The sequence below is a fragment of the Emys orbicularis genome, chromosome 21, assembly GCF_028017835.1.
Source record: "Emys orbicularis isolate rEmyOrb1 chromosome 21, rEmyOrb1.hap1, whole genome shotgun sequence".
Lineage (NCBI taxonomy): Eukaryota > Metazoa > Chordata > Testudines > Emydidae > Emys > Emys orbicularis.
In genome coordinates, this window is record NC_088703.1 from 20,779,908 (window position 1) to 20,916,088 (window position 136,181).

The 136,181-nt window shown below is 60.5% G+C and overlaps 9 protein-coding genes across 12 annotated transcripts in view; 3 read left to right on the forward strand and 6 right to left on the reverse strand.

Moving 5' to 3' along the window:
* The first annotated feature begins 2,362 nt into the window (after window positions 1–2,362).
* On the forward strand, window positions 2,363–13,323 carry CYTH2 (cytohesin 2). Of its 3 annotated transcripts, XM_065420824.1 has the most exons (13): window positions 3,779–3,797; window positions 7,050–7,197; window positions 7,348–7,414; window positions 7,663–7,781; window positions 8,072–8,152; window positions 8,485–8,597; window positions 8,776–8,924; window positions 9,146–9,257; window positions 9,987–9,988; window positions 11,494–11,571; window positions 11,913–11,984; window positions 12,590–12,744; window positions 13,065–13,323. In XM_065420824.1, the coding sequence occupies exons 1-13, from the start codon at window positions 3,779–3,781 to the stop codon at window positions 13,150–13,152; spliced, it is 1,203 nt and encodes a 400-aa protein (XP_065276896.1). In that variant the 3' UTR covers window positions 13,153–13,323. The 3 variants fall into 3 exon arrangements, with proteins under 3 accessions (XP_065276894.1, XP_065276896.1, XP_065276895.1); XM_065420822.1 differs by lacking the exons at window positions 3,779–3,797; window positions 9,987–9,988 and adding an exon at window positions 2,363–2,387 and having other exon boundaries at window positions 9,146–9,258; window positions 11,496–11,571; XM_065420823.1 differs by lacking the exon at window positions 9,987–9,988 and having other exon boundaries at window positions 9,146–9,258; window positions 11,496–11,571.
* Window positions 13,324–16,620: 3,297 nt separating this feature from the next.
* Window positions 16,621–17,585, reverse strand: LOC135893089 (neuronal pentraxin-1-like). Its single transcript, XM_065420875.1, has 3 exons — window positions 17,358–17,585; window positions 16,953–17,132; window positions 16,621–16,830 (listed from the first exon to the last, which is right to left on the reverse strand). Exons 1-3 carry the CDS (start codon window positions 17,541–17,543, stop codon window positions 16,621–16,623), a joined length of 576 nt encoding a protein of 191 aa, XP_065276947.1. The 5' UTR covers window positions 17,544–17,585.
* Window positions 17,586–25,882: 8,297 nt separating this feature from the next.
* On the reverse strand, window positions 25,883–29,587 carry LOC135893032 (toll-like receptor 13). The gene is made up of 2 exons (XM_065420819.1): window positions 26,898–29,587; window positions 25,883–26,045 (listed from the first exon to the last, which is right to left on the reverse strand). The coding sequence occupies exons 1-2, from the start codon at window positions 29,585–29,587 to the stop codon at window positions 25,883–25,885; spliced, it is 2,853 nt and encodes a 950-aa protein (XP_065276891.1).
* A 4,109-nt stretch (window positions 29,588–33,696) lies between these two features.
* LOC135893033 (brain-specific angiogenesis inhibitor 1-associated protein 2-like) lies at window positions 33,697–47,143 on the forward strand. The gene is made up of 14 exons (XM_065420820.1): window positions 33,697–33,744; window positions 36,974–37,049; window positions 38,096–38,182; window positions 39,290–39,351; window positions 39,750–39,821; window positions 40,372–40,509; window positions 42,071–42,223; window positions 42,963–43,175; window positions 43,517–43,754; window positions 44,866–45,049; window positions 45,657–45,728; window positions 46,052–46,226; window positions 46,807–46,850; window positions 47,071–47,143. The coding sequence occupies exons 1-14, from the start codon at window positions 33,697–33,699 to the stop codon at window positions 47,141–47,143; spliced, it is 1,635 nt and encodes a 544-aa protein (XP_065276892.1).
* Window positions 47,144–52,596: 5,453 nt separating this feature from the next.
* LMTK3 (lemur tyrosine kinase 3) lies at window positions 52,597–66,367 on the reverse strand. The gene is made up of 15 exons (XM_065420876.1): window positions 66,280–66,367; window positions 64,062–64,195; window positions 63,778–63,928; window positions 62,262–62,338; window positions 61,684–61,802; window positions 60,902–60,989; window positions 60,216–60,364; window positions 59,801–59,885; window positions 59,093–59,214; window positions 58,539–58,688; window positions 55,051–57,467; window positions 54,182–54,504; window positions 53,590–53,704; window positions 53,012–53,245; window positions 52,597–52,613 (listed from the first exon to the last, which is right to left on the reverse strand). Exons 1-15 carry the CDS (start codon window positions 66,365–66,367, stop codon window positions 52,597–52,599), a joined length of 4,269 nt encoding a protein of 1,422 aa, XP_065276948.1.
* Window positions 66,368–75,832: 9,465 nt separating this feature from the next.
* RPS9 (ribosomal protein S9) lies at window positions 75,833–79,137 on the forward strand. 2 transcript variants are annotated; one of them, XM_065420802.1, is made up of 5 exons: window positions 75,833–75,885; window positions 76,827–76,949; window positions 77,375–77,497; window positions 77,639–77,825; window positions 78,908–79,137. In XM_065420802.1, the coding sequence occupies exons 2-5, from the start codon at window positions 76,853–76,855 to the stop codon at window positions 79,083–79,085; spliced, it is 585 nt and encodes a 194-aa protein (XP_065276874.1). In that variant the 5' UTR covers window positions 75,833–75,885; window positions 76,827–76,852; the 3' UTR covers window positions 79,086–79,137. The 2 variants fall into 2 exon arrangements, with proteins under 2 accessions (XP_065276874.1, XP_065276873.1); XM_065420801.1 differs by having other exon boundaries at window positions 75,839–75,890.
* Window positions 79,138–81,678: 2,541 nt separating this feature from the next.
* LOC135893269 (suppressor of cytokine signaling 3-like) lies at window positions 81,679–82,305 on the reverse strand. Its single transcript, XM_065421070.1, has one exon. The coding sequence runs from the start codon at window positions 82,303–82,305 to the stop codon at window positions 81,679–81,681; it is 627 nt and encodes a 208-aa protein (XP_065277142.1).
* Window positions 82,306–90,565: 8,260 nt separating this feature from the next.
* Window positions 90,566–100,838, reverse strand: LOC135893091 (immunoglobulin superfamily member 1-like). The gene is made up of 9 exons (XM_065420877.1): window positions 100,808–100,838; window positions 99,994–100,284; window positions 98,959–99,243; window positions 97,632–97,922; window positions 92,421–92,549; window positions 91,938–91,965; window positions 91,674–91,699; window positions 91,319–91,356; window positions 90,566–90,712 (listed from the first exon to the last, which is right to left on the reverse strand). Exons 1-9 carry the CDS (start codon window positions 100,836–100,838, stop codon window positions 90,566–90,568), a joined length of 1,266 nt encoding a protein of 421 aa, XP_065276949.1.
* A 26,979-nt stretch (window positions 100,839–127,817) lies between these two features.
* The window catches only part of LOC135893092 (osteoclast-associated immunoglobulin-like receptor), a 14,854-nt gene continuing 6,490 nt past the window's right edge, over window positions 127,818–136,181 (reverse strand). Inside the window, exons 4-6 of the mRNA XM_065420878.1 lie at window positions 128,655–128,777; window positions 128,225–128,262; window positions 127,818–127,913 (exon numbers count right to left, since the gene is read on the reverse strand). Coding sequence (XP_065276950.1) covers window positions 127,818–127,913; window positions 128,225–128,262; window positions 128,655–128,777 — 257 coding nt within the window. The remainder of the gene's footprint in view (window positions 127,914–128,224; window positions 128,263–128,654; window positions 128,778–136,181) is intronic.

Genomic DNA, 136,181 nt, shown 5'->3' on the forward strand with positions numbered 1-136,181 from the left:
GGGGGTCAGTTCCCAGGGGCTGGTTGTTGGGGGGGTCCATTCCTGGGGGGATGGGGGGCAGTTGTTGGGGGCTGGTTGTTGGGGCTGGGATGGAAGGAGCAGTCCCAGCTTGACTGGGCAGATCCTGACTCCACCTGTCTGTCCGTGCGTCCATCTGTCCCCCTCAAATGGCCCCAAAGCGACGCCTGATGGCACAGAATTAAAGAGGATTTGGAGAGGGAAATCGGCTCCTTCTGATTATTGGGTGGTGAACGGGGTTTGGTGGGTGTCACTGCCCCCCCCGGACCCTCCCCACCCCGTCAGCTAACACTGCCCCCCCCCCAGAAGCTCCACCCCAGGGACCCCCCTCTCCCCAGCCCTGCAGCGGGCAGGCGGGGTCTGTTCAGGTGGTTCCTGGCCAGGGCTCAGATGCCCAAAATAACCAGCAGCAGAATCCATTTCCTAGAACTAGAGAAAGATTCCCAGGGGAGAGTGGGGGGGTGATGGAAGGTTTGAGGAGAGCTGGATGGAGGAGGGATTATAGAGGGATGGAGGGAGCGATTTAGGGATGATGGAGGGATGGACGGATGATGGAGGGATGCAGGGTGGGATGGAGGGATGCAGAGATGATGGAGGGAGGGAGGAAGGGAGGGAGGGATGACGGAGAGTTTGAGGAGAGCTGGATGGAGGAGGGATGACGGAGGGATGCACAGATGATGGAGGGATGCAGGGTGGGATGGAGGCAGGGCCAGCGCTTCCATTTAAGCCACCTAGGCGGTCGCTTAGGGCACCAGGATTTGGGGGGGCGGCATTTTGCCGCCCTTGGCGGCAATTCGGCGGCGGGGGGTCCTTCCGCACTCCAGGTCTTCGGCGGCAATTCTGCAGCGGGTCCTTCACTCGCTCTGGGACCCGCCGCCGAAGTGCCCCAAAGACCGGGAGCGTGGAAGGACCCCCCCACCGCAGAATTGCCGATGACGATCGGGAGCACGGAAGGACCCCCGCCTAGGGCGCCAAAAACCCTGGTGCCGCTCCTGGATGGAGGGATGATGGAGTGATGCAGGGATGATGGAAGGAGGGAGGGATGATAGAGGGATGACGGAGGGTTTGAGGAGAGCTGGATGGAGGAGGGATGATAGATGGATGGAGGGATGATGGAGGGATGCAGGGATGATGGAGGGAGGGAGGGATGGAGGATGGAGGGATGCAGGGTGGGATGGAGGGATGCAGGGATGATGGAGGGATGGAGGAAGGGAGGGAGGGATGATAGAGGGATGACGGAGGGTTTGGGGAGAGCTGGAGGAGGGCTGAGAGCTCGGATAAATCTGACAGAGTTTCTATCACTAATCCCGGCCCCTGAGCCACAGCCAGCACCGGGGAGAGTGCACCCTACTAACGCCGCCCAGCCTGGCTCCTCCCCCACACCCCCAGCCCCCCCTCCTGCAGCCCAGGCTGTCATGGGGCAGGGTGTGGGGACCTCGGTGCTCAGCACCCACTCCAGCCCCTGACGCGCTCACGGCCTGGTGCTGCCGCAGCGTCTCTCTCACACCTTGTCCGGACGATAAGGGGGAGGCCCAAAATAACCCCTCGAGTGCCCCTAATCTTGGGTCATGGGATGGGGGTTGGCCGGGATGGGGGGAGGGATGGCGTTGTCTGATCAGGCTCATCCCGCACCAAGGGGTGACCCTAGGGAGGGGGGGCCAAGTCCAAATCCAGCCCTTCCCCCCTCCCCCACCATCCTGAGCCCAAGGGCAGGAAATCAGAGATGGGGATTAGCGGGTTGGGGGGGAAGGGGGGGAGACATGGCCAGCTGTTCCCTCAGCAGGACCCCGCTGGCCCAGCTCCCTCCCACCCCACCCCAGCTGCTAATTCCATCCCTGGGCATCCAGCCTGGTCCTTCCCTCGTCATCAGGGACATGGGGGTTGGCAGGGCAATGGGGGCACAGGGTGCCAGCCAGACACTGCCAGCTGCCCCTGCCGGTGCCCCTCACTCCCGACCCGCAGCCCCCACAGCCCCTCCCTCCAGCTCTGCCGGTGCCCCTCACTCCCAATCCACAGCCCCCCGCTAGTCCCCCCCCCAGCCCTGACAGTGCCCCTCAATCCCGACCCACAGCCTCCCGCTAGCCCCACCCCCCAGCCCAGCCGGTGCCCCTCACTCCCAAACCCTGGTGGCTTCATGGGCACATGGCAGGGCTGTCTATGCGGGTGTATTGGGGAGGCCATGGGGGTGTCTATGGGGCAGAGAGGTTGGAGGAGGGAGTGTCTATGGGGTGGCTATGGGGCTGTCTATGGGGCAGAGGAGGGAGGGGTGTCTATAGGGTTTTCTCTGGGAGTGTCTATGGGAAAGATGGGGTGGAGGAGGAAGGTGGTGACCATAGGGGTGCCTATGGAGAGAGGGGGTGGAGGAGGTGGTGTCTATGGGGCTGTCTTTGGGGTGGAGGAGGGAGGGGGTGTCTACAGGGGTGTCTGTGGGGGTGGCTATGGGGTGGAGGAGGTGGAGGAGGGAGGGGGTGGCTATGGGGGTGGCTATGGGGTGGAGGAGGTGGAGGAGGGAGGGGGTGGCTATGGGGTTTTCTCTGGGAGTGTCTATGGGAAAGATGGGGTGGAGGAGGGAGGTGGTGACCATAGGGGTGCCTATGGAGAGAGGGGGTGGAGGAGGTAGGGTGTCTATGGGGCTGTCTATGGGGTGGAGGAGGGAGGGGTGTCTACAGGGGTGTCTGTGGGGGTGGCTATGGGGTGGAGGAGGTGGAGGAGGGAGGGGGTGGCTATGGGGGTGGCTATGGGACAGAGGGGGTGGAGGAGGGGGTGGCTATGGGGTGCAGGAGGGAGGGGGTGGCTAGGGGGGTATCTGTGGGGCAGATGGGGTGGAGGAGGGAGGGGGTGGCTAGGGGGTGGCTATGGAACAGAGGGGGTGGAGGAGGGGGTGTCTATGGGGTGGCTATGGGACTGTCTATGGGGCGGAGGAGGGAGGGGTGGCTAGGGGGGGTATCTGTGGGGCAGACAGGGTGGAGGAGGGGGGGTGGCTTTGGGTCTGTCTGTCTGTCTGTCTTTGACTGGTTTCCCTGGTGACGGGCCACCTGGATTGACGGGGGGGCAGGGCCCATGCCACCTGTGGGCTTAATATTAATAAGGGTCTCATTAATATTCACGATATTAATTATCCATAGCGATAGGCCCTTAGCAACGGATAAGCCCCCACTAGGCCCTTAGCAACAGCCTGTTCTCTTTCAAGTCCGCCCTCTGGGCACAGTTAGGGGCGGAGGGCATGAATGGAAGGTTCGGTCTCCTATTGGCTGGCTTGTCTATCATTTATAGTGATTGACGGCCAAAGTGTGATTTTTAAGACTATTCGGACTCCCATTCGCTGCTTGAACTGTCGATCTAATCAAGGAGGGGCGTGTGTTAGATTCTTAGGCACTGATTGGCCAGTCTGAATGTCAATAACTAGTATGGCAGGCTGTTGAACTCATTGCGGGGTCTCATTGGTCGACCTAGAGCTCAATCTCAGCTGTGGGGCGGAGTTTAAGCAACCCTCTGACGCCCATTGGTTTCTTTCTCTATCATTCTTACAAACTGACGGGTTCAGACGGGAGTCGCCTCCTCCCATTGGTTGTCACCAGCGGGAAGGGGTCGGGTTTTTGGGCATTCTGCTCTCCCATTGGTTGGTTCTGGGGAAGGAGGCGGGACGTTCCCTTCAGTGCCGGGCCGGGCGGCTGCGGGAGGAGGAAGCAGCTGCCGCCGCGGCAGGATAGAAGGGACGAGCCCAGGGCCCGGAGCAGCCCCGGCGGCCGGTGCGGGCGCCATGGAGGACGGAGTCTATGGTAGGGGCCTGGGACTGTACCACTCTTGGGGGCCGACCGTGCTATTGCGGGGCCCCGCCCATTCAGTGCTGGCTGCCGGGGGCGGGGCGGGGCTGGGTTGGGTTGGGCTGAACTGAACCATTCCCTCCTTTTAGGGGGTGTTTGGGCTGCACCATTCTCTTGCTGGGCGGTGGCAGGGCTGTACCATTCCTCCCGTTAATGGGGGAGGGTGGTCTGAACTATTCCCACCCCGAATGAGTAGATTGCCCCCTTATGGTGTGGGGTTGGGCTGTACCATTTTTTTATGGGGCGTGGGATGTACCATTGCTTCCTATAATGGAGAGTGAGCTCCCTTATGGGGGGAGGGAGGGATTGTGGAGGGCGTTGGGCTCAACCATTCCCTCCCAGAGGGGGAATCAGGAGAGGGTTCGGCTGTGCCATGGGGGGGGGGGGAGAATTGGGCTCAACCATTCCTTCCTTTATTGGGGTGTTTGGGCTATACCATTCTCTTGCTTATGGGGGAGTTGGGTTGTACTATTGCTTCCCATAATGGAGAGTGGGCTCCCTTATTGGGAGAGGGTGGAGGGAAAGGGTTGGGCTGAACCATTTATTCCCCTATAGGGAGGGTGCTGTTGGACTGAACCATTACCACTGTTTCCCCTGCCCCCCACCCGGCATTGTCCTTCGCCCGCCCCCCGCATTGTCAGCAGCGTTTATGAATTGGAAGCGCCTTGGGGCAGGGAGCTTTGTTCTGTGTTTGTACAGCCCCTGGCGCCGTGGGGCCTGACCCGGGACTGGGTCTCCCAGTGGCCGACAGAATCCAAGTAATACATACCCACGTACAGCCCCTAGCGCCGTGGGGCCTGAGCCGGGGCTGGGTCTCCTAGGGACCGACAGGATCCAAATAATACATACCCACGTACAGCCCCTAGCGCCATGGGGCCTGAGCCAGGGCTGGGTCTCCTAGGGACCGACAGGATCCAAATACATACCCACGTACAGCCCCTGGCGCCGTGGGGCCTGACCCGGGACTGGGTCTCCTAGGGACCGACAGAATCCAAGTAATACATACCCACGTACAGCCCCTAGTGCCATGGGGCCTGAGCCAGGGCTGGGTCTCCTAGGGACCGACAGGATGCAAATAATACATACCCGTGTACGGCCCCTGGAGCCGTGGGGCCTTACCTGGGGCTGGGTCTCCCAGGGGTCATAAGAACATAAGAACGGCCGTACCGGGTCAGACCAAAGGTCCATCTAGCCCAGTGTCCTGTCTACTGATAGTGGCCATTGCCAGGTGCCCCAGAGGGAGTGAACCTAACAGGCAATGATCAAGTGATCTCTCTCCTGCCATCCATCTCCATCCTCTGACAAACAGAGGCTAGGGACACCATTCCTTACCCATCCTGGCTAATAGCCATTAATGGACTTAACCACCATGAATTTATCCAGTTCTCTTTTAAACGCTGTTATAGTCCTAGCCTTCACCACCTCCTCAAGCAAGGAGTTCCACAAGTTAACTGTGCGCTGCGTAAAGAACGTCCTTGTATTTGTTTTAAACCTGCTGCCCATTAATTTCATTTGGTGACCCCTAGTTCTTGTATTATGGGAATAAGTAAATAACTTTTCCTTATCCACTTTCTCCACATCACTCATGATTTTATAGACCTCTATCATATCCCCCCTTAGTCTCCTCTTTTCCAAAATGAAGAGTCCTAGCCTCTTTAATCTCTCCTCATATGGGACCTGTTCCAAACCCCTAATCATTTTAGTTGCCCTTTTCTGAACCTTTTCTAGTGCCAGCATATCTTTTTTGAGATGAAGAGACCACATCTGTACGCAGTATTCGAGATGTGGGCGTATCATCGATTTATATAAGGGCAATAATATATTCTCAGTCTTATTCTCTATCCCCTTTTTAATGATTCCTAACATCCTGTTTGCTTTTTTGACCGCCTCTGCACACTGCGTGGACATCTTCAGAGAACTATCCACAAAGACTCCAAGATCTTTTTCCTGACTTCTTGTAGCTAAATTAGCCCCATCATATTGTATGTATAGTTGGGGTTATTTTTTCCAGTGTGCATTACTTTACATTTATCCACATTAAATTTCATTTGCCATTTTGTTGCCCAATCACTTAGTTTTGTGAGATCTTTCTGAAGTTCGTCACAGTCTGCTTTGGTCTTAACTATCTTGAGCAGTTTAGTATCGTCTGCAAACTTTGCCACCTCACTGTTTACCCCTTTCTCCAGATCATTTATGAATAAATTGAATAGGATCGGTCCGAGGACTGACCCTTGGGGAACACCACTAGTTACCCCTCTCCATTCTGAGAATTTACCATTAATTCCTACCCTTTGTTCCCTGTCTTTTAACCAGTTCTCAATCCATGAAAGGACCTTCCCTTTTATCCCATGACAGCTTAATTTACGTAAGAGCCTTTGGTGAGGGACCTTGTCAAAGGCTTTCTGGAAATCTAAGTACACGTTGTTGACAGGATCCAAATAATACATACCCACGTACAGCCCCTGGCGCCGTGGGGCCTGACCCGGGGCTGGGTCTCCCAGGGGCCGACAGGATCCAAATAATACATACCCACGTACAGCCCCTGGCGCCGTGGGGCCTGACCCGGGGCTGGATCTCCCAGGGGCCGACAGGATCCAAATAATACATACCCACGTACAGCCCCTGGCGCCGTGGGGCCTGACCCGGGGCTGGGTCTCCCAGGGGCCGACAGGATCCAAATAATACATACCCACGTACAGCCCCTGGCGCCGTGGGGCCTGACCCGGGGCTGGGTCTCCCAGGGGCTGACAGGATCCAAATAATACATACCCACGTACAGCCCCTGGTGCTGTGGGTCCCGAGGCTGGGGCTTGCAGTGGTCCTGCAAATAAACAATAGGACAGAGCCAGAAAGCCCTGGAACGTCGCATCGACAGGCAACCGAACCCGAGCTCCCAGTTTCATGCCACGGCTAAGGCCTGGAACGTGCACAGATTTTGCGCTGGTCTAACCATACCGCTCCCTATGGGCCCTGCAGGGGCAGGACATAGCTGCAGTGCAGGGCACCCTGGCCATGCCCCCCATCTGCCCCCTACGGCAGCTGCGTCTCTGCACTGGGCAGGGGATCCCTGTATAAACAGTCCCTGTGCCCACCTCCCCCTGCAGGTGTCACCCGAAAGTCAAGAAACACTCACATGCGCCCCACTTCCTCCCTCGCTCCTGGAGCAGGGGTTTCCTGCGTCAAGCTAACCTCTGGTCTCCATCCCAGTGCCCCCAGACCTGACCCCCGAGGAGCGGCTGGAGCTGGAGAACATCCGACGGCGGAAACAAGAGCTGCTGGTGGAAATCCAGCGGCTGCGGGATGAGCTGAGCGAGGCCATGAACGAGGTGGAGGGTCTGGAGGCAAATGAGGGCAGGTAACGAACGTGCTGAACCCCAGAGGGGCCGTTCCCCAGCGCTGGGTGAGGGGTCCCCGTATACCCAGCCCCTGCCCCACCATAGGCTTGTACGCTGTTGGGGCTGTTCCAAGTGCTGAATCTTGTGGTTTTTCTCCATCCGACCCGCAGCAAAACCCTTCAGAGGAACCGGAAGATAGGGATGGGCCGCAAGAAATTCAACATGGATCCTAAAAAGGTAAGAGGGGAGGGGGCTGGGAGCCAGGACGCCTGGGTTCTCTCCCCAGCTCTGGGAGGGGAGTGGGGGCAAGTGGTTAGAGTTGGGAGGGGGGCTGGGAGCCAGGACGCCTGGGTTCTATCTCCAGTCCCTGCGTGTGCGTCAGTTTCCCCGGTGGGAGGGGAGGTGACGCCTGGGGCAGGGGCCTGGGAGCCGAGTGGGGTGCGGTCGGGTCCCGGGCGCCTGACTCCGTTCTGTCTTCGGCACAGGGCATCCAGTTCCTGGTGGAGAACGAGTTGCTGCACAACACGCCCGAGGAGATCGCCCGGTTCCTCTACAAGGGGGAGGGGCTCAACAAGACGGCCATCGGGGACTACCTGGGGGAGAGGTGAGGGGACGGGGCCATCGGGGACTACCTAAGGGAGGGGACGGGGCCATCGGGGACTACCTGGGGTAGAGGGGAGGGGGTGGGGTCATCGGGGACTAGCTGGGGGAGAGGGGTGGGGCCATCGGGGGTGAGCTGGGGGAGAGGGGAGGGGGTCTGTGGGGAGGGGTGCGGCCGTTGGGGTCTGACAGGGAGGGGAGCTCTGGAAGTTCTGTCTGATTCGGGGGGGGGGGGAACAGACGGGGAGGGGGGGTATTTCAGCTCTGACACCACCAACCCCTCACCCCCCACAGGGAGGACTTCAACATCGCCGTGCTGCACGCCTTCGTCGACCTGCACGAGTTCACTGACCTCAACCTGGTGCAGGCGCTGCGGTGAGGGGGGGGATGTGGTGGGGGAGGACGGGAAGGTTTGGGGGCAGAGGGTAATTGGGGGGCTGAGAGATGTGGAGGGTGGGAAGGTTTGGGGGCGGGGGGGCTGGGGGAAGGGGAGGGTGGGAAGGTTTGGGGGCGGGGGGGTTGGGGGAGGGGGAGGGTGGGAAGGTTTGGGGGCAGAGGTGGATCGGTGGGCTGGGGGAGGGGCAGGGGGGAGGGTGGGAAGGTTTGTGGGCAGATGGGGCTGGGGGAGGGTGGGAAGGTTTGGGGGCAGAGGGTGCTCAGGGGGCCCCTACTTACTCTCCCCCCCCACCCCCCCCCGGTCTCCCCAGGCAGTTCCTATGGAGCTTCCGCCTGCCTGGGGAGGCCCAGAAGATCGACCGCATGATGGAGGCCTTTGCCCAGCGTTACTGTCTCTGCAACCCCGGCGTCTTCCAGTCCACAGGTACCAAGGGGCCCGGACGCCTGGATTCTATCCCCGGCTCGGGGAGGGGAGCGGGGCGTAGTGGTTAGAGCAGGGGAGGCTGGGAGCCAGGACACCTGGGTTCTCTCCCGGCTCTGGGATGGGGGTGGCATCTATTGGGGGCGTTCCTCCTACCGGCCTCCCTCCCTTTCTCCCCCAGACACCTGCTACGTGCTCTCCTTCGCTGTCATCATGCTGAACACCAGTCTCCACAACCCCAACGTGCGGGACAAACCTACTGTGGAGAGATTCATCACCATGAACCGGGGCATCAACGACGGGGGCGACCTGCCCGAGGAGCTGCTGCGGGTGAGGGCGGGGGTCTGATCTGGGGGGCAGGGCGGGATACTGGGGTCCATGGGCCCATGGGTCTGGCCTGCTGGTGAGGAGGGTGTGTGGCTTGTGTCTGACTCCACCCTTCAGGAAAAGGGCTGTGGTCTCTGACTCTTGTCATTGGGGGCGTGGCCTTATTGTGACCCCACCCCTTGAGTGGGGCGTGGCCTCTTTGTGACTCCGCCCCTCCTCCCCAGAACCTGTACGACAGCATCCGGAACGAGCCGTTCAAGATCCCGGAGGATGACGGGAATGACCTGACCCACACGTTCTTCAACCCGGACCGGGAGGGCTGGCTGCTCAAGCTGGGTGAGAGCGGGACCCCCCGAACCCCCATGCCCCCTGATCCCCACCCCCGCGATCTCTGCATGCCTCTGCGCTCTCCTCTCTCTGTGTCCCACCGACCCCCCACTGTGTCCTCAAAGCACCGACCTTCCTTCCGCACCTGCAGGAAAACTCCCCCCTGCCCGGCCCCGGCTAGGACGCCTGGGTCCGTACCCCCAACCCAGCCCCCGGCCTCGGCTAGGACGCCTGGGTCCGTCCATCCCCCTACCCCCCCCGGCCTCAGCTAGGACCCACCCCCACCCTGGTCTCTGCTAGTGCTCCTGGGTCCATGTCTGTGCCCCTCCCCCCTCGGCTAGGGCTCCTGGGACACCCCCCCCGGCCTCGGCCAGGACTCCTGGGTCCCCCATGGCCCCCCCACCCCAACACCCAGCCTCAGCTTGGCTCCTGGGTCCGTCCCCCCACCTCCAGCCTTCAGTTGGCCCCTGTCTGCGTCTCTCCCTGCCCCGCGCTCTGGGCCTCCCCCAAGCCGCCTGGGTCCGCTTCTGATTCCTTCCCCATGGGGGCTTTGAGGGCAGTGCCCCTCCCCCCCCCCCTAAGGTTGAGCGTCCTGGGGTGGGGGGTTCCATTGGGGGGGAGGAGCTATAGGGGGAGCTCCTCCCCCCCAATATGAGCCCCCACCCCAAAGGCATTGGGATCCCAGTTCGCAACACCCCCAGTTTGGAGGCAGGTGCCCCCGACTAGCGGGGCCATGAGGGGTCAGGATGGGGGTCGTGCGGACCCCACAGCAGCTGTCAGAGGCACACGCTGGGTTTGGGGTCACAGGTGGGTAGGGGGGAGGTGGAGAAAGCTGGGTGGGGGTGTTCAGGAGGCTGGGAGGGTCCTAAGTCGCTGGGGGGAGGTAGGCAGAGGGATCTGTGGGGGGGTGATGAGGAAGGGAGGTGGGTACCAACCTTGTTTGGGGCCTGACCGCATTGATGCCTCTAGGGAAGGCACAGATTGGGGGTCAGGGGGTGAGCAGGGATCAGCTCCCAAGAGCCGGGATGGGGGCTGGGAATCAGGACGCCTGGGTTCCATCATGGCTCTGGGGGGGGGTAGTGGGGGCTAGTGGTTAGAGCTGAGGGGTAGCGGTGGATGCCGGGTGCCAGGACTCCTGGGTTCTATTTAATCTTCTCCCCAGCCCCCGGGGCAGGGAATGGTCATGGAGGACGATGGGTGAGGTCGCTCACAGGGAAAAGCCGGACAGAGCCACCCCCCTCCCTTGCTCTGTGTATCAAACCCCTGTGACCCCCCCCCCCCCCCCCAGCAAAAAGGACATTCCCTCCCCAAGATTCCCCCCCCCCCCCCCCGCGCTGATCCCTGCGGCAGGGGTGTGATTTGACCATGTTTTTCCTCCTCACGTTGATATAACTGATTTTTCCTCTTTCTCTCTCTTCTCTCTTCTCTTCCCCCCCGCTCCCCTCTTTCTTTCTCTCCCTCCCCCGTTTTCCTCCCCTCCCTCCCCACTCCTGCCCCCCACGGCCCCCCCCACCCCCACGCCGCTGATGCCACTTGCGCTCGGGTCTCACCGTTCCTCCCCAGGAGGTAGGTAACGGAGGGGGAAGCCGCTGCTGGAATGGGGGGTGGGGACCCAAATAGCGCCTCGCCCCATTACATCCACATCAACGCAGTAGAGATTTGCCCCGAGCCCGACGCCAGACCCCCGGAGCATTGGAACTGGCCACGGGGCGGAGGGGGAGGGGGAGGGGAGGGGGGACCTGGCCCCTTGAGGGAAGGGGTGTTGCCGGAAGCACCCCGGAATCTCCACACAAGTTTTAAAGGTCCCGCATCAGGGATTGTCTCAGGGACAGTCGTGCCACACGGGGTCCCCCTGGTGGTTAGAGCAGGGGCAGCTGGGAACCAGGACTCCTGGGTTCACTCTCCTCCCAGAGCCAGGGATAGGGGTCTAGTGGTTAGGGCAGGGAGCCCGGACTCCTGGGTTCTCTCCCCAGCTCGGGGAGGAGAGTTCTGCCAGTAACACCAGTTTGTCAGGCCCCAACCCCCCGCCCTGCGGCAGTGCCATGGCGGGGCAGCTGTGTGGGGTCTTATGCCTGAAATTGACACCCCCCCCCCCCCCCATGTGCCCGGGCGAGGGTGCCGTGTCTATCCCAGCATGCCCTGGGGCAGGCCTGGTCCTCTTCTCACGCGGCCCCTGGGTGGACCGGCCCAACAGGGTCAATAACTGCCCCCATCACTGAGCCCCCAATCTCTGCTTCCCCTGCAGGCGGGGCGCGTGAAAACGTGGAAAAGACGCTGGTTCATTCTGACTGACAACTGCCTGTACTACTTCGAGTACACCACGGTGAGCCCCCCCCCCCCCAACCCCCCGGAGCAGCCCCGTATCTGCCCCCAGGCCCGTCTACCCCGGGCCTGCCCAGCGCCATCTGCTTCAGAGGCAGACCCAAGTGCTCCCCCTAGTGGTCAGTGATGGAATCGCCTGCCCCTTGGGTGAGCCCCCTGCCCCCAGTCACCCAGTCGGGCTGGGCTCCACAGACAGCCCCTGCAGGAACCCAGGGGGTCCTGCCGCTCGCCCTCCTGGGCCTGGGGCTCCCTGGCTCTCCCCACTTAGCTCCGTAGCCAGTGGCAGGGAGTCCTGCAGGCCGAGCCGCGTCTCCCCTGACTCCGGCTTTGTTCCCCACTCAGGACAAGGAACCACGGGGGATCATCCCACTGGAGAACCTGAGCATCCGGGAGGTGGAGGACCCCCGCAAGCCGGTGAGGGCAGCGCCCCCTGCCCCTCTGGGCCTTCTCGCCTCCGACGGTCACCGTGGGCCTAGTCTGTCCTTCGTCAGCCTGTCCTTGTCCTCTCCTTCATGGCCTTCCTCCTCCTCCTCCTCCTCTTGTCTATCCCTCTGCTCACCCCCCTCCCTCCCTCCATCAACACACACACACCCCTCCCTTCCTCCATCCACGCACCTTTCCTCCCTCCCTTCCTCCATCCACGCACCTTTCCTCCATCTATCCACACACACCCCTCCCTCCATCCATCCATCCACGCACCCCCCGCATCCATCCACATACCCCTCCTTTCCTCCATCCGTTCCTGCAGCATTTGACCCTTGTAGCTCAGGCTACACTCTTCTGCACAGCATTGTGCTCCCAGCTCTGAGCTTTCATTTCGAGCACAAATGACTTGACGTTGCCTGAGTTTGCCGAGAGCCTGAGGCTATCGCTCCAGGGTGGGGGGAATCAGCCCTGGGTGTGACCGACGCAGCCTGAGTCTGCTGAGAGCCCGAGCCTGTCATGGCGGGGGGGGGGGGGGGACGGGAATTGACGCAGCCTGAGCCCGTGGCTGATTCTGTCTCTCCCCCCTCCCCCAGAACTGCTTTGAGCTCTACATTCCCAACAACAAGGGCCAGCTGATCAAGGCCTGCAAGACGGAGGCCGACGGGCGGGTGGTGGAAGGGAACCACATGGTCTATCGCATCTCGGCCCCCACGCAGGAGGAGAAGGACGAGTGGATCAAATCCATCAAGTGAGGAGCACCCCCCCTGCCCCATCCCCCTCCCAGAGCTGGGGATAGAACCCAGGCGTCCTGGCTCCCAGCCCCCTCCCAGGGTATTGCGGGCGGATGGTTCCAGCTCATGATGGGGAAGGAGAGAACAGATTTAGGGAGCTGGGGGGGGGTGAGGTCTGATCCACCCCATTGGGGGGGCAGACAGGGCATGTGGGGGCAGGGGCGTTCCCAGCAATGGTGGACGGGCCGTGGGGCCCCCATGGGGGTGACTGCCCCAAGGCCAGGGCTCTTGGCTGCAGCGAGATCCCCTGGCCCCCCTAACCTCCCGCTCCCCCCAGGGCTGCTGTCAGCGTGGACCCCTTCTACGAGATGCTGGCCGCCCGCAAGAAGCGCATCTCAGTCAAGAAGAAACAGGAGCAGGCGTGAGACGGGCCGGCCAGCAGGCTGCCTTTCTGTGCCCCCCCCCCCCAACCCACCTCCCTGGGCGCCGCTGAAACTGACACCCCCCTGGGTCAGGGGGCCCAGCCACGGACAGACAGATGGACAGAGCATCACTGACTTCCCCTCCCCCAGCATCTGTGTGCACCCTGATCTGTCTTCCAACACCCTCCCAGGCACACTACTTGGGATACAGCCCCTCTCCAGGAGCCACTGGGTACCATGGGCCAGCAAGCCCCTCCCCGCCCGTGGGGGCTGCGGCCTGGGGCCTCTGCCATGCCATCGGCTCAGGACCTTGCAGCAGATTCTGATCAGGAGTGACTTCAGATTGACCCTGGGGGAGCAGAGATCAGAATCCAAACCTGCCCCCATTGCAAACAGGAGTGACTCTGGATTGACTTTGGGGGAACTGAGATTCGAATCCAAACCTGCCCCCATTGCAAACAGGAGTGACTCTGGATCGACCTTGGGGGAACTGAGATTTGAATCCGGCCCTGCCCCCATTGCAAACAGGAGTGACTCTGGATCGACCTTGGGGGAACTGAGATTTGAATCCGGCCCTGTCCCCATTGTAAACAGGAGTGACTCCATATTGACCCAGGCCCTGACTCCATATCCTCAGCACTTTCCTTCACGGGTCTCTGGATTTTCACTGGCTGACACCAGGCTCCCGTCTACACTAATCAGCCCCGAGGTGCAATAAGCTCTTGCCTGGCAACCCCTGAGACAACTGCCCCTTCCCTTCCCTTCCAGCGGGCTGGGAATTTACCCACAATGCTGTGCTCCCACCGTGGCGCTGGGCACCAGGAACTAGCAGACTCCCAGGGTGCACTGGTGCAGCTGTGCTGCTGCCGTTGGGGTCTCCCCTCCCCCCCACAATTCCAGCAGCACCAGGCATGGGGTGGGGGGGCATTGCCCCCCCGCCCCCGGCACTGCCAGCTGGCCCTCTGCAGTGCCCCCTGGCAGCCAGCAGGGAGAACGGGAGTTCTTCCCTCCTCGGGGCAGCCAGGGAGGGGGGATTTTAGCCAGCCCCCTGGCCTGCCCCTCACCAGCAAATTTTTCAATCTTCCCATAGGGGGTAGCCCCCCCCCAAGTACACACTATTGGTCCTAGAGCTTGGGGTCCAGCCGGAGCCCCCCCATTTTCATGCACCCCTTCTGGGCTCCAGGAACGTACACTACAGATGGGGGCGTATGGGGAGCACCCCCTCCAAAGTCGAAAGCCATTTGCTTTCGCCTGCTGTGGAATCTCGTCCTTCTGATTACTCTTCTGCCATCGGCAAGCCCAGCCTGGCGCCACCGGGAGCAGATGTGGGGCTGCCCCACCGGGACCAATCTCTGTGCCCCCTCCCCACCACCACCTTTCCGGATCAGCCATCGCAGGGTGGCCTGGGAGAGCCCCCCGGCTCGTCAGCAACTGCGTGGCAACAGGACCAAGCCAGCGGGACCCATCTCCTGCCATGCCTGGGACCCCTGGACTTGCTGCCTCCTCCCGGCGCAGGGGGATTTCACCCCACCCCGGGCGCTGGTGTGGACAGAGGGGAACCGGCGCCAGCCCCGTGCCCGCCCCAGGACTCCAGGGTGGGTTCAGGTTTTTGTAATTATTATTTAAGGATTTAATGGATGCAAGTTTCAATGGAATTAAAACACTACAGTCTTGAGTACAACCAGGGGGGTGCCGGGTGTCTGGGGGGGTCAGGGGGGGTACCCACTCAGGGCATTAAACACCCAGGACAGCTAGCGGAGGGGGCACCAAACTGGTCTGGAACCAGTGGCACCTTAAACCCTGTTTGGGGCTGGGAACCAGGACTCCTGGGTTCTCTCCCTGGCTCTGGGAGGGGAGTGGGTCCCAGTGGTTAGAGCAGAGGGCTGGGAACCAGGACTCCTGGGTTCTGTCCCCGGCTCTGGGAGGGGAGTGGGTCCCATATCCTGGCTCTAGGAGGGGAGTGGGTCCCTGTGGTTAGAGCTGGGAGCCGGGACTCTTCGGTTCTATCCTGGCTCCGGGAGGGGAGTGGGGTCTTGTGGCTACAGCAGGGGGGTGGCTGGGAGCCAGGACTCTTAGGTTCTATTACACTGAGCTGCGGGGGGCTGGTTGATGCAGCCCAGGATGTGAGCACCCCGTGGCCTGGGGCCTTGCTCAGCCCTTAGCTGACGTCCATCTGTCCCCACTACCTCCAGCCAGCGGCGGGAGCCTGGTGTTGGGGCTCCTTAGCCAGGGACCTAGGTTCCCTGTAGGCTGCGGGGTTGGGCAGCAGGCTCTCAAGGGCCTCGCAGGCCGGGGGAGGCACCTCTCCCCTGGCCCCAAGCTGTTGTGGTGAGACAGGGCTGAGGGGAGTCCTCTCCCTGGGGCAGCCTGCACCCTAAATTCCTCATCCCTAGCCCCCCCTAGAGCCTGCACCCCCAACCTGAGCCCTCACACTCTCCCTGCCCCAGCCTGGAGCTGCCTCCTGCACCCCAAACCCCCAGCAGAGCCCTCACACCCCAGCCCTGAGCCCCTCATCCCTGGCCCCACCCCAGAGCCTGCACCCCAAACCCCTCATCCCTGGTCCCACTCCAGAGCTGACACCCTCAGCCCCATATCCCCAGCCCCACCCCAGAGCCTGCATCCCCACACACACTCCGAACCCCTCGGCCCCACCCCTGCCACATGAATTTTGTAATTCATTCTGCACATTGACGTAAAAAAATTAGAGGGAACACGGGGACCCCTTGCCCACGGATGGGATGCAGCCACTTCTGGGGTGGGGCGTGTTGGGTATTTGGCGCGCTCAGATAAAGCACTGACTCACAGGTGGCGCTGGGGCTGCTGCTGCTTCCTTGGCAGGTTTATTCTGTCCTTTCCGAGGGAAAAAAATACCATCGAATCCTACGTAAAACAGCGCCGAGCTACGGGACAGCGGCCACAGCGTATGTACAGCCCGCCCCAGCCCTAGGCTAAGAGCCACAGCTATATACACAACAAGAGAGGAAGGGGGTCTCCCAGCCCCTCCGCTTTAACCACTAGACCCCACTCCCCTCCCAGAGCTGAGGAGAGAACCCAGGAGTCCTGACTCCCAACCTCCCACACACATACGCACTAGACCCCACTCCCCTCCCTCCCAGCAGTGGGGATAGAACCCAGGAGTCCTGATTTCCAGCCCCCCCGCACCCCCCCCCGCTCTAACCACTAGACCCCACTCCCCTCCCTGAGCCAGAGAGAACCCAGGAGTCCTGACTCCCAGCTCCCCCGCTCTAACCACTAGACCCCGCTCCCCTCCCTGAGCCAGAGAGAACCCAGGAGTCCTGACTCCCAGCCCCCCTGCTCTAACCACTAGACCCCGCTCCCCTCCCTGAGCTGGAGAGAACCCAGGAGTCCTGTCTCCCAGCTCCCCCGCCCTAACCACTAGACCCCACTCCCCTCCTTGAGCCAGAGAGAACCCAGGCATCCGGGCTCCAGCCCCTCCCCGTGGTGCAGGGCTCAGTGGCAGGCGTTGAAGGGCAGCTTGGCCACGCCCCCGTGCAGCTCCACGGCGCCCTCGGCCCAGGCCACGAGATCCCCGCGGGCGCGGCCGGCGCAGGTGGCCAGCCTGTAGACCTCGCCCGGCGCCAGGACGTGGCTCCACACGTTGAAGTCGGCCAGCTCCCCGATGAAGGCCTGCGTGGCGTCGAAGCGGCCGCCCAGCGTGTCCTGGGGGGGGGGGGAGCAGAGAGGCCAGGGGTAGACCAGGGAGGGCATTAGCCATTCGGAAAGGGGGGGGTACCCTGGAGCGGATGCTCTCAGCCTGAGGTGGGGGGGGGGGGGTCTCGTACCTGCTCCTGCCCCAGGATGAAGACACCCCCTGGCTTGATGGGGTGCCAGGGGGCCAGGTTCTCCCCGCTGCCCCGCCGCACCCCGTCCTGGTAGCTCTCCCAGATGCCGTCCCGCGTCGACCAGGTCACGCAGATGTGGTGCCACTTGGCGTCGTGGATAGCCAGGGGCAAGGTGGCAGCCTGGGGCGGGGGCGTGGCGGGGAAAGGGTTAAGGGCAGTGCTCGCCTCTCGCCCACGATCGGAGCCCCCCGCCCCACAGCCCAGCGCCCCCTGACGAGCCCCCCACCCTGCTCCCCACAGCCCAGCGCCCTCCTCTGAACGCCCCTACCCGCAGCCCAGCGCCCCCTGCTGAGTCCCCTGCAGCATCACATCCTCTGCTGACCATGGCAGTCCCCAGCCCCGCACCTTGTCGTTGATGAGCAGCTCCATGGGGTTGTTGCCCCACTCAATGAGCACCAGCTCGTTGGCCTGGCCAGGCACGGAGTAGGAGAAGGGGGTGCCAACGCCAGGCGCTGAGCTGGACTTGAGCCAGAGGCAGACAGTGAAAGCGAAGATCTCGTGATGCAGCGTCCGCTTCACCTTGACGTACATGTAGTTGGTGCGAAGGGGGAAGCCCACACGGAAAACCTCGTCCGGCTTCTCCACCTTGTGCCCTAGAGGGACAAGGTCAGTCCCGGGGCGGCCAGACACAACCAGCCCCAGGGGAAAAGGGATGTGATTCTGGCCAGTAGCCAGTCAGCCATCTCCACATGCACTGATATGGCCATCAAACCATCATTGCATCCAGCTGTTCATTCAACTAGCCATCCCTCATTTCAGCCAGCCAGCCAGCCAGCCATCCCTCAGGTATCATTTCATCCATCCATAGATCCATCCATCATCTCCTCCATCCATCCTTCTAGCCACGTACCATTTCATCCACCCATTCAATGCTCCATCCATGCATCCAGGTACCATTTTATCCATCCATAGATCCATCCATCCATGTACCATTTCATCCATAGATCCATCCCTTTCCTCCATGAATCCAGGTACCATTTCATCCATCCATTCAACGCTCCATCCATTCTTCTATCCAGGTACCATTTCATCCATCCATTCAACGCTCCATCCATAGCTTCGCCCATCAGTGATTCCATCCATTCATTCAATTATCAATTCAGCCATACATAAGTCCATCCATGCAACTGCCTAGCTTTGTAGCTACAATGCCACCCATCCATCTATTCTGTTATCCCCCCTGTCCATCCCTGCAGTGAGTCCTATTCATTCAGCCACAGCTCTAGTCTGGATCCTTCGATGCCCACCACCACCAGCTATCCATCCGCCGATGCTCCCGCACCCCTGCCCCTCACCCTTCTCATGAGGCCCGTGGACCCTGTTCTTGTGCCAGTGCGGCTCCTCGTGGCCATGGTGCGGCTCCTCGTGGCCATGGTGCGGCTCCTCGTGGCCGTGGTGCTCGGTGGTGTTGAATTTCTCTTGGATCTGATGCTCCAAGATGCTGATTTTCTTCTGCAGGGCGTCACGCAGGGAGATGGAGAACAGGGAACTGTTGTGGCTGTGCTGGGGGGTGGGGGTGGGAGTGGGAGGAGGGGACTGTGAGCGAGACCTCATCATCCTCTCAGTGCCCATCTACCCTGGTATCCCGCCCTGTCCCTGCTACCCTGGATCAGCCCGATGGGCCCATCTACCCTGGTATCCTGCCTCATCTGTACCACCCTGGATTAGACCCATAGGCCCCTCTAGCCCAGCATCCTGCCTCCTGTCCCTGGATCATAGAGTCATCAATCCCAAGGCCAGGAAGGGCCAGTGTGCTCACCTAGTCTGATCTCCTGTATTACACAGGCCAGAGACCTGGCCTGCAAGAATTCCTAGGGCAGAACTTTCAGAGAACTTGCCCAGCTCGGCTGAAAAAGCGTCAGCGACGGCGAAACCACCACGCTGCTGGGTAAACGGTGCCAGTGGTTAATGACGCTCACTGTCACAAACCTACATCTTATTTCCAGTCTGACTGTCAGCTCGGGTTCCACCTTCCTCGGTGAGAGGGAAGAGCCTGTGATTAAATATTCGTTCCCCCTACGTACTGGGATCAAGTCCCGCCTTCACCTTCTCATTGTTGAGCTAAATAGCTGGAGCTTCTGGCGTCTCTCGCTCTAATGCAGGTTTTCTAATCCTCACCCCTGTGGCTCTTCTCTGCCCCCTCGCCAATTGGGCAACATCCTCCTTGGATGGGGGAGCACCAGAACCGGATGCAGGAGCCCCACATTGTTGCCCCAGGGCCAAATCGCCTCTCTGCTCCTACTCGCGATTCCCCTGGTGACGCTTCCCAGGTTCCCATTAGCCCTTTTGACCTTCACATCACACAGAGTAGCTCAGGGTTCAACTGATTGGTCACTACGACACACCCCCCCCCAAATCTTTTTCAGAGTTGCTGCTTCCCAGGAGAGAGCCCCCCTGCCCCATCCTGGGAGTCCGGCCAGCATTTGTTCCTAGATGGATACAGGTACATTTAGCCGCATGAAAACCCACAATGCTTGTGTCCAGTTTACCAAGTAATCCAGCTAGCTCCGTAGCCATGCCCTGGCCTCTGCGTTATTTACCCCCACCCTCAATTGTCATGTCCTCTGTAAACGTCACCGGTGACGATTTCACGTTTTCTTCCTGGTCGAAAACGTTACATCGCCTTGGGACCAGGGCCAAGCCCTGCGGGACCCCAGTAGAAACACGCGTGCTCGGCGGCGACGCCCCGTTTGCAGTTACAGTTTGAGACCTGGCGTCAGCCAGTTAAAAACTTCCGCGTGGGCCGTGCTGGTTTATAGCGGTCGAAATGCCGTGTGCTACCACGTGAAACGCCGCCCAGAAGTGTCAGTTTATTACATCAACTCGCTTAGCGTTAGCAACCAAACTTGTCCTCTCAGCCAAAAGCGAGATCAAGTTAGTTTGACGGGATCTATTTCCCATAAACCCCTGCTGATTGGCATTAAGTACATTGCCCTCCTTCAAGTCTTTATTGAGTCCTGTATCAGTCACTCCATTAACTTGCTAGGGATTGATGTCAGACCGACAGGCCTGGAACTGCCCCGGGTCATATGCTTTATTCTTTGTAAATAGTGGCACATTAGCTTTCTTCCAGTGCTCCAAGACTTATTGGAAATCAACATTAATGGGCCAGTGAGCGCCTCAGCCAGCTCTTTTAAAACTCTTGGTTGCAAGTCATCTGGACCTGCTGATTTTAAAAGTCTAACTGTAGTTGCTGCTGTTTACCATCCTCCTGAGACACTAGGGGAATGGAAAGTGTGGTATCGTATGATAGGACATCATCTATTTTCCCCCCAAATACACAACAGAAATATTTGTTGAACAATTCTACCTTTTCTGCTTTATTGTTCATAATTCTATCATTTCCATCTAGCAATGGACCAATACCATTGTCGGGATTCTTTTTATTTTTAATATACTTAAAAAAAACCCTCCTTCTTATTGTACCTAGCTCTGCTGGACATAGACCCTCTGCTGACCCTTTGCTTCCCATATCAATTTTCTACAAATCATAGCTTCTGATTTATATTCATTACTATCAACTTCCCCTTTGCTTCTGATTTATATTCATTACTATCAACTTCCCCATTGCTGCTGATTTATATTCATTACTATGAGCTTCCCCTATCTTCTAGTTGTTATGCCTATATATCTCGCTATCTGCCTTCACTTCCTCTCTAAGGTTGTGTTGTTAACCAGCGCAGCCTTTTCCCTCAGCTGTGGTTTTCGGGTGTCTGGTATAGCGTTCTTAGGCAATTTCCAATGATCATTCACATTTTTCTGATTAAATTCTTCCTTCCAGCTGATTTGGTTTATAATTGTTTTCATCTTTGTGAAACTGGCCCTTTTAAAGCACCAAGGATATAATCTCATCACTCCGGACTTTACTCTGTTTGCACATTATGAATACCATCAAGCCGTGGTCCCTTGTACCAGAGCCACCATTAATTTCTAGCTCCATGATCAGTTCCTCATTCTGTTGGGGGAATTCTTGATAAAACCTCATCCTATGTCGGTGGCTACAGCGTTTGAGATAGGAACTCGTCAACTAGGAGGTTTAGAAATTCCCAGAATGATTTAGCGTCGGCAGCACATGGCCTCCAGCGTACATTATTCAAACTGAAGCCCCAGTGATCATGCAGCTTTTGTTCCTATACGTTATAGGGGGCATAAATTGTTGTTCACTCTGGTCCCTAGTGTGCTTTGAAGGGGCTGTAGCAGACTCCAACTAATAACCCTTCTTGTTCGTCATCTGTTAGGCCATTGATCCCAAAGCGTAGATCATTTTCTTCCGTGTTGTCCGTGACGCGGAAACAGGGCGTGCCATTTGTGGCGTGGATTTCCATTTCGCCCACCAGGTTTCAGTGATACCAGCTGGATCACCCTTAGGTTCACATGCGAGCAAGTCCAAAGCCTCTTGGTTGTTTCCCAGGCGCCGAGCTTTGCTGTACAGGCAACTCGAGGCTTTTCCTCCCCTCACATCCTTTGCTTCCTTGATTCATTTTTTCCCTCAGAATCCTGATTTTGGGAGAAGCGCTCAGCCTGCTCCTCCACTAGCCCCACTCCCCTCCCATCACCTTCTGGGGACAGGTCGGCCGGAGCAGTCAAGCCAAGATCTAACACAGCCGGACGCAACATTTCGTGAGACCCCCCGGCCCGTCTGGCCTGGTATTTAGGCCCAGCGCCCTACTGAGGCCCTGATCTCCTCCCCTCATACCCCTGCCCCATGGGGGGGGGAAGGAGGGGGCATCTGACCCCTCCCCCCCCCCCCCCCCCCCGAGCCAGGCTGTTCAGGTTTCCCAGACGCGCTGAGAAGGGACAAACAGGAAGGAAGAGGCCAAGGGGGGTTATATTTAGCTGAATGCTCCGGCCAGGACCCGAGCTGCTCCCGCTAATCCATCCCCCTCCTCCCACAGAGCTGCCAGCGCCAATTAGCGGCAGTGCCACAAACCCACTGATGCCAATGGAGCAGCCTTTGTATGGTGCTGGAGGGCAAGTGGGGGGGGCAGCCTGATCCTCCACTAGGCCCCACTCCCCTCCCAGAGCTGGGGAGAGAACCCAGGAGTCCTGGCTCCCAGCCCCCTTGCTCTAACCACTAGCCCCCACTCCCCTCCCAGAACAAGGGATAGAACCCATAAGAATGGCCATATTGGGTCAGACCAAAGGTCCATCCAGCCCAGTATCCTGTCTGCTGACAGTGGCCAATGCCAGGTGCCCCACAGGGAGTGAACCTAACAGGTAATGATCAAGTGATCTCTCTCCTGCACAGGAGTCCTGGCTCCCAGCTCTAACCACTAGCCCCCACTCCCTTCCCAGAGCCAGAGACAACCCAGGAGTCCTGACTCTCAGCTGCTCTTCCTCTACGCGGGGAACAAATATTCAGTAACGGACTCTCCACTGTAGCAGAGGACGGTCGAGCCCGATCCCAGGGCTGGAAGTTGAAGCGAGACACATTCCCGCGGGAAACAGCGTGGACATTTCTCATGGGAGAGCAATTAACCAGCGGAACAACGGGCCCGGCCCACGGTGGATTCTCCCTCACCGGCAACGTGGGGCTAGTTCTCTGAACGCTCGGCCCTGGGAACAGCTGGGGGCCGTCCCCGGGCCTGTGCTGTCCAGGAGCTCAGATCACTTGACCACCACAGTACCCGCTGGCCTTGGATCTGTGACTCTAACCACTAGATCCCACTCCCGTCAAGTGCGCTTTGAGGAATGGGGCACGGGGCCTTTGCCCTCTAGGGGGTGCCAGCTCTGATCTGCCCCAGGGCAAGGACTGGCTGGCTCAGGGGGGCAGGGAATGGGGCCTGGGGCCTGTCCCCTCTAGGAGGCGCCGACTCCCATCCGGCCCCAGGGCGGAGACTGGCTGGCTGCGTCCCAGGACCCCATGGGAAACGTTCATCTTCCAGAACCGTCCCAGTAATTCAAGGGCAAAGGGGTCTTAACTGGGGTCTTGGCAGATGGTCTTGAAATAGGATCAATCAGTAATTCCTCCGGGCTGGGATCTGGGGGCTGTTTCTACTTAATTAGTTAAAGCCGGAGGCAGGGGGCTGGGAATCTGGACTCCTGGGTTCTATCCCTGGCTCTGGGAGTGGGGTGTAATGGCTGGGGGGGGGAACAGGCCATGAGGTTCCTAACTGGGTGAGTGATGAGAGAGGTTGAGATGATGGAGGAAGGGGGAGGGGGTAAACTGAGGTAATGGGGGCAGGGCTGGTGGTGTTAGGGGGCAAACAATGGCAAAGGATGCAGGGGGATGGGGTAGGGGGGCCGTGGGGAGCTGACCTGACCCTAGCATAGGGGGATGGGGGGTGATCCTGCCCCAGGGTGAGAAGGGAGGTTATGGGAGTGACAGTTGGGGACTGATAGGATGGGGTGTGGGGGTGTTGAGGGGATGGGGCCTATAAGGGGCTGCTCCTTGAGCCATCTCAGCATTTAGGGAGGGGGCGGCTGGGGGGTGAATGAGGCCGCACAGCATCTGTTGATGCTCCAGCCCCTCCTAGAATGACTCCAGCGTGTGGAAGGGGGGCACTGGTGGGGGGGTCAATGGTCGGGGTGGGGGGGAAGCTGGGGAGGTCAGTGAGGAGGGGGGTCGATGGGAGGGATGTATGGCCAGGGGGGCTGTGGGTCAGTGAGGAGGGGGAGTCGATGGCTGGGGGGGTCAGTGAGGAGGGGGGTTGATGGCAAGGGGGGCTGTGGGTCAGTGAGGAAGGGGGTTGATGGGAGGGCTGTGGGTCAGTGAGGAGGGGGGAGTCGATGGCAAGGGGGGGCTGTGGGTCAGTGAGGAGGGGGAGTCGATGGCTGGGGGGGTCAGTGAGGAGGGGGGTTGATGGCAAGGGGGGCTGTGGGTCAGTGAGGAGGAGGTTTGATGGGAGGGCTGGGGGTCAGTGAGGAGGGGGGAGTCGATGGCAAGGGGGGGCTGTGGGTCAGTGAGGAGGGGGAGTCGATGGCAAGGGGGGGGCTGTGGGTCATTGAGGAGGGGGAGTCGATGGCTGGGGGGGTCAGTGAGGAGGGGGGTTGATGGCAAGGGGGGCTGTGGGTCAGTGAGGAGGGGGTTTGATGGGAGGGCTGGGGGTCAGTGAGGAGGGGGGAGTCGATGGCAAGGGGGGGCTGTGGGTCAGTGAGGAGGGGGGTTGATGGGAGGGCTGTGGGTCAGTGAGGAGGGGGGTTGATGGCAAGCGGGGGCTGTGGGTCAGTGAGGAGGGGGTTTGATGGGAGGGCTGGGGGTCAGTGAGGAGGGGGAGTCGATGGCTGGGGGGGGTCAGTGAGGAGGGGGGTTGATGGCAAGGGGGGCTGTGGGTCAGTGAGGAGGGGGGTTGAGGGGAGGGCTGGGGGGGTCAGTGAGGAGGGGGGATCGATAGCTGGGGGGAACAATCCCCCCCTTACCTGGAGGTGCTCCAGCCTCTCCTTGAGCGATTCCAGCATGCGCTCCAGCTGGGGGGCGCCGGCGGGTGCCTCCCGGGGCGGGTCCTCCATGGTGTTGGGGGCGGCGCTGGCCTTGCGGAAGGCGGCCTCGTGCCCGGCGCCGCCCGGGGGCTCGGGGTGCTCGCGGTGCCCGAAGTGGGGGTACTCGTTCTCCCGGCCGGCCCCCTCCCGGTGCCCGTGGCTCAGGTTGTCCTCGTGCCCGCCCGGCCCGTGCTCCCCGCCCGCCCGCCCCTCGCACCGGCTCAGCTTGGCTGTCAGCTCCCGCACCGTCTCCCGCTGGTCCAGGATGGTCTCCTTCTGGTGCACCACTGTCTCCCGCAGGTGCAGGATGGTCTCTTTGGCCTCCTCCAGCGTGCCCGCCCAGTGCCCCCCGGCCCGCGGCTGCGGGGCCTGCTGGCAGCCCGTCTCCAGCTCCAGGGGCATGGGGCTGCAGACGAACTTGGGCAGGGCATACTCCCCCCTGCTGCCGGGCACCCAGCAGAGGGCCCAGAGGAGAGCCCAGGCCAGCCACATCCCGGCACCCGCCGGACCCCTCGCCACCGCCCCAGCCTTCCTCCCACGGAGGCACCCGGCTGATCTGTGCCAGCGGCCGGTTGGCTCGGTGAGCAGCTGGGACTTTTCTGTTTCTCGCCACCCCCCGTCACTGTCCCGTCCGCCTTGATTTCCCAAATCCCCTGGTGATGGGTGGAGGGCGCCCGTCTCCCCGGAGACGGGGGAATTAGATGGGCGGGTTAATGGGCTTAAGGAGTCGTGGCAAAGCTCCCCCACCCACCCCTGGCAACGGGACCCAGGCGTCCTACAGCCAAGCTGGCAGGGATCAGGGGCGTTTGGCAGATGAAAGGATTCTAAGGAACTGGGAGGGATTTAGGGAGGGGAAGCGACACGCCGGGACACCGGGGGGCTTTCCACGGCCACCGGGAATGAGCCCCCCGCACGGCGCGGGGGGGGGTGTGTGCGTGCCCAGAGCCAGACATCTTCCCTGGGGTCAATCCAGAGACACCCCTGACTGCAGTGGGGACAGGGCCGGGTTCTGATCTCAGCTCCTGGGGTCAATCCGGAGTCACCCCTGCCTGCAGTGGGGACAGGGCCGGGTTCTGATCTCAGCTCCTGGGGTCAATCCGGAGTCACCCCTGCCTGCAGTGGGGACAGGGACAGGTTCTGATCTCTGCTATCCCAGGATCAATCTGGAGTCACCCCTGATGGCATGGGAGTGAATCCAGATTTGCACCAGGGGGCCATGGAGTTTACAGTTAAGCCCCCCCACCCCGAGCCATGGGCTGTTGGATATAACACAGTAAACAATCCAGCTTTATTCTGTAGAGCGCCTATATACACGGCGGCAGGTGTCACTGCCCCCTGCTGGCTAAACAAGCCCCGCTCGCCGCTGTGTCATAGTCCTCATACCGCACCAGGCGGAGGGGGAGTCTGAAGAGTCTGGGGTGTGGTTCTCTCCCTGCAGCCCCAGGCTGGGGTTACTCGACCACGTTGAACTGAACCATCCCCGCGGCTTCCCGGCCGTCCCCCAGGGCCTCCCGCAGCTGGGTCCAGAACACGTCCTGGGCCTCGGGCTGCTCCGGCCACTGCAGGTAGCTACGCTGCTTCACCAGCTTCCGCAGGCGGTGGTAGGGGGAGAGGCTGCGGGGGCGACAGGCCGAGATCTGAGCCCCAGTACCCACGGCACAGGGCAACCGCGCCCCACAGCGCCCCGGGAGCTCCCCCAGAGCCAGCCCCACCCCCTCCCTGCTCCCCACAGCACCCCCAGGAGCTCGCCCCACAACCAGAACCCCCCCACACACTCCCCACAGTGCCCCGGGAGCTCCCCCACAGCCAGTGCCCCCCTGCTCCCCACAGCGCCCCTGGGAGCGCCCCCCACAACCAGCACCACCCACAGCACCCCCGGGAGCGCCTCCCACAGCCAGCACCACTCCCGGGAGCACCCCCCACAACCAGCCCCACCCACAGCGCCCCCGGGAGCGCCCCCCACAGCCAGCACCATCCCCTGCTCCCCGCAGCGCCCCCGGGAGCACCCCCCACAGCCAGCACCACCCCCTGTGCCCCCGGGAGCTCCCCCCACAGCCAGCACCATCCCCTGCTCCCCGCAGCGCCCCCGGGAGCACCCCCCACAGCCAGCACCACCCACAGCGCCCCCGGGAGCACCCCCCACAACCAGCACCACGCACAGCGCCCCCGGGAGCGCCCCCCACAGCCAGCACCATCTCCTGCTCCCCGCAGCGCCCCCGGGATCACCCCCCACAGCCAGCACCACCCCCTGTGCCCCCGGGAGCTCCCCCCACAGCCAGCACCATCCCCTGCTCCCCGCAGCGCCCCCGGGAGCACCCCCCACAGCCAGCACCACCCCCTGCTCCCCACAGCGCCCCCGGGAGCGCCCCCCACAGCCAATGCCCCCCCCCCCCGCTGCTCAACACAGCACCCCCAGGATCTCCCCCCCTCAGGCAGTGCCCCCCGCCCCACTACCCACAGCCTCACCGGTAGCTGGGGATGTCCTGGAGGAAGACGACGACCAGCGGGTCGTGGCCCTGGTAGTAGGTGCGGGCGCAGGCCAGCTGGATCTCCAGCGAGCACCACTCGCTCTCCAGGGCGCGGGCGCTCAGCAGGCACAGGGCCTTGCGGCTGCTGCTCACCCCGCGCTGCACGTTGTCCAGGTAATAGGCCCCGGGGGCGAAGTCGCGGGGCCCGAAGCAGAGCCGGAACCGGGGCTGCCCTTCCTCCTCCAGCTTGGCCAGCAGCGTCTGCACCACCCAGGCCTCGTCCTCGGCGCAGCAGGAGACGTAGGCGTCGTACTGGTAGCCCCGCCGGTCCCGCCGCAGCCGGCCCCGGCCCCAGGCCCGCAGCAGGTAGTAGCCGTAGCGCAGGGTCCAGCCCAGCTTAGCCCCGGCCAGGGACCCTGCCAGCATCAGGAAGGTGGCGGCGAACGATCCCGCGAAGAAGACGACGCCCAGGTCCGCCCAGCAGAAGGAGAGATCGTGGGCTTGGAAGAGCCCCTCGCTCACGCCGGGCCCCAGGCAGAGGTAGGAGCCCAGCAGGGCCACCTGGACCCCCGGCTCCGCCGCCGACCAGTTCTGGAACCAGGCGTTCTCGCAGGAGCAGGCCAAGGGGTTCCCGGCCACGTCCAGGAAGCGCAACGTGGGCAGGCCGGCCAGCGGGGCCCAGCTCATGTTGCGCAGCCCGTTCTCCCGCAGCGAGAGCCACTCCAGGGAGACCAGGCTGGAGAAGACCTCGCCGGGCAGGTCCCGGAGGGAGCTGCCGTCCAGCCTGAGCCACCGGAGGCTGCCCAGGCCTCGGAAGAGCCCCGGGCAGAGGCTGAAGAGCCCTTCCCGGCTGGGGTAGATGTTGGAGAGATCCAGGGAGAGGAGGCCAGCCAAGGGAGCCAGCGAGAGGTTGAGGAAGATGCCGCCAGGGTTGTCCCTCAGGTTGAGCTCCTGGAGGTTCCCCAGCCCTTGGAAGAGTTGGGAGGGCAGCCCGACGGGGGGCCGGGCCTCCTGCGAGCTGAGATCCAGGCCCCGCAGGGCCGGCAGGCCGGCGAAGGGGGCAGGCGAGTCATACTTGCTGTAGGCCAGGAGGCGGTTGCGGCTGAGGTCCAGGGTCTCCAGGGCCTTCAGGCCCAAGAAGGAGCCCTGGGAGAGTTTGTAGAGACCGTTCTGGGCCAGCGAGAGGTGGCGGAGGGAGGTGAGCCCCTTGAAGGCCCATTTCTGGAGGGTGAGGATGCGGTTGCTGGAGAGCAGCAAGGTGTGGAGATGGTGGAGGCTCTGGAAGGCGGACGCCTTGATGTACCTGAGGTTGTTGTCGCTCAGGTCCAGGGTCTCCACCTTGCGGGCGTAGACCAAGGTGTCACGGGTGACAGATGCCAGCTGGCAGCCCTGCAGCAGCAGGGTCCTCAGGGAGGCCATGCCCAGAAAGGTCCCCTTGTAGAGGTAGGTCAGGCGGTTCCTGGACAGGTCCAGGTGGGTCAAGGCGCTGAGGGGCCGGAAGATGCCGTCTTCCAGCTTGGTGAGGTGGTTGCGCCGCAGGACGAGGACCCGGAGCCGGGGCAGCGACCCGCCCCAGGCACTCTGCTTCAGCTCCTGGACCTTGCACTTGTCCAGCGAGAGGGACTCCAGGTGGGGGAACAAGCGGAAGACGCCCCCCTGAAGCCGGCTCAGCGGGGTGGTGGACAGGTCCAGCCAGGTTAGGTTGGTGCAGGCGCCCAGTTGGGCCAGCCGGGATGGCGGGACCTTGGAGTGTTTGATGTCCAGGCTGGTCAGCGCCGGCAAGCTCTCCAGGACCTGGCAGGCCAGCCCCAGGTCCGAGTCCAGCGCCGGGCGCATGCTGGACCAGTGCAGGGCTGTAAGGTTGGGCAATGGCAGGCCCAGAAGATGGGAGATGTTGAGGGGGTTTTCGTCCAAACTCAGCTTCTCCAGGCCGGGCGCGGCGCGGAAGGAACCAGCCGCCAGCCGGCTCATGTTGTTGCGGGTCAGGTTGAGCGAGCGCAGGCCGGGCAGGGAGCAGCGAGCGAGGTCCAGCCAGGCGATGCTGTTGTTCCGCAGGTTGAGGTCCCGCAGGAAGGGCATGGAGAGCAGGCCAGGGCCGGGGCATGGGGCGGAGATCCGGTTGGAGTCCAGGTCGAGGATGGAGAGGTTGGCCAATTTCCCGGCGGCCGTGGCCACCTCCTGGAGCCGGGAGAGCTGGTTGTGGGGCAGGTGGAGCTCCTGCAGGCTGGGCTGGGCCGCCAGGGCGGTGGGGTGGAGGGCGGCCAGGGCGTTGCCCCCCAGAAGCAGCACCCGCAGGCCCGTCAGCTCCGCCAGCGCCGTGGGGCCCAGGGCCGCCAGCCGGTTCTGGCTGAGGTCCAGTAGCTCCAGCTCCCGCAGGCCCTGGAAGGCGCCGGTCTGCAGGGCACGGATGCGGTTGCGGTCGAGCCGCAGCTCCCGCAGGCGGGGCAGGTGGGCGAAGGTGGCGGGCGCCAGGCCCTGCAGGGCGTTCTGGGAGGCGTTGAGCCAGAGGGTGGAGTTGGGCAGCGGGGCGATGGCCGGGCCCAGCTGGGTGATGCCGCGCCCGGCGCAGCTGGCGTAGCCTGGCAGCTCGTAGGGCAGCAGGCACCAGGTGAAGCCGAAGGCGCCGGCACAGCGGGCACAGGCAGCGACTGCAAGGAGCCAGAGGGGCAGGGCCAGGGGCTGGGGCATGGCGGGGTGTGTGTGTGTGTGTGCTGCTCCCTGCTGGTTGTGTGTGTGCGTGTGGGTTTGGCACTGCCCCCTGCTGGCACAGCTCAGAACACGCCCTGCTTACATCCCCTACCCCACCCACTGACCCCCGCACGCAGTGACCTCCACCCACTCCCGGCAATGAGTGACCCGGGGCGGGGCTTCTAGCTACATCCCGCCCCCTCACCGTGATTGACAGCTCCCCCACTCCCCAATCCGATGGCAGGTGCCTTAAAAGAGCCTCAGTTTCCCGCTCCCGGCTGGGGCTGAGCTGAGCGGCCCGGCACAGAGACACCTGCAACGAGAATGTAAATTGCACTCCGGTCACTAGTGGTTAGAGCTGGGGGTGGGGGCGGGGAGCCCGGACTCCTGGGTTCTTTCCCCAGCTCTGGGAGAGCAGTGGGGGCTAGTGGTTAGAGGGGGGCTGGACAGCTAACAGCAACTGTCCGTGACCTCACGGGGCCAGACCTCATTTCTCTGCTTCACTTCCCCTTCTGCAAAGCCGGGCTAAGGAAGTTTCCTCTGCAGCCCGGAGGTCTGTGGAATCAGAGCTAATGATCGGAAAGGGCTTAAATCCAGGCTAAGCAGGGGCAGTGTTGGCACCGGCCCCAGGGCAGGGACTGGCTGGCTCCGGGGTGGGGAATGGGGCATGGGGCCTCTCCCCTCTAGGGGGTGCCAGCTCCCACCTGGCCCCAGGGCAGGGACTGGCTGGCTCAGGGGGGCAGGGAATGCAGCACGGGGCCTGTCCCCTCTAGGGGGCACTGGCTCCCATCCGGCCCCAGGGCAGGGACTGGCTGGCTCAGGGGGGTGGGGAATGGGGCACGGGGCCTGTCCCCTCCAGGGGGCGCTGGCTCCCACCTGGCAGCAGGTGCCCTACATCGTTTCTATTCTGGGGCACATGCATGCCGAGTTTGTTGGGTCTCAGCCCTGCTCCCAGGTGCCCCTGGGGCATGATCCCCCCCCCCCACACACACACACACACCCCACCGGGAGAGAGGCCAAGGTCCACATGGGCCTTTGATACAGAGCCCCTTGTGCCCCTGGGTAAGGACTGGGGGGAGCTATGTGGGGGGGGGTCTGTGGGGGGGGGCGGGGTAGATAATGGCTGCCTCTTGGAGGGGGGGCTGTCTTTGGATGCAGTTGTGGCCCCTAGTGGCAGGAAATCGCAGTTTCTGCCCCCCCTCCCTTGCTCCACCTTTCTTGTGGTAGAGCGAATGAAACCATCTCTGGGAAGTGGGACCCCCCGCCAGCACCCCAGGGGGCAGTGAGTCTAGGGGGGCTCTCAGCTGAGGGATGGGCTCCCCAGGGACCTTCATGGTCTGGTTTGGAGCTGTCCCATCCTTGCCCACGGGGGGGGGGGGAGGCGATTGGGGGCAGCTGGGGGCCTGCAGCAAGTGCATGGGGGGAGGGGTATGTCTATGTGACCAGACCCCCAACTTGGCTGGTGCCCCTCACTCCCGACCCGCAGCCCCTGCTAGCTCAGTCCTGGGCTCCCCCATCTCTGCAGGTGCCCCTCACTCCCGACCCGCAGCCCCTGCTAGCTCAGTCCTGGGCTCCCCCATCTCTGCAGGTGCCCCTCACTCCCGACCCGCAGCCCCCGCTAGCCTAGCGCTCGCTCGCTCTCTCTCACCTGCTACCTCAGAGCTCAGACTTTCGGCACCATCCGTCCCAACTCCTGGGATGAGTCAAAACTTGCCCCCTGGGCGTAACTGGCCGCTACTTCCTCATTGTGCAACACGGCGACACCGTCGGAAACCTGCTGCGGAAATTACAGCACCCGGGTGTCACAGAGTATGGGGGACTCAGGGCCCTGCACCCCCGGCGTCCTGCGATTCACCATGACTCTCAGCCAGCCAGTAAAGCAGAAGGTTTATTTAGACGACAGGAACATAGTCCAAGACAGGTCTTGCAGGCACAGACAACAGGACCCCCTCAGTTAGGTCCATCTTGGGGTCCCAGGGCACCCCAGCCCCCTTGGGAGGTCAGAGCCCTGTCTCCCTCCCAGCCACATCACCAGCCAGCCCTGAGACTCTGCCTTCAGCGACCCCTCCCACAGCCTTTGTTCAGTTTCCCGGGCAAAGGTGTCACCTGGCCTCTAACCCCTTCCTGGGTTCTCATGTTACATGCTCAGGTATTCTCCGTCGGTCAGTCTCCCATTCCCCAATGCAGACTATCCTAGCCACACTCCCCTGTCAGCATTCACAGACCACAGTAAGAACAGTCCCAGTTCGTCACATCACCTGCTGCAGAAATTACAGCACCCGGGTCAATGCGCAGGGTGTGCACCAGGGGGCGCCCTCCCCCACAGGGGTCATTGACCCCCACTGAGCCCCCGGCTCCCTGCAGCCCAGCGCCCCCCCCGCCGAGCCCCCTGCTCCGCCCCCTGCAGCCCAGCGCCCCCTGTCGAGCCCCCCGCCTCCTGCAGCCCAACGCCCCCGCCGAGCCCCCTGCCCCACCCCCCGCAGCGCCCCCGCCCCCTGCCGAGCCCCCCTCCCCACTCCCTGCAGCCCAGCGCCCCCCGCCGAGCCCCCCTCCCCACTCCCTGCAGCCCCCCGCCGAGCCCCCCTCCCCACCCCCTGCAGCCCAGCGCCCCCTGTCGAGCCCCCCTCCCTGCAGCCCAGCGCCCCCCGCCGAGCCCCCAGCCTGCGGCACAGCGCCCCCTAGCGGCGTGCTGGGGCATTGGGGCAGCCCTGCCTGCTGGGGAGCTGCAGTGGCAGGCGGCGGGCAGCAGGGGGCGGTCTGACCCCAGGCTGAGCCAGAGACAATCCAACCCCGGGCTGTGAGATTGCTGGGGCGGGGGAGATGCTGGCCACGGTCCCATGTGAACAGGGAGCCCAGAGCACCATGGACGTGCCTGGGAGCCCAGCCAGCCCTGGGGGGGAGCTGCGGCTAACGCCAGGTCTGGGGGTGGGGGAAGGGGTCACGCAGACCTGGGGGTGGGGCGGGCACCAGGAATCCAGGGAAGTGGAGGCTGCAGCAGACACGTCTTTGCGTCTGGAACCGGGTGGGGGAACCCAGGGAGTGGAGATGGGGGAAGAGAGGGTGAGGGCAGAGCCCTGCCCGTGCCCCTCACTCCCGACCCGCAGCCCCTGCAAGCCCAGCTCTGCCCCCCCAGCTCTGCCGGTGCCCCTCACTCCCGACCCCCAGCCCCTGCTAGCCCAGCTCTGCCCCCCCCAGCTCTGGCAGTGCCCCTCACTCCCGACCCGCAGTCCCCATTGCACATCTGAGACTGTTATATTACAATGACTGTTCATATTTGGCCACTGACCTTAGTACTTAGAAGGGAGAGCGCCCCCCGTCCCGCTCCCCGCAGCCCAGCGTCCCCCGCCGGGCCCCCCACCCCGCTCCCCGCAGCCCAGCGCCCCCCACCGCCCCCTGCCGAGCCCCCCGCCCGGCTCCCCGCAGCCCAGCGCCCTCTAGCGCCAAAGGGCCCGGCCCTGACAGCCGGGGAGGGCGCCCCTGTAAGACCAGTCCCCGGGTCCATCCATCGGGCTGGTTCCAGCGGAGCCAACACGTTCCGTAGCAGTGGGGGAGTTTATTGGGGGGGGTTAGTCTGTCTCTTTAAATATGGAAATGAGCCAAAGAGGCCACGCCCATTTCATGCTAAACTGGCCCAGATTGGGAGGGGCGGGGCGGTCGCGGGCGACTCCTGATTGGCTGGAAAGTTTCTTTTCAGGCTGGAGTTTTGGCAGGACCTTTTTGTCTGTCTCTCTCACTGGGTCCTTCCCCCCCGGCACCCCGCCCCCCCAGCGCACCCCTTCCCGATCCTCCCATAACTCCTCCCTCGCAGCACCCCGCCCCCAGAAGCCCCCCCTCCGCAACTCCTTCTCCCCCTCCTGGAATCCCCCCGCTTTCTGCGCCCCCCACATCCCTCCCCATAAGCTCTGACCCCAACCCCCACCCACCCCCTCTTTCCCCAGCCCCCCCAACCCCGCTCCCCTCCCCCTGCCCCCTCCCTTCCTGCCCCCCCAACTCCGCCCTCCTCCCCGGTGCTGCCGACCCCGCCCTCCCCCCCTTCCCTCCCCCCCAGCCCTCCGGTCACTGCCTCGGGGCTCGCTGCGTCCCAGCTCCGGCCGGTCCCCGGCGCCAGCATGTCCCGCTCCGACGAGGTCAACCGGCTCACGGAGAGTGTCTATAGGGTGAGCCCCGCCGGCTCCCCCCCCCCGCCGGTCTCTTCCCTGTTCCCCCCTCCGGCTCCCCCCCCCCGCCGGTCCCTTCCTTGCCCCCCCGGCCGGCTCCCACCCCCCCGCCGGTCCCTTCCCTGCTGACCCCGCCAGCCTCCCCCCCGCCGGTCCCTTCCCACTCCCCCCTCCGGCTCCCCCCCCACCGGTCCCTTCCTTGCCCCCCCCCCCGCCTCCTTCTCTGCCCCCACTCCGGCCCCCTTTGCCTGCGCAGTTGGCCCCGGCCGCGCTCCCCCCCCACCTCCATCTCTCTCGCCAGGAGCTTTTCTCGGTTTCTCCCCTCCCCCCCCCCCCCCGCTGGAGCCCGGAGCCCCTTTGTTAGCCTGGCAGGGAAGAGTTTGGGGAAGTGTTTTGGGGAGGGGGGGTGACGGTGGAGGGTGCATATGGGGGGCTGGGTTCTGATCTCAGCGCCCCCTGGTTTCAATCCGGAGTCACCCTTGTTTGCAGCGGGGCCAGGTTCTGATCCCAGCTCCCCCTGGGGTCAATCCGGAGTCACCCCTGATTGCAGCGGGGCCAAGTTCTGACCTCAGCCCCCCAGCTCCATCCAAAGGCTTTTCACTGTGGAGATCAGGATTCCCCCTGGCGCTTTGACCCGTTCCTATTCGGCAGGGAACGAAGGGGAAAAACGAACCCACAAACGCTGGGGCGAGGGAGAGGGTCGGGGGGATGGTTTCCTGCCCATGTCACTGGCGGGTTCATTTGGTGTCCACGGGGAGCATCAGGCGCTGGGATCTCGGCTCCCTTCTATCCATCCAGCCATCCTCCCACACACCCCTCCATCCCCATCTGCACCCCTCCATCCCCAATCTAATCGCTCCGTCCTCCCCCCAGTTACGCCAGCCACGGCTCTGGCCCTGGGACCCCTCCTTCCCTCCCCCTCCATGCAGCCCCCAGGACGGGATCTGATCCCCAAAGGGCTGGTGTGCCGAGCACTGTGGGAGGGGCTGCACCTTGTGTGGTTCCCCCCCACCCCGAGTCCTGCCAGCCCCTGTCCCAGCTGACCAGGAGCCCGGGGGATTAGATTCGGGGGGGGGGGGGCGCTGCAATTTCTGGCTGGATCAGATTCTTTCAAAAGGCTAATTCGTTCCCGGGGAAACGGCCTGTGGGAGCTGAGAGAAATCGGGCTGGGCTCCAGACGCCTCTCGGATCCGCTCCCCCCCCCCCCCCGAGCCTGGGGGCCAGGAAACAGCCCCTGCTCAGGGCCCCCCGCTACACCCCTCTGGCTCCAGTGTTTCCATGAGGCGGATCAGTCCATCTGTCCGTCCTCACCCCTGCGTCTACAAGTCTAGCGATAGCTACATGACCTAGTTTGTTATTGTAGGGCCTACGTAGGCTGCTTTGCCATTGTAGGGTTGCTTGGGAACCCAGGAGTCCTGGCTCCCAGCCCCCCCAATCACTAGACTCCCTTCCCCTCCCAGAGCCAGGGAGAGAACCCAGGAGTCCTGGCTCCCCCTCCCTCGCGGGGACAGTCTTTGCGCCCGACCCGCTGTCCCCAAAGCCATCGGGCTGAGCCGACTGATCCAGGCTGAGCCGGCGCTGGGCTACCGTGTGTCGGGTGGGGAAGGGCTGGCAGCCGGCCGCAGCCCAGCGCCCGGGACCTCCGCTCCAGCCAGGCGCCCTCCTGCTGGGGCAGCCGGGCCGGGCCTGGCACGAGATGCCCTCAGCGGCCCCGTCTGCCACCTGCTGGGGATTAGGGGCCCCAGAGCCCCGGGGCTCAGTATAGTGTCTGTCCCTCCCCTCTCCGTCCGTCCCTCCCCCCCACCCCCCATCATCTGTCCATTCATCTTCACCCCCCCACCCCTCTGTCCGTCCATCCCTCCCCCCACCCACCATCATCTGTCCATCCATCTTCACCCCCCCACCCCTCTGTCCGCCCATCCCCCCACCCCTCTGTCCATCCGTACGTCCACCCCCCTCCCCTCTATCCAGCTGTCCGTCCGTCCCTCCCCCCCCCCATCATCTGTCCATCCATCTTCACCCCCCCACCCCTCTGTCCGTCCATCCCCCCACCCCTCTGTCCATCCGTACGTCCACCCCCCTCCCCTCTATCCAGCTGTCCGTCCATCCCTCCCCCCCACCCCCCATCATCTGTCCATCCATCTTCACACACCCCCATCTGTCCATCCGTCCCCCCCACCCCTCTGTCCGTCCCCCCACCCCTCTATCCATCCGTACGTCCACCCCCCACCCCTCTAGCCATCCATCCCCACACACCTCCTCATTTGTCCCTCTCTCCGTCCATCCACCTGTCTGTCCATCCCCATACTCACCCCTCCACCCACTGCTCCGTCTGTCTGTCCCCATATGTGCTCCATCCGTCCGTCCGTCCATCCCCATTCCCATCCATCCCGCTCCACACACTCCCTGGATCCGTCCCTCGCTCCCCCTCCTAGCACCCCAGTCACCCCTCCAAGTGTCACGTTGCTTAGGAATAAAATATCTTGGTGTCCTACAATGTAAATCTTCAAAAACAAGGAGTCTGGTGGCACCTTAAAGACTAACCGATTTATTTGGGCATAAGCTTTCGTGTGTGAAAAACCCACTTCTTCAAATGCAAATACAATGTAAATCCTGCCACCCCCAACCCAGGCTACCCAGCTCCCGCGCCCCACCACAGAGGGGTCGCACCCTGGTGTCGGGTGAGGGGTCCCCGTAAACCCAGCCCACGCACCCCACCCTAGAGGGGCTGCATCCTGGCACCAGCCAATGGGTTCGTGTATATCCAACCCCCGTGCCCCACCCCAGAGGGGCCATGTCCCAGCACGGGGCAAGGGGTCCCCATATACCCAGCCCCTGCGCCCCACCCCAGAAGGGCCATGTCCCAGTGCCGGGCGAGGGGTCCCCGTATACCCAGCCCCCTCCCCCACCCCAGAGGGGCTGCATCCCGGCACTGGCCAATGGGTTCCTGTATACCCAGCCCCCACGCCCCACCCCAGAGGGGCCGGGTCCCAGCATGGGGCGAGGGATATACCCTGCGCCCCACCCCAGAGGGGCTGCGTCCCAGTGCTAGGCGAGGGGTCACCGGATAACCAGCCCCCTGCCCCAACCCTCCTGGTATCCGCCCTCCCCTTGTGCCCCCCCCCATGGTATCCTGTCCCCCCCGTCCCAGAGGGGTTGGGGCCCCATCCCAGCGCCAGGTGACAGCACGAGCACTGTGGAGCTGTGATCACCCCCCTGTTTGGTGCAGGTGATTCTGGACCAGTTCAACCCCGGCCTGAGGAGTTTTGTCACGATGGGGAAGAGTTACCAACGAGCGCTCTCAGGTAAACCGTGATTTCCCCACGGACCCCCCAGCCCATCCCTGCCCTGGGGCCGGATGGGAGCCAGTGCCCCCTAGAGGGGACAGGCCCCGCGCCCCATTCCCCACCCCCTGAGCCAGCCAGTCCCTGCCCTGGGGCCAGATGGGAGCCGGCGCCCCCTAGAGGGGAAAGGCCCCTGTCACGGAGTCCCCGGGCGATGCTCTGGAACTGCTCCCCACAAAGCCAGTCAGGACTTTGGGGAGCCTCCTCTCCCATGGAGCAGACTGTCTTCAGGGCAAGAAGCTCACACGGCTTCACCTTCCTGGGTCTGACCTTGGAGCATTCAGCATATGCCCCTCCGTGTGCTTCCCACAGTGAATCCACCCAGGTGGGGTCCTGGGGAAGCCAGAGGGTCCTGCACCCCCACTTCGCAGTCAGACGTGACTCTCAGCCAGCCAGTAAAACAGAGGTTTATTAGGTGACAAGAACACGGTCTAAAACAGAGCTTGTAGGTACAGCGGCGAATGGGACCCCTCGGCCGGGTCCATTCTGGGGCCCAGCGAGCCAGACACCCCCGTCTGCCCTCACTTCCTGTCCCCAGCCAGCCCCAAACTGAAACCCCCTCCAGCCTCTCCTCTCTGGCCTTTGTCTCTTTCCCGGGCCAGGAGGTCACCTGATCTCTTTGTTCACCTTTAGCTATTCCCTTGCAGGGGGGAAGGGCCCCGGCCATTTGTTGCCAGGATACAGAGTGTCGGCCATTTATGCACTCCGGAGACTTAAGAAATGCATAGGGGAAACTGAGGCACCCACACAGTATTCAGAGGAAACATTAAGAACAGTCCCACTTGCGTCACAGCCCCGTGCCCCATTTCCCGCCCCCCTGAGCCAGCCAGTCCCTGCCTTGGGGCCGGATGGGAGCTGGCGCCCCCTAGAGGGGAAAGGCCCCATGTCCCATTCCCTGCCCCCCTGAGCCAGCCAGTCCCTGCCCTGGGGCCGGATGGGAGCCGGCGCCCCCTAGAGGGGAAAGGCCCCGTGTCAATCACTCCCTCGTGTGCTCTCTCTCCCGGCAGGGGTGACCGTAGCGGCCAAGGGTTATTTCGACGCCCTGGTGAAGCTGGGGGAATTGGCCAGTGACAGCCAAGGGTCCAAGGAACTGGGTAGGTGATGCCTGGGACAGAGGGCTGGGAGGGGGGAGGGGGCTGGGCCGTCTGCTCCAGGTCAGATCCACGGGCCCATCTACCCCGGTATCCTGCCTCCTCCCTGCCCCCGGATCAGAGCTATGGGCCCAGGGCCCCTGGCATCCCGCCCCCCACCCCACCCCCCAGATCTCCGTGCTGGGGGGTTCCTGCTGCAGGAAGATGTTGTTTTCCTGCTGGAAGCCAGGATTTCCTCCCATCTCCACTCCCCCATCCGGGGCGGGGCCGGCCTTGCAGACTGTGTGGGGGCAGGGGAGTGTATCCGTGTCCTGAGAATTCCCCCCCCCCTCCCGCCACTACCATAGCTCAAGGCCCAGCCGTCCCCCTTCGCCTTGCCTAGCAACCCCCACCCCCAGGTTCCAGTTTTAACCCTTCACGGCCTGGGGGGCCAGCTCCCCCCCACACACTCTGCTGCCAGGGCCTAAATTTCCCCTCCCCCAGGGTGTGACCTGCCTGGGGGGTGGGAAGGGGGAGTTGAGAGGCTGGGGGGGCTCAAAGAGGAGGTGGGGGTGGAGTGAGGGGGGCTGAAGGGGGGATTGTGTCCCTCTGCCTCTGGGGGAGGGGGCCGTGGTGCACATTGGGGTTGTGTGCATGTGGGGCAGTGCATGCAGGGGTGAGCAGCGTGTGAACCGGGGTGGGGGAGTGTAGCAGGTGGTGAGTGTCTGGGAATTTGGAGAGGGGATTGTGGGTGTGCAAATTGTGGCAGGTGTGTGCAGGTTGTGGGAGGGGTGTGTGGAGGGGTGTGCGCAGATGGCGGGAACCGGAAAGCGGGTGTGTGCAGATGGGCAGAGTGCGAGTTGTAGGGCAGTGTGGGAGTGACCGCGGGGAGCCCCCACATTGTGTGACTGGCTGTGGGGGGGAGCCGGCCCTGCTCGCCAAGGCTAATGTGATAGTGCCGGGCGTGTGCGGGCGATGTGTGTTAACAGGTGGGGGGCCCTGCTCACACGCGTGTGGGAAAGGTAAGCCTGGCCCCGGGTGAGGGGGGGCAGATGGGACCAGGGGATTATGGGATGGATTAACACCCCCCCACACACACACACACACACCTGTCATTTCCCCGTCCCCCAGGGGACACCCTGTTCCAGATGGCCGAGGTGCATCGCCAGATCCAGGTGCAGCTGGAGGAAACTGTAAGTATCTCCCCTCCCCCCCGGCATCACGTTATCCCTCCCCCCCCCCCCCAGTTACCCTCCCCAGCCCCCAGCTAGCTCCCCACCTCCCCAAAACCCTGGGGCGCCTCCCACCCGCCCTCGCTGCCTTCTCAGCTCCCCCCACGAGACCCCCCCCCCCCCGCACCCAGAACTGCTCATTCACGGAGAACAGTTTGGGGGGGGGGATGGGACCCTGCGTTCTCAGCTGGGGAGGGGGGGATGGGATACCATGGGGGGCACAAGGGGAGAGGGGATACCGGGGGGTTGGGGTGACATGAGGGGGGGATATCATGGGGGAGATGTACTGGGGGGGAGGGGATCCCTTGTTCACTGTCCCCCTCTCACCCCCCCACTCTGTTCCTCCCCCGCCCCCCTAGCTGAAGCTTTTCCACTCGGAGCTGCTGGCCCAGCTGGAGCAGAAACTGGAGCTGGATGTCAAGTACCTGCTGGTGAGAGCCCCCCGTGCGGTTCCCTCTAGCCCTGCGGGGGGGGCCCCGGTCCGGTGCCTGCTGCCCCCCTGTGCCCACCAGCCCCCCTGCACCCAGCCCAGCGCCCGACTCCCCTCAGCTTGGTGCCTGTGCCCCCATCCACCCAGACCCCCCCATGTACTCCCCATTTTCCCCTTTCCAATTTCCCACCCCCACTAAAGTCTTTGGCCCATTGTGGCTGTGAAACGGGTTTGCCAGCTCCCTGCCTCAGTTTCTCCAATTGCACCATTCATAAGTTCAGACACAGATTGAGGTCCCTGTCACACTGGGTGTTGCGTGCGCGCACACCCCCCCACCCCCCGTGACTGAGATGTGGGGGGGGTCCCCGTCACGCTGCATAGAACCCCCTCTGACTGAGATCTGGGGGGGGGTCCCTGTCGTACTGGACGTTGCACAGACCGAGCTGGCCCTGCTTAGGGTCCTGGGGAGTCCCATTCTCTCTCCCCCCAGCCCCGTCCCCGGGGCGAGCTGACCCCCCCCCCCCCCCCACCGCTCTCTGGCACCCCCGCAGGCCACCCTGAAGAAGTACCAGAGTGAGCACCGGGCCAAGGCGGAGGCCATTGAGAAGTGCCAGGCCGAGCTGAAGAAACTGCGCAAGAAATGCCAGAGCAGCAAGAACCCCCAGAAATACGGGGACCGCGAGGTGCAGGTGAGGGGGAGAGTGGGGCTGGGGGGGGCTTGAGGCGCAGGGGACGGGGGGGCTGCAGGGGGAGGGTCTCCCGGGGGTGGGGACTAGGAGGTGCTGGGGAGGGTAAATCTGGTGGGGGGCACTTAATCTGGGAGCAAGGTCTGGAATAGGAGTCTGGAATAGAGCCGCCCCGAACATGTCCGCACATGAGCCCAACACGCTAAAACACGGGGAAACGCTAACACGCATGGCGCACATGGTGTTCCCAGGCTGGAATGGGGTAGACGTGTAATGTACACGCCAATGCGCAGTACATACGTGACAGACACCCACACCCAGGCACATGCATGGGTACACAGGCACTGGGAAAAGCCTCTATACCTCCAGGGCTGGCCGACCGGGGGGAGAGGGGGGCAGAAAGGACCCCAGGCTGCAACCCCCCGTCTCCTCAGCCCCCCAAGGGCCCCTGGCAGCGAGGGGCAGAGCTTGGGAAAACAATGGGATCGGCCAGGCTCCCGCAGGAGACACGGGGCCGTCATGTCCGGCCGGAAACCGCAGCAGGATATCAGCGCCGGAGGCGGGGGGAGGCCGGGGCAGCTTGGGAGCTCCCCCGCCCCGCTCCCTGTGGCGCCCCCGGCGGGTAGAGGCGGGCGTTGCTGTCTTGGGAACGGTGGCTCGGGGCGCGGGCGGGATCGGGGCCCCGAGGGGCTCGCGGCTCCGAAGGGTTTTAACATTCTTTGGCCAGCTGGTGCCTGGGACCCTAATCTCCATAAGGGGCTTTGGATGGATGGACTGGGGGGGGGAGGGGACATATGCTGGGGGGGCACCCACACGGGGTGTGGGGGGAGACACAATTGGGGGATGCGGAGTGGAATAGTTTCTGGCAGGTGTCTCCTGCCCCTCCCCACGTAGTTCTCTGCCCCCCCCGCCTCTGCTCAAGGGTCTCCTCCCCCCCCGCACTCCCTCCCCTCCCCTCCATTAGCATGTCAGGCGCCTGCTCCTTCCCCTCCCCCCCGCCCGCTCCCCGCCTTGGCTCTGGAAGGCCCCCCTTTGTCGGCACCCATTGCCTGGGGAACCATTACTTCGGGGTCACGGCCCCCATTCTACAGGCTGCCAGGGGGAGGGGGGGAAGTGGGGCAGGCAAGGGGGGGTGGTGGTAACCCTTCCCCCCCACCAGGGCCTGCTATGGGGAGGGGGGAAGGGGAGCGTGTGTGGGGGGGTGTTAACCCTTCCCCCGCCAAATCCAATGTGGAATGTCAGGGTCTGATGTGGGGGTGTTGGGGTCCAATGTGGGGTGTCAGGGTCTGATGTGGGGGTGTTATTTGGGGTCCAATGTGGCGTGTCAGGGTCTGATGTGGGGGTGTTGGGGTCCAATGTGGCATGTCAGGGTCTGATGTGGGGGGCTATTTGGGGTTTGATATGGGGTGTCAGGCCAATATGGGGGGATTATCTGTGGTCGGATCCAGGGTTGGTATCTAGGCCCAGCTCTGAAGTGGTGAGGTCTGATATTGGGGTGACTCCCCCCCCATGCTCTGATGCCCCCTTGGGACTCTTTTCTCCCCCCCGCCCCCCCCCCCCCCAGTACGTAGAGGTGATGAGTGCCAAGCAGAGCGAGCTGGACCGTTTTGTGGCGGAGGGATACAAGGCTGCTCTGACCGAGGAGCGCCGCCGGTACTCGTTCCTGGTGGATCGCCAGTGCGCTGTGTCCAAGCACTTCAGTGCCTACTATGCCAAGGTGAGCTGCCCGCCCCATATCCCTCCGCCCCTGTGGGATCCCTCCATCCCCTGGGGAGGGAGCACGCACACCCCATATCCCTCCGCCCTGTATCCTTCCACCTGCTGGGGAGGGGGCCGCACGCCCCGTATCCTTCCACTCCATATCCCTCCATCCCGTATCCTTCCATCCATTGGGGAGGGGGCTGCACACCCCGTATCCTTCCACCCCGTATCCTTCCACCCCATATCCCTCCGCCCTGTATCCTTCCATCCGCTGGGGAGGGGGCTGCACACCCCGTATCCTTCCACCCCATATCCCTCCGCCCTGTATCCTTCCACCTGCTGGGGAGGGGGCTGCACACCCCGTATCCGCACGCCCTGTATCCTTCCACCCTGTATCCCTCCGCCTGCTGGGTAGAGGTCACGCACTTCCCGTATCCTTCCATCCTGTATCCCTCCGCCCCCACAAAGAGCCCCCTAGTGGGACGTCACCTGCATCCTTCCATCTTGTGGGCCCCACCAGAGCGGGGGGGTACCTGGTGGGGGGCAGTGCGGACGAGTCCCCAGAGGGCAGCACAGGCCCCATGTTAGGGGGATGTGGGGGAGTGGTGTAGTTCCTATGGGGCCCTGGTTGGGGGTCGCGCTGTGGACTGGGTGCGGGGGAAGTGGGAGCCCTGTGGAGGGTGGGGGCTCCCCTGGCTGGGCATGTGGCGCAGTCTAGTGCCCCCCCTCACCCATCTCTGCCCCCCGCCCCGCAGGTGAAGGAGCTGCTGGGGGCCAAGCTGCCCGGCTGGCAGCAGTCCTGCGTCCAACCCACCCGCCTGCCCGACCGCGCTCTGGCCCTGGTGAAGCAGACGGCCAACAGCCCTGCCGCGCCCGCCATCTCCGACCCGCTGCCCGCCCCCCAGCCCCTGGAGGTGCCCTCCGAGCTGGCACCCCTGCTGGGGGGCGGGGGGCTGGCCCTCAACCACGTATGTCTCTGCCCACGGGGGATGGGGAGGGGCGCCATTGCCAGAGGGTGGGGCCCCTCGGGAGAGACCCGGACTCCTGGGTCCCCTTCCCGACAGGGATGGTGACTTGGGCACTACGGGAGAGGGGTAGGGTCCCCCTGGCACTGACCCGGACTCCTGGGTCCAATCCAGAAGGGCAGAGCCCCTGGAACGGCGACTCAGACACCTGGGTCCGTTTTCCAAGGGCAGAGCCCATGGGAGGGTGACCCGGAAACCTGGGTCCCCAAACCCAACTAGGAGGGTGACGCTGATCCCCAGTGAGCAGAGCCCCTCCCCCCTGCCCCCCGTCTCTCCCTCCGCAGCGCGTCTCACTGCAGGAAGCGACTCCGCTCCCCAACGGCGACTCTCACCGCACCCGGGGCTCCCGTGACCTGGGGCACCCGCCCGCCAGCGAGCCCCTCACCGTCCCGCTAGGCCTGCCGGCCCCGCAGCCCGCACCAGCCACGCAGACCCCCCCTCCGCCCAGGGCCAGCGACGGCTACTCCTGTACCCTGCCCATCCCCCGCAAAGCCTCCGCGGAGACCCGCCTCGCCACGCTCAGTAAGTGCCCGCCGGTGCCCCTCACTCCCAACCCGCAGCCCCTGCTAGCCCAGCCCTGGGCTCCCCTCAGCCCTGCCGGTGCCTCTCACTCCCGACCCGCAGCCCCTCCTAGCCCAGCCCTGGGCTCCCCTCAGCCCTGCCGGTGCCCCTCACTCCCAACCCGCAGCCCCTGCTAGCCCAGCCCTGGGCTCCCCTCAGCCCTGCCGGTGCCTCTCACTCCCGACCCGCAGCCCCTCCTAGCCCAGCCCTGGGCTCCCCTCAGCCCTGCCGGTGCCCCTCACTCCTGACCCGCAGCCCCCTGCTCGCCCAGCCCTGGGCTCCCCTCAGCCCTACCGGTGCCCCTCACTCCCGACCTGCAGCCCCTGCTCGCCCAGCCCTGGGCTCCCCTCAGCCCTGCCGATGCCCCTCACTCCCGACCCGCAGCCCCTGCTAGCCCAGCCCTGGGCTCCCCCCAGCCCTGCCGGTGCCCCTCACTCCCGACCCGCAGCCCCTGCAAGCCCAGCCCTGGTCTGTGCTGGCCTGCTCCGACATGTTTGCTGCTGGAGCTGAGCCTGACTGGCTCGTCCCCCGTGTGACCCCAGATGGGGGCATCCCAGCCCTCACTACTTTCCAGCCTCCCTGGCACATGATGCAGGCTCTGTGGGGGAGTTGTTGGGGGGGGGAGGGTGACCCCATTCTGGGGGGAAGCAGCCCCCCCCACCCCCCCAGGTCTGGGCGACTTGCCCAGCCTAAGCCAATTAAGAGTCCAGCGCTGAGCGGCTTGTTCCGATTTCGTATCCTGGACTGACCCGGCCGGGGCTGGGACAGGATTGGGGAGGGAAGGGGGGGTTCTGCGGGTTCCTGGCCAGTCACACAGAACCCCCCCCCCCCGAGATCTCCTCTCCCCCCCCAATCCAGCTTTTATCTCTACCCCTGGTTCCCCTCCTCTGAGCTCCCCCAGGCCCTCTCGTGTCTACCCCCGGGACACCCCAAGGCCCCCCGATGCCCTCCTCTAAGACCCCCCCACATATCCCCCGTGTGCCCCTTTCTCAGTCTCTTGGCCCCTTTCCAGGGGCAGGAAGGGGGGGCAATCCCCAGCCTGACTCTCCCTTCTCTCCCCCCCCCCCCCCAGCAGAGAACAGGACCCTGCCGCGGGTCGGGGTGCTGGCCGAGCGGCGCCGGGTCCAGGCCGTGTTCTCCCACGCGGCCGGCGAGAGCAGCACCCTGCTCAACTTCCAGGAGGGCGACGTCATCGCGCTGCTGGTGGCCGAGGCCCGGGACGGCTGGCACTACGGGGAGAATGAGGCCACGTGCATGTGAGCCCCTCCCGCCTGCGCTAACCACTAGCCCCCCCTCCTCTCCCACAGCTGGGAGAGAACCCAGGAGTCCTGGCTCCCAGCCCCCACTCCGCTCCTCTCCTCCCCTTCCACTTCCGCAGCCGGGGAGAGAACCCAGGAGTCCTGGCTCTCAGCCCCCCCTCCCCTCCTCTCCCACAGCTGGGAGAGAACCCAGGAGTCCTGGCTCCCACCCCCCCTCCTCTCCTCTCCTCCCCTTCCACTTCCGCAGCCGGGGAGAGAACCCTGGACTCCTGGCTCCCAGCCCCCACTCCGCTCCCTTCCCCTCCCACAGCCGGGGAGAGAACCCAGGAGTCCTGGCTCTCAGCCCCCCCTCCCCTCCTCTCCCACAGCCAGGGAGAGAACCCAGGAGTCCTGGCTCCCAGCCTCCCTCCCCCACTAGACCCCCCCTCCCCTCTCAGAGCCGGGCATGATGGATCCGGGCTCCTGGGTTCCAAGTCCCCGGTCCAGATCTGGGTCCCGGCAGGGCCCTCGCTGGGCTCTCTGGGGCTGTGAACTCAGCCGCCCCCTGGGGGGAGGGTCCGGGCGTGTCTCCATCCTGCCTGACCTCTGCTCCTTCCACCCCCAGGAAAGGCTGGTTCCCCTTCTCATACACCCGGCCCGTCCCCCCTGCCGAGACCCCCGAGAAACCCCACGGCAGGTGAGCTGGGGGCTGCGCGTGCCCCGTGGTGGGAGGGGGGAGGAGGAATAGGGGGTGACAGATGGAGGAGGCGGGGCTGGGACTGGGGGGGCAGGGGGCTGGGAGAGGATGTGGGGGCCAGGCAGTGGTACTGAGTTGGGGGGAAGGGGTGGGGGGATGGGGCAAGGTAGAGGGAGGGGAGCAGAGCGGGATGGAGGGGTGCTGAGCTGGTAGCAGGATGCGGGGCACAGAGAGGGGGAGATTGGGGCCAGGGTGGGGGGAGTATGGGGGGCACTGTGTAGCTCCAGGGCCTCGTTTTAACCCCATCTCTCCCCCGCCCCCAGTTTTCCCCTGAGCAAACTCAACAGCAGCAGCACGGGGACCCTGGACAAAGTGGGGTGCGTGGCCCCCAGCCCGGAGGCGGGTCACGGGGGGGCCACCTTGCGCTACGCCCCCTCCCCCCGCTCCAGCACCTTCCGCCAGCGCCCCTATAGCATGATGAACCCCGACCTGTCACAGGTGAGTTGGGGGAGGAGCTTCCAGGCGAGCGCCCCCCCACTGGCTGGATCCTGGGGTCCCTCGGCTCTTCTCGGGGCACAGCTTCTCCCCCCCCGTCTCTCCTCCTGAGGCCTGGAGCCTGCTGCCCAGCCCTGGGCGCGCCCCACCCTCGAGACTCCCCACCCACCCCCCCGGCACTCAGCCACGCCTCCAGGGTGCTAGCCCAGCCGGGGGGCCCGTAGCCTCGGGAGCCGTTCCATTGCAATGGCCGGGCACTTCACGTCAATGACCCTCCGTTGGTGGCGCTTTGCCTGCCCACCCCCGGGGTGCCAGGCTGGCCGGGGGCACAGGGGGCCGGCAGCATGGCACGGAGACAGGGAGCGAATTGGTCGGTTGTCCAGCGCCCCCAAATTACCACCAAGGGGGCCCCACTGAGGAACCCCCCACCCCGTCCTCCTGCAATCCCCACCACCAGCTGCCACCTGGGGGCAAGTGTGGGCATTGCAGGGCCAGCCTGGTGATCGCCACGTGCCCCACCCCCTGTGGGCCCCCCCTCCGTCTCACCCTCCGGCTAATGTGATTCTCTCCTTCCTCTTCCCAGTTAGCGAACGAATTTGGGAGCCACCCGAACTCCTCCCCATCCAGGTGAGAGCAGCGAGGTCCGCGCCCTGGGGCCCCCACCCCGGGTCTCTAAACCTAGGATTCTCCCCCCTCAATGGCCCTAGTGCCACATTCACCCCCCCCCCCCAGCCCCCCAGCCATCAGAATAACCTCCCCCTCCGGGCACTAGCACCCAGATTTATGTCCCCCCCCTTCAGCTCCCACTGAGGCCCCATGAACCGTGCCCTCTCTCTCCCCAACCCAGGTCTAACCCCTTCGCTCACGTCAGGCTGAAGCGGACGGTGACCAACGACCGCTCGGCCCCGCTGATCCAGTGAGGCCCCGGGCTCCCGCCGATCGTCCCCCGGGGGAGAGATGCCAGGAGCCCCCCGCTCGGGAAGGACTGGGGAACTGGCGGGGGGCCTCCCCCCCCATGCAGCCCGCGGCTCCCTCTAGTGGCTGCTTTGCAGAAGAGCATCCCAACAGCCGGGCTCGGGCCGTATCACGCAGCGGGAGGGTTCGGGGTTCGAATCCCGCCGGCGATGCCTGGAGTGGGGGGAGCAGGAATGGAGCTGGGCCCCGGGGAGCCACAGGGTGGGGGAAGGGAGGGGGAGAGGCTGCCCCCCGAGATAGAAATGCCTCCTGAGGGCTCTGCTATGGGTTACGTGTGTATCTGTCCGTCCCCCCTTGCACCCCTCTGTCGTCCCCCTACACACATCCATCCCCTCTGCACTCCTCTGTCTGCCCCCATGCCCCCCTCTATCCGTCTGTCCTGTGCACACATCCGTCCCCCTGCCAACCCCTCTACCCATCGGTCCCAGCTCCCCCAGGGGGGCTGCTACGCCCTAGCTTTTCACCAGGCCTTCGGAGGAGCCCGAGGCCCCGCCCTTCCCCCCTGGGCTCCAGCCCCCCTGCTTCCCCCTGGGAGCTCTGCCCAGCCGACCCGCCAGAGCCAGCCGCCTGGGGGATCCCCTCATCCCCTGCAGGGCCCCCCGGTAGCGCTGCCCGGATGTGGGGAGTCCAGAGGTTCGCCATCCACTACTGCCTCGGGCCATTGTCCCTGCTGGGTTCCTGGCCGGAGCGTCCCCTCCTCAGGGGGGTGAATTGCCCCGCGGCAGGTGGCATGTAACCGGGGCAGGTGGCTAACGGGAGGCCGGTTTTTAAGCCTGGCTTCCGTGCCAGGCCAACGGGGTGAAACTCGAGGGCAGAGCAGAAGGCGCCCAGAGGTGGGTGAAGGCGGGTCGGTGGGGAAGGGAAATCCCTGTCTCGCCCAGCGGCTGGAATCTGAGGGGGCAACCGACGTGTGGCCAAGGGGGTGGGTGGGTCTAGCGTCCTTGAACAAGGCTCTGAAGCAAAGCCAGCTAGGCCCAGGGGGAAGGGGGTGGTTAAAAGACAGGGGACAAAGGGGAAAGGGGCAGTTTTCAGACCGGAGAGCGGTAGATGGGGGGGCCCCCAGGGTCTGGGCTGGGCAGCGTACTCAGAAAGGCAAACGGGGCGGACGCTGAGCAAACACTTGCAGACGAGACAAACTGACTCCGGCTCGTTAAGTCCAAAGCGCCCGGCGAAGAGCCCCCAAAAGATCTCACCGAACAGGGGGACTGGGCCTTGAAACGTGGGGTTGAGAAACGTGACGCTGGAAACCGTCATCCCAGCCGGACCTACGCCAGGAAGGGATCTAGATGAGCAGGTACCACCCGAGACCGAGATGGCGGAGTCGGGATCATTCGCTGCAAACGGCAGGTAACAGGAGGTTAGGAACCGTGAGGAAACGGGGGGAGAATCGGACAGACAACACCCTAGTGCCGCTCTATCAACCCAGGGCGCGCCCACCCCTTGAGTACGGCGGGCGGTTCGGGTCGCCCCAGCTCCAAACAGATCTGTTGGCGTTGGGAAAGGTGTGGAGAAGGTCAGAGAAATGATGCGGGGGTGGAACAGCTTCTGGCTGAGGAGAGACGAAAAGGACGGGCACCGTTCAGAGACGGCGAAGGGGGATGTGAGAGAGGGCTGTGAAATCGGGACGGGGATGGAGACGGGGAACGGGGAAGTGCAAGTTACCCCTTCACGTGAGGTGAGAACCAGGGCTCAGCCGATGAAATGAAAACAAACCGACGGCAGCACCGTCAACCTGGGGAACTCCCTGCCGGGGAATGCTGGGAAGGGCGAAAGTCGAACGGGGTTCGAGAGTGGGTCCAGCACTGGTGGTCACGGGGGCAACCCAGGCTCTGGGTGTCCCTAAACCTCTGCCGGCCCGAAGCCAGGAGCGGCCGATGGGGGTGCTCACGCGACAGTCGCCCTGTTCTGTTCATTCTCCGTGATGCAGCAGGCCCCGGCCACTGGCAGCGACAAGCCACTGGGCCAGCGGGACCCTGGGTTGGCCCCAGCGTGACTGTTCTTCCCTGATCCTCGGGGGCCCGTTGGCTGTGTCGTTCCTCCGTCAATCAGGGTCGCTTCCAGCTGCCTCTTTAACACCCTGTTCACTCCACCCCCCGCGGTCCATGGCCCCACCCCCATGAGGCCAGCTCTGTCCCGAGAGCAGCTTTGTAACCCTTCAGCCCCCACGGGGGAGCCGTGCAAAGCACAGAGGGAAACTGAGGCAAATATGGGCCTCAAAAATATTACAGCAAATTTCCACTTCCTAATGCCATCCATCAATACGATTTTAGGTATGTGTCCATCCATCCCTCCACATCCCCTCTATCCATCCATCCATCCCCCAACCCCTGTATCTATCCATCCATCTTCCCCCCCTTACCCCTCCATCCATCCCCCAAGCCCTGTATCTATCCATCCATCTTCCCCCCGTACTCCCTCTATCCATCCATCCCCCAAGCCCTGTATCTGTCCATCCATCTTCCCTCCGTACCCCCTCTATCCATCCCCCAACCCCTCTGTCTATCCATCTGTTCATCCCCTGCCCCTCTATCTATCCATCTCCCCCACACACACCCCATCCATCCATCCCCCCACACCTCGTATCTATCCATTTGTCCATCCCCTGCCCCTCTATCCATCCATCCATCTTCCCCCACACCTCCTGTATATATCTAACCAGCCATCCCCCAACTCCTGTATCTATCTAACTATCCATCCATCCCTTCTTCCACACCCCCTCTATCCATCTTCCCCCCCATCCATCCCCCAACCCCTGTATCTATCTAACTATCTATCCATTCCTTCTTCCACACCCCCCTCTATCCATCCCTCCCAGCACACCCCGAACAGCTGTCTGTCTGTCCACCACCCATAGCTCTGTCCATTATGTGTCCACCTCCCCTCCCCCCCTTTGCTCTATGTCCAGCCCTCTCCTGCTGACACAAGTTGCCTGGGGTGGGAACAACCCCGGACACCCTGAAAAGTGCCTTGTCTGTTCCCAGCCCCACAGCTGGGCTACCTGCGGGGGGTGCGCTGAGCTCTATAACCCCTCTTCTGTCCCCCCGCCGCCAGACTATGGCTGGAGGATGCTGTATTCAGAACTATATCAAATAGAACCATGGATGCTCCGCCCCATGGGAGTGCAGCGCCCCCTGCTGGACACATGGGGGGCGCAGCACCAGGCTGTGAGCTGGGGGGGGGGGGAGGGCTCTGTTACAGCCTTGATGTGACGGTGGGAATTACACCTAGACTGATACTAAACTGTGTGTGTGTGCAGCTGTCTGTGGCGCCCCCTGCTGGAGGGGCCGGGCCCTGCGCTCTGGGTGTGTCCCTGGCGCCCCCTGCTGGAGGGGTCGGGCCCTGCGCTCTTTATGTGTGTGTCCCTGGCGCCCCCTGCTGGAGGGGCTGGGCCCTGCGCTCTTTATGTGTGTGTCTCTGGTGCCCCCTGCTGGAGGGTCTGGGCCCTGCGCTCTGGGTGGGTACAGGGGGCGCTGGGGCAAGCCCTTCTGTAGCTTGGACAATGCTGCCTCTGACCCCAATATTAATAAAGTTTAATTTAAATCCCTGCCTGAGGCCTCACTGAACACGGGGGGAGCCCGTCTCGTCCCTTCTACCCGCTCTGTTTGTCCCTGCATGCATCCTTCCAGCCATCCCCCCCATGTACCCCACACCTCCCCCCCACGTACCCGCTCCATCCCGCTAGCCCATACAACGCAGCACTCGACCCCTCCATCTGTTGCCCCACATCCTCCCCCACACACACCTCGCTCCCCCAAACCCCACCGCCATCCATGTGTCTAGCCTCCCCCATGACTCGCTGGCTCGAGGGTAGAAGACACTTGGGTTTTAATATTCACTCTTTTTTAATCTCTTTGTTCATTTTGGCAAATCGGGAGCAGGCCGAAGGCGGCGCCGGGCGAGACGCCAGGCGTCTCCCCGTGCCCACGTATTTACAGACCTGGCCTTGTTTGGCAGCTGCCTGGCGGGGGGGGGGGGGGGGCTTGGTTCTTGGGGGGGCAGGTGGATTCCCCCCCCCCCTTAATGACAAACTGATCCAGAAACATGTGCTGGAGGATGCCGGTGAAATCCAGGCCCACTTCTGACACAGGCTAGATAGGGCTGGGCGAGGGGGCGGGGCACCGGGGTAGAGGGACCCATAGATCTGATCCAGGGGGGCAGGGAGGGGGACCGGACACCAGGGTAGAGGGACCCGACACGGGGGTAGAGGAACCTATGGGTCTGATCCAGGGTGGCAGGGAGGGGGGCTGGACACTGGGGTAGAGGGACCCATGGGTCTGATCTGGGAGGGAGGGGGCAGGATACTGGGTAGATGTGCCCCCTATGTTCCATTCCTTGCCCCACTGAGCGAGCCAGTCCGTCACCCTGGGCCCAGATGGGAGCTGGTGGCCCCTAGAGGGGAAAGGCCCCTTGCTTAACCCCATGCAACCCCAATGGGCCAAAGGCAGGGGGTGGGCCCCCAGGACTAGAAAATACAGCCAGTGACCCTCCCCTGCAACAGGCTCTGTAACCTCCCCCCCCCCCGACTCCATCAGGTTCCCAGTATAAACCAGTGATGCCCCCCCCTCCAGTGCCGGTAATAACCCAGCAGCCACCTGCACCAGCCCAGGGTCTCCGCTCGGCCCCCAGTACCAACCAGTGAGCGTCAGACCTTTTAGACAAACCTTCTTCCTGCCCCCCCCCACCTTCATTCCCCCTCCCCGCTGAATCCCGGGGCCCCAGCTGATCGCCAGCTGCAGGGGGTGGGGGCTCCATCCTCAGTGCACATCCTGGGGGGGGGCACAAAGGTGTCTGGATAACGATGCCCCCCCCCCTTGTCCATCTGTCCATCCGTCAGGCGGCGTCTGGTGCCAAGAGGGGGAAGCTGGCGGCAGCTTTGGGGCCTACATTCCACAGCGGGGGGGCAAGGCTGGTTGGGGGGAGCCCCCCATTGCTGATGAGTTACGGGGCGTTTCCCCCCCTTTGCTTGAGACACAGAGTTAAACCGGTAGGGGGACCAATCCCAGCCCCCACATCCCGATACATAGCTCGCTGCCCCTTGAGGTTGGATTTGGCACAAGACAGTTTTGACAGCAAACTCCCGCGTGGGGGGAAGGGGGCAGAGAGGGGCACGGGGGGGCGGGTACATTCAGCAGCCTGGCTGCCCCCATCAGCTGAGTCACTGTAAAAAAATTGTCCAGAGAAGCGAGTCCTTGTGGGGACGCTCGGGGGGGAGGGATCCCCAAAATGCTGGTCGCGCCGCCCCCCTCCAGCCGGGCGCCAAAAAGGAGTCTCTGTGTCCCCCAGAACACGCCTGGCGCATGCGTTTCCCAGTCAGGCCAGGGGGTGAGGGTGCGGGGGGGGGGGCAATGGCCCAGCGCCATCCCGTGGAGTCCCTGATTGCTGGGGGCAGGTCCCCGCCTCAGTTCTCAATGGGGTCTGGAAGAGAAGGAGAGAGGAGCAGAAGGACAGAGCAAAAAGACCTGGATCAGCCCCATGGACCCATCACCCCAGTACCCTGCCCCCAGATCAGCCCCATGGGCCCATCTACCCCAGTGTCCTGCCTCCTCCCTGCCCCCAGATCAGCCCCATGGGCCCATCTACCCCGGTATCCTGCCTCCTCCCTACCCCTGGATCAGCCCCATGGGCCCATCTACCCTGGTATCCTGCCTCCTCCTTGCCCCCAGATCAGCCCCACGGGCCCATCTACCCTGGTATCCTGCCTCCTCCCTACCCCTGGATCAGCCCCATGGGCCCATCTACCCCAGTATCCTGCCTCCTCCCTGCCCCCAGATCAGCCCCATGGGCCCATCACCCTGGTCTCCCGTCTCACTCACTGGCTGTGGGCGCCAGCTCGGTCTCGCGGGGGGCCAGGTGGGGCTCGAGGGCGGGGGAGACGGTGAAGCGGGAGAAGCGCAGGGCGTCCATCAGGCTGGGCTCCGCCCCCTTGGCCGGGAGCAGCGCGGGGGGCGGCGCTGGGGGGGCCCCCGAGCTGGGGTCCGTCACCATTGAGACGAAGGACGGGTTCTGGGCCATCAGTGGGAAGTCGTCGTCCCATTCGAAGCTGCTGCCTGGGGGCAGGGGGAGGGTGAGAGGGGGCGTGGCCAGCCGCACCCCACTGCCAATGCCCCTTCTCCCACTGGTCGGCACAGCCAACGCCCCCTTCCCCTGGGGATATCTGGCTTGTATCTAGCCCCTCCCGTCTCCTCTTGAGCCCCCACCTCCCTCTGGCTCAGCTCCCTCCTCCCCCCACCTTGGGGCACCATGGCAAGGGGGCGTCGACCAGCAGCTGCTGTTTATGGTGTATGCAAACGAGCATTTTAAAATATGCAAACGAGCCCATGAAATAATTGGTGATGGCTTGGCCCTGCCCACCCCCCGGTAGCCACTCCCACCCCCGTGGCGTGGGGCTCACTGAATCCGTCGGCGGGTGGGAAGGCCTCGAGGGCAGGCTGCCCCGCGGGGCCCTGGCTGGTGCCGCCCTCGCCCTCTGGGCCGCTCTGCGAGCTCAGCTCATTGGTGGGCGTCTCCTAGGAGCAGATGGGGGAGAATTAGTGTGTTGGCCCCGCCCACCCCCGGCCTGGCCCCGCCCCCTTCCCATCACCCCCACACCCTGGGTTCCTCCCTATTCTTTGTCCCCGCCTTCCTACACCAGACCCCACCCCCTGCTCTCTTGGCCCCGCCCTCCATCCCTCAGGCCCCGCCCTCCATCCCTCAGGCCCCGCCCTCACCTGTTCAAAGAGGTAGACGGTGACGCCATCAAACAAGGACACGACCTTGCGGTTCTGGTCCACCCCCTGTCCCCTGGTGCCCGCCCCATCCCCCAGGCCCTGTCCCATCCCGCAGGCCCCGTCCCATCCCGCAGGCCCCGCCCTCACCTGGTCAAAGTGGTAGACGGTAACGTCGTCGAAGAAGGACACCACGTTTCCATTCCCCGTTCCTGGGCCCTGACCCATCCCTCAGGCCCCGCCCCATTCCGCAGGCCCCGCCCCAGGCCCCGCCCTCACCTGGTCGAAGAGGTAGACGGTAACGTCGTCGAAGAAGGACACCATCTTGCGTTTCCGGTCCAGCTCGGCAGCCTCCTCGGCCGAGCGCGGGGACTTGAGCAGCCCGCGCAGGTTGCGCCCATCATCCGAGTCGCTGACCACAATGGGGACGCCCCCCACACCCGGTGCCTCCTCATCCTCCTCCTCCTCGCCCGGCCCCGGTGCCCCCCGCCCGGCCCCCTCCTCCTCCAGTGCCAGCCCCCCACAGCCCTTCCGCCCCCCCGGGGCAGCGAAGGGCTGCAGGCTCAGCGGGGGCAGCGCCAGCGACAGGCGCGAGACCTTGGCTGCAGGCGGGGACGGGACAGGGGGAAAGAATGGGGGGGCAAAGGTCAGGGTAGAGAGGCAAAGGGAGAGAAGGGTGGAGGTGAAAGTTCAAGGGTGAGAGGGGGTGAGCACCCCTGTCCCATCCATCCCTCCATCCACCCCCCCCCACCTCCCGGTCTCCATCCATCCCCCCCACCTCCCGGCCTCCATCCGTCCCCACCCCCATCCTCCATCCATCCCTGCCACTGTCCCCACTGCCCCCCCAACCTTGGTCCATCCACCCCCAGTCCTCCATCCATCCCTCTGTCCATCCTCCCACACCTCCCTTCCTCTGTCCCGCAGAGGGTACCCCTCCCCCTGGACGATCCCTCTCCTGTCCTTCCGACAGCCCCTCTTCCCCCCAGATGGTCCCCAACCCTTCCCCAGATGGCTCCCCCTCCTCCCAGTTGGTCCCCAATCCTTCCCCTAGATGGCTCCCCCTCCCCCCAGATGGCCCCCATCCCTCCCCCGAGACGGTCCCTGCCCCCTCCCTCCGATGGCACCCCCGACCCCTGGCATCTCCCTACCTTTGATGTCCTCGCTGCCTGGGCTCCCTGCTGTGCTGAAGTCCAGGTGGGGCTGTGACTGCTCAGACACCGGGTTGGCCCCCTCGGGGCTGGGGACAGGGGCCTCCCCGCTCAGCTCCGGCGCCCCCTGGCCGTCCAGCTGCCCTTCCTCGCTCTCTGCCCCCTCCTCCTCTTCCTGGGGCGGCCCACCTGCCACCTCCCCGCCGCCCCCTTCCTGCTCGTCTCCAGCGCCCCGGGCCCCCTCGGGCTCCAGGGCCCAGAGCCGGATCACGGCCTCCTCCTTGGCAGCTGGGGCCCCGGACGCCGGGGTCCCCAGGTCCCGGTGGTTGCAGAGTAGGTTGCGGGTGATGTTCTCCCGCAGCGACACCAGCAGCTGCTCCTTGCACACCTGCACCACGAAGCCGGCCTCCAATTTGGCCGGCGCCGGCTGCCCCCCGCCCTGCCCCACCGCCGGCTCCTCCTCCTCCCCCCGGCCCCCCTCCGCCTCGCCGTCCGAAAAATAGGCCGAGTCCCGGTGGGTCGTGGCCAGCCCCCACCCCGTGCCCGCCTCCTCCTCGGCCCCCGGCGTCTCCTCCGACAGCGTCAGGTCGCTGGTGGACTCCGAGATGGGCGTGGGGGGCAGCTGGGCAGCATCCCCTTGCCCGGGCGGCTCCCCGTCCTCTTCCTCCTCGGGCTCCCGGACGAGGAGCTCCGGGGAGAAGGTGCTCTCTGTCTCGTAGCCGCTGTCGGGGAACTTCTGGCCCGGCGAGGAGAAGCGGGAGGCCGGGCTGCAGCCCTCGGAGGAGCTGGTGTTGGAGGGGAGGTCCAGCGAGTCCCCGGAGTCCAGTGGGCCCCTCCGCCGGCCCACTGGGGCTGGGCCAATCTCTGGCCTGGCCGCGAAGCCGTCTGCGGCCTCGGGCACGATGGCGATGGTCTCCTCGTCGGCGCTCTCCGCCAGCGTGGCCAGGGGCGGGATTTCCACCGGCACGATGACGCTGCAGCAGGCGGTGGTCAGGCCAGGGAAGGGCGAGCCCGGCGGCCGCCCAGCCACCCCCCGCTTGGGGTAGTCCTGGAGTTCGTAGCTCACCACGGCCGCGCCCATCAGTGGGTCGTAGAACGCCGAGGGAGGGGGCGGCACCCCAGCCAAAGGGGGTGGGACCAGCGGCCCGGCCCCGCCCTCTCCGGCCCCGGGGGGGCCCTCTCCCAGCAGGATGGGGCAGTCGGCCAGGGAGCCCCGCTCCACCTTGAGGGAGGAGTCGTCCTCGGTGCCGTAGCTGTCGCGGTGGGGCCGGGGGATGGGGGCGTGGTTGCTCCAGCCGCTCACAACCTCCCCCCGGCCCGGAGCGCAGCGGCAGCGCCCGCCCCGGCTGCAGAGCGGGCAGAGCAGGGGGTTGCGGCGCCCGTCCCCGCCGCTGCTGGCGTCCTCCCCGTCCGTGCTGCCGGCCGAGCTCTGCTCCTCCATCAGGGAGGGCTCCCGGTCCCAGGGGGGCGAGGGGCGGAACTCCGAGGGGTCCCCCGCCAGCGTCTCCCCGGCCCCCCGCTCCTCCAGCCCCTCGCAGTCCCAGCCACGCTGCTGCTCCTCCAGCTCCTGGTACACGTGGAGCAGGGACTCCCCCAGGAAGATGCCCCCCGGCGCCGGATCCGTCAGCGAGGTCTCCTGGATCTCGGCCCGGAAGGGGTTGGCGCTGCGCCGGGCTGGCTCCCGGGACACCGAGATGAAGGGGTTGGTGGCACCGGGGGCCCAGCTGGCCGGCCCCTCCGGCAGGAGGTGGGGGAGGTGGTGGCGAGCCGGGGGCGGGGGGCTGCCCCGGCCCTCTTCAATGGGGTCCCAGTCGGAAGGGAAGAGGGGCTCCGGCGGGGAGCCGGGCACCCCGTATTGGCGCTCGTAGATGGGGCTGGGGGTGCCGACGGTGCCCTCGGGCCCTTCCCCATCGCCGTGCTCCTCCAGCCGGATGTAGTACTCGCTGCTGACCGAGGGGCTGCGGGCGCTAATCACTGGGACCACGCTGGGCGTCTCCAGGCTCTGCCGCGCTGGCGCCTCGTAGAAGGGGTTGGCGCCGGGCACGGCCAGGCCGCCGTTGCTGGAGGGGGTGGCCCCGGGGGCCGGGCCGGCCTTCCAGCGCCCCAGCCGGGCCTTCTCCCACATGTACTCGAAGTTGAGCCCCCGGCTGCTCTCGGTGACAGTGAGGACGTCGTCCAGGTCGGCCCCCTGGAAGCCATCCAGCAGCGGGTAGGCCGAGATCTCCTCCGAGCGGCGCCGGCGTGGGGGGGAGGCGGCCGGCGAGCGCTTGGGCTTCAGGGCGTTCCACCGCCACTCGAAACTCTCCTCCGCCTGCGCGTGGCAGCGCTCCGTCAGCAGGTAGGTCAACTGCAGGTGCAGCTCCTCCAGTGTGGGGCGCTGTGGCGCCGGCAGCCAGCACGACTGCATCACCTCGTACCTGCAATGGGAGGGAGAGGGGGCGGTCAGGGCAGGGAGGGACAGAACAGTCAGGGAACAACAGTCGGAAAAAGAACAGCTGGAGAGGTGGAATAACCACCAGAGAGATAGAGACAAGAGTCGGGAATAAGCCAGCTGTAGAGACTGAAGAACAGCCAGAGAGACACAGAAGGAGCAGCAGAAAACAACAGCCGGAGAGACAGAGAAACAGCTGGAGAGAGGGGAAAGAACAGTCTGAAAACAACTGCCAGAAAGAGACAGAACAATCAGAAAACAGACAGAGCAGTCAGAAAGTAACAGCCAAAGAAACAGAAGAACTGTCAGAAAGATGCAGAAGAACATCCAGAAAAAAACTCAGAGAGAGACAGAAGAACAGTCAGGGGGGAAAAAACAGCCTGTCAGAGAGAGAGACAGAAGAACTGCTGGAGAGAGAGAAAACAGTCAGGAAATAACAGCCAGAGAGAACAGCTGGACAGAGAGGCAGAAGAACAGTAAGAAAATAACAGCTGTAGAGACAGAAGACCAGTTGGTAACAGAAGACAGAAAAAATCAAGAGAGACAGAAAAAACAGTCCGAAAATAACAGCCAAAGAGACAGAGAAGAACAGTCAGAAGCATCAGCTGGAGAAACAGAAGTCAGAAAGAGCAAGAGGGGAAAAAACAGCCAGAGACAGAACAGCCAGAAAACCCCCCAAGAAAAGTAGAAAATAACATCTGTAGAGACAGAAGAACAGTCGGAAACGGAAGAACAGTCAGAAAAAAACACTCAGAGAGAGGGAGGCAGAGGACCAGTTGGAGAGAAAGAAGAACAGTCAGAAGAGAACAGCCGGAGACACAGAGCAAAGCAGGACAAGACGAATGGGAGAAATGGAGCAGTGACGGGCCCCAGTGACAGCCCAGCCAGGAACCACCTGCAGCTGTCAGCGATGGAAGAGCCCGTCAGGCGCACACCGAGTCCGGTGGTCCTCAGCCCTACGGAGCGGCTGTACCAGGCTAGGGTCGTGGCCAGCCAGCTCCCCACTGGGACCTGCCAGGGAGGTGGGGCAGCTGTGGGGCAGGGACCCAGCACTCACCAGTAGTCAGAGTAGGGCAGCTTCAGGCGTGGCTTGGCCAGCTTCATCTGCTGCTCTTTGATGACGAAGGCGAGAACCTCCTCGTCCGACAGGTGCCGGTAGGGCTGGCTGCCGAATTCAAACAGCTCCCACATCGTCACCCCCAGGGACCTGGGCAGAGCAGGGTTATGGGGTGAGTGCAGGGACCCTTGCCCGGCGCTGAGATGCAGCAGCTCTGGGGTGGGGCGTGGGTATACGGGGACCCCTCGCCCGGCACTGAAATGCAGCCACCTCTGGGGTGGGGCTGGATATACGGGGACCCCTCGCCCGGCACTGAGATGCAGGCACTCTGGGGTGGGGCAGGCACGGGGACCCCTCACCCGATGCTGGGATGCGGCCCATCTGGCGTGGGTGCGGGGGCTGGTTAACAGCCATGTAGAACAGGTAGCTCTGGGACAGCGATCCCCCCAAAGCTTCCCCCTCACTGACCCTTTGCCCCAGAGGCTGGGGGCGGTCCCGGCTGCCCGGGGGCGTAGCAGGGTGCAGAAGGCGCCAGGACACACTGCGGGACTCACCAGACGTTGCTCTCCTTGCTCTGATCCACCACCACGAGCGTCCCGTGAACTTCGTCCAGCAGCTCCGGCGCCACCCAGCGCAGCGGGATCCACAGCCGGTCAGGGGTGATGTAATAATCCTCCTGCGCGGGGGGGAGGGGTCAGCACTGGGCAGGAAACCACCCCCCCCCCCGCCCCCGAGTCCCCTGAGCCAGCCAGTCCCCGCCCTGGGGACGGTTGGGAGCCAGCGCCCCCTAGAGGGGAAAGGCCCCATGCCCCAACTCCACCCCCCTGAGTCAGCCAGTCCCTGCCCTGGGGTCGGATGGGAGCCAGCGCCCCCTAGAGGGGAAAGGCCCCGTGCCCCATTCCCCGTCCCCAGAGCCAGCCAGTCCCTGCCCTGGGGCCGGGTGGGAGCCGACGCCCCCTAGAGGGGAAAGGCCCCGTGCCCCATTCCCCATCCCCCTGAGCCAGCCAGTCCCTGCCCTGGGGCCGGATGGGAGCCGGCGCCCCCTAGAGAGGAAAGGCCCCGCGCCCCATTCCCTGCCCCCCTGAGCCAGCCAGTCCCTGCCCTGGGGCCGGATGGGAGCCGGCGCCCCCTAGAGAGGAAAGGCCCCGCGCCCCATTCCCTGCCCCCCTGAGCCAGCCAGTCCCTGCCCTGGGGCCGGATGGGAGCCGGCGCCCCCTAGAGGGGAAAGGCCCCATGCCCCACCCCCACCCCAGGGCTCTCACCTTGTAGTTGTTGTGCGAGAGGCCATAGTCGCCGACACGGACGGTGAGGTCGGAGGTCAGCAGGCAGTTCCGCAGGGCCAGGTCGCTGTGGGGAAACGTGGGGAGACCCCAGTCAGCTGCAGGCAGCATCCCCATGGGACACCCCGTCTGTGTCCCACCTGCCCTGGGGAGAGCTCTGCCTCCCAGACACCCCCCGCTCTAACCCCGCCATCCCCCTCCCCTTCCAGAGGTGGGCAAGAACCCAGGAGTCCTGGCCCCCAGTCCTCCCTGCTCTAACCTCTAGATCCGCCTCCCCTCCCGGAGGTGGGATAGAACCCAGGAGTCCTGGCACCCAGCCCCCCCCCCCCGGGCTCTAACCCCCCGAATCCCCTCCCCTCCCACGGCCGGGAGAGAACCCCGGCGTCCGGGCGCTCACCTGTGGATGTAGTTGTTCTTGTGCAGGTGCAACAGCCCGAGGGTGAGCTCATAGGCCATGCGCTGCAGTGTGCCGAGGTCGCGGGTCAGCAGGTCGGGGGTCATCCCGTCTGCCTGGCACTGGGCTCGCAGGTAGCGCTTCAAGTCGCCCTGGGGTGACGGGGGAGGGATGGGGGGGGGAGGTCAGGCATGCCGGGGCACGGATGGGGGCACCGGGGACCCCATGGGGGCCACTGTACCCCTCCAGCAACCGGGAGCAACGTTGGAGCCCCCAGCTTCGTTAGCACCAGCCACGGCAGCTGGTGGAGTGGAGACTCCCCACCCAGCTTCCGGCATTATGGGGCTATGACACACAGGTCGGCAGTGTGCACTGCCCTCAGGAGAGGGCACACTCCCCTTCTCGGACACACACACAGCGGGGCGTTCTGATCCCAGCCATCAGGGGGCAGCAGGACACACACACACACACACACACACACACACACACACACACACACACACACACACAGAGCGGGGCGTTCTGATCCCAGCCACCAGGACACACACACACACACGGCAGTTCTAAACCCAGCCACCAGGGAGCAGCGGGACACACACACACACAGAGCAGTTATGAGCCCAGCCACTAGGGGGCAGCGCTCTCACTCCCCCCCCCCAATCCCCACGGCAGCCCCCGCCTGTGCTCACCAGCTGGCAGAACTCCATGATGAGCAGGAAGGGGATGGTCTCCGTGCACAGCCCCAGGCACTGCAGGATGTTGGGGTGCTGAAGGCTTCTTCAAAGCGGCGGGGGGGGGGGGGGAAGGAGAGAGAGAGAAAGCACTGTCATTCCTCATGGCAACAGCAGCACCCGGACGCCTGGGTTCTATCCCGGCATTCTATCTGGTGGTTAGAGTGGGGAGGGGGCTGGGAGCCAGGACTCCTGGGTTCTCTCGGCAGCTCTGAAAATGACTTGGTCTGGGCAAGCCCCTCCCCTGTGTGCCTCGATTTCCCCCTCCGCAACGTTGGGGGGGAGGCTCCTGCCCTTTCCGCAAGGGGCCGGAAGTTTCCCGAACGGCTGGAAGACGCTGTGGGATCCTCAGCGGAGAGGAGCGGGGGACGATCCCAGTGACTAGATCCCCCAAATCCCGTCCGGCCTCAGTCCCTTCCCAGATCCTCCCATACTGCCGGGCTGGGGAAGGAGGGGTCAGGCGGGGGGGTGGGTGATTTTTAGCTGTGGGACTTTTATCTCGACCCTGTGGCTTTAAACACGGGTGTAGCAAGCCCCGCCCGCAATCTCAGTATGTCTGGGTCCAAGCAGGACCACCGTGGGCTGCTTTCACACCACTGCATTTCCTCCTCTTATCTTTGTGGTTTAAGGATGCTGAGATGCGGCTGATTCTGGGGTGGGGCATGAGGGCTGGGTATACGGGACCCCTCGCCCAGTGCTGAGATGCAGCCACTTCTGGGGTGCCCCCATCCCCTAATTACCGATAGGGCTGAGCCTCCGACAGGAACTTCCTCTGCTCCAGGGGTCCGGCGCTGACCCGGAGCTCCTTCACCACCACCTGGGCTGGGGTGAAGTCTGAGAAGATCTCCCCCAGGATCACCTAGGAGACAGAGCTGACAGCCATAACGCAGGGTCTGTGCCCCAATGGGTCCCCATTCCCCCCCCCATGCCTCCGCCTGTGCTGGGGACCCCCCATCAGAGGGCAGATTGGAGTGCAGTCTCTGAGGCCCGTCCAGCCCTCGACCTCTCTGGCACGGGGGCTGCTGAGACCCAGCAAACTTGTTTCACACGGGGGCCACAAATTGGGGTGTCAGCTCCCTGTCACTAGAGGGGAAAGGCCCTGTGCCGCATTCCCCACCCCCCTGAGCTAGCCAGTCCCTGCCCTGGGGCCGGATGGGAGCCGGCACCCCCTAGAGGAGACAGGCCCCATGCCCCATTCCCCGCCCCCTGAGCCAGCCAGTCCCTGCTCTGGGGATGGGTGGGAGCAGGCACTCCCTGGATGTGACACCTGTAGAGGCCGGGGCAGCAGATAGCGAAGTGGCAGGGGAGACGCACTCACCTTCCCAAACCAGCCGTTCCCGATCTCCTGCAGGTAGCTGAGGTGCTGCCGGCTCAAGCCCAGATGCTTCACTAGGTCTGGAAGGGGACACAGGAGGGTGAGGAGGGGGCTGAACCCTGCCAGCAGCTCCACCAGGGAGAAGGGAGCTCCCGTGACGGCTCCCTACCCACCTTCATCCTATCCCTCCTCCCAGCAGGAAAGGGATTGGGACCAGCAGGTCGCGATACTCCTTCAGGCCCCCCCAGGAAGATGGGCCATCAGCTCATCCACAATGCGGCTTCCAGAATCACTGGCTAATCTAGAACCACGTTCCCAGAGTCACTGCATCCCCGTTGGGTCATCTAGAACATGGCTTCTAATGGAACAGACACCTCAATTGCTAGTCTAGAACGTGCATTCTAGAGTGGCTTCATCTGCATTTGCTCCTCTAGAACCTCAATGGTCTAGAATCGGGTTGCAAGAGTCATTGCGCCTCAGAACATTTTTTTCTAATGAAACCCTAGTGTCATAGACTAATCTAGAACACTGTGTCCAGAGCTGCTTTGTCCACACTAGTTAGTCTAGAATATTACTTGTGTATTAAGAGATTTCCAGAGTGTCTGCATCCAGGATAACTAAGCTAGAACATCGTTAGTCTAGACCCTCTTTCCAACATCTGGTTAGTCTAGAGCCTGCTTTATAGTGTCACTGCTGCCTCATTGGTTAGTCTAGAACCCGATTTCTTGATTTGCTGCATCTACACTGGCTACTCTAGATCCCAACCTTCAGTCTCTGAATCTTCATTGGTTAGTGTTGAATGTGGTTACCAGAATCTCTGCATTCTCATTGGGTAGTCTAGAACATGGTTCTGTGGTCTTTTGCCCTATCTGCTGATCCTGAGTGTGGTATCTAATGTCATTGTGTCTGCTAGTTCAAGGCTGCAGCCATTTCAGCTCCTTTGTCTGGTTTAGTTTTGACCTAATAAATCATCAGTGGCTGATCTAGATCCTGATTTCTAGAGTAATTTTATCCACAGTGGAGGGTCTACAAATAGTTTCTCGACTCTCACTGGGTAACTTATAACCTTATTTCCAGAGTCACGCCATCCCCACTGGCTAGCCTGGAAACAGAGTCCATCCATCTCCATTGACCAGAATCACCTCTTCCATGTTGATTAGCCTAGAACCAGAGCTTTCTCATCCCTGTCAACTACCTAAAACAAGAGTCACCACATCCCAGTTGAGTAGTCTAGAACCAGTGCCTCCCCATGGACTAGCTTAGAACCAGTACCACCAATCCCACTGACTAGCCTAGAACCAGACCCTCCCTGCCTACATAGACTAGTCTAGAACCAGAACTTCCCCTTGTCCATTGACTAACCAAGAACCAGAGCCACCCAGTCCCCATTGACTAGCCTAGAACCAAGCTAACATAGCCCATTCCCACTGGATAACCTAGAATCTGGTTTTCCAATCCACCCCATCCCCACAGTCCGGGCATGTGTCACACCCAGTTGGGAGACAAGCATGTCCCCTACCTGTCTTGGGCATCTGCTGGTTGGGAGCTGGGAGCGAGACCTCAGAGAGCGGCAGGATGTAGACGTCTGGGATGGACTGGGACGATGAGGTCTCCTCGGCAGGTGGCGTGTATTCCCCCGAATACTCCTCCCCATCTGGGTTCTCGAACTCCTGCAGGGCACAGACAGACAGGGATGCATGAGGACCTGGGATATCCATTCTAGGGTCTATGTCTCTCTAAGCATATGGCCCGGGAACCACAAATCCAAACACCCAGCCGTGCTCCTCCCCAGCCGCCTCTCACCTTGAAGCCGACATCGCCCCGTTTGCAGCACAGGCAGGTGAGGAGGAGGAAGATGAAGGCCAGGAGACCTGAACAGGAGATCAAGACCACGGCATACGGGGGGGCAAGAGGGAACCGGCCTTGGGACAGACCATCTAGGGGAGAGAGAAATGAGAGTAAGAACCCGCCCGGCACTGAGATGCAGCCCCTCTGGGGCGGGGCATGGGGGTTGGTTATACAGGGATTCCTTGTGTGGTGCTGAGATGACTGTCTTGATTGAGCTCTGTGAGGAAAACCCCATCGGAACAGCGACCAGTTCTGGGCATTATAGGGCAAATAACGCCCAGCCCCAATTGAAATGGTAATTCGTGGCAAATGCACGATTTGGGGACTCCTCTGAATTCACCCATCAGGAACTGGGCCAAGACCCCTCCCCAAATCACTGAGTAGGAATTGAGCCTTGACCCCCAACTGCCCCACTAGTAACCAGGCCGAGACACTGCCTGCAACTCACCCACCGGGCATCAAGCCGACAGCTGTTGCACCCCATTACCTCTCCCGAAACTTGGCCCAGAACCGCCCCCAAACATCTGCTCCGGGGACTGGACCCAGACCGTCCCCTCAACCAACTTGCTGGGAACCAGGCCCAAGCCCCACAAACTCCAGTCATGCCAGGGCTCCACGGATCAGTGGCCCAACAGGCCCAGCCACCAGAAATGTGGACCTCTCCCCTCCCCCTAAAACCCATAGCGCCCCCCCCCAGCGCCCCAACTCCCAACACCCCATCCCCCACCCTCCTGCAGCCACACAACACATGTCACTAGCCCGGGACTGACTAATCCGCTGTGTGGAGGGGACGGGCCTGGCCACCTAAGGAGAGAAACTTACAACCCAGCTGCGGGGGAGGAAAACCCCCATCCCGACCCAACTCCCCAAATGACACTCGAAGTGACGGGGTTGGTTTCAGCAGAAGGGAAGGGCGCACAAACAGGTGGTGCCCAATGGAGGGGTGGAAAGCAGGTGGAATAGAGCTAAGGAAGGAGAAATGGGACACGGCAGGGAGGGAGCGAAGGAAGGGATGGAGGGAGAAGGGGATGGCGGAGGGAGGGAGCGAAGGAAGGGATGAAGGAGTAAGGGGACGGCGGAGGGAGGGAGCGAAGGAAGGGATGAAGGAGGAAGGGGACAGCGGAGGGAGGGAGCGAAGAAAGGGATGGAGGAGGAAGGGGACAGCACAGGGATGAAGGAGGAAGGGGACGGCGGAGGAAGGGAGCGAAGGAAGGGATGAAGGAGGAAGGGGACGGTGGAGGGATGAAGGAGGAAGGGATGAAGGAGGAAGAGGATGGTGGAGGGATGAAGGAGGAAGGGGACGGCGGATGGAGGGAACGAAGGAAGGGATGGAGGAAGTATGGCGGATGGAGGGAGCGAAGGAAGGGATGAAGGAGGAAGGGGGTGGCGGAGGGAGGGAGCGAAGGAAGGGATGAAGGAGGAAGAGGACGGTGGAGGGAGGGAACGAAGGAAGGGATGGAGGAAGTACGGCGGATGGAGGGAGCGAAGGAAGGGATGGAGGAGGAAGGGGACGGCGGATGGAGGGAGCGAAGGAAGGGATGGAGGAGGAAGGGGACGGCAGAGATAGGGAGCGAAGGAAGGGATGAAGGAGGAAGGGGACGGTGGAGGGAGGGAACGAAGGAAGGGATGGAGGAAGTACGGTGGATGGAGGGAGCGAAGGAAGGGATGGAGGAGGAAGGGGACGGCGGATGGAGGGAGCGAAGGAAGGGATGGAGGAGGAAGGGGACAGCGGAGGGAGGGAGCGAAGGAAGGGATGGAGGAGGAAGGGGACGGCGGAGGGAGGGAGCGAAGGAAGGGATGGAGGAGGAAGGGGACGGCGGAGATAGCGAGCGAAGGATGGGATGAAGGAAGAAGGGGACAGCGGAGGGAGGGAGCGAAGGAAGGGATGAAGGAGGAAGGGGACAGAGGATGGAGGAAAGGGATGGTGAGGGATGAAGGAGGAAGGGGATGGCAGAGGGAGGGAGCGAAGGAAGAGATGAAGGAGGAATGAAAAGCAGGTTAGAGCGAAGGAAGGGATTGAGGAGGAACGGTAAGCCGGTTACAGTAACGGAAGGGAAGAAGGAAGCAGAGGAGGGATGGAGAGGTGGAAGGATCGGAGGGGGGGATCTGCCGGGGGACCTGTCCCCTCCACGTGCCCAGACTCCAGAGAGGCCGTCCAGGCCCTGGTGCTCACCGTTCTCCAGCGGCGCTGCTAACGCTCTGTCCGGGTTGAAATACGACATGGAGGCGGCCAGCAGGACGACGGGCCCCTGCCTTAGCATTGTCGGGGCTCGGCGGGCATCGATCGGCGGGGACCACAGGCGGGGAGACGGCCTAGGTCCGGGGGGAGAGCAGGGGGGACCCGGGGGAGGGAAGCCAGGCACGGGCCACGCCACCCGAAACGGGGCAGGTGCGCGGGACAGGGGGGACACACCTGGTGGCTTTCACGCATCCGAAGGGGCGAGGGGGACCCGGGCCGGAGGGCACCCCGGCTTCGCATCGCCGGGAAGATGGGCCGGCCTGGCCTCGGCTGCTACCTGCTTTTCATCCCGAAGCATCTTCCTTCCTTCCTCCGCCTCAGGGCCCCAAGGGGAAGGAGGGAAGGGGCCAATCCGCCCAGCGGAGGGCTGGCTGGGGCCAAGCAATAGAACGGATCAGACGCGGGTTATGCCCATGCCAACAATAGACGGGGGGAGGAGGAGAATTGGGGAGGGTGGGATGCAGGGTGGAAAGGAAGACTGGGGGGGGAGATCCGGGCAGACGTCTGGGTTTCCCCCCCACTTTGCCAGGGGTGGGGGGGGCGGGGAAGTGGAAGGGGGGGAAGGGGAGAAGAAAAGGAGGATCAAATCCAATGGGAGGCTGGCTGATTTCGGCATCCGCCTGGCTGGGGAGCTCGGCTGCTGGAATTGATGGAGACAAGACCCACCCCCTCGGACAGACACCCCCCCCGCCCCGCCGCCGGGCTCGCGGATTGGGCCCGGGAGCTGTCCGTCAGGGCCAGAAGCCCAAAGAAAGGAGAGAGGAAGGGAGAGGGGGAGGGCGGAGAGATGCAGGAGATGGAGGGGGGGAGCGTCTCCATGGTTACCTTCTCCCTGGTACCAGCCTCAACAGCAGTAGGGCACTGTGGGAGAGGGATGGGGAGGGAGGGTGTGTGTGGGGGGGGGGATTTTGGGGAGAGGATGGAGTTTGGGGGTGCAGGGTGTGGGGGGAGCTGCCAGGGGATTCCCCAAGCTAAGGTGGGGAAAAAGGGCTGGGTAGAGGTGTCATGCGCAAACACGCACAGTGTCACATACACAATGGGACACACACACACACAAATGGCTTGCACACACCCTGACAGTGTCACATACACACACGGCTCGCACACACCCTGACTGTCACACACACAGCTTGCACACACCCTGACAGTGTCACATACACACACAGCTCGCGCACACACTGTCACACACACAGCTCATACACACACTGACTGTCACATACCCACATGGCTCGCACACACCCTGACAGTGTCAGATACACACATGGCTTGCACACACACTGTCACACACACAGCTCATACACATACTGACTGTCACATACCCACATGGCTCACACACACCCTGACAGTGTCAAGTACACACATGGCTCATACACACACTGACAGTTTCATACACACACACACAGCTTGCACATACACTGACAGTGTCACACACCCATGGCTGGCACACACACAGCTCATACATACCCTGACTGTCACACACACACACAAGACTTGCACACATACTGACTGTCACACATATGCTGCTCACACACACACTGACAGTGTCACACACACACAAAGCTTGCACATACACTGACTGTCACACATACACACGCAGCTCATACACACACAGACAGTGTCACACACCCGGCTTGTACACATCCCGACAGTGTCACATACACACACAGCTCATACAATGAGAGTGTCACACACACAGCTCATACACACCCTGACAGTGTCACACACACAGCTCATACACTCACTGAGTGTTATGCACACTTGGCTCATACACATAGAGTGTCACACACGCAGCTCATACACACACTGACACTCTTACACGCAGACATATCCATGTGATGTCTCCTATACACACAGAGCATCACACACAAAGACTGTCTCCTGCACACAGAATGTCACAACACCGTGTCTCCTACACACTCACAATGGCTCCCACACAAACCCATGCTGCCACATGTGCCCGTGAGGTCTCACACACAGTGTATCACATACACACGTCTCACACACAGGAATACAGTGAGGTGTGTGTGTACGTCACAAAAACACATATTTATTGTTTTTGTTGCAGTCTTGTCCAGCGGCCCCAGGCAGGGACCAGACCCCATTGTGCGGGGTGCTGTATAGATCCATAGACCGAAATGCCGGCATGTGCCCTAAAGAGATTACAACCTAAGTACACAATTACACACAATGCCACGTGCACAGACACACACGGTGTCACAGACATCCTCAGTTTCCCCCACACACAGTTTCATACACAGTATCATGTACCCAGACACACAATATCATGCAAACACAGCCACACACAGTATCGCGTACCTGGATACACACACATTGTCACACACGGACACACAGTCACACACACAACACATACACACTCACACAAAGACACAGTCTCACATACCCAGGCGCACACAGTGTCACACAAACACAGTTACACACACAATGTCACACATGGACACACACACAAAGGCACTGTCACACACACAGTCACACAGAGTCTCACAAATCCAGACTCACAGTTCCTCATGCACACACACAGCGTCACATGCAGTCACAGAGTTTCACATACCTGGACACTCTCTCTCTCTCTCTCTCTCTCACACACACACACACACACACACACACACACACACACACACACACACAGAGTCATGCACACAGTGTCATACATAGACACACACAGGCATTGTCACACATACCCAGACACAGTCTCTCTCTCCTTCACACACACACAGTCACATGTGCACACAGTGTCACACAAACATAATTAGTCACACACAGTCACATTGTCATAGTGTCACACACACGTAGTTTCACATACCCAGACACAGTCTCTCTCTCTCTCTCTCACACACACACACACACACACAGTTACACACACACGCAAAGTTTCACATACCCAGATATAGTCTCTCTCTCTTTCACACACACACCCAGTCTAACACACACACACACACACACACACACACCCCGAATCACATGTGCACAGTGTCACACAAACATAATTAGTCACACACACACGCAGTTTCACATACCCAGACAGTCTCTCTCTCTCTCTCTCACACACACACATGTGAAGTTTCACATACCCAGACACACAGTCTCTCTTTCTCACACACACCCAGTCTAACACACACACACACACACACACACACACACACACACACACACACACACACACACACAGAGTGTCACACACAGTGTCATACCCACAAACACACACACAGTGCATCACACTAGCTAACGGAGAGGCCTCCAAATGCCCCTGAAAACAGGCACCCTCCTCAAGCGGGTGTGTTTCTGGGATGGGGGGTGGGGGCACCAGGCTCGGTTCTTGGCCATTTTTATTATCAATGACCCGGGAGCAAACAGAGCACCCCGTGCCGATAACACTAACGACCCGCTGATGGGGGCTGCGGTAAATTGAGACGGAGCGACCGGGCTCGCTGGGGGCAAAGTCCTCCACCCAGGAGCAAGGAACCAAGGCCCGTGCTTTTGGGCTGGGTGGGGGCTCGGTGCCAGGACGTGGCGTCTGGAAAAGATCTGGGGTCGTGTTGGAGAATCAGCTGACCACACAGGCACTACGGCCCAAAGGGGTAAGGCCAGATCGCAAAGAGTTTATTTCACCTCTGGGTTTGGCCTTGGTGCGACCGCGGCTGGACCCCAAGAAGGACAGTGCTCAATCGATAGGGCCCTACCAAATTCACCACCGTGAAAAACGTGACACGGACCGTGAACTCTGGTCTCCCCCGTGAAATCTGTATATTGCCCTATGCTATACAGATTTCATGGGGGAGACCAGCATTTCTCCAACTGGGGGGCCTGAGCCAAAAATGGGTCATGGTGGGGTCACAAGGTTGTTGTAGGGGGGTCGCAGTATTGCCACCCTTACTTCTGCGCTGCCTTCAGAGATGGGCGGCCGGACAGCGGCGGCTGTTTAGTGCAACAAAAAGACGGTGAAGGGGGGACTTGATTTGTCTCGTGTGGGGAACAAATATTTAATCTTGGCCTCCTCAGCCTGGCCGAGGATGGTTGGATTCTCCTGCCCCGGCAATTACTCAACCCAGGTGGCTGGTTTTGGAGGAGATCCGCTCTCGTCAACTGGGAATGAATTCAGGGCAGCGCCCTGGGTGGGGGTGTACAGGAGGTCAGATGAGCTGATCGCAAGGGTCCCTGCTGGCTGTGAATCTATGAACCTAGGAATCATGGCATATCACACACACACACACACACACACACAGCCAGGGGCGGAGTCCCAGGCCAGTAGTCACTCTGGTGGGGGGCGCAGGTTGTGTCGGATGCAGTGGAAACCCCCTCCCACCCCACACAGGGAACCAGCGCCGAATTTGAGCACAAACCTCTCGTGCACCAGTACCCCTATGCTGGGATCCCCCCCTCACCCCACAGCCCCCCCCCCGCTGGGATCCTGATCCCCTCACAGCCCCCTCCCCCCGCTGGGATCCACCCACCCCTCCACCCCACAGCCTTCCCTGCTGGGATCCTCCCCTCCTCTCCCAGCCCCCTCCCCCCGCTGGGATCCCCCTCCACCCCACAGCCCTCCTCCCCTCCACCTCACAACTCCCCCCACTGGGATCCCCCTCACCCCACAGCCCCCCCTCTGCTGGGATCCACCCACCCCTCCACCCCACAGCCCCCCCGCTGGGATCCTCCTCTCCCCTCCCAGCCCCCCCTCTAGGATCCCCCCACACCCCACAGCCCCCCCTCTGCTGGGATCCACCCACCCCTCCACCCCACAGCCCCCTCGCTGGGATCCTCCTCTCCCCTCCCAGCCCCCCCCGCTAGGATCCCCCCACACCCCACAGCCCCCCCTCTGCTGGGATCCACCCACCCCTCCACCCCACAGCCTTCCCTGCTGGGATCCTCCCCTCCCAGCCCCCTCCCCCTGCTGGGATCCCCCTCCACCCCTCAGCCCTCCTCCCCTCTACTTCACAACCCCCCCCCCCCAGCTGGGATCCCCCCTCCCCTCCCCCCCACAGCCCCCCTCTGCTAGGGTCCCACTTTGGCCCCCTGGCCCCTATCACAGCCCCCCCCCCGATGCTGCGAGGGTAGCACAGAACCCACAGCCCCACTGCTCAGCCCCTCAGAGTGCCACCCCAGGCGATCGCTGAGCTGAGACACCCCGAGGAGCTGAGTCGGAGAGATGGGGAGCGGCGGGGGAGGGAGATGAGAGGAATGTGATGTCATCATTGTCACAGACAGACTCGCGCACACACACAGTCTAGACACACACATCCCCAAACACAAAGACAGACACCCCCCCAACCACACAGACACACACATGCCCAACCACACAGACACACATCCCCAACCAACCACACAGACACACATCCCCAACCACACAGACACATCCCCAACCACACAGACACACAACCCCAAACACACAGACACACAGACAAGCCCAAACACACAGATATAACCCCAAACACACAGAAATATAGAAACAACCCCAAACACACAGATCCAACCCCAAACACAGACACATACAACCCCAAACACAAAGACACAGACACAACCCCACACACATTCACACGCACATACAATCCCAAACACACACACACCAACTCATAATCCCAAACACCCAGACACACACACACGCACACAACCCCACATACTCATGTACACATGCGCAACCAAAACACACACACACACACACACGTGTATGCATGGACCTACAACCCCAAATACACACCCAGAGACACACCCAAACACACACAGATGCACCCCGCAGACCCAAGCGCACACAGTCACAGAGATGCCCACACACACAGCCACAAACATTCCCACACATGTAGGAGACACACAAACCCGCCCCCCTCACCCCAGGTGCACATGAAGAAAACAGCCGCCACAAACAAACGTTCCCCAACACACACACACACTCCCCCACACTGACTGCCCACAGACAAATACCACCTGCTACTGCATGTCTGCATCTCACTCCACTCCTGGCTCTGGGAGGGGAGTGGGGTCTAGTGGTTAGAGCAGGGGGGGGCTGGGAGCCAGGATTCCTGGGTTCTCTCCCCGGCTCTGGGAGGGGAGTGGGCTCTAGTGGTTAGAGCAGGGTGCTGGGAGCCAGGACTCCTGGGTTCTCTCCCCGGCTCTGGGAGGGGAGTGGGGTCTAGTGATTAGAGCGGGGAGGCTGGGAGTTCAGCACAGTCGGCTTCTCACACAACCACCAGGTTAGGAGAAAAACACCCAATAAATCAACAGCTTAATTCTCCGCCATTTGCGGCGGCTGGGCACTTTACGGCTTCCCCTGTAAAAGTGTCCAATGAAAAGGGAGATTTACTGGCTACCGGCTCAGCCTGGACTGCCAGCCATGGGCTGTGTCTGGGATGGGGGAGCAGGCCAAGGGGAACTGGCCAGACCTCAAAGGGCCACAGATGCATGGCCCTTCAGACTAGTCACCCCTGACTGCATTGGGGTCAGGGCTGGGTTCTGAACTCAGCCCCCTGGGGTCAATCCAGAGTCACCCCTCATTGCAATGGGGGCAAGGCTGGGTTCTGATCTCGGCTAGACCAGTATAAAATCCACGCAATCAGACTCAGGCCTGGGGCGGAGGATTCGTTAACATTATTCTCTCCACTCCGGTTCCGCTGTCCGTTTCCATTGAGATGGTCCCTCTCTCTCCACCTTTCTGCTGCCTTTTTCCTCCTGCTTTTTTTTCCTCCTTAACTTCCCCTAAGACAGACACAAACCCTGCGAAAGGTTTGGCGTGAGATGGGGGGGTGGGAGGGATCCGGTGTTTGCAACCCCTCTCTGCCTTTTATCATACACTCAACGGCTTCCAACGTTTTCTTTGGAAGTTGATCTCAATCCCACCCGAAGGGTGGCCATGCCAGGGTCCCCACCACACACTGGGCATCTTGCACGTGATGCCAGGCGCCCTGGCCTCCCACCGGCTGCGGCTCGTACTGGATGGAGCAAGTCTACAATCTACAGGCCACGGGTCGGTTGGCAATTAGAATAAACCAGCCCTGGTGCTGCTCCATCGACTCCACTTCATTTCCCGTGTGTGCCGAGCACCAATTAATTCAACCAAGGTCCCCATGCAATGCCCACCGAAATCAGCGGGGAAACGCCCACTGATGGGTCAGTTCTCCAGCCGGTGACTTCCCTGGAGCTAGGTCGATTTACGCCAGCCGGGGACCTGGTCGCGCTCTGGTTTGCGAGGTCTCACCCTGCTCCCACTGAATTCAAGAGCAAAACTCCTCTGGGTTTCATGGGAAGCAGGACTAGCCCCAGTCTGGGGAGAGATGCACGGGCCATACAGAGGCTGCATTATCTAGGGAATCGTTTCCCAAACAAGGGGTCCCGACCCACTAGTGGGTCGCAGGGAGATTCTAGATGGGTTGCCTCAGTGAAAAGTCGGGGAAGCGCTGGTCCGCTGGCCAGGGAACTGGCTTGGGATAGGAGTCGTGGGATCTATTCCCTGCTCTTGCCTCTGCTTCCCCCGGCACAACAGGGCAGGGATCTCAGCTGGACAGGGGCTGTCTCTCGCTGTGTCTGTGCAGCGCCTGGCACAATTGGCCCCTGATCTCAGCTGGGCAGGGCCTGTCTCCCACTGGAACTGTGTAGCGCCCGGTACGACAGGGCCCTGATCTCAGCTGGGCAGGGCCTGTCTCCCACTGGAACTGTGTAGCGCCCGGTACGACAGGGCCCTGATCTCAGCTGGGCAGGGCCTGTCTCTCACTGGGTCTGTGCAGCGCCTGGCACGACAGGGCCCTGATCTCAGCTGGGCAGGGCCTGTCTCTCACTGGGTCTGTGCAGCGCCCGGTACGACAGGGCCCTGATCTCAGCTGGGCAGGGCCTGTCTCCCACTGGAACTGTGTAGCGCCCGGTACGACAGGGCCCTGATCTCAGCTGGGCAGGGCCTGTCTCTCACTGGGTCTGTGCAGCGCCCGGTACGACAGGGCCCTGATCTCAGCTGGGCAGGGCCTGTCTCTCACTGGGTCTGTGCAGCGCCTGGCACGACAGGGCCCTGATCTCAGCCTGGGCAAGGACTGTCTACATCTTCATCTGTGCAGCGCCTGACGCCGCTATAACACACATAATAGTAACAAGCAGTATTACTGCAATGTCTTTTCTGCTGTACTGATTTGTACAAGATCCACATTGTTTCCCCCTTCGCCCTCAACTACCTGTCTGTCTGTCTGGGTGTCCTTTGACTGTGACTTCCTGTCTCTCCTCGACTGTCCAGAAAGGACCTAGCACTGCGCGGGCTTTGTCACTGACACACAAATATTAGCAATAACAGCCCTACGAAGCCTCGATCGGACCCGGAGGAACGACACACTGGAGCCAGCCCCAGTGGAAACGGCACCTGGAGACTGAAGTTAGGGGGCAAGCAAACGGCAGAGACACCGAGACTGGACATATTGACCTACAGCAATGGACGCTGGGCAGCAAAAGGGGACAGATGTCAGTGGTGGGGGGGGGGGGGGTTGAGTTATCCCCACCGTTGATGGTCACGGCCCCTGTGCCAATATAATGGTGCTTCCCCACTGGGATGGGAAGGGGGTTCACTAGGGTTACCATACGTCCGGTTTTTCCCGGACATGTCCGGCTTTTCGGCAATCAAACCCCCGTCCGGAGGGAATTGCCAAAAAGACCCTGCGCCCCCGGCTGGGCGCTTCCCCTCCCGGGCTCCAGCAGCGCTGGGGAAGCGCCGGCCGGGGGCGCAGGGTCTGGGGGCTGCCCAGCAAACCGTGAAGCCGGTAGCGCTCGGGCAGCCCTTTCCCCGTGGCTGGGAGGGAGGAGGTGGAGTTAGGGCGGGGACTTTCGGGAATGGGCGGAGTTGGGGCGGGGAAGGGGGTGGGAAAGGGGCGGGGCCAGGGCCCCGTGGAGTGTCCTCTTTTTTTATTTTTTAAATATGGTAACCCTAGGGTTCACCCCCACACAGCAATGGCCGCCGCTCCCCCACTGGGACGGGAAGGGGGTTCACCCCCACACAGCAATGGCCGCCGCTCCCCCACTGGGACGGGAAGGGGGTTCACCCCCACACAGCAATGGCCGCCGCTCCCCCACTGGGACGGGAACGGGGTTCACCCCCACACAGCAATGGCCGCCGCTCCCCTACTGGGACGGGAAGGGGGTTCACCCCCACACAGCAATGGCCGCCGCTCCCCCACTGGGACGGGAAGGGGGTTCACCCCCACACAGCAATGGCCGCCGCTCCCCCACTGGGACGGGAAGGGGGTTCACCCCCACACAGCAATGGCCGCCGCTCCCCTACTGGGACGGGAACGGGGTTCACCCCCCCCCACAGCAATGGCCGCCCCCAGCCACTCTCCCACGCGCGTACAACGCTCTAGGAGTCTCTCTCTATGACCCCGGGAGCGTTCAGTCATTGGCCAGCGGGCGGCGCGAGGCGCCTCCCTTCCATTGGCCAGCGGGACCCGGCGGCGCCCTGCCATTGGCTGAAGCTTCCGAGGGCGGAGCCTTTCCTGTGCCGTATATAAGGCAGCCCCATAGTACCCCGCTCTCTTTTTTTCAACCGCCATCGCTGGGGCCGTTAGGGTGAGGTGAGGGTAGAGCCGGGATGGGCGCGGGCCGGGGACCGAGCGGCCGCGGAGGAGGGCGGGGCTGATGGGCGAGTGCGCGCGGCAGAGGCAGGGCGCGCGGGGCCGGCTCGGGCGCGGGGCTATGGGGGTGGGCGGCTCCCCGCGGGCGCGCGCATGCGCAGAGGCGGGCGGCGCGCTAGGGCCTCTGGCGCGTGCGGCCCCTGGGCCTGGCGCGCGCTGCTGCTGCGGGGGGGGGGGGGAAGAGAACAGCACGTGGCCCGGGAGCCCCCCCCCCCAGCTCTGTGTATTGGTAGGCGGGGTTCGTCTCCCGCCTGCTGCAGCGGGGCCGGGCGTCGGGCAAGTGGCTCCCCCTTTTGTGCCTCAGTTTCCCCGTCTGCAAAGCGCCCGGAGAGCTGCGCCCCCGCCCCCCTTCCTGCCCCCAGCACACGCCCTACACCCCTCCCCCCAATGCCCATGTCGGTTCTGGCCTTGCTGCAGCTCCTCCCGCTTCACCCCGCCACGGGCTGGGGCGCTGAGCTCTGCCCGGGCCTGGGGCCCTCGCCCCAGGGGCCTGTCACGCGGCTCAGGCCGCTCTGGGTCGGTGACACCGCGCAGTGGGTTATTTGTGGCACTGCTGCGCTCGGTGCTGTCCAGACCCACAGCAAAGACGGCCCCTCTGAGTGCTAGTGTGGGTCCCGGCCTCACAGCTTGTGTGGGCTGATCCCCTTGCGCCCCCCAGGGGCTCCCGGCATGGGGTGTGATCCTGGGGGCTTAGGCAGGGAAGACAGGGGTGACAGAAGTTCACAGCCCGGGGCCCCCCCGGGATAAGCTGTGCCCTGGGTTCGTGGGGTGGCTGCTGGAGAATCAAGGCCCCATGTGCTTTGGTTGGGGACGGGTGGGGATGGAGCAGAATTGTCCTGTCTCTCCCTAGCTCATTCCTTCTGTCTCTCCCCCCAGGGCCAGAGCCCACAGCCTCAGCCAGGATGCCCGTTGCCAGGAGCTGGGTGTGCCGGAAAACCTATGTCACCCCCCGGCGCCCCTTCGAGAAATCCCGTCTTGACCAGGAGCTGAAGCTCATTGGTGAGTTTGGGGGGCAGGGCGGGGGCTCAGGCTGGTGCCTGCCTGGGGCTCAGTGCAAGGGGGGGGGGAAGGGTGCTCTCCCCTGGCAGTCAGGGCTGGCACTAGGGGGCGCTGTGCCACCATATGCAGCTGGCTTTGTTAGACACAGCATTAATGGCCCAAGAACTATGTTCTGATCTTTAGGAGATTTAACTCCATTAGTCCAGGCAGTGTTCAACCTGCTGCCTCTCTAGTCAGTGGGATACAGTCCTGAACCGCGTCCCAGTGCTGGGCCAGGGGTCCCTATATAACCAGCCCCCGCGCACCACCCCAGAGGGGCCGCATCTCAATGCCTGGTGAGGGGTCCCTATATAACCAGCCCCTGTGCCCCACCCCAGAGGTGGCTGCCTGTTGTCCCTGTTGGTAACAGTCCTGCTCCTCCCCAGGCGAGTACGGGCTGCGGAACAAACGTGAGGTTTGGCGGGTGAAGTTCACCCTGGCCAAGATCCGCAAGGCGGCCCGCGAGCTGCTCACGCTGGACGAGAAAGACCCTAAGCGCCTCTTTGAAGGTAAGGGGGCAGGATGTGTGGGGTGGGGCACAGGGGGTGGGGGGTGGCATGGTGGGGGGTGCTGGGAGCTGTCTGAAGTTGTTGGGAGGGGAAGAGGCAGGGTCCCTGGGTCTAACCCCCCTGTCTCACCGACCCCCCCAGGCAACGCCCTGCTGCGACGGCTGGTGCGTATCGGGGTGCTGGACGAGGGCAAGATGAAGCTGGATTATATCCTGGGCCTCAAGATCGAGGATTTTCTGGAGCGGCGCCTCCAGACCCAGGTCTTCAAGCTGGGCCTGGCCAAGTCCATCCACCATGCCCGGGTGCTGATCCGCCAGAGACACATCCGGTAGGGCTGTGTGTGTGTGTCAGGACTCCTGGGTTCTCTCCCTGGCTCGGGGAGGGGAGGAGGGTCTAGTGGGGTTACACGGGGTGGGATCTGGGAGCCAGGATTCCTTGTTTTTCTCCCTGCCTCAGAGAGGGGAGGGGGGGGGCGGGTCTAGTGGAATACAGCAGGGGTTGGGGCTGGGAGCCAGGACTCCTGGGTTCAGTGATTGGCTCTGTCCCCTGTACGTGCTGGGTCGCTGAGGCAGTAGCTCCCCCTGGGTGGTGAGTTCGTGGGGAGGGGCCGTGTGGCAGGCAGGTCAGTGGCCCCCTTCTCGGTGACTGACCCTGCCGAAGACACAGGGCAAAGCTGATCCCAAGGACATGGGGAGTTTGGCCGTTGCTCCTACCCTCCCCGTGCCTAAAGCTTTGCTCTTGCTGTGTTGTGTAGCCCTCCTGGATGAGCCTGTGAGGCGCGTGGAGCCCCCTGCCCAGTGGGCCTGGGGAGCCCCCCCCCCGTCGGTCTAAGCCTGCGCTCCGGCTAGCGGGCGGTAGGGCTGCCCGTGTCGGCAAGGTTCACTGCGGCAGAGCCGTACACCTTGCGAAGGGCCAGGCCGTTCCACCAGCCCCCTGCGCTCGGGGCTGCTGCACAGGTAACGAGCCACCGGCGGCTCCCTGCCCCACGCTGGGACGGGCCTGCAAACGGGGATTGGATCCCAGGGCTGCCTGGTAATGGAGCTTGGTTCAGTGGGACCTGGTTCTGATCTCGGCTCCCCTGGTGTCAATCTGGAGTCGCTCCTCTTTTGCAATGGGGGCGGGGCTGGGTTTTGATCTCTGCTGCCCTAGCATCAATCCAGAGGTCACCCCTTTTCTTTGGGTGACTCTGGATTCACACCTGGTACCAGCAGGAGCTGGCTTGGAGGGGACCCTGGTATCTAGGTGCAGCTGGCTCTGGGGAGGGTCTGTGGGAGGAGCTACAAGATGGCAAAGGGGTGGGGCATCTGCCCCGGGGGTTGCATGTTAAATCCTGATTGGGGTCCTGTTGCCCCAGAGCCCTGTGGGTAGGTGGTTTCCCGGGCCTGCCCTCACCCCTCTCCCCTTCCCCAGTGTGCGGAAGCAGGTCGTGAACATCCCGTCCTTCATCGTGCGCCTGGACTCGCAGAAGCACATCGACTTCTCGCTGCGCTCGCCCTACGGGGGCGGCCGGCCTGGCCGCGTCAAGAGGAAGAACGCCAAGAAGGGGCAGGGCGGCGCCGGCGGGGCGGATGAGGAAGAGGAGGATTAAAGGCCCGGCAGCCTGCACTGCTGTATCTCTTAATAAACCAGTTTGGAGTGGAGCTTGTACTGGAACTGAACTGGGCTCCCCTGGGGGATTGGCCTGTTCGTGGGGTCCTACCATTGGGGCAGCAGGGCTGCTGTACCCTGGCCTGACAGCAAATGCTCAGTCTTGAGCCTCACCAGAGGGGGGTGCTCTGGGCTGTGAGCAGCAGGCCCTTTGCAGCTGTCTCCTGGGCCATGCACCCTGCAGCGGGTAGTTCCCCAGCTCGCTGTGTCTGGAAATGAGCCCTGTCCTGCCTGCTGCTTGCCCTTCCCCCGGCCTGGAGGCTGCACCAGCCCTTGGAAATAAAACCGGGTGGACCTGCTGCCTGTTTCCACACTGGGGGTGGAGGCAACTCCCGGGGGGGTGGGGGGGGTGGTAGGAAGGGGAAATAGCTGGGGGCTGTCACAAAGCTGAGTTTTCCCCGCCCCCCCCCCCTCCCCATGGAAACAGTGGTGGGAGCTCTAGAAAACTGTCCCCTTGCTCAACAGGCAGGTGGTCAGGGGGAGGAGTTGGGCTTGTTTGCCCTGGGCTGGAATCGGGCCAAGGGGGCTGGGTTCTCCACTTGCTGGCTGTGCTTCAGGGGCGGTTCTGGGGTTAGAGGGGGACATTAGGGGGGATACTCCTCTCCCCTCCCACCCCACTGAATGGTCCCCTGGGTCCTAGCCCCCCCTGCAGCTCTCTACCCTGATGCTGTCTCAGCCAAGCCTCGGGCGAGGGGGATTTCGTTCACTGCTCGCTCGTCAGCTGGGGGCTGGGCATATGGGTTGGGGGGGGTGCCATGGCTTGGGGGCTGCGGGGAGGGAAAGGGTCCATTCTCTGAGGTGGGACCCCTCTCCCCCATTTGCCAGGCTGGGCCTCTTCTGGTTTCTGCCTCATGGGGCCTGGGGATGCCAGGCTGCCCTGAGCTACACCCTGCTCCCCTACCTTCCCGAACCTGGCAGTGGGCACCAGGGATGGATTGGGGGGTGATTATCTGTTCTGTTCATTCCCCCTGGGGCACCAGGCAGGATCCTGGGCTAATGAACCTTTCTTCTAACTGGGTAGGGCTGTTCTTAGCTCATCCCCCAATCCTCCCAGGCTGAGAAGGGGGGCTCTAGCAACTGGCAGGACAGTGGCTTTATGGGGGGCTGGTTAAGGGGATGAGGATGAGAGACCTGCCCTGTGCCCACAGCGCCTGGCACTGTGATCCCTGGTGCTGTATTGGCTGGGGGCGCCCCACCCACCAGAGGGAGGCGGGTCCAGGGCTGGCCTCTGCTGGGAAATGAAGGTGAAAGGCCGGAACTGAGCCGGGGGGCAGCCCTGGGCTGTAATGGCACAGTGCTGCCGGTTCCCCAGACCCCCGATCTTGCCCCTCAACCCGGCCGCGGGGGGAAGCGAAAGCCAGAGCGGCGGAAGCAGCTGGTTTTTTTTCTGAACCGCTGAGGCCGTTTTCAGTAACTTTGCTCCCCTGAGTCAGCGGTCGTGGTGCCAAGAGCCTTACGGGAATGGCCGGGCACGGAAGGGGGTCAGGACGGGGTCACTCCTAGATGCAGCAGCTTCTGGGGTGGGGCGGGGGGGGGGGGTTGTTTACAGAGGATCCCTCAACCAGCGCTGAGCTGCAGCCACCGCCAGCTGGCAGGGAATGGGGCACCAGGCCTTGTCCCCTCTGGTCCCAGGCCTGGGTCTTGCCTGGCTCAGGGGGAATAGGGCTTTTCCCCCTTAGGGAGCACTGGCTCTGATTTGTGGGTGCTTTGAGGGGCTGCCCCTGCATCCCCCAGGCCCCAGGCAGCCCCCAAAGCAGTGGCGGGAGGCAGGATGCAGCAGACAGGTTTATTCCATCCCGATGCAGCGGTACAAGCCCCCCGTGCAGCCTGGCCCACGGCCCGGCCCGGCTGGTGGTAACGGGGCCACGAGCGCCCCTGGCGGGATGAGGTGGGAGCCCCACCGTGGGGCCATGGTCCAATCTGGCTCCTCCGGGAATAGATGGGATCTAGACCCCATGCCCTTCCCAGAGCTGCGGAGAGAACCCAGGAGGCCTGGTTCCCAGCCCCCCTGCTCTGATCACTAGACCCCACTCCCTTTCCAGAGCCAGGGAGAGAACCCAGGAGTCCTGGCTCCCAGCCCCCCCCAATTCCTGAGTCTCCCTCCCAGTTCTTACCCTGGGTCCCAGCCCTGGTCTGAAGAGCCCCCTCTCCCATCCACTCCGAGCCTTTCTCCCCCTCCAGTCCCATCTCTCCCACACTCCGGAGCGGCCATGGGGTTGGTGCCAATCTGCTCCCCCCCATCTCTCCCCGCCCTGCGGTGCTGGGTTTTCCATAGGTTGTGGGGTACCGACCCCTTCCCCGGTCTTCCTCCCACTGTGCTGGAAAACCCTGGGGTGTCCTAGAGGGGGTCCCGCTCTCCGGTTTCCTCCCCTCCCCCAGCTGTGCTGAAAACGCCTGAGTTATGGGGGGGCTCCCTGTACCCCAACTGCCTCCCATGAGCATTGGGGGGATACTGAGCACAGGCCAGGGGTCCCCCCTCACTCCTCTCCCCTCCATCTGTGCAGACAGTTCTGTAGGGCCTGGGCAGGACCCCCTTAGCAGCGCAGGGAGTTGCGTAGGGCCCGGGGCACGGGCAGCCCCTCCAGATCGGGCCCCCCGGTCCCTGCCCGGACGCTGGCCCGCACGGCCCGCCGGCACAGCTCCTGCAGCGAGGCCACCTTGCAGCGCAGCGGGCGGGCGAGCGCCAGGGGCTCGGGGCGGCTGCCCTGGGCCTCCACGTAGCAAGGGGCCCCCGGGTGCCCGGCCCGCCCCAGGTAGTGCTCCACCAGCTGCACCACGCAGGCGAAGGCGGGCGGGCAGGGGGCCCCCGGCTGGGTCTCCAGGTGAAAGGCGGCTCCCTGCTGCTGGATGCGCAGGTTGGTGATGCCGGCCCCGGTGCGGAGGCTGAGGGTGAAGAGGTGCCGGTGGTCGGAGGAGTCGCGGACGAGGAAAGCCCCCGGCGGGTGGGGGCTTAGCAGTCGCTTGGCCTCCGCCCCCGACAGGCTGCCCCAGTAGAAGCCGCTGGCCTCCAGCCGCTCCAGCGCCGTCTCCACCCGCTCGAAGTCCCCGCAGAAGCTGCGGTAGTGGTAGGAGAGGGCGGGGGGCTGCGGGGCGGGGGGCCCGCTCATGGCTGCCGGGGGGTACGGGCAGCAGTGCAGGCAAGGCCAGCACAGCGGGACCATCGCGCTGCCCAGGCCGGATTCTCCTCCCCCCGCTCCCTGCTGAATCGTCCTGGTCACCGGGGTCCCTCCCGCGGGATCATCTGTGGAGAGAAGGGGGGGGAGGTCAATGAAAACAGGGGTGGGGGGAGCCTGGGGCTGTGGGTCGGGAGTGAGGGGCAGCTCAGAGCAGGTGACTGATTGATTCTGATACCTGGAAGTTCTCACACAGAATCCAACACCCGCTATTAATGCTCTTCACGACCTAATGACCCTGGGGCTGGGGAGAGAACCCAGGAGTCCTGGCTCCCAACCCCCCTGCTCTAGCTACTAGACCCCACTCCCCTCCCAGAGCCAGGGAGAGAACCCAGGAGTCCTGGCTCCCAACCACCCCCCCCCCCTCTAACCGCTAGACCCCACTCCCCTCCCAGAGCCAGGGAGAGAACCCAGGAGTCCTGGCTCCCAACCCCCCCCCCCTCTAACCGCTAGACCCCACTCCCCTCCCAGAGCCAGGGAGAGAACCCAGGAGTCCTGGCTCCCAGCCCCCCCCCCCAACCACTCTAGTATTGGAATCACCTCCAGGTGTAGAGGGGTGTGTGTACACTTACTTGCATGCCGGGATTTCTGTGCAGAACACACAGACACACACACAATCAGCCACTCATACTGAGTGCTGGAGATACAGCCTCTCACACACAAATCACTGACACACACACACACACAGCGCAACACAGGTGCACACAAGCAGGCTCAGACACACACATACACACAGTCACGTACCCTTAGAGTCACCTACAAGACCCACCAACCCACCCACGCACCCACACAAACGTCACACTGCAGCCAGTCAGCAACACACAGCAAACTGCAACCCATACAGTTATACACACACCCACACACATAATTACAAACACACACTCCCAGAAACACCTCTGCATACCAGTGATAGACACACTAAATTATGTGGATACACACACTTAATCACACCCCACAGGAGAACATACCTAAAAATCTATGGTGTGTGTGTGTGTGTCCCTGCCACCCCATGCTGGAGGGGATGAGTCCTGCACTGTGTGTGTTTGTATATACACCATACAACACCCACAAAATATATGCACAAAAACATACCACCCCACATCCACATACTTATAACACACTCATCAGAAACCTCATCACAGATCTACACACACAACATACTATTCCATATAATTATACACACACACTGAAAACACACCCACGCAAACACAAGCATTCACAACAACCCATACACATGCATCCTCACACACATATAACACACAAATGCACACAGATATGGTAAACACAAAGACACATATATATCTCCTGTGTGTCTGATTTGCCTCTGTGTACACTACACACAGAGCATAAGAGGCATAAACACACACACACACACAATATACACAGAGAGAGAGTGTGTGTGTGGAACACACCCACAGACAAAACATGTATACATTCACACCAACAAAATATGCAAACTTATTCATAACATATACACACAAAATGTACACACACCCGCTCAATCCTCCCCACACAAAATGTACACACACAATCCTCCCCTCCCCACACAAGATGTACACATGCACATGATCCTCCTCACATACAATGTACACACAATATACACACATACAATCCTCCCCACACAACATGTACACACAATACACACACAAGCCTCCCCACACAAAATGTGCATCACACACACAATCCTCCCCACACAAGATGTACACATGCACACAAACACACACGATCCTCCTCTCACAAAATTGTACACACAACACACACTCGATCCTCCCCACACAAGATGTACACACACCACACACATGCACATGATCCTCCTCACACACAATGTACACACAATATACACACACACACACAATCCTCCCCACACAAGATGTATACAAAACACACAGACACTCCTCCCCAAACAAGATGTACACACACGCACTCCTCCCCTCATAAGATGTACACACAGAGTCCTCCCCACACAAAATGTACACCCACCCACCCACCCACACACCACAAACTCTTCTGCTCTCGGTCTGCCCCTGCCCCAGCCCAGGCGCCCTAGAGAACAGGGAGTGAATCCCGCTTTATCTGTGTGTGTGTGGGGGGGGGGGGGGGGCAAAGGAGAACAAACATTTTAAGGCTGCGCCAAATTCACTCCCTGCTCCAACTTCCTCCAGGAAACCCCGAGGCTGGAACAAACCTCCAGCTCCCGGGGAACAGGAACTCTTCTTGTTGGGCCTAAAAAACAAGAAATCCAGCCGAGATATTTTTTTAAACCAAGCTCTTATAAAAAACCTGAACCTATTAAAGTAACGAGGGGCCTGGTCTGCATCGTGCTACATGAAATCTGAGCCCAGTTCTGGGAACCCTTGTGCTAAGGCTCACGCAAACCCTCAAGGCCCCGAGCCTGGCACGGATTTCCGCACCCGCTTGGATTTGTCCCATTGGTTGCAGCGAAACGCACTCGCGCGCGTCACTTCTTTGGAAGTACCAGGGCCCAGAGCCAGTGTGACCTGCCCGCGGCCCGGGCATCCCAGTTTGAGCCCAAGTAACTGCACTAAATGTCCAAGAACCCAAGCCGTCAACCAACCCCAACTAGCAAGTGTGACAAACCGGGACAGGGGTGGAAAGTAATAGGTGGGGATATTAGACAAAGCCCTGAATATCAGCACGGTCCTTATAAAATCGAGACATCTGGTCCCCCATAGCCCCAGATAACTAACCTAAAACCAATGTTAACCCCCCCCCCCCCCAAACCAACCTGGAAACTGACCCCAAATAACTAACCTAAAACCAATGTTACCCCCCACCCCCCAAAAACCAACCCAGAAACTGACTCCAAATAACTAACCTAAAACCGATGTTAAAAAACCCACAAACCAACCCGGAAACTGACTCCAAATAACTAACCTAAAACCAATGTTAAAAAACAAACCCCAAGCTGTAAACTGACCCTAAATCAGTAGGATATTAACAATTAAAGGAATGGCAGAATTCAAAATGTGGCAAAGAGAGAAATTAAAAATCATGATGGTCCAAAGGGGGGGGGGGGAGGACAAAAATTACACTTAAAAAAACATCTGGTGAAAAAAATTAAAAGAATCCCTTTAAAACAGTCAGTATAAAGATCTTCGTTAAAATCAATCAGCCCAGTTTCTCACAGGCACTGCCCTTATTAATGATGACTGTTGTTATCCTCATTAACAGCCCCCCACTCTTGGAGCAGGAGTTGGGTGTTGCTAAAAGTTCCCTGAAGTCCCATTGTCTTGCCAACTGCTGTGCTTCATGGGTGACCGGGGGGGGGGGGGAGCAGGGGTCAGCGGGGCAAATTTGGGGGCAGTTGAGCCAGGGGTGACCTAGGTCCAGCGCCCCCCCCCCCCAATCTATTTGCAAACTCCCCTGGTTGTAGTTTTTGTGGCTGTCTCCCCATGGTAGCTCCCCCCACCATAAAATAATCTCCCGTTTTAACTCACCCCTTTCTGACCCCAAACCAGTCCGGATTGATGCGATTTTGCTAGCAGCCCGTGTAGACTGACTCTGGCGTGCTGGGAATGCTACTCCTGGAGTCCTCGCAGGGCAGAGGGGGGAGGGAGACAAAGCAAATCAACTCCCCTCCCCCAAGTCACAGGAAAGCCTCCCCCTTGGGGGGTACATCCTGGCCAGGCAGCCGGCCCCCCAATCTCCGGGGAGGGGGGGGAGCAGGGCCCCTGGAGCGGGCAGCTGCCGGGAGCTGCTGTAGGCACCGCAGAGGGAAGGAGGAAAAACCACTTTCCCTTTTGCACAAGCAGGATGCATTGGGAGTTGTGGGGCAGGAGGGGGAGGGGGCGGCACAGGAAAGGTCTCCCCCCCCCGCCCGGCCCCTAATCTCGTCAATTTCACCCCCCCCAGCTCAGGCTGAAATTGACACCCGGCCAGAGCCTCTCCTGGCCGGACTGGGGAGGGGGGGTGTATCCTGGGGGGTGGAGGGGGTCTCATATTTATTTTTGTGAATGGGCCCCATCCCCATCCCATTGGCCACAGGGGGTGCTGGGGGCCGGCTGGCTGGGCTCTGATTGGCAGGCGGGGCTGGGTAAACCCTTTCCCCCCCGCCCCCCCCCCCCCTCCGGCTCAGGGTGATTCCTGGAAGTGTGCAGGGCACTGTTGGTAAAAGGGAGGCGATGTTCGCCGTGGTCCCTCCCCCTCGCTGCCTGCACGGGGCTAGGGACACCCGGGGGGAGGGCAGGGCTGGCTTCTTCCCGCCCCTTTCCCTCCTGGGGGGAGTCCCGTAAACCCCCCCCCCCCGCCCCCGCCAAGAAACACACAACCCAGCTGTTAACCCTTCAGCGCCAGCACACGGGACAGTCACAGACCTTCCCAAAGGCTGGGAGCGGAGCTCACCCCCCTCCTTCGTCTGCCGACCCCCCCCCAACTGTCCTTCCCCCCCCGCGCCCCCGCGCCCCCCCCTGCCCCGCTCCTCCCCTCTCCCACCTTCTTCCCCCCCTCCTTCGTCTGCTCTTTCCCCCCCGCGTCCCCCCTGCCCTGCTCCCCTCTCCCACCTTCTTCCCCCCCTCCTTCGTCTGCTGATCTTCCCCCAACTGTCCTCCCCCCGAGTCCCCCCTGCCCCGCTCCTCCCCTTTCCCACCTCCTTCCCCCTCCTCCCTCCGCTTGTTCCCCCCACTGCCCTCCCCCTACATCCCCCCTGCCCCGCTCCCCTCTCCCACCTCCTTCCCCCTCCTCCTCCATCTGCCCCTTCCCCCGTGTCCCCCTGCCCCGCTCCCCTCTCCCACCTCCTTCGTCTGCCCATTTCCCCCCACACACTGCCCTCCCCCCGCATTCCCCCTCCCCCGCTCCCCTCTCCCACCTCCTTCCCCCTCCTCCGTCTGCCCCTTCCCCCCATGTCCCCCTGCCCCACTCTCCTCTCCTCCCTCCTTCCCCCTCCTCCTCCTCCATCTGCCCCTTCCCCCCGTGTCCCCACTGCCCCGCTCCCCTCTCCCACCTCCTTCCCCTCCTCCCTCCGCTTCTTCCCCCCACTGCCCTCCCCCCGAGCTCCCCTCTTCCAGCTCCTTCCCCCTCCTTCTCTGTCTGCCCCTTCCCCTCCACTGTCCTCCCCCCGAGTCCCTCCTGCCCCACTCCCCTCTCCCACCTCCTTCCCCCTTCTTCCCCCTCCTCCTCCATCTGCCCCTTCCGCCCCACTGCCCTCCCCATCCTGCATCCCCCGTGCCCCGCTCCCCTCTCCGACCTCCTTTCCCCTCCCCATCCTCCTGCTTCATCTGTGCTTTCCCCCTTCCTGTCCTTCCCTCTCCCTTTCTTTCTTTCTTTCTTTCTTTCTTTCCTTCTGCTTCGCATTTTTGTCTATCTCATCTCTGAAGCCCCCCACCCACACAGGCAGTGGGGGGAAAAGGGGCCAGCCTCTCTGGCCCATCCAGGGCTCCGTTAGATCACCTGGCGGAGGAGAGGGCTGTGCATTGTGGGTGCCCAGGAATGGGGCTGAGACCCAACAAACTCATTACGCACATGAGCCACCCAAGAGGAAGGACTTTTGGTATCTACTGATCTAGGACTGGATCAGAACTGGCGCCCCCCGGAGGGGACAGGCCCCATTCCCCACCCTCTGAGCCAGCGAGTCCACGCCCTGGGGCTGGATCAGATCTGGCGCCCCCCGGAGGGGACAGGCCCCATTCCCCACCCTCTGAGCCAGCGAGTCCACGCCCTGGGGCTGGATTTGAGCCAGCACCCCCTGGAGGGGAGAGACCTCCTGCCCCATTGCCTGCCCCCCTGAGCCAGCCAGTCCCTGGACTGCAGCCGGATGGGAGCTGAACAAGGGATATAATGAAAAACCATTTAAAATCTGGGTAACTGCTAGTGCCTCCCCGCTGTGGGAGGACACCCCCCAAATACCAGCCACTATCCCCCCACCTCCAATAGAGCAGCAGGCATAGTGGTCCCTGCCCCCCAGAGACAGAGTCTGGGGGAACCTCTGCAGAACCCAGGAGTCCGGGGGGAGAATCCCTGCTATCCCCCCCCCACTCAGGTTTCAGTGGCCACCCCTGGGTATTGGGGAGTGGCCATGGGGGTGTCAGGGCCCTATAGTGGAGTAGGGGGATTGATGGATGGTTGACAGGTGTCAGTAGCACCTGGCTGGGTGCTCAGTTCTCCCTACTGCCCGTTCTCAGAGCCAGGTCCCGAGGGTCCTGAGCCCTCGCTGGGTCCCCTCCATCGCCGGCCCCCAGATGCGGGCTGGATGCCTGAACACAGCCCATGGCCCTTCGCTGGGAATTCACCAGCCCTCGTAACCCTCCCCTGAGGCCAGCCGGGAGCCCTCACCCCATGGGGCAGATGGGGAAACTGAGGCACTGAGAATGGATTTGTCGACAGCTGTAGCAGAACTGGGCTGAGAACCCAGGAGTCCTGCCCCCCCCCCCAACCACTATACCTCACTCAAACCACTAGACCCCACTCACCTCCCAGAGCCAGGGAGAGAACCCAGGAGTCCTGGCTTCCAGCCCCCCATCCGCTTCTCTTTCCCCCCTTTCTCTCCTAGCCCCCCTCCCTTCCCCACACCGTGGGCAGGAACCCTGCCCACCCCCACCCCCTGCGGCAGGTTCCCCTTGGCTGCAGCTGGTTGGCAGTGAGCTCATTTCATTTCCCAGCCTCAGTGATACACTCAGGGCCCCTGAGGACAGCGTGTGAGAGGGACGCCCCATCCGGCCCTGGGCGGGGACTGGCTGGCTCAGGGGGGCGGGGAATGGGGCACGGGGCCTGTCTCCTCTAGGGGGCACAGGCTTCTGTGACAGCTTCCATCCGGCCCCAGGGCAGGGACTGGCTGGTTCAGTGGGGTAGGGAATGGGGCATGGGGCCTGTCCCCTCTAGGGGGCGCCAGCTCCCATCTGGCCCCAGGGCAGGGACTGGCTGGCTCAGGGGGGCAGGGAATGGGGCATGGGGCCTTTCCCCTCTAGGGGGCGCCGGCTCCCATTCAGTAGTGTCGTTCCCGTTCTGTGGCCTTCACGCTGGGTCTCAGGCCCGCTCCCAGGCGTCCCCGCCCCACCCCCCGGGCATGATAGCCCCTGGTGCCACCCATCCCCCCTTCCACCCCAAGAAAGAGGCCCAGCCCCAGAGGCCCCTTCTGCCTGCTGGGGTGCATTGGTGGAGGGTGGGGCTGTGTATGTTGCTGTGTGTACATGCTGTGTGTGGGGGGAGGGGCTCTCCAGGCCCACTTACCCTCCCCCGGCACACACAGAGTCGTGGGGGCGGGGAGCCCTCCCCCGGGGTTTCTGGCCGGCCCGGTGTTTACGAGCGGCTGGTTCCTGGCAGAGGCGAGATGCCGGTAAGGCCGCCGGCTTCCTAGCAGCCGTTAGCAGAGGCGCCCGGCAGAATGCTAAACAGCAATCACAACAAAGGCCGTGCGCCGGGAGGGGGGAGGGCGGGGGGGGCTGCCGGTTGCTCCCCTAAGCCCCCCCATTGCCATCCCTGCCCCTGCAAGGGCCAAAGTGTGGGGAGGGACTGCCAGGGGGGATGTCAGTGCGGGGGTGTGTGTGTGTGTGTGTGTCCCGGACGCCCCCTGCTGGAGGGAACCAGGACTGCCCCACTCTGTGTTGTAGCCCCCACACTGCTCCCAGCTAGCGGGTATTCCCCGGTCGGCCCAGTGGCATGGCCCGGGGCCCCGGCGGGGAAGCGCCAGGCGGGAGGGGAGGCTGGAGTGCCAGGTTACACTGCTTCTGGGGCGGTCGTTCTCTTCTCTCCAGCCCGTGCCGCTCGGCCAGCTCTGCCCCCGGGCCTGCCCGGCTCGCGGCCATCGACTCTCTGGGTGGAACAGCTGCCGCACCCCTCCCCGGAGGGGTCGCATCCCAGTGCCGGGTGAGGGGTCCCTGGATACCAGCCCCGGCGCCTCAGCCCAGAGTGATCCCATCTCCCCCAGGTGTAACACCCACTCCCGGCGCAGGTACAGGGGGGCTGCGGGGTGCCCAGGGGCGCTGGTTTGTGGTTCTGTGTTTATTACAAATCTGGAGATTAACAGGATGCAAAATAACACAAACAGCCGCCTCGGCACGTCCCCTCCCCCTCCTGGTGCTGAGCTCCCCTGGCCTCCCACCCGTGGGGCTGGGTGGGGCAGCACCAGCTGGAGGGAGGGCTACAGGGGGGCTATAAGTCGAGCCCATTCTCGGGGGGGGGGGGAATCATGCTGTCACCTCCTGGTGGCTGACACTCCCTGCACCGTCGCTCCGATGACTCCCCCTGGGTTCACGCCATGGGGGTGGGTGGGGGGCACCCCTGTACCCTGGGGGCTCTACCCCTCAGGCCCCTGGCTCACGTTGATGGTGGCGTACAGGACAGGCTCGGGGGCAGGGGCCGGGCCCCCCCGCTTGGCCTGCAGCGCCTGACCGTCCAGCTCGGCGTAGGTGAGTCCCTCGGCGCCGGGGTCGTGCTCCTGGGGCTGGGAGGGGAGAGAGATACCGGAGTGTGTGTGTGTGTGTGTGTGCATGCACCAACACCAACACACACACCAGACAGTTCTGATCCCAGACACCAGGGGGCAGCGATGACCCCCAAACCCCACCCCAGGCACAGTTGCTCTGACACGCTCTGTCCTGTCCAGCAGGGGGCTCCGGAGAGCTGCTCTTCCCCCCAGCAGGGAATCCAGCAACACCCCCCCCTCTCCAGCCCACAGAGCCCCATGGGGCAGAGATCAGGGAAATCCCGCCCCCCACCCCCCACCCCGGCACCTGCCCCCCATGGAATTCCGCTGACCCTCTGCAAATCTCAGACAAATGCAAACGTTTGGAGGAAGGTTTGAGGGGGTCAAGGTGAGTTTTGGGGGTTCAGGGTCAGGCTCTTATTCTCTGTGCTCTGGGTCTCCCGCCCCTCTCAGGGGGGAGCCTCGTTGCTGATCCCCAGCTCCGGTGTCTGCCCTGAGGGGGCACGGGGGGGGGCCAGGCAGAGTCGGGGGGGCCGACGTCTGAACATGGCTCTAGTGGGACCTGTGCAGGGCCAGATGGCGGGGGGGTGCTGGGGGGCGGGTTGAGGAGTGGGGGGCACTTACCAGGACATTCAGCTGCTTCCCTTCACCCATGAGGGCGTCTGTGGAATAGAGACACCCCCCCCGGTGAGCGGCTGGGCCCAGATCAGAGCCCCGGGCCCAGGCCCCCACCCCACATCTGAGCCGTTCGCAGACTGGCCCGCCTGCCCCCCGGCACACTGGGGTGGGGCAGGGTCACAAGCCCCATGGTGCAGCAGGGGAAACTGAGGCACAAAGGGGGGCAGGGGCGCCCCCAAAGGCACACAGTGAATCAAGGCTGCACCCCACATCAGCATCCCCCCCCAAAGGACACGGCCCCTTCCAGAGGACACCCGCCCCTCCCCCCTGCTCCATGGCTGCCCCCTCATGTGTGACTTACAGACTGTGGCTGCAGCCTCGGACTCCCTACGGGGAGAAAGAGAGAAAGATAGTAACAGAACTCAGGAGTCCTGGCTCCTAGCCCCCCGCATCTATCCATTAGGCCTCACTCCCCTCCCAGAGCCAGGGAGAGAACCCAGGAGTCCTGGCTCCCAGCCGACTCCAATCTAACCATTAGATCCTAGTTGCCTCTCTGAGCCGGGGAGAGAACCCAGGAGTCCTGTGTCAGGTAGATCGGGGGTGGGGAGCGGAGCTGGGGTCTCACCTGCTCTGTCTCGGGGCTGGTCCTTTCCCTGCAGAGACACGAAGCAGAATCGTCCATGAGTCAACCTGGATCCCGTGTACCAGCCCTGCCCCTCAGCCCTACAGGGCATCTGGGATGGGGGGCCCAGGAGGGAGCCCCCCCACCGCTCGGCCTGGGGAGCACCTCACCCTCCAGCTGCTGAGCCTGGATACCCTACAGACAGATTGAGCCCAGCTCCCTGCACCACAGCGCCCCCTAGTGAGCCCTCTGCCCCACCCCCTGCAGCACCGTGCCCCCTGCTGAGCCTATACCCTTTGCAGCACAGTGCCCCTAGTTCTGCCCAGGGGCTTTGGGGCCAGCTCTCACTGCCAGGGGAGAGCGCCCCCTGCTGGGCCCCTGCCCCACCCCCTGGGTTTCCTTCCTTGTCTCCCATCCAAGCCATGACCCCTCCCAGCCCAGCTTAGTGGTGGGTTTAACCCTTCCCTCGCTGGGCGGGACACTCACTTCCTCGGGTTCTTCTGTAGCAGACGAAGGCCAGGAGGAGGAGGAGGAGGAGGAGGCCGGCGGACGCTGCGCTCACCCCGGCGATGATGGGGCGGGTCAGAACCGGTGCTGTGCTTGATACCGATCCACCTGGGAAGCAGCACCAGGCCGTGAGCACCGTGAGTGGCTGGTTCGTTACCTGCTGCCCCAACCCCTCCCCCTCGAGGACCCAGGGACCCACAGCAGAACATTCTATGGGGCTAGTGGGGGGGCAGGAGCAGAGGGGATTCTGGGCAATAGTGGTCAGGGGGGTCACTCCCAATGGCAGAGGGCTGTACTGGGGTGGGGGCAGGGTGTGTGCGGGGTTGTACCTCAGGCCCCTGTGAAGCCAGCTGGGCCCGGATCCTGCAGCAACCCCCAAATTGGGTCCTGCTCCTGTCCTGGGAATTTCTCAGCAGCTTCAGCTCACTTCCGCGTAGGAATCATATGGGTGGGGGGATGGCAGTGGGAGGGGGCTTCTGGCCAGGGAGGGTGTTTTGAGATCATTGGGAGAACCATGCCCTGCTGAAGTGATCAGCAGCGGAAGACGTAACGGTGCTGTTATCGCAGCGACCATCATTAGGTTCCAGAGTCAACAACATGTCACTCTGGATCCATGGGTTCAAGTGTTAACACCATGTCTATCTGGATTGAGAGGTTCCAGGGTTAATGCCACACTGGGAAGCACCCCAGCGAAGGGAGAGCCCTGCTTCTGAGCCGTTCCACTGGGCTGTCTGCAGACTCAGGCAGACAAACGGGATACACAGGATCATTATCCCTGGTGCCGTTCTCCCAGGGGGATATGCACCGAGCTGTGCCCCACATGGGTTGCATTGTGGTGCCAGTGGGCAGCACAGCACCCCGGTTTGTGGGGTCCCCAGGGTGGGGCTGTTTCCAGGGCTGGTTTGATGGTGATTTCCCCCTGCCAGCCCCGGTACCTGGCCTCGCGCTGCCTGGGTGGGTGGGAGCCGATGTCGTTCCTGACTGAGTCGGGTCAGTTCTCCCTGTGGGAATAGAACCAGCGTCTGTCAGGGGCGGGGTGCAGGGGTGAGGAAGCTGGAACCTCTCCTCCCACCAACCAGCAATGGCGGCTCTTCCCCGGGCTGAGCCGGCGTCCCTGGGGAGAAGACGGGACCCAGGGATTCGGACCAGCTCAGCGCCCCCGGGATCCCAGAATGGGGAGGATCGGCCCAGCGAGACCCTGAGCGCAGATACAGGCCCTGCCTGGCTCCACGGAAACCAGAACCCAAATCATTACTGACTAGTATTAATTACCAGGAGCCCCTGTCCTGAGCCAGCTCCCCCGTGTGCTCGGAGCTGTACAGACACACGACACAGAGACGGTCCCTGACCCAGCCAGGTGCCCCTCTGTGACAAACTGGGACTGTTCTTAATGTGGTCTTTGAATGCTGACAGGGGAGTGTGGCTAGGATGGTCTGCATTGGGGGATGGGAGACTGGCCGAGGGAGAATACCTGAGCATGTAACATGAGAACCCAGGAAGGGGTTAGAGGCCAGGTGACACCTTTGCCCGGGAAACTGAACAAAGGCTGGGGAGGGACCCCCGGGGTGGGGCTGTGCATTGGGGGGAAGCTCTCCCAGGCCCTGTCCCCCACCAAGCCAATCTGGCATCTTTCCAGTGACCGCCCCCCGCATATGGAATGAGGCTGGTGGGAGGGGTTCAGATGGGGCATTCGCTCTGGGGATCTGCCCCTGTCCCACCCAGCCAGCCCTTCGTGACTCCCCCCAGGGGCAGCTCCTTGGGCAGCACAAACCTGTTTCTGGGGGGGTTGATGGCCTTGTGCTGCCTGGGCAGGTGGGAGCCAGTGTCGTTCCCGGCTGAGTCGGGTCGGTTCCCCCTGTGGGAATAGAACCAGCGTCTGCCAGTGGCAGGGCGCGCGGGTGAGAAAGCTGGAGCCCTGGTGTCTGTGGTTAGTTAAACAGGAACACACACCCTCACCCACAACCGGCACTTCCCCGGGCTGAGCCGGCGTCCCTGGGGAGAGGACGGGACCCAGGGATTAGGGTTGGCTCAGCACCCCGGGAATCCCAGAACGGGAGGATCGGCCCGGCAAGACCCTGAGCGCAGATACAGCCCCTGCCTGGCTCCACGGAAACCAGAACCAAAATCATTACTGACTAGTATTAATTACCAGGAGCCCCTGTCCTGAGCCAGCTCCCCCGTGTGCTCGGAGCTGTACAGACACACGACACAGAGACGGTCCCTGACCCAGCCAGGTGCCCCTCTGTGACAAACTGGGACTGTTCTTAATGTGGTCTTTGAATGCTGACAGGGGAGTGTGGCTAGGATGGTCTGCATTGGGGGATGGGAGACTGGCCGAGGGAGAATACCTGAGCATGTAACATGAGAACCCAGGAAGGGGTTAGAGGCCAGGTGACACCTTTGCCTGGGAAACTGAACAAAGGCTGGGGAGGGAGTTCAGAGCTGGCTGGTGACATGGCTGGGAGGCAGACGGGGCTCTGACCTCCCAAGGGGGCTGGGGTGCCTGAGGACCCCAAGATGGACCTAACTGAGGGGGATCCTGTTGTCTGTGCCTGCAAGACCTGTCTTGGACTGTATTCCTGTCATCTAAATAAACCACCTGCTTTACTGGCTGGCTGAGAGTCATGGTGAATCGCAGGAAGCCGGGGGTGCAGGGCCTTTTGTCCCCCCACACTCCATGACACCCTCACACCTGGAGTCTCTGCGGATCAGGTCTGGGTGCGGCTGTCCCTATTTCGGAGGAGGACCGTCCCTGTGTCTATAGAGCTACAGGGGAGCTTGTCTGCCAAACGGGGCTGTATCAAACCAGGGGGGGCGAATACCGACAGCCCAGACTTGCTCTGAGATCACCAGTGGGGGTTGGGAACCACACAGGATTCGTCATTTCGGGTCCAGTTTTCATGTAGACAAAGTCTTATTCCATCTTTCTATCCATCCTCAGACGTGCTCCCATCTGTCCACTGCCCTACGTTCCAAAGGACCCACATTCCCACCGATCCATGGCCGGCCATCCCCACTGACCCAGGGCCATCCATCCCCATGGATCTATCCATCCCCCTCGATCTAGAAGAATTGAACCCATCAGTTGTGTCTGCAGGGACCATCCCCCTCCAAACAGCCTGAATGGCCCCGTGGGCATCTGAGCGGGGAGCCCTGTTCCCTGGGGGATGAATTGTTCGATTTTCTCGCTCACCTTCTCCCACTGGCTCCGTCAGGGGGGGAACCGGCTGCTGGGTCCCAGCTGGGTTGGTTCCCTCTGTGGGATGAAAACGAGCGTCGGCTGGGATGGGGGAGGGAGGGAATCGAGCACTCAGCCATCAGCCCTGAAACTCCAGTGGCTGCTGCTGCTCCCTGGCTGGGGAACCCCCCAGTGACTCCGTCCCCGCTCCCCATCTGGGCGTCCCCTCTGCTGGGCCCAGGGCTCAGGTCAGAGCCTGGCTCTGAGTGTCCTGTCGGGCCAAGACCTGCTGAGAGTTTGGCTGGGTGTGGGGCTGGGAACGGGGATGCCGAGCCAGGTCCCTCACCTGCTACGACCAGCTCCACGAGGTCGCTGGGCTCCGACCAGACAGGCAGGTCTCACTTGGTGCTCTATTGGCAGCTGTAGCTCCCTGCATCTCCCCAGTCTGTGGGACCCCCGGGGTGGGGCTGTGCATTGGGGGGAAGCTCTCCCAGGCCCTGTCCCCCACCAAGCCAATCTGGCATCTTTCCAGTGACCGCCCCCCGCATATGGAATGAGGCTGGTGGGAGGGGTTCAGATGGGGCATTCGCTGTGGGGATCTGCCCCTGTCCCACCCAGCCAGCCCTTCGTGACTCCCCCCAGGGGCAGCTCCTTGGGCAGCACAAACCTGTTTCTGGGGGGGTTGATGGCCCTGTGCTGCCTGGGCAGGTGGGAGCCAGTGTCTTTCCCGGCTGAGTCGGGTCGGTTCCCCCTGTGGGAATAGAACCAGCGTCTGCCAGTGGCAGGGCGCGCGGGTGAGAAAGCTGGAGCCCTGGTGTCTGTGGTTAGTTAAACAGGAACACACACCCTCACCCACAACCGGCACTTCCCCGGGCTGAGCCGGCGTCCCTGGGGAGAGGACGGGACCCAGGGATTAGGGTTGGCTCAGCACCCCGGGAATCCCAGAACGGGAGGATCGGCCCGGCAAGACGCTGAGCGCAGATACAGCCCCTGCCTGGCTCCACGGAAACCGGAACCAAAATCATTACTGACTCGTATTAATTACCAGGAGACCCTGTCCTGAGCCAGCTCCCCCGTGTGTGTGGGGAGTGTTGGCTGGGAAGGCAGGGGAGTGTGGCTAGGATGGTCTGCATTGGGGGATGGTTTTACTTTCGCTCCAGCTCACTTCCTCCTCATTTCTTCAGCCCGTTTCTCTTTGCTCACAGCTGGTTTCCATCACTTTTCATTCGTGCTTTACTTCTCCTGCGGTTTTCTAACAATTTCTTTGGTAACTTAGAGACTCTTTTTTTCTTCGTGTTTCACTGCCCGGTTCTTCCTTTAACTTTCCCCCTCATGTCTCTGTCTTTCCTCTGTCTGCCTCCCCCTGTTCCTGCCATCTCTGTCCCTTCTCAACGGGACTTTCTCCCTCCCACCTCTGTGCCTGGCCCCTTCGATGACACAGCTCGGCCACTGGGTCCTTTTCCACTGGCTCCCCACTCGCTGGGTCCCTGCATTGCTGGTGCAGGTTTCTACCTCGCTGGCTGCTGGTGTCTCTCTCCCGGCGTCTGGGCCCCACATACCCATAGTAACACCAGCCATTCTCCCCACCCAGCCCCAGCCCTTTGTGGCTCCCCCTGTGGGCGGCTCCTTGGGCAGAATGAGCCTGTTTAACTGGCCAAGGGGGCCCCCTTCCCTGCCCCCGGGCCAGCTAGAACCCCTGCCCCACCCCAGAGCAACCCCAGTCCGGCCCCAGTCCCGGGTCAGCCCCACCAGCCAACTGACCTGAGCCCCAGCCATGCTATGCCGAACAGCCCCAGCCCCCAGCCCCCGACACCAGCCCAGCATCCCTCGGCAGCAGCTCCATATTATACCGGTCACCTATGCCGTCTCCGCTCCGCAGCCGGGTGTCCCCTCTGCTGGGCTCAGAGCTCAGGACAGCGCCTGGCTCTAAGCATCCCATCAGCATGGAGCCCCAAGCGAGGGTCTGGCTGGGGGTGGGACTGGGGGCGGGGACACCGAGCCAGGCCCCTCACCTGCTACCACCAGCTGCAGGGGGTCGCTGGGCTGCGAGGAGACGAAGGGCTCTGATCGGTTCCGGTAGCTGCAGCTGTAGTTCCCTCCGTGCTGCCGGCCCACGGTGGGGATGAGGAACTCGGCCCCGTCCCCAGCAGGGTCCATCTGTCGCTGTGGGTTCAGGTCTCCGGCCTTGTGCAGGAAGAACATCACGTCCCGGCGCTGCCACTGACACCGGATGGTGACGTCTGCCCCTGGGGCGGTGACCCCAGTGGGGCTCAGAGCGATGGAGGGTCTGGGTAAGCTGGGATCTGCGTACAGGAGACAGGCTGTGAGAGCCAGCCCCGGGCAGCCACCCAGCCCCGGCCTCCCCAGCTGGCCCCAGCCACGGGCAGATCCAGGGGCCCCCGGGCAGAGATTCTCTCCCAGATCCCAGAGTTCCTCCCACCCAGAATCCCGGCCCTGCGAGCTGGGCTCCCAGCCCCACAGACACCGAGCTGCGGCTCCCTAGTGCTTGGGTCCTCATATGCTTGTCTCTGGCGCCCGGCACCGCAGGGGATGAGCTCCACGCAGGAAGGGAGTCAGCCCCCACCAGGAGGCAGGAAGGGGTCTTTATCCCCATTCTACACAGAGAGAAACTGAGGCACAGACAGATTCATTTTCCTTAGTGAGCTCCCGGGGGCCGGGACTGTCTCTTCACTCTGTGTTTATTCAGCGCCTGGCACAACGGGGCCCTGATCATGGCGGGGGCCCTACATGCACCCGCAACACAAGGGATCCAGCGCTATTGAGGCCAGCGTTTGCAGAGGTCGCCACTAACTGTGGGCGTCTTGGATTGTGGGCGCTCGGCCTGAGATCCCCCAAGATTTAGGCCCCCACACAAGGAAGGACACCTTTGAAAACCGCAACGTGCTCCCATCACACAGAATCTGTGACCGTGACAGGAGCTGGGCCAGATCTCCTGGGTCCCAGCCCAGTGCCGGGTCCACTAAACCACTGCTTCTCCTGAAGCCCCTGCCTCATTCAGCCCCGGTCAGGGCACTGCCTGGGGCGGAGTCTGGAGAACAGGGGTGATGGGATCACGGGATTAAATAGCGACTCACGGTTCCTACGCACAAGGGGCAGCGTTAAAGTCGCCTCCCTGCCCCGAGTCTCCAGTGGCTGCTGCTCCCCCCTGGCTGGGGAACCCCCCAGTGACTCCGTCCCCGCTACCCGGCCAGGCGTCCCCTCTGCGGGGTCAGGGCTCAGGACAGAGCCTGGCTCTGAGCGTCCCATTGGCACCGAGCCCCTGTGAGAGTCTGGCTGGGGGTGGGGCTGGGAATGGGGACGCCGAACCGGGCCCCTCACCTCTCACCACCAGCTCCACGGGGTCGCTGGGGTACGACACGGCGAACGGCTCCGATCTGCTGTGATAGGAGCAGCTGTAGTTCCCGCCGTCCTCCCGGCTCACGTTGCTGATGGGAAACACAGCCTGAAACCCGTCCGAATCCACAGGTGGGAAATGGCGTCGCTCTTTATTCAGCACGAACCGCACGTCCTGGTGCTGCCCCCAACACCAGACAGTCACGGCTCCCCCCAGGGAGACCCCCTCGCTGGGGCTCAGGGAGATGTTGGGTTTGGGGTAGCTGGGCTCTGCAGTGGGAAGCAGACAGGCCATGAGACGCAGGCCCCGTCACTCTCTCCTGGGACCCGTCCTCACCACAGGCCTCAGTGCTGGGTCAGACCCGGCGGCCCTGAGGACGGGCTCCTGGATGCCTTTCCACAGGGGCCAGAGTTTCCTCTGAGCCCTGGGCTAACAGCATGAGACACGGAGCAACCCCAGCCCCTGGGGGCCCAGAGCTCTGCTCCCTAGTGGGTGACAGGCCAGGACAGTCTCCAGGGTCCCTTCACTCCCTGGCTCCTCTGCTGGGAGGGGGCTGGGAGCCAGGACTCCTGGGTTCTGTCCCTGGCTCTGGGAGGGGAGTGAGGTCTAGTGGGGAGAGCAGGGAGGATGGGGGCCAGGACTCCTGGGTTCTGTGCACAGCACCACCCCTGACTTGTAAGGGACTGTGCAAGTCTCTACTATACACTGAGGTTTATAACCTTCAGCTCCGCCCATCACCCCTAACTGATGTGTTGCCTGGGAAAGGCCCCCCCGCTCTGCAGCTCCCCCTGGGGGCAGGGATCCCCCCTTCCTCAGCCCTGAGTCTCCAGTGACTGCTTCTCCCCACTGGCTGGGAACTCCCCAGTGACTCCATCACTGCTGCCCAGCCAGGTGTCCCCTCTGTGGGGCCCAGGGATCGGGGCAGAGCATGGCTCTGAGCGTCCCATCGGTGCAGAGACCCCCTGAGTGTCCAGCTGGGTGTGGGGCTGGGAGCCGGGACACTAAACCGGGCCCGTCACCTTCTACAATGATCTCGACGGGGTCGCTGGGATGAGATGTGCGATTCTGATCCGTTATGGGGCGATATTCGCAGGTGTAGCTCCCTCCATGTTCCCGGCTGACATTGGCGATGGGAAATTCAGCCACGGTCCCATCAGGCACCGACCGCACCTGCGGGTTCGGGTCTCCAGCTTTATGCAGAAAGAACTCCATGCCCGGGTACAAACCCTCACAGAGGATGGTGACGCTTCCCCCGAGCGCCACCACCCTGCTGGGGCTCACGCAGATGGGAGGTTTGGGGTATTCTCGCCCTGCTTTCAAAAAGAGACAGGAGTTAAACAAGGGAGACACAGCCCCCTGTTTCCCCCCAGCCCCAATTCAGTCCATCCATCATTCGGCCTTGGGGGGGCTCATTGAACCAGGACATTGAACCAGGGGACAGTTCCTCTCTGCTTCGTCAGACCCCGGGAGCCAGATTCGACTCCTAGTTACTCCATGCGGGGGGGTTGGGGGGGCACAGAAGAACGGGGCTGGGTCTGAGCTCACAGGGGGAGTTTGGGTTGAGTTTTGGGGAAGGTTCAGGGCTCAGTTTCTCTTCCTCCCCTCGATCCCGGACCCTTCCTGATGTTAATATCCTCCCCACAGACTGATACTCACCTCCCAACACCCAGCTGTGCCCGGCCAGAGAGCAGCCTGAAAAGGAAATTGGTGTTAGGGACCAGATCCCAGAGCATCTGGATCCTACACCCTGGTCCCACATCCCCCCCATGGACACAAGCCCTGGTCTCAGATCCCACCTTATGGGCACACGCCCTGGCTGTCTCCGATACTCACCGAGGAGGAGGACGGTGAGAGCAGACGCCATGATGGGGCAGTGGGGGCCCCTCAGCGCTGCCACTAACACCCCAGTGCTGAGCTCCACCCAGCCTGAGGCCCGAGTGCGAGCGGAATGAGGAACTGCGCTGGGGGCTGCAACCCCAGGAAGCCCGTGATGCACTCGGCCCCTTTCCTCCCCATCAGATGGTTTCTCTGCAATCTCCAGCCCAAATGTAGCGCGGTCAGAGCAAAGCCAGATCCCTGCAGAGCCCAGCAAACCACATCCCTTCCTGCAGCTGCCCCGCCTCCACCCCATCACCTCCGAGCTCCACATGGGAGCTGCCCAGTCCGGGGACTAGGTGGGAATGAGGCAATCTCAGGAGGCCTCAAGAGGTGCCCAGGCTCAGGCTGCCCTGACCTTTTCCAACAGGCCCGTCTAGCCTCCCTGGAGCAGCAGCTCAGAGTAGAGGAGGGCTCTCTCTCCTCCCCACTCCCTAAAGTAGCGTCCCTCTCCCATGGAGCGGGGCAGAGGTTCCTTCCTGACCCGGTTGGGCCCAGCGCCCGCCCCGGAGCATGAGGGTGGAGGGACCTGGCCAACCTCCTTCCCAGGTAGTGTTGCTGCAGAATCTATTTTTAGCCAAGTGACGTGGCACAGAGACAGGACTGGGGCCTGGGAGAGTGGTGGTTTCTGGCCCCAGTGAGGGTGCGAGAAATGGGTAAATTTAGATCCTGAGTTGTTAAAGGAACGGCCGTAAAATCCGCGAAAGGGGAAGTCTGCCCAGAGCCGGCGCTCACTTCCTGTTTCTGCTACTGCCAGTGAAACTCTGTAAAACTGATGCCCAGCATCTACTCTGTTTATATACCCCAGTTCTGGGAGGGGAATGGGGTCTACTGATTGTTGCGGGGGGCTGGGAGCCAGGACTCCTGGGTTCTCTCCTAGCTCTGATTGGGGCCCCGGGGGTGGGGTCTCGTGGTTAGAGAACAGGACACAGATTAGAGCCAGCCCCCTAGAGGTGAAAGGCCCCGTGTCCCTTCCCCAGCCCATCCCCAGGGCCGTGGGTCTGCGCAGCTCAGGGCCCGGGGCAGAGCTCACAGGGGTCGATGGCTGAGCCAAATTCCCCCCTCCCTCAGCTCAGAACCTCCAGCGGCTGCTGCTCTCCCTTGGCTGGGGAACCTCCAGTGACTCCTTCCCGGTCCCATTGCAGGCTTCCCCTCTGCTGGGCCAAAGCTGTTTTTAAACTTTCCCTTGATTTTGTAGAACTTTGTTTAACACAGAATTGTTCTGTATTGACTTTATTATTATTATTATTTTGGTCTCTTCTGTTGCCTGATTGTGCACTTCCGGTTCCAGATGAGGTGTGTGGTTACCGGTCAGTTAGTAACTCTGAGGTTCTACTGTACCATCATCAGAATTAATTGTTCCCTATGAAGTCAGTTTTACGTTCATGCAATACCAGAATCTAGAGTTAGAAAGTAAAGTGTACTAGACCAGAACCCCACTGCTCTAGGCTCCCTTCGCGGTTTCTCTGTTTTCAGCCTCTGTACGTCCCGACTTTGCAGGCAAATTTCTTAGGATGGTTCATTCTGTCTTGAGCCATCCTCTTGTGGCATCTTTGTTTGCCGTTCTGAGCAGAGTGACCAGATGTCCCGGTTTTATAGGGACAGTCCCGATATTTCTGTTGCTGCACCTGAAGGTGCTGTGCGGTCCTGCGGACGTTTTGTCCGCACGATTTGCTTTACTTTCGCTCCAGCTCACTTCTTCCTCATTTCTTAAGCCCGTTTCTCTTTGCTCACAGCTGATTTCTGTCACATTTCATTCGTGTTTTACTTCTCTTGCAGTTTTCTAACAATTGCTTAGGTACTTAGCGACTCTTTTTCCTTCCTGTTTCACTGCCCGGTTCTTCCTTTAACTTTCCCCCTCATACCTCTGTCTTTCCTCTGTCTGCCTCCTCCTGTTCCTGCCAACTCTGTCCCTTCTCAACGGGACTTTCTCCCTGCCAGCTCTCTGCCTGACCCCTTCGATGACACAGGTCGGCCACCGGGTCCTTATCCACTGGCTCCCCGCTCGCTGGGTCCCTGCATTTCTGGTGCCAGTTGCTACCTCTCTGGCTGCTGGTGTCTCTCTCCCGGTGCTGGGCAGCCTCCCTCCAAACTCTACCAGCCGTTTCCGCCGGGAGGGTCCGGGGCGCGCGGGGACGTGGAGGAGGAAGGGGGGGGGAGCTGCTGTCCCCTGCTGTTTTCTTTCTCCTACCAAAAAAAAAAATACCATCCCGGGCTTGAGCTCCCCCCACTTCCACTGCCCGGGAATCCTTGGGGGTCTCCCCACAGCTGTTCTTTCCAGGCTGCTTCTCAGCAGCCACCGTGTGCAACTCCCACTGCTCTTTAACCGGACAGCTCCCAGCCCGGGTGGGCATCACGCAGCCAGCCCTGGAATGCAGTCACAGGCTGGGAGCAGGGCCGGCTGGGCAACATCTGGACCCCGACTCCTCTGTATGTCACCAGACCTGGGGCAGCTGGGGGAGCATCCCCCGTGGAAAGGCCCCTGCTCTGCAGCTCCCCCTGGGGCAGGGATCCCCGCTCCCTCGGCCCCGAATCTCCAGCAGCTGCTGCTCCCCCAGGCTGGGAACTCTCAGTGACTCCGTCCCCAGTCACAGGCTGGGCGTCCCCTCTGCTGAGTCCCAGGGATCAGGGCAGAGCCTGGTGCTGAACGTACCATCAGTGCAGAGACTGACTGGGGGTGGGGCAGGGAGCGGGAACACCGAGCCGGGCCCCTCACCTGCTACCACCAGCTCCACGGAGTCGCTGGGATGCGACCAGACGGGCGGGTCCAATTGGGTGCTGTATTGGCAGCGGTAGCTTCCTCGGTTTCTCTGGCTCACATTGCAGATGGGAAACTCAGCGACGTCCCCTGCGGGATCTGTGTCCTACTGCACATTCGGGTTTCCATCTTTGTACAGAAGGAACCTTATGTTCTGGTGCCGACCCCGACACCGGATGGTCACAGCTCCCCCCAGGGTCACCCACCTGCTGGGACGCAGGGAGATGGAGGGTTTAGGGTAGCTGAGCTCTGCAGTGAGAAGGAGACAGGCAGTGAGACAGACCCCAGCACAGTCACTACGTCCCGTCCTCACCGCACGGCCCCAGAGACGGGGCCCCTGGGAGAAAACCCAGCCAGGGGAACCTCTCCAAGATCCCAGAGATTCCTGGGAGCTACGCCCGGAACTGCCCGAGGACCTAAATCCAGAGCACTCCTCTCTACCCGTCTATCTACTTAATGGGTCCCCCAGCCCGGTGTCCCCCCTCACCATCCCTGCCCCATCGGATCAGACCCCTGGTCCCATCCAGCCAGTATCGTCCCCCCACCCCCCGAATCAGACCCACAGGCCCTCACAGCCACTCTCTCGTACCCAGCAGCTGCCAGTAGCTGCTGTGTCTCTGGTAGGTGCTGGAAAGCCGCCGCTCTCAGGCTGGCGGCACCAGATTGGGCCGGATTGTGTCTGGTACAAAAACACCCGGCTCCTCCCCAGCGCTTCGCACCCACAGATCTCACAGCACTTCGCAGAAGGGGGAAGGGCATCAGCCCCATTTTACAGGGGGGAAACTGAGGCAAAGAGGGGGGCAGGGACTCAGCCAAGGTCCCCCAGGAAATGACAGCCATACCAGGAATGGCAGCCAGCTCTCCTGAGTCCCAGTCCCAGTGCTCTCCCCACTAGGCCACACGGCCACCTGGCAGTGTCAGCCTGGCTCAGGGCCTTAGAGAATTGGCCGGCTAGTGGCTACAGCAAAGGACTGAGATCTGGGGTAATATCCCCAGCTCCAGGAGGAGAGTGGGGTCCTGTGGGTTAGAATGAAGGGGGCTCGGAGACAGGACTAGGGGAGTGGGGTCTAGTAGGTTACAGCAGGGGATGCTGGACACCAGGACTCCTGGGTTCTCTCCCTGGCTCTGGGAGGAGAGTGGGGCCTAGTGATTAGAGCAGGGGGTGGGGGTTGCGATCAGAGGTGCTGGGTGCTGCATATACATGCAGTGAGAAACAGCCCCCGCCATAAAGCTGAGCCCTGACTATAAATAGACCCTGCAGGCTCCTCAATGCAGCTACACAGGAAACCTGTGGGCTGGGTTCTGATCTCAGCCCCCCGGGGGTCAATCCGGAGTCACCCCTGACTGCACTGGGGGCAGGGCGGGGTTCTGATCTCAGCCTCCGGGGTCAATCCGGAGTCAGCCCTGACTGCACTGGGGGCAGGGCGGGGTTCTGATCTCAGCCCCCCGGGGTCAATTTGGAGTCAGCCCTGACTGCACTGGGGGCAGGGCTGGGTTCTGATCGCAGCCCCCCGGGGTCAATGCAAGGAGGTTGAACTGAGTTTTGGGGTGAAGGTTCAGGGCTCAGCTCCTCTTTTCCTCTCCCCCGTCCCCTCTCCAACCCCCGTCCTTTACTCACTTCCCAACACCCCGCTCCACCCGGCCAGCCAGAAGTTTGGAAAGGAGACGGGTTGTTACGGACCAGATCCCAGAATGACTGGGTCCTACACCCTGGTATCATGTAAGCCAGCCCCCCCCGGGCACACACCCTGGTCTCACGTCCCCTGTTATGGAAATACGCCCTGGCTGTCTCCGATACTCACCGAGGAGGAGGACGGTGAGAGCAGATGCTATGACGTGGCAGTGGGGGCCCCTCAGCGCTGTCACCAACACCCCAGTGCTTAGCTCCACCCGCCTGAGGCCCGAGTACGAGCGGAATGAGGAACTGCAGGACTCAGCAGGCTGGGTCAAACAGCACTTCCAAGCTGCCACCCTTATGTCCCAGGTTCAGCACCTCCCTGTCCCCACTTTCCCGTCACAGTTGTTCTGGTAGTAACCCACGTGATGAGCAAACCCCACAGGAGTTTTGGGCGCTGCCGGGATCTGTAGCTTAGGTATGAGGAGTCGCTGCAGAGCTAATGGGGAAGCCAAAAAACACCCTCGACGGGGAGAGAGAGAGAGAGAAGCAACCAGCTTAACCATGAAAGTTATTTATTGCCAGATAATAACCTGTCATGGACTCACAGATCGTTCCCACTCTTGGCCCCGTGCGGTCCATGGCGGGTGCCCCTTTCAGTGCGACAGCCCTTCTCGGGGGTCCACTCTCTCCCGGGGTCAGGCCCCACCACCTCCTGGAGCCGCACCTCTCTGAGCCTTAGCAAGTATGTCTCTGCCATGGGCCCCCTCAGGGAGTCCACTCGCTCTGGATCTCCGGGGCCTCCACTCCCAGAGGGAATAATGCAACCCTGTTCTCTAGCCCGGAGAGACTCTCAGCCAGTGTAAAACAGGAGGATTTATTGAGAGTTGAACACAGCACAGGAAACTCTCAGGGCCTCAGGCCTGGCCTCCCTCAGCCCAGCACATCCCAGGCTCTCTGCATCCACGTGGGCTCTGCCTGCTCCCCCTCTCCAGCCCTGACCCCCTGCTTCCCAGCTGGGCATCTGATATCACCGGCCTCAAGCCCCGCCTCTCTCCATGTCTTCTCTCCAGTTAAACAGGGTCGTAAACAGAGTCATCTGGGCCTCCTCTCCTCTCCGCCCTCCTCTGCCCCTCTGGCTGGAACCGGTTGGTCAGGTCACCGGGGTCCTCTCGTCGCAGCCCATTGTCCTCCCACTGGCCAGAACTGGCTGCGACTCCTGAGCTGGGTCCTCAGGTCGTCAGGTCATCAGTCGCTGGGGTCTCCATCCTCCAGGCCTTTGGCTGGGGTCCCAAGTTCCCTCTCTGATCTGGAAAAACAAGGAAAACACAAGAAAATCCCCCACTTCGTCACATCACCATAGGGGAGCCAAACAAACAAAACAGTTATAATATTAAATCTAACTTAAATTTGATTATAAAAGGTTTAGAAAACTAGAACTGATCACACATGTCAGGGTCAGAAGGCTACACCTAGAGAGAGAGAGAGAGAGAGAGCTGAGTTCTCACCACTCCGTGAAGCTTGAATCGATCGGGGGTCCCAGGTGGTGTTGGTAGCTGAGGGTCCGGAGTGCTGGAGACAGGCAGAGCCCCCAGCACGATCAGTCAGGAGAAGATGACGTCCCAGTGGAACTGAGGCAGAGTTTGGATCCAGGCATCAGAACACTGACTTGAGCGTGGGAAGGGGTTTTTGTAGGGCAAGAACAATGGTTCAAGGGAGAACACTAGGTGTGTTTGTGGGTAAATTGATGGCTCAAGGGAGAAGACCAAAGTTGTTTTGTTCAGGCTAGACAACAGGAGCTGATCATTCCTGGCCATGGACGGTGCTCCTTGGAGGGAGCTCACAATGCAATTAGGGAGCTTCAGTATTTCGGATACCAATGGAGGATTCGTTACTAGAATTGGTCTGATAACTGCTGAGCTGGGGGTGGGCAGGCGTGGGCTCATTAACAGCTGGAGCAGAGATCCCCCATCATGCCGTGCTTCCCTGCTTCCCTGGCCCCAGAGTTCCCTGCGGTTCTTGCCTTGGAATCTCTGGTCTCCAGTCTGTAGCTGATGGAGATGCCTCCTTGTCCCATCTCCCATGCAAATGAGGCCAGGGGAGTTTCCTTAATCTTGTCACCCTTGTCCCAGGGGTTTCGGTGGGTCTCCCATGGCCTTTCCATTGGTGTTTGTAAGTCTGTCGTCTGATCGGCTTTGGTGCAAGCAGAGGCTGCGGGGGGGGAGGGGTCTTTCATGATTCAGACAGGCTGGGTACTGCGCCCTGGTTCCCCGAGAACACAGAGCTGATAGGGAACAGGGTGGAGGGGCCTGGTCAACCTCCTTCGCAGGTAGCGTTGCTGCAGACGCTATTCTTAGCGCAGTGGTGTGAGACAGAGACGGGACAGAGGGGTGGGGGGGTTGTGCTTTCTGGCCCCCCGTAATGGGACGGGGAGGGATAAATTTAGATCCTAAGTTGCTAAAGCAGCAGCCGAAAAATGCATGAAAAGGGGAAGTGTGACCAGAGCAGGCGCTCGCTTGCTGATTCTGCCACTGCCTGGGAAACTCTGCGTAAACCTGATTCCCCGGCAGCGACCCTGTAATATCCATCACACGTTGTCTCTAATCTGCAGGTGAAATCTAGTGCGGTCAAAGTAAGCAGAGGGCTTTGCAAAACAAAAGAAACCCAGGGACTGTCAGCCTGGCGAAGCATCATACAGCTCACAGCTTGTCACCCTAAACCTACCCTGCAGCCTTGAGGAACTTGCATCTGGCTGAGAGCCAGGCGACCACGGAGTCTGGTCTTCAATCATACACTGACCACGATTTCCATGAAAATTCCATCCTCTTTTCACTCTGGGTTCAAGCCCGGCTGATGACCCATGTAGGTAACGTTAATACATGATCATGCAACTAAAGGCTGGCATTGTAATGGACCTGCGAGAGGGGGTAGAGTTAAGGTTGTTCAGGAAACCGTAACTGTGGCATTTCCTGGTGCTGGAAGGTATGACAGGTGAATGAACCGGTGATGTTGTAGCTGATCTGGTTAGGTCCTGTGATGGTGTTGCTGGTGTAGATATGTGGGCAGAGTTGGCATCGAGGTTTGTTGCATGGGTTGGTTCCTGAGTTGTTATGGTGCGGTGTGTGGTTGCTGGTGAGAATATGCTTCAGGTTGGCGGGTTGTCTGTGGGCGAGGACTGGCCTGCCTCCCAAGGTCTGTGAAAGCGAGGGATCATTGTCCAGGATGGGTTGTAGATCACTGATGATGCGTTGGAGAGGTTTAAGCTGAGGACTGTAGGTGACGGCTGCTGCTTCTCTGACTGTCCTGTGTGTCCCTTGTTCTTAGCTGAAGTAGGGGATGGATATGAGACCGACCACCAGGATTACTGCAAAGTCTGCCAGCAGAGAGGGGAGATTATCCTGTGGGACACTTGTCCTCGCGCCTATCACCTCGTCTGCCTGGATCTTGAGCTGGAGAAAGCACCGGAGGGCAAGTGAAGCTGCCCTCACTGTGTGAGTCACTGGGGGGTTGGTTTGAAACTGGGTAACTTTGCTGCTAAAAATCAGCTTAGAACTAATGAAACGAGGGTGGCTCTTCTGCTGAGAGTAGCGCTCAGAGACGTGTATGTCCCACTCCTCGCGGCACATGGAATTCTCGAAAACACAGGCACCTGCCCAAAAGGAGCCTGTGTTTTTTAGTTGGTGCCGTGTGATCATCGGCTCTGAGACCATGTCCTGGGCCAGAGAGGCAGGACTTGTGTCTGTAGCCAAACTTAGTTGCAGGATTCACCAGAGGGGTGGCTTAGTGAAGCTAAGATTCAGGTTGGAAATGGCCTTGACTCCCAGCATCCAAATCCCTGCCAGGCTGACTTAGCTTCTCAGCTTCCTACCCCAACAGGAGCTCTTGCATTGTCCTCAGTGGGCTTGGCGCCAGGCAGGGGAATACTGGGGGTGGGAGAATGTGGGGGAACATTGGGAGGTGGGGGATGAGGGGTAGGAGCTGGGGGGCAGGGCAGTGGTGGGGAAATGGGGACAATGGAAGTTGCTCCCCACGGTTGGGGGGTGCCTGGGTTCCCCCCCCTCGTGAGAATTTAAGGGTGAATCTTCCCCATCGCTGTGGGGGACACTGGGGGGGCATCAGTTGCCCCTGGCTCCCCGCCTCCCCCAAGCCGGCCAGAGGTGCCCCAGCTCAGGTGGAGTTTTGGGCGAAAAACAAATCCCTCCACACACACCCCATCCGCCGATCCCGACTCTGTGAGGGGGGAGCCCATCCCCATTACCCCCATTCCTCTTCCACCTCCTCCCCCTCTCCCGTCTCCCCTCAAACACCCGTCCTGTGGTCCCTCCAGCACCCACCCACCCACTCCCTTTCTGTCTCCCCTCAAATTTCTTTCCCTGACTCCCTCCCTGATCTCAGCCTGTCTCCCGTCTAATCCCTCCCCCGCCCCGACCTCAGCCTGCCCTCCCAAACTCCTGTACCCTGCTGTTCTTTGCTAGGATGACCAGACAACAAGTGTGAAAAATCGGGACAGAGGGTGGGGGGTAATAGGCACCTATATAAGACAAACCCCCCCAAAATCGGGACATCTGGTCACCCTACTCTTTGCAGAGGGTCTCACAGGCCCAGAGGGCTCAGGGGGGTTGGAAACTCTCTCCCTCGCCAGTGTTACACAGGCTGGGGGCTGGGGCTCATTTCAAACCTATCCCCCGGTTCCACTCGGCTCCTGGGCAAACCCCCAGCAGCAGCCGTTCAAAGGCAAAGCTTTCGGGCTAACCCCACGGACAAGGAATCAAACCCGTCCTGTCTATTGAAATGGGGGCTGAGCGACCGCGGCCAACAGCCGGAGTCAGACCGGCTCCAAGTCTCGCTCCTTCGGGAGTCACCGGAGCAGAGCCGCTTGTTTCCAGACCAGCCAGGCTTTGGGGAGGAACCGGTTCATTTCACTGTCCGGACGGATGGGCAGGGCGGCCACTGACCCCGCTCCTAGTGTAAGCAGGGGAATGGTCCCGCTATTGTGGGGAAATTTCCTTTCTTATACACGTCCTGGTGGGATTGGCTAGTGAAAGGATCTGAGTCCTCACTCCCACTCCCTTTACCCAGAGGCCTGCCTGACCTCGAGGGCTCCCCTTCCTCCCTCCCGTGTGGCAGAGTCCTCATAACCCCCCGCAAGGCTGGGCCCCAGATCCCTGCGGGCTCGACCCCCTGTCTTGCCGTGGTCACTTAGGACAGGGGCGAGGATGTCCCCACTCCGGGGCATTCTCTTTGCATTGGATGCTTCCCTGGTTCACTGATCAGTACATAGAGTTCAGAGCATGTACAATTTATTAAACAGCAACTCATTAAAAAATAAGTAAAAATGGAGAAGGTTAAAGGAAACAAGTCACCCACCCTGTGGGCACGGGGACACCACAAAGAGCCGCCTCTGTACGGGAAAGGAAGTTCACAGTCTGTTCCTCACACGTTCCAGGTCTCTTTCCCAGGCCCTGGTCACACCAGGTTGATACCACAGAGTGACAATCTGTACCTCCAAGTAGCACCGTGGAGCCCCCCTATTCACCTCTACAATAGAGTTATGATAGGTTGGGTACAAAGTTGCCTTGTGAGGCATCATTTTAAAGTCTTGATATATATATGGAGCTATACCTATGTCATAGAACTGGAAGGGACCCTGAAAGGTCATTGAGTCCAGCCCCCTGCCTTCACTAGCAGGACCAAGTACTGATTTTGCCGCAGATCCCTAAGTGGGGATTGAACTCAAGGATTGAACTCATAACCTTGAGTTTAGCAGGCCAATGCTCAAACAACTGAGCTATCCCTCCCCTCCTTGAACATTCATGTCCTGTTGCATTGTATGTGCTATCATTGTGTGGGACGTTATGAAGCATTGCTCTGTGTGCTACTGAAATATGTTGTGAGGTTGGCAGATGCCCACAGCCAAACTTTCAACTGCAACAAAGGATCAGGCAGACACTGTTAATGGCTCATCAACACCCATCAAGGAAAGAATCCACTATCCCAGAGACTGTGTACAATGGAGATTGCTTGACCAATGGGGCCTCCCTGATCCCCGGGTCACAGAAAAGATCTTTCCAGCAAACTGGAAGAAAATATAAAAGAGGGGAAGGGACATAATCCCTGGGCTTCTCTTCCCCACAACGCAACACCTGGAGGAACATCTGGAGGACAAAGACTTTGAACTGGGGAAGGGTGGTCCCAGGCTGGGATGGAGTCCAGTCTGTGTATTGAGGATCTGTAACCTGCTTGTCCCATCTGTCAGGGGGAGACACTGCCTGATTCAAATCCTGTTTCATTTGTAGAACTTAGACTGCGAATATATTTTTATTTCTTAAGTAGCCAACTCTGATCTCTGTGCCTGCTCCTTATAACCACTTCAAATCTCTCCTTCTGCAGTTAATAAACCTGTTTTATATTTGACCTAAAACAGTGTGTTTTGGTTGAAGTCCTTGGGAAATCTCAGCTCAGTATCTTTCTTTGGCACTGGGATCTGGCCAACCAAAAACCCCACTAAGTGTCAGTGAGGGGCCAACACTCCCCTCACATTAGCAAATGGACAGACAGACGGCGGGGGAGAGACAGGATGGAAACGGGGGTGAAATGCAGCTTCTGGGGATGGTAGTGGGCACTGGACGCAGATTAGTGACCAACGGTTGTATTGGCTGCGAGGTGACCCCGACCTCTGAGGCTCAGACCCTGGGCGGTTACAATCTGGGCAGGGCCGGCCGCGCGTTGGGTCCGTTCTCCTTAGGCAGGGCAGGTGGGGTGGGTGCCACACACCCGACTGCAGCATCCGATGGGAAGCCAGGAGAGTGATCTAGGAGAGGAGGAATGAGACAGCGGGGCAGAAAATAACCCAACTAGGGAAGGGAAAAGGATCTCCAGGGCCTTCGCAGCGCTGCTAATCAGCTATCCCCGTGGGCGGGCTGGGAGGTTCAGAGCCCCCCCCATGGCCACTGATTGGCCCAGTTGCCCCCAGATAGGGTTGCCACCTGTCTAATCACACAAACCCAAACACCTTTACCCTGCCCCTTCCCCAAGGCCCCGCCCCTTATCTGAGGCTCCGCCCCTTATCTGAGGTCCCGCCCTGCTCACTCCATCCCCCCTCCCTCCGTTGCTTGCTCTCCCCCACCCTCTCTCACTTTCACCAGCCTGGGGCTGGGATTTGGGGTGAGGGAGGGGGTGCAGGCCTTGGGTTGGGGCCAAGGCATTTGGAGTGTGGAAGGGGGCTCTGGGCTGAGCATGGGGCAGTGGGTTGGGGTGCAGGGTGCTGGCTCTAGGAGGGGGCTCGGGACTGGGTTAGGGGATTGGGGTGCAGGGGTGAGGGGTGCCGGCTCAGAGAGGGAGTTTTGGTGCAGGAGGAGGCTCTGGGCTGGGGCAGTGGGGTTGGGTGTGGGGGGCTCTGGGCTGGGGCAGGGGGTTGGGGTGCAGGAGGGAGTGAGGAGTGCTGACTCTGGCCGGGCGGTGCTTACTTCAGGTGGCTCCTGGTTGTCGGCACAGTGGGGCTCAGGCAGGCTCCCTGTCTGCTCCTGCCCCGCGCCGCTCCCGGTAGAAGTCAGAACCACCCTGTGGCTCCTCGGAGTTAGAATAATAGATTCATAGACTTTAAGGTCAGAAGGGACCATTATGATCGTCTAGTCTGACCTCCTGCACAATAGAGGCCACAGAATCTCACCCACCCACTCCTGTATCAAACCTGAGTCTGAGCCATTGAAGTCCTCAAATCATGGTTTAAAGACTTCAAGATGCAGAGAATCTTCCAGCAAGTGACCCGTGCCCCATGCTGCAGAGGAAGGCGAAAAACCCCCAAGGCCTCTGCCAATCTGCTCTGGAGAAAAATTCCTTCCCGACCCCAAATATGGCGATCAGCTAAACCCTGAGCATGTGGGCAAGACTCACCAGCCAGACACCCAGGAAAGAATTCTCTGTAGTAACTGAGATCCCACCCCATCTAACATCCCATCACAGGCCATTGGGCATCTTCCGCTAATAGTCAAAGACCAATCTCATCATACCATCCCCTCCATAAACTTATCAAGCTTAGGCCTTGTCTACACTACGAGAGTACTTCGATTTTAGTTAATTCGACTATGTGGAATCGATATTACTAAGTCGAACGTGTGTGTCCACACTAAGGACAGTAATTCGACTTTTTGAGACTTTGTGAGTCCACACTAACGGGGCAAGCGTCGACATTGGAAGCGGTGCACTGTGGGCAGCTATCCCACAGTTCCCGCAGTCCCCCCTGCCCTTTGGAATTCTGGGTCGAGCCCCAAATGCCTTCTGGGTAAAAAAATGTGTCGAGGGTGCTTTTGGGTGCCTGTCGTCATCCGTCCGTCACTCAAGCCCTCCCTCCCTCCCTCCCTCCCTGAAAGCGCCGGCGGGAAATAATTTCGCGCGCTTTTCTGATTACTGACAGCGCGGACGCCACAGCAGTGCGAGCATGGATCCTGCTGCGACCATCGCTGCAGTTGTGGCAGTTCTCAACGCCTCGCAGCTTCTCCTCCACCTGTACCAGAGGCAGCTGCAGATCAATCATGAGAGGAAGCTACGGCACTACCGTGACGGCATGAAGTCGGACACTAGCTCCGACCTCTCTGAGAACATGAGACCCAGCGCCCAGGACATCTCGCTGTCACTGGGTCTTGTTGATACTGTTGAACGGCGATTCTGGGCCCGTGAAACCAGCACGGAATGGTGGGACCGCATAGTGCTGCAGGTCTGGGATGAATCCCAGTGGCTGCGCAACTTTCGCATGCGGAAGGGGACTTTCCTCGAACTGTGTGAGTTGCTGTCCCCTGCCCTGAAGCGAAAGGACACCCGGATGCGGGCAGCCCTGACTGTCCAGAAGCGAGTGGCCATAGCCCTCTGGAAGCTCGCAACGCCAGACAGCTACCGGTCCGTCGCTAACCAGTTTGGCGTGGGCAAGTCTACCGTGGGGGTTGCTGTTATGCAAGTAGCCAGGGCAATCGTCAAGCTACTGCTATCTAAGGTAGTGACCCTGGGAAACGTGGAGCTCATCAGAGATGGCTTTGCCGAGATGGGATTCCCAAACTGCGGTGGGGCTATAGATGGGACTCACATCCCTATCCTGGGACCGGACCACCAGGCCAGCCAGTACATCAACCGGAAGGGCTACTTTTCCATGGTGCTGCAAGCACTGGTGGACCATCGGGGACGTTTTACCAATATCTACGTTGGATGGCCTGGCAAGGTTCATGACGCTAGGGTGTTCAGGAACTCTGGTCTGTGTAGACGGCTGCAGGAAGGTATTTACTTCCCGGACCACAAAGTAACTGTTGGGGATGTGGAGATGCCTACAGTCATCCTCGGGGACCCTGCATACCCGCTAATGCCCTGGCTCATGAAGCCCTACACTGGCGCACTGGACTCAGGGAAAGAACTATTCAACTACCGGCTCAGCAAGTGCAGAATGGTGGTGGAGTGTGCTTTTGGCCGTCTCAAGGGCAGATGGAGAAGCCTACTCACTCGCTGTGATCTCAGCGAGACCAATATCCCCATTGTGATAGCTGCTTGCTGTGTGCTCCACAATTTGTGTGAGAGCAAGGGGGAGACCTATATGTCGGGGTGGGAGGTTGAGGCAAATAGCCTGGCTTCTGATTACGTCCAGCCAGACAGCAGGGCGATTAGAAGATCACAGCGGGACGCACTGTGCATCAGGGAGGCTTTGAAAGCCAGGTTCCTGACTGAACAGGGTCTCCAGTGACTTTTTACTTTGTGGACACAGATGCTGAACCTGCCCCCGTTTCTTTACCCAGTTACTGTTGACTATCCTTCCAAGTTACATACCCCCTTCCCCACCTTCCCAACAAATAAAATCTGTTCTGTTCTGTTAATGAACAAGGTTCTCTTTTTTACTGTTTTCGCGGGAATGTTTTAAACCGGGGACGCAGACTGTGGCGGGGGGCGGGCTTACTGTTTTGATGCAAATGATGCTTCTAAAGTCCGGGAATGACAGGCTCCGCAGTGCTGCATTGGTTGTTTCAACGCAGCCTGCCAGCAGTCCTGGGCGGGACTGGATGTATGTGTCGGCCAAGTGACTTTCTGGCAGGGGGCGGAGGGTAACAGATCCCCTGCTGCGTGGCTCTGTGATCCAGGATAAGGACCACGGCATAGGATCTCTAACTGCCCTCCCCCGACACAAAGTCACAGATCAACCCCCTCGCACCCCAGAACAAGAAAACCGCCTCCCAGACTGACCAGGGTAACTGGTGACTGTGCTGTGTATGTGTCCTGATGCTGGACCTGCCCCCGCCTCTGTAGCCTGCTACAGGTGACTGTCCTGTCCAAGTAACAAACCCCTTCCCCCCCTTCAGACAGAATCCCCTCCAAAAGACACTCTCGGAAACAGTACTTAACAGAAACAGATGTTTTATTACGAACCGCACATGAAAAGGGGGGGGGGAAGGAAACTTGGACATGGGCTAGTGTGAGATGGGTAGGAAAGGACTTTTCAAAGTTTGGAACGAGAGCCTTCCATTGCTGCAGCAGTGTGCAGTGGCCGACTGACAGTTTTAACGGCCCTTGCCGCCCCTCCTTCTTTGTACTTTTGGTGAGGGGGGTGTGGGACTTGGTGGCGGGGGAGGGCGGTTAGAGATAGACAGCAGCAGTGCTCTGTCCTCCTGCCTCCGGTCTTGCAGAACATCCACTAGGCGCCGGAGCGTCTCCGTTTGCTCCCTCATTAGTCCAAGCAGGGTTTGAGTAGCCTGCTGGTCCTCCTGGCGCCACCTCTCCTCCCGTTCCATGACTGCTCTGTGCATTTGTGACAAGTTCTCCCTCCACTGTGTCGTCTGGGCTGCCTGCTCTCGTGAGCACTCCATAAGTTCATAAAACATGTCTTCACGAGTTTTTCTCTTCCTTCTTCTAATCTGCGCTAGCCTCTGGGAGTGTGATGCCAGGCTGGGTTGGGAGACAGTCGCAGATGTGTCTGTGGGAATGGGAAAAAGGGAGTAAATTCCTGAGACAGATAAATGAAGTTGCTAACAAAGAGCATAGTCTTTCTCTGTGAACAACACCATGCACTGCACCTTTCACATGCGCACTCAGGACAAGGTCGAATTTTCGGCCCTCGCCTTATGTGTCTGGGGTCCTGCAGTTGCGATCAGAGAAGCGTTGCAGGACACCTCTACTTCTGCTGCGGGCAAACATGGTAAGCCGTAGACTTGTGGCAGCTTAAACATGTAATAGTAGCACTGGGCTCCTTTCGCACTGAATGCAAGGCCACTCTCTGCTGGCAGCAATCAGGGAAGCATGAGCTCTGCCCCTGTCCCACCACCTCGCGGCTGTCCCCGGGAAAGATCCCTGTATGCTGCCCCTCTGCCGCCTCCACCGCGTGGCTGTAAAGCAGTCCAAATACTAACATTCCCCTCCCTAATTTAAAGCAGGGCGTCATGTGTGACATAACCCTCATGAGGATCTCGGAGACCGAGAGGGGAAGGATGCTGTGTGAATGCATGCAGAGGCCTGGGCCATATGCCGCCATGCTGTGCCGCGCACTGATCCCCGACTACCTCATGGACTCATGGCGTGGGAACGTGTGCTACCACGGGGGACCAAACAAGATTGCCCTGCCGTTGAACCTCGTGCGCATGCTGGAGCGGTACCTCCAGGAGAGCTATGCGGAGCTATCACAGGAGGACTGTCTGTCCATTCCCGGGCACATTGACCGCCTTTTCCTTTAAGTTGAGCATAACGGACTACAGAGTGGAGGGGCCGTGTTGTGGACTAATCATGAATATCCGGACAGTACTTGATTTTCTATACATAGTTAGTAGTAAAAAGTTTACTAAGCCAAATAAATCATGAACAACAAATTACTGAAATAGTTATTATTCCTGTTTTGTTATAAATAAAAGTTTCTATGTTTAACTGAGTGACTGAAAAGCCCATTCTTAACAATATAAATATTCCACTTATGTTAAAATGAAATGTTTAGATGTTTAAAGCACTCACTGCTTGATCCTTCCCCTGATTCGGTGTCCGGGGTAAGGGCTGTGGACGGTTGGTAGGGGATCTCGGTAAGGGTGATGAAGAGCTCCTGGCTGTCGTTGAAATCAGCGGTGCAAGCACTGTCGACTGCCTCGTCCTCCTCATCTCCTTCCTCATCTTCCCCGTCACCTAACATTTCCGAGGAGGAACCGGTCGTGGACAATATCCCATCCTCGGAGTCCACGGTCACTGGTGGGGTAGTGGTGGCGGCCGCACCTAGGATGGAATGCAGTGCCTCGTAGAAACGTGATGTGTGGGGCTGGGATCCGGAGCGTCGGTTTGCCTCTTTGGTTTTTTGGTAGCCTTGTCTCAGCTCCTTGATTTTCACGCGGCACTGCGTTGCATCCCGGCTGTATCCTCTCTCTGCCATGGCTTTAGAGATCTTCTCATAGATCTTTGCATTCCTTCTTTTGGAGCGCAGCTCTGAAAGCACGGACTCATCGCCCCAGACAGCGATGAGATCCAACACCTCCCGATCAGTCCATGCTGGGGCCCTCTTTCTATTAGATTGCACGGCCAACTCTGCTGGAGAGCTCTGCATCGTTGCTAGTGCTGCTGAGCTCTCCACGCTGTCCAAACAGAAAATGAGATTCAAACTGGCCAGACAGGAAAAGGAATTCAAATTTTCCCGGGGCTTTTCCTGTGTGGCTGGTCAGAGCATCCGAGCTCGAAGTGCTGTCCAGAGCGTCAACAGAGTGGTGCACTGTGGGATAGCTCCCGGAGCTATTACCGTCGATTTCCATCCACACCTAGCCTAATTCGATATTGCCATTTCGAATTTAGCGCTACTCCTCTCGTTTTCGAGGATTACAGAAGTCGAATTTAAAAGAGCTCTATTTCGAACTAAGTAGCTTCCTGGTGTGGACGGGTGCAGGGTTAATTCGATGTAACGGCGCTAAATTCGATATAAGCTCCTAGTGTAGACCAGGCCTTAGTCTTGAAGCCAGATATGTCTTTTGCCCCCACTGCTCTCCTTGGAAGGCTGTTCCAGAACTTCGCTCCTCTGATGGTTAGAAACCTTTGTCTAGTTTCAAGTCTAAACTTCCTGATGGCCAGTTTATATCCATTTGTTCTTGTGTCCACATTGGTACTGAGCTTAAATAATTTCTCTCCCTCCCTGGTACTTGTTAGGATATAGATATTCAGGCCTGTCTGTAAAGGCCTAGACTTTAAGAATTTACGTGTATTCTTATCACTTAGCTAGTTATAGAGGTATACAAGAAAGAATCAAAATCACTTTCTGTATGTGTAAGGGACAGTCTGAGGCTCTGTTCTTAGGCTAAGGCCTTCAGCTAAGCAGCAGAGGCAGCCATAAGCTGAGAAGTGAACGGTCACATCCTCACATTCCAAACTAGTCACATGGAAATAAGGTGCTAAGGGGCTGTTAGGAATACAATCCTGTCCTGATATTCCTATCTCCTCCAGAGAAAGGGAAGAGCCTAGAACATGTAAAAGGAAATTAAGTTTGATAGTTTTCTGTCTGGTAAGAACTCACTTATCAATAGACACAGCTGGAAAACCTTTATGTCTGTATAGATGTAGTTGTGAAATCCTGACTTCTGTATTGGTTTGTATGTTTATTTGCATGGTCTCTGTCTGGTTCTGTAATTGTTTCTGTCTGCTGTATAATTAATTTTGCTGGGTGTAAACTAATTAAGGTGGTGGAATATAATTGGTTAAATAACCATGTTACAGTATGTTAGGATTGTATCAGAGGGGTAGCTGTGTTAGTCTGAATCTGTAAAAAGCAACAGAGGGTCCTGTGGCACCTTTAAGACTAACAGAAGTATTGGGAGCATAAGCTTTCGTGAGTAAGAACCTCACTTCTTCATTTGCAAGTGCATCTGAAGAAGTGAGGTTCTTACTCACGAAAGCTTATGCTCCAATACTTCTGTTAGTCTTAAAGGTGCCACAGGACCCTCTGTTGCTTTATGTTAGGATTGGTTAGTTAAATTTCAGTAAAGTAATTGGTTAAGGTATAGCTAAGCAGAACTCAAGTTTTACTATATAGTCTGCAGTCAATCAGGAAGTATGGGGGGGGAATGGGAACACGGAATGGGGGGGAAATTGGAATCATGTTTTGCTAAGGGGGGAATGGGACAAGGGAATGGGAACAGGGATGGCTCTGTGGTGTCAGGGTTGGGAAGGGGGACACTGAGGAAGGAAACTGGAATCATGCTTGCTGGAAGTTCACCCCAATAAACATCAAATTGTTTGCACCTTTGGACTTCGGGAATTGTTGCTCTCTGTTCATGCAAGAAGGATCAGGGAAGTGAGAGGGTGAAGGAATAAGCCCCCTAACAGTATTTATTCTTCTGATATATTTGTAGAGAGCAATCATATCTCTCCTCAGCCTTCTTTTGGTTAGGCTAAACAAGCCAAGCTCTTTGAGTCCCCTTTCATAAGACAGGTTTTCCATTCCTCGGATCATCCTAGTAGCCCTTCTCTGTACCTGTTCCAGTTTGAATTCATCCTTCTTAAACATGGGAGACCAGAACTGCACACAGTATTCCAGATGAGGTCTCACCAGTGCCTTGTATAACGGTACTAACACCTCCTTATCTCTACTGGAAATACCTCGCCTGATGCATCCCAAGACCGCATTAGCTTTTTTCACGGCCATATCACATTGGCGGCTCATAGTCATCCTGTGATCAACCAATACTCCGAGGTCCTTCTCCTCCTCTGTTACTTCCAACTGATGCATCCCCAGCTTATAACAATAATTCTTTTTATTAATCCCTAAATGCATGACCCTGCACTTTTCACTATTACATTTCATCCTGTTACTATTACTCCAGTTTACAAGGTCATCCTGTATGATATCCCGGTCCTTCTCTGTATTAGCAATACCTCCCAGCTTTGTGTCATCCGCAAACATTATTAGCACATTCCCACTTTTTGTGCCAAGGTCAGTAATAAAAAGATTATATAAGATTGGTCCCAAAACCGATCCCTGAGGAACTCCACTAGTAACCTCCCTCCAGCCTGACAGTTCGCATTTCAGTACGACTCGTTGTAGTCTCCCCTTTAACCAGTTCCTTATCCACCTTTCAATTTTCATATTGATCCCTATCTTTTCCAATTTAGCTAATAATTCCCCATGTGGAACCGTATCGAATGCCTTACTGAAATCGAGGTAAATTAGATCCACTGCGTTTCCTTTGTCTAAAAAATCTGTTACCTTCTCAAAGAAGGAGATCAGGTTGGTTTGGCACAATCTACCTTTTGTAAAACCATGTTATAATTTGTACCAATTACCATTGACCTCAATGTCCTTAACTACTTCCTTCTTCAAAATTTTTTCCAAGACCTTGCATACTAGAGATGTCAAACTAACAGGCCTGTAGTTGCCCAGATCACTTTTTTCCCCTTTCTTAAAGATAGGAACTATGTTAGCAATTCTCCAGTCATATGGTACAACCCCTGAGTTTACAGATTCATTAAAAATTCTTGCTAATGGGCTTGCAATTTCATGTGCCAGTCCCTTTAATATTCTTGGATGAAGATTATCTGGCCTCCCGATTTAGTCCCATTAAGCTGTTCGAGTTTGGCTTCTACCTCGGATGTGGTAATATCTACCTCCATATAATCATTCCCATTTGTCATCCTACCATTATCCCTAAGCTCCTCATTAGCCTCATTAAAGACTGAGGCAAAGTATTTGTTTAGATATTGGGCCATGCCTAGATTATCCTTAACCTCCACTCCATCCTCAGTGTTTAGCGGTCCCACTTCTTTCTTTGTTTTCTTCTTATTTATATGGCTATAGAACCTTTTACTATTGGTTTTAATTCCCTTTGCAAGGTCCAACTCTACATGGCTTTTGGCCTTTCTCACTTTATCCCTACATGTTCTGACCTCAATAAGGTAGCTTTCCTTGCTGATCCCTCCCATCTTCCACACCTTGTAGGCTTTCTGCTTTTTCTTAATCACCTCTCTGAGATACTTGCTCATCCATCTTGGTCTAAAACTCCGGTCTATGAATTTTTTCCCCCTTTCTTGGAATGCAGGCTTCTGATAGTTTCTGCAACTTTGACTTGAAGTAATTCCAGGCCTCCTCCACCTTTAGATCCCCAAGTTCTTCAGTCCAATCCACTTCCCTAACTAATTTCCATAATTTTTTAAAGTTAGCCCTTTTGAAATCAAAAACCCTAGTCACAGATCTATTTTTGTTTATCCTTCCATTTAGTTTAAACTGAATTAACTCATGATCGCTCGAACCAAGGTTGTCCCCTACAACCATTTCTTCTATGAGGTCCTCACTACTCACCAAACCAAATCTAAAATGGCATCCCCTCTTGTTGGTTCAGCAACTACTTGGTGAAGGAATCCATCAGCTATCGCATCTAGGAAAATCTGAGCCCTATTATTATTACTAGCACTTGTCCTCCAGTCTATATCTGGGAAGTTAAAGTCTCCCCATGATCACACAATTCCCATTAGTATTTACTTCATTAAAAACATTAAAGAGGTCTTTATCCATATCCAAATCGGATCCCGGCGGTCTGTTGCACACCCCAAGCACTATCCCAGGGGAGGCTCTAGTAGCTTTCTTCCCCAATGTGATTTTTGCCCAGACAGACTCTGTCTTATCCATTCCATCCCTTCTTATTTCTTTACAGTCAACCTCATCATTGATATACAATGCTACTCCACCACCTTTGCCTTTATTTCTGTCTGTCCTAAACAGCACATACCCTTCAATACCTATACTCCAGTCATGACTACTATTCCACCATGTTTCTGTTATCCCTATAATATCTGGTTTCATTTCCTGCACCAGTAACTCTAGTTAGACTTTAAAGTCAGAAGGAACCATTATGATCATCTAGTCTGACCTCCTGCACAACGCAGGCCACAGAATCTCACCCACCCACTCCTGTAACAAGCCTCCATTTTGTTACCTAGGCTCCTCGCATTGGTGTACAAACATCTTAATTCTTGCTGTTTCGCTTCGCTCACATTCTTAACCCGATTAGGCCCAGATATTCTACCGCCAGTATCACCTATTAGAATGGTATCTACACTACCCTTCCTCTGTATGTCCATTCTCCTACCCACGGCTGTATCCTTTCTTTCTTCGTTTTCTTCCCTCTCAATGTTAAAATCCGGTGTGGAGATTACCTGGACATCTCCCAACCATCTCCCCCCAATTCCTAGTTCAAACCTCTCTTAATCAGTTGTGCCAGCCTCCATCCTCGAAGTCTATTTCCCTCCCTACTCAGGTGAAGTCCATCCCGAGAGAACAGTCCTCTGTCCATGAATGCCTCCCAGTGGCCATACATCCCAAAGCCCTCCTTATAGCACCACTGCCTGAGCCATCTGTTGATCGTTATAATCTTGTCAAACCTTTGTTGCCTTTCTCTAGGAACAGGGAGAATCCCACTGAAGATCATCTGAGTCTCGATTTCCTTAAGCGTCTTCCCCAGCCTGGCATAGTCTCCCTTGATACGTTCCAATGAGAATCTAGCCGTATCATTCGTTCCCACATGAAGGACAATCAGTGGATTCTTTCCCGCTCCCGTTAGGATCCTCTTCAGCCTCAGATCCACATCCCATATCTTGGCACCCGGCAGACAGCACACTCTTCTGTTCTCTGGATCACCTCTAGTTACAAGCCTGTCTATTCTTCTCAGTAAGGAGTCCCCAATCACGTAGACCTGCCTTTTCCTGGTGACGGTGCGATTCTCCGGTCTCTTCCCTGTTCCCTCTGGCTGCAAGTCCTCTCGATTCCTATTCACCCTTGCAATCCTCCGCAACCCATCCCGTATTCTCCAGGGGCTCAGATTTGGTGTTGTTATCTCCGTTGACTCTTCCCCTCTTCCTATAGGACTAGCTGCTCTTCTCTTCTTCCTTGCCCTCTAACCTTCAGTGACCACCTGCTGTGCCCCTTCTTCATTTTCCAACTCTGCAAACCTGTTCCTGAGCTCTATTTCTCCTTAACTAGCCTGTCTTTTCCTCTGCCTAGTTCTCTTAGTCTCATGTTTCCACCGTCCACTTTCCTCACCCAGCAGTCTCCCCTCAGAGTTCTTTGGTCCTGCTTCCATCTGCAAGTCTGAGCTTTCCCATTCGGCCTCCTCATGTCTTTGCTCCAATCTCTGCTCAAACCCCCTTCTAAACTCAACCAGAGTTTCCACCTGCATCTATTGCAGTCAGGGGTGACTCCAGATTGACTCTGGAGGCTGAGATCAGAACCCAGCCCTCCCCAATTGCAGTTGGGGGTGAAGTGGGATCTACTCTGGAGGGGTTTGTGGGACAAATCTGGGCCCTTTGAGCAAGCGGCTCCCTGGACAGGCCCCCCCAAGAAACATGTTTACAAAATCCCCCGGTTGTTCTAACATTTTCCTGCCCACCCCTGGGGCTCAAATTCTGGCTCTGCTCCGCCCCAAACCGCTCTCAGCCGCTGGGGATTTAGCTCCGCTCTGCACGGTGCCGGGGGCCCCTCTGGGGACGGGATATTCCCAACGCTGTTCAGGGGACGTTCCGAACGCCGGGTCGGGCTGAGCCAGACCCACGAGAAAAGCAGTGACGCACGCGTGTGCAGCAAGCTGAGGGTGAGACACAACGGTGCCTTGCTCCAGTCCCTCTGCGTGTCCACGTCTTACAGCCCTGCTCTGCTTGACCCATTCCCCGGGCTCCTGCCAGCTCCCCGGGTACAGTGCGGGGGCGCTGCGGGGTGCCTGGTGCCTTCACTCTGTATTTCCTGGTTTGAGTGTAGGTGAATTCACCCTGTGTGGTGCCCATCCCTGTAATGAGTGGGGCGAGGTCTCAGTCCCCACCTCTGGGTGTGGGAGGGAGCACGGGTCTGACAGGATCATCCCTTTGGGGGATCTGCGCCCCTGACCCCCGACCCATGTCCCTCGTCCTTAATGTGGAAATTCCCCCAGCTGCCCCATTCCCCACAGATACTCACATCCCAACACCCCGCTCTGCCCCACCAACCAGCAGCCTGGAAAGCAGATGGGTCTTTAGGGACCAGATCCCAGAGCAACTGGATCCTACACCCTGGACTCAGATCCCCCTGCCCATGGGCACAGGCTGTATCTGATACTCACGAAGGAAGAGGACGGTGAGAGCAGATGCCATGATGGGGCAGTGGGGAGGGGGGTGTCACAGACTGACAGGACTCGTGCTCTCTCTCGGCTCCGTACGGTCCCTGCGGGGAGCCCCCTTCAGCCCTTCTCTGGGGTCCACTCTCTCTCGGGGGTTAAGCCATAGGCTCCTCCGCCACCTGGAACCGCACCTCTCTGAGCCTTCAGCACGCCCTCAGCACAGTATATCTAAATATCCCTGTATCCAGGTGGGCTCTGCCTGCTCTCCCGTGCCTGCCCAGAACCCTTCCTCCCAGCTGGGCATCCGATATCACCGACAGCAACAGCTCCTCCCCGTCCTTTGTCTTCTGTCCCATGTAAACAGGTCGCCTGGGCCTCCTCTCCTCTCTTCTGTCCTCTGTCCCCCTCTGGCTGGAACCGGCTGGTCAGGTCACCGGTGTGCTCTCTCTGCAGCCCATTGTCCTCCCACTGGCCACAACTGGCTGTGACTCCTGAGCTCGGCCTCCGGATCACCCGTCACTGGGGTATCTGTTAGAACCCTCAACCCTCCCACTTTCCTGGTTCTTGTCATGCAGACAGCGATCAGCAAAAGACCAGACGTCCGAAGCGCAGCCAATGTGATGTTTAGTGGGGTTAGTTTCCAAGCAAGCATATTCTGAAGCCCTTCACACCAGTCGGGCTTATCTCCATACACCGATAGAGTCTGTACCCCAGTGTCCCCTTCCCAGCTCTGACGCCGCAGAGCCTTGCCTTTGTCCCTGTACCCCATTCCCAAATTCTGTTCCCATTCCACCCCCTTTCCCATTAGCAAACATGATTCCAGTTTCGCTTCCTACTTCCTATTTGACCCCAGTTTATATAGTAATATTCTCAGCTATACCTTAACCAGTCATTTTACTGACATTTAACTAACCAATATTAACCACCTCGTTAGACTAGTAACACCCAGGGAAACTGAGTCCCATGCCCTCTGCATGGAAACCATTGAAAAAAACAAGAAAAAAAAGAACTCTCCTCACTTCGTCACAGCACCCCCTGGAGGTAAAACACCCCGGTGCTGAGCTCCACCGAGCCTGGGGCCTGAGTGCGAAAGGAATGAGGAACTGCGCTGGGGGCTGCAGCCCCAGGAAGCCCATGATGCACTCGGCCCCTTTCTTCCCATCAGCTGGTTTCTCTGCAATCTCCAGCCCAAATCTACCACGGTCAGAGCAAAGCCAGCTCCCTGCAACGCTCAGCAAACCACATCCCCTCCGGCAGCTGCTCAGCCCCCCTCCCCCCCATCACCTTCCAGCCCCACATGGGAGCTGCCCAGTCTGGGGACCAGCTGGGAAACGGGGAATCTCAGGAGATGTCAAGAGGTGTCCAGGCCACCCTGACCTTTTCCAACAGGCCCATCTAGCCTCCGTCTAGCAGCTCAGAGCAGAGGAGGGCACCCCACACACACAGTGCCCACCACAGAGCGACCCTCTCCCATGGAGCGGGGCAGAGGTTCCTTCCAGACCCGGCAGGGCCCAGCACTCGTCCTGGAGCATGAGGGTGGAGGGACCTGGCCAACCTCCTTCTCAGGGAGTGTCGCTGTAGATGCTGTTCGTAGCCAAGTAGCGTGAGACAGAGACTGGACAGAGGGGTGGGAGGTTGTGGTTTACGGCCCCCGTAATCGGACAGGGGGGGGATAAATTTAGATCCTAAGTTGCTAAAGCAGCAGCCAAAAAATCCGTGAAAAAGGGAAGTGTGTCCAGAGCCGGCGCTCGCTTGCTGTTTCTGCTACTGCCTGGGAAATGCAGCATAAACCTAACTCCACAGCAGCGACCCTGTAATATACCCTGGTTTTGGGACGGGAGTGGGGTCTAGTGGTTAGAGCAGGAGGGCCTTTCCCACCATAGGCACTGACTTCTACTGGTGCCGGTGGGTGCTCGACCCCCGTCTGCCCCCAGCCCCGCCCTGACTCCACCCCTGCCCCGCCCCCATTTCAACCCCTTCCCCAAAGTCCCTGCCCCAACTCCGTCCCCTCTCTGCCCCTATTCTGACTCCTTCCCCAAATCCCCGCCCAGCCCCGCCTCTTCCCTGCCTCCTCCCCTGAGGATGTCACGTTCCCGCTCCTCCCCCTCCCTCCGGGAGCTTGCTACAGCTGTTTGGTGGCAGCAAGCACTGGGGAGGTAGGCGGAGGAGCTGAGACGCGGCGCACTCAGGAGAGGGGGAGGAGGAGGAGCTGGGACGGGGCAGGGAGCTTGGTTGCTGGTGGGTGCAGAGTCCCCACTAATTTTTCCCCACGGAGTCGGCGCCTGTCATAAATATAAAGGGAAGGGTAACAGCCTTTATGTATGCAGTAATACAAGATCCCTCTTGGCCAGCAGTACAGAATCACTTACCTGTAAGGGGTTAAACAGTTTAATTAATCTAGTTGGCACCTGACCAGAAGGACCGATAGGGAAGGAAGATACTTTCACATGGCGGGGGGAGGGGAGGCTTTGTTTGTTCTCTTGTGTGTGTGTTCGCTCTTGAGACAAAGAGTGGGACCAAGCAGGTAACCCAGCTCCTACTGAAATGGTACATCTAAAATTACAGAAATTGTAAGTAAAGGCAAGGAAATGCATTAGATTATCTTTTGTTTTACTTGTGAATTTTCCCTATGCCAAGAGGGAGGTTTATTCCTGTTTTGTAACTTTGAAGTTGAGCCTAGAGGGGAATCCTCTGTGTTTTATATCTTTTTACTACCCTGTAAAATTACCTTCCATCCTGATTTTACAGAGGTGCTTCTTTTACTTTTTATTTTATTTTTCTTTATAATAAAGTTCTTTTAAGAACCCGATTGGTTTTTAGTGTCCTAAAAACCCAAGGATCTGGTCTGTGCTCACTTTGTTAACCTATCGGTTGGTATATTATTCTCAAACCTCCCCCCCAGGAAAGGGGGTGAAGGGGATTGTGGGGATATTTTGGGAGGTGGATAGGGCTCCAAGTGGCCCCTCCCTGAATGTTTGTTTAAATCACGTGGTGGTGGCAGCAATACTGTCCAAGGACAAGGAAAGGAATTTGTGCCTTGGGGAAGTTTTAATCCTAAACTGGTAGAAATAAACTCAGGGGGTCTTTCATGTGGGTCCCCACATCTGTACCCCAGAGTTCAGAGTGGGGAGAGAACCCTGACAGCACCTATGCACCCCTCCCCTCCCCACAGCAATCCCATCTCCCCCAGGTGCGACACACTCTCCTGGCGCCAGGACAGGGGGGCTGGGGGCTGCCCATGGGGGCTCGTTTATGGTTCTGTGTTTATTACAAATCTGGAGGTTAACAATATGCAAAATAACATCAAAGCTGCCTTGATGTGTCCCCTCCCCCTACCGATGCTGAGTTCCCCCTACCCCTCATACGTGGGTCTGGGCGGGGCAGGAGGACAGCAGCTTGATGACATGGAGCTGCAGTGGGGAGAGCACAGCGTCCCCCTTAAATCTTCCCTAGAAGCAGAGTTCTCTGGGGCTGGTGCTGTAGGGGGGTGAGTCTGTTGCCCCCGAGTGGATGGCACCCAATGGCTGCGGGGGGCTCTCACTGCAGGGCTCCCTGGCTCACGTTGATCGTGGCGTACACACTGGGCTGCAGCGTCTGGCGGTCCAGCTCCGCGTAGGTGCTGGGGTCAGGCTCCTTGGGGTGGGAGGGGAGAGAGTCACTCGTGTGTGTGTGTGTGTGTATGTGCGCGCATGCACCAAACACCCCCCCCCCCCCGACACACACACAGAGCAGGGCCCATCCTCTCCACCAGGGGGCGACAAGGGGACACACCCACCCACCCACCCACCCCCTGCAATCCCAGCTGGCGTTCCCATAAGGCCATCCCCATCCCAGCAGCCCGACCCCAAACCACTGGGTGTGCCAGGAAAGGCGGGGATGGGCGGGGACTATGTGGGCAGATCAAGGTTGGGGTCAGGCCCCATGGGGGAACAGGGGACACTTACCAGGGTCGGCGGCTGTTTCCCTTCATCAATGGAGGAGTCTGCGGAACAGAGACACCCGCTGAGCTGCACCCCCGGCCGGCCCAGAGCAGAACCCCACACCCAGCTCCGACCCCTCTGTCCAGCTGTACCAGCCCTGCCCCTCAGCCCTTTAGGGAAGTTCCCCCCGACTGCTCTGCCAGGAGGAGCCCCACCCCCTCCAGCTCCTGAGCCTGGATACCCTAGAAACAGGTCCACTCCTCCTGCAGCCCAGCACTCCCTAGTGCTGCCCAGGGGCTTTGGGGCCAGCTCTCACTGCCAGGGGAGAGCGCCCCCTGCTGGGCCCCTGCCCCACCCCCTGGGTTTCCTTCCCTGTCTCCCATCCAAGCCATGACCCCTCCCAGCCTGGCTTAGCAGCGGGTTTAACCGTTCCCTCACTGGGCGGGGCACTCACTTCCTCGGGTTCTTCTGTAGCAGACGAAGGCCAGGGGGAGGAGGAGGAGGCCGGCGGACGCCGCGCTCACCCCGGCGATGATGGGGCGGGTCAGAACCGGTGCTGCGCTTGATACCGATCCACCTGGGAAGCAGCACCAGGCCGTGAGCACCGGGAGCGGCTGGTTCGTTACCTGCTGCCCCAGCCCTTCCCCCTCGAGGACCCAGGGACCCACAGCAGAACATTCTATGGGGCTAGTGGGGGGGCAGGAGCAGAGGGGATTCTGGGCAATAGTGGTCAGGGGATTCACTCCCAAAGGCAGAGGGCTGTACTGGGGTGGGGGCAGGGTGTGTGCGGGGTTGTACCTCAGGCCCCTGTGAAGCCAGCTGGGCCCGGATCCTGTAGCAGCCCCCCACTTGGGTCCTGCCCCTGTCCTGGGAATTTCTCAGCAGCTTCAGCTCACTTCTGTGTAGGAATCATATGGGTGGGGGGATGGCAATGGGAGGGGGCTTCTGGCCAGGGAGGGTGTTTTGAGATCATTGGGAGAACCATGCCCTGCTGAAGTGATCAGCAGCGGAAGACGTAACGGTGCTGTCATCCCAGCGATCATCATTAGGTTCCAGAGTCAACAACATGTCACTCTGGATCGGTGGGTTCAAGTGTTAACACCATGTCTATCTGGATTGAGAGGTTCCAGGGTTAATGCCACACTGGGCAGCACCCCAGCGAAGGGGGAGCCCTGCTTCTGAGCCGTTCCACTGGGCTGTCTGCAGACTCAGGCAGACAGACGGGATAAACAGGATCATTATCCCTGGTGCCCTTCTCCCAGGGGATACGCACCAAGCTGTGCCCCACATGGGTGGCATTGCGGTGCCAGTGGGCAGCACAGCACCCCGGTTTGTGGGGTCCCTGGGGTGGGGCTGTTTCCAGGGCTGGTTTGATGGTGATTCCCCCCTGCCAGCCCCGGTACCTGGTCTCGCGCTGCCGGGGCGGGTGGGAGCCGATGTCGTTCCTGACTGAGTTGGGTCAGTTCTCCCTGTGGGAATAGAACCAGTGTCTGTCAGGGGCAGGATGCAGGGGTGAGGAAGCTGGAACCTCTCCTCCCACCAACCAGCAATGGCGGCTCTTCCCTGGGCTGAGCCGGCATCCCTGGGGAGAAGACGGGACCCAGGGATTTGGACCAGCTCAGCGCCCCCGGGATCCCAGAATGGGGAGGATCGGCCCAGCGAGACCCTGAGCGCAGATACAGGCCCTGCCTGGCTCCACGGAAACTGGAACCAAAATCATTACTGACTAGTATTAATTACCAGGAGCCCCTGTCCTGAGCCAGCTCCCCCGTGTGCTCGGAGCTGTACAGACACACGACACAGAGACGGTCCCTGCCCCAGCCAGGTGCCCCTCTGTGACAAACTGGGACTGTTCTTAATGTGGTCTTTGAATGCTGAGTGGGGAGTGTTGGCTGGGAAGGCAGGGGAGTGTGGCTAGGATGGTCTGCATTGGGGGATGGGAGACTGGCCGTGAGGGAGAATACCTGAGCATGTAACTTGAGAACCCAGGAAGGGGTTAGAGGCCAGGTGACACCTTTGCCCGGGAAACTGAACAAAGGCTGGGGAGGGAGTTCAGAGCTGGCTGGTGATGTGGCTGGGAGGCAGACGGGGCTCTGACCCCCCAAGGGGCTGGGGTGCCTGAGGACCCCAAGATGGACCTAACTGAGGGGGATCCTGTTGTCTGTACCTGCAAGACCTGTCTTGGACTGTGTTCCTGTCGTCTAAATAAACCTTCTGCTTTACTGGCTGGCTGAGAGTCATGGTGAATCGCAGGAAGCCGGGGGTGCAGGGCCTTTTGTCCCCCCACACTCCGTGACACCCTCACACCTGGAGTCTCTGCGGAGCAGGTCTGGGCACGGCTGTCCCTATTTTGGAGGAGGAACGTCCCTGTGTCTATAGAGCTACAGGGGAGCTTGTCTGCCAAACGGGGCTGTATCAAACCAGGAGGCGCTAATACTGACAGCCCAGACTTGCTCTGAGATCACCAGTGGGGGTTGGGAACCACACAGGATTCGTCATTTCAGGTCCAGTTTTCATGTAGACAAAGTCTTATTCCATCTTTCTATCCATCCTCAGACGTGCTCCCATCTGTCCACCGCCTACGTTCCCAAGGACCCATATTCCCACGGATCCATGGCCGGCCATCCCCACTGACCCATGGCCATCCATCCCTATGGATCTATCCATCACCCTCTATCTAGAAGAATTGAACCCATCAGTTTTGTCTGCAGGGACCATCCCCCTCCAAACAGCCCGAATGGCCCCGTGGGCATCTGTGCGGGGAGCCCTGTTCCCTGGGGGGTGAATTGTTCGATTTTCTCGCTCACCTTCTCCAACCGGCTCCGTTAGGGGGGGAACCGGCTGCTGGGGCGCAGCTGGGTCGGTTCCCTCTGTGGGATGAAAACGAGCGTCGGCTGGGATGGGGGAGGGAGGGAACCGAGCACCCAGCCATCGGCTCTGAAACTCCAGCGGCTGCTGCTGCTCCCTGGCTGGGGAACCCCCCAGTGACTCCGTCCCCGCTCCCCATCTGGGCGTCCCCTCTGCTGGGCCCACTGCTCAGGTCAGAGCCTGGCTCTGAGTGTCCTGTCAGGCCAAGACCTGCTGAGAGTTCGGCTGGGTGTGGGGCTGGAAGCGGGGACGCTGAGCCAGGTCCCTCACCTGCTACGACCAGCTCCACGAGGTCGCTGGGCTCCGACCAGACAGAAAGGTCTCACTTGGTGCTCTATTGGCAGCTGTAGCTCCCTGCATCTCCCCAGTCTGTGGGACCCCCGGGGTGGGGCTGTGCGTTGGGGGGAAGCTCTCCCAGGCCCTGTCCCCACCAAGCCAATCTGGCATCTTTCCAGTGACCGCCCCCCGCATATGGAATGAGGCTGGTGGGAGGGGTTCAGATGGGGCATTCGCTGTGGGGATCTGCCCCCTTCCCACCCAGCCAGCCCTTCGTGGATCCCCCCCAGGGGCAGCTCCTTGGGCAGCACAAACCTGTTTCTGGGGGGGTTGACGGTGATTTCGTGCCCCCAGCCCTGGTACCTGGCCCTGTGCTGCTTGAGAAGTTGGTAACGTTTCATTCGTGCTTTACTTCTCCTGCAGTTTTCTAACAATTGCTTTGGTAACTTAGGGTATGTCTACACTACGAGGGTAGTTCGATTTCACTTAAATCGAATATGTGGAATCGATATTGCAATTTCGAACGTGTGTGTCCACACTAAGGACAGTAATTCGACTTTGTGAGTCCACACTAACGGGGAAAGCGTCGACATTGGAAGCGGTGCACTGTGGGCAGCTCTCCCACAGTTCCCGCAGTCCCCGCTGCCCATTGGAATTCTGGGTCGAGCCCCCAATGCCTTCTGGGGAAAAAAATGTGTTGAGGGTGCTTTTGGGTAATTGTCGTCATCCGTCCGTCACTACCGCCCTCCCTTCCTCCCTGAAAGTGCCGGCGGGAAATCAGTTCGTGCACTTTTCTGGTCAGTGACAGCGCGGACGCCACAGCACTGCGAGCATGGATCCCGCTGCGACCATCGCTGCAGTTGTGGCCGTTGTCAACGCCTCGCAGCTTATCATCCACCTTTACCAGAGGCAGATGCAGATAAACCAGGCGAGGAGGCTACGGCACCGCGGTGAGGGCCTGAAGTCTGAGAGTAGCACAGGCCTGTCAGAAAGCACGGGACCCAGCGCCGAGGACATCACGGTGACAATGGGTCATGTGGATGTTGTGGAACGGTGATTCTGGGCCCGGGAAACAAGCACGGACTGGTGGGACCGCATAGTGCTGCAGGTCTGGGATGAATCCCAGTGGCTGCGAAACTTTCGCATGCGGAAGGGGACTTTCCTTGAACTTTGTGAGTTGCTGTCCCCTGCCCTGAAGCGCAATGACACCTGGATGCGAGCAGCCCTGACTGTCCAGAAGCGAGTGGCCATAGCCCTCTGGAAGCTTGCAACGCCAGACAGCTACCGGTCAGTCGCGAACCACTTTGGCGTGGGCAAATCTACCATGGGGGTTGTTGTGATGCAAGTAGCCAACGCAATCGTTAAGGTACTGCTCTCAAAGGTAGTGACCCTGGGAAACGTGGAGGTCATCATAGATGGCTTCGCCGCGATGGGATTCCCAAACTGCGATGGGGCTATAGATGGAACTCACATCCCTATCCTGGGACCGGAGCACCAGGCCAGCTAGTACATCAACCGAAAGGGCTACTTTTCAATGGTGCTGCAAGCACTGGTGGACCACAGGGGACGTTTTACCAACATCAACGTCGGATGGCCGGGCAAGGTTCATGACGCTCGCGTCTTCAGGAACTCTGGTCTGTTTAGACGGCTGCAGGAAGGTATTTACTTCCCGGACCACAAAATAACTCTTGGGGATGTGGAGATGCCTACAGTGATCCTCGGGGACCCAGCCTACCCGCTAATGCCCTGGCTCATGAAGCCCTATACTGGCGCCCTGGACACTGAAAAAGAACTGTTCAACTACCGGCTGAGCAAGTGCAGAATGGTGGTGGAGTGTGCTTTTGGCCATCTCAAGGGGAGATGGAGAAGCTTACTGACTCGCTGTGATCTCAGCGAAACCAATATCCCCATTGTTATAGCAGCTTGCTGTGTGCTCCACAATCTGCGTGAGAGCAATGGGGAGACCTTTATGGCGGGGTGCGAGGTTGAGGCAAATAGCCTGGCATCTGATTACGCCCAGCCAGACAGCCGGGCGATTAGAAGAGCCCAGCGGGACGCCCTGTGCATCCGGGAGGCTTTGAAAGCTAGGTTCCAGAGTGAGCACGGTTACCAGTGACTTTTCAGTTTGTGTACAGAGAAGCTGAACCTGCCCCCGTTTCTTTACCCAGTTAATGTTGACTATCCTCTCCAGTTACATACCCCCTTCACCCTCTTCCAAAAAAATAAAATCAGTTTTATTTTGTTAATGAACACCGTTGTCTTTATTACTGTTTTCGCGGGAATGTTTTAAACCTGGGATGCAGACTGTGGTGGGGAGCGGGTGTAGTGTACTGATGCAAATGATGCTTCTAAACTCCAGGAATGACAGGATTCGCAGTGGTGGACTGGTTGTTTCAACGGAGCCTGCCAGCCCTCCTGAGCGGGATTGTGTGTATGTGGGGGCTATGTGACTATATGGCAGGGGGAGGAGGGTTACAGATCCCCTGCTGCGTGGCTCTGTGATCCAGGAAAAGGACCGCTGCATAAGATCTGTAACTGCCCTCCCCCACCACAAAGTCACAGAGCAACACCCCCCCACACAGAACATGAAAACTACCTCCCAGACTGACCAGGGTAACTAGTCACTGCACTGTGTATGTGCCCTGCTGCTGGACCTGCCCCCGCCTCTGTACCCTGCTAAAGGTGACTGTCCTGTCCAATTACCAAGCTCCTTCCCCCCCTTCAGACAGACTCTCCTCCAAAAGAACATGATGGAAACAGTAATGAACAGAAACGTATTTTTTATTAACAACCACACATGAAACTGGGGGGTGAAACTTGGACGGGGGCTTGTGTGAGGCGGGAAGGAAAGGACTTGTCAAATTTTGGGGAATGACAGCCTTCTGGTGCTTGAGTAGTCTGCAGGGGTGGAGTGAGAGTTTTCACGGACTCTGCCGCCCCTCCTTCTTTGGACTTTGGGCGAGGGGGGTATGGGACTTGGTGGCGGGGGAGGGCGGTTACTGATAGACTGCAGCGGGGCTCTGTCCTCCTGCCTCCGTTCCTGCAGAACATCAACAAGGCACCGGAGCGTGTCCGTTTGCTCCCTCATTAGTCCAAGCAGCATTTCAGTCACCTGCTGGTCTTCCTGCCGCCACCTCTCCTCACGTTCCATGTGTGTTCGGTGCATTTGGGACAAATTCTCCCTCCACTGGTTCTGCTGTGCTGCCTGGGCTCGGGAGCAGCCCATTAGTTCTGAGAACATGTCCTCTCGCATCTTCTTCTTCCTCCGCCTAATCTGCGCTAGCCTCTGGGAGTGTGATGCCAGGCTGGGTTGGGAGACAGTCCCAGATGTGGCTGTGGGAATGAGAAAAAGGTAGTGAATTCCTCCGAAACATAAATGTAGTTGTGAACAAAGAACATAGTCTTTCTCTGTGAACAAGACCGTGCACTGCACCTATCACATGCGCACTCAGGACAAGGTCGAATTTTTGGACCTCGCCTTCAGTGCCTGGGGTCTTGCACTGCCGATCTGGGAAGCGGGGCAGGACACCGGAATTTCTGTAGCAGGCAGACATGGTAAGCCGTAGACTTGTGTCTGCTTAAAACTTTAATAGTAGCACTGGCCTCCTTTCACATTGAAAGCAATGCCAGTCTCTGCTGCCAGCAATCGGCCAAGCAGGAACTCTGCCCCTGTCCCACCCCCTCGCGGCTGTCCCAGGGAAAGATCCCTGTATGCTGCCCCTCTCCCGCCTCCACCGCGTGGCTGTAAACTGGCGGTTACAGTTCTGTAAAGGAACGGGCAAGCAGTCCCAATACTAACAGTCCCCTACCTAATTCAAAGCAGGTCATCATGAGCGACATCACAATCATGAGGATCTCAGACAGCGATAAAGAACGAATGCTTCGGGAAAGCCTGCAAAGACCAGGGCCGTATGCCGCCATGCTGTGCAAGGCTATGATCCCGGAGTACTTGAGGATCTCCTGGCGCGGAAACGTCTCCTACTTCGGAGGACCCAATAAGGCCGCTCTCCCCAGGAACCTGATGAACAGGCTTTCCAATTACCTCCAGGAGAGCTTCCTCGAGATGTCCCTGGAGGATTTCAGCTCTATCCCCGGACATATAGACCGCATTTTAATATAGCTGCACTGGCAGGGACTAAAGAGTGGAGCGTCTTTGGCAGCAGAATCATGCACAACCGGACACTGTTAGATTTTTTTTAAATAGTTGGGAATGAATAGTTAAGCGCCTAGGGCAAACAAATCATGAAAAACACATTGTTGTTATTGTTAATATTCCAGTTCTGTTAAAAATAAATGTTTAGATGTTTAAAACACTTACTGCTTGATCCTTCCCCTGAATCTGTGTCCGGGTTAACGGCTGGGGACGGTTGGTAGGGGATCTCTGTAAGGGTGATGAAGAGATCCTGGCTGTCGGGGAAATCAGCTTGGTAAGCGCTGTCGACTGCCTCGTCCTCCTCATCTCCTTCCTCATCTTCCCCGTCCGCTAACATGTCCGAGGAACCGGCCGTGGACAATATCCCATCCTCAGAGTCCACGGTCAGTGGTGGGGTAGTGGTGGCGGCCGCACCTAGGATGGAATGCAGTGCCTCGTAGAAATGGGATGTCTGGGGCTCGGACCCGGAGCGTCCGTTTGCCTCTTTGCTCTTCTGGTAGCCTTGTCTCAGCTCCTTGATTTTCACGCGGCACTGCGTTGCATCCCGGCTGTATCCTCTCTCTGCCATGGCTTTAGAGATCTTCTCATAGATCTTTGCGCTCCGTCTTTTCGATCGCAGCTCGGAAAGCACGGACTCATCGCCCCACACAGCGATGAGATCCAAGACTTCCCGATCAATCCATG

Bases quoted from the DNA above. Each gene is read 5' to 3' on its own strand.
- RPS9 (XM_065420802.1), top strand. From the start codon at position 76,853: ATGCCCGTTGCCAGGAGCTGGGTGTGCCGGAAAACCTATGTCACCCCC. The intron at 76,950-77,374 runs GTGAGTTTGGGG...GCTCCTCCCCAG, and splicing joins CCAGGAGCTGAAGCTCATTG to GCGAGTACGGGCTGCGGAAC. The intron at 77,826-78,907 runs GTAGGGCTGTGT...CCCCTTCCCCAG, and splicing joins ATCCGCCAGAGACACATCCG to TGTGCGGAAGCAGGTCGTGA.
- LOC135893033 (XM_065420820.1), top strand. From the start codon at position 33,697: ATGTCCCGCTCCGACGAGGTCAACCGGCTCACGGAGAGTGTCTATAGG. The intron at 45,729-46,051 runs GTGAGCTGGGGG...CCCCGCCCCCAG, and splicing joins CCCGAGAAACCCCACGGCAG to TTTTCCCCTGAGCAAACTCA. The intron at 46,227-46,806 runs GTGAGTTGGGGG...TCCTCTTCCCAG, and splicing joins TGAACCCCGACCTGTCACAG to TTAGCGAACGAATTTGGGAG.
- CYTH2 (XM_065420822.1), top strand. From the start codon at position 2,363: ATGGAGAGAGGGGGTGGAGGAGGTG. The intron at 2,388-7,049 runs GTGTCTATGGGG...TCTCCATCCCAG, and splicing joins GAGAGGGGGTGGAGGAGGTG to TGCCCCCAGACCTGACCCCC. The intron at 12,745-13,064 runs GTGAGGAGCACC...CGCTCCCCCCAG, and splicing joins GAGTGGATCAAATCCATCAA to GGCTGCTGTCAGCGTGGACC.
- LOC135893089 (XM_065420875.1), bottom strand. From the start codon at position 17,543: ATGTACGTCAAGGTGAAGCGGACGCTGCATCACGAGATCTTCGCTTTC. The intron at 17,133-17,357 runs GTGCGGGGCTGG...CCCCCGCCCCAG, and splicing joins AGCTGCTCATCAACGACAAG to GCTGCCACCTTGCCCCTGGC. The intron at 16,831-16,952 runs GTACGAGACCCC...CCCCCCCCCCAG, and splicing joins TCATCCTGGGGCAGGAGCAG to GACACGCTGGGCGGCCGCTT.
- LMTK3 (XM_065420876.1), bottom strand. From the start codon at position 66,367: ATGCTAAGGCAGGGGCCCGTCGTCCTGCTGGCCGCCTCCATGTCGTAT. The intron at 59,886-60,215 runs GTGAGCGCCCGG...GTTTCCCCACAG, and splicing joins AAGAACAACTACATCCACAG to CGACCTGGCCCTGCGGAACT. The intron at 53,705-54,181 runs GTGAGGGCGGGG...ATCTGCTCCTAG, and splicing joins CCGTCTACCTCTTCGACCAG to GAGACGCCCACCAATGAGCT.
- LOC135893269 (XM_065421070.1), bottom strand. From the start codon at position 82,305: ATGGTCCCGCTGTGCTGGCCTTGCCTGCACTGCTGCCCGTACCCCCCG.
- LOC135893032 (XM_065420819.1), bottom strand. From the start codon at position 29,587: ATGCCCCAGCCCCTGGCCCTGCCCCTCTGGCTCCTTGCAGTCGCTGCC. The intron at 26,046-26,897 runs GTGAGGCTGTGG...TCGCCCCCGCAG, and splicing joins CAGGACATCCCCAGCTACCG to CCTCTCCCCCTACCACCGCC.
- LOC135893091 (XM_065420877.1), bottom strand. From the start codon at position 100,838: ATGGCGTCTGCTCTCACCGTCCTCCTCCTCG. The intron at 97,923-98,958 runs GTGAGGGGCCCG...TCCTGTACGCAG, and splicing joins CGTGGAGCTGGTGGTGAGAG to ATCCCAGCTTACCCAGACCC. The intron at 91,357-91,673 runs GTAAGTCACACA...TCTATTCCACAG, and splicing joins CGAGGCTGCAGCCACAGTCT to ACGCCCTCATGGGTGAAGGG.